At 39.6% G+C, this 144179-nt stretch overlaps 1 protein-coding gene across 4 annotated transcripts; it reads right to left on the bottom strand.

Annotated features, from left to right (window-relative positions):
* Nucleotides 1-82451: 82451 nt before the first annotated feature.
* Nucleotides 82452-123802, bottom strand: EMB (embigin). Of its 4 annotated transcripts, XM_057743766.1 has the most exons (10): nucleotides 123648-123766; nucleotides 123060-123110; nucleotides 112359-112448; nucleotides 98541-98730; nucleotides 97884-97972; nucleotides 89152-89279; nucleotides 86639-86918; nucleotides 85806-85839; nucleotides 83446-83500; nucleotides 82452-82857 (listed from the first exon to the last, which is right to left on the bottom strand). In XM_057743766.1, exons 3-10 carry the CDS (start codon nucleotides 112411-112413, stop codon nucleotides 82840-82842), a joined length of 849 nt encoding a protein of 282 aa, XP_057599749.1. In that variant the 5' UTR covers nucleotides 112414-112448; nucleotides 123060-123110; nucleotides 123648-123766; the 3' UTR covers nucleotides 82452-82839. The 4 variants fall into 4 exon arrangements, with proteins under 4 accessions (XP_057599749.1, XP_057599748.1, XP_057599750.1 ...); XM_057743765.1 differs by lacking the exon at nucleotides 123060-123110 and having other exon boundaries at nucleotides 123648-123802; XM_057743767.1 differs by lacking the exons at nucleotides 123060-123110; nucleotides 123648-123766 and adding an exon at nucleotides 113921-114256.
* Between the last annotated feature and the right edge of the window lie 20377 nt (nucleotides 123803-144179).

Here is a 144179-nt window from a genome sequence, read left to right as displayed (position 1 = left end):
TCAGCAGTTAGTTGTAATTCCAGCACTCTTGCAAGAGGGTGTGAGCGCACGTCCTCCTACTCCGCCATCTTGATCCTTCCCCCGAGAAGGTTTTCTTTTAACTACTGATTCAATTTCACTGTCAGTAATTAGTCTGTTCAGATTTTCTATTCCTGATTCAGTCTTGAAAGATTGTATGTTTCTAGGAATTTAGTTATTGTAGGTTGTCCACTTTGTTGGCATATAACTGTCCAAAGTATTCTCTTATAATCCTTCATATTTTGGTGGTGTCAGCTGTAATCTCTCCTCTTTCATTTCTAATTTTATCTATATGGGCTCTCTGTTTTTTTCTTGTTAAGTCTGGCAAAAATATTTGTTGATTTCATTTATCTCTCAAAGAACCAACTATTAGTTTTATTGATCTATAAAGTTGGTTTTTCAGTCTCTATTTCATTTATTTGCATTCTGATCTTTATTATTTCATTCCTTCTATCAATTTTGTGCTTTGTTCTCTTTTTCTAGCTCTTTTAGTGTAATGTTAGATTGTTTACTTGAGATTCTTCTTGTTCTTTGAAGTAGGCCTGTATTACCATAAGCTTCCCTCTAATACTGCTTTTTGCTACATCCCATAGATGTTGGTATGTTGTGCTTCTGTTTTCATTTGTCTCAAGGTAATTTTTATTTCTGCTTTGATTTCTTCATTGACTCTTTGATTTTTTAGTAGCATGTTGTTTAGCCTCCACATATTTGGGTTTTTTTTTTTTTTCTTCTTCTTGTGATTGGTATCTAGCTTCATACTATTATGGTCAGAAAAGATGCTTGGTATGATTTCATTTTCTTAAATTTACTGAAAATTGTTTTGTGGCATGTGATCTATGTTGGAGAATGTTCTATGTTCATTTGAAAAGACTGGGTATTCTATTATTTGAATGGACTGTTCTATATGTATCTATTAAGTTTTCTGATCTTATGCATCATTTAAGGCCAAGTTTTCCTTACTGATTTTCTGTCTGGATGATGCACTGATGTAAGCGGGGTACTAAAGCCCCTACTATTATTAAGGTACTGTCTACTTCTTCCTTTTTGTCTCAATATTTGCTTTATGTATTTAGGTGCTCCTAAGTTGGATACATAGATATTTATAAGTGTTATATCCTCTTGTTAGATTGATCACTTTATCATCATGTAATGCTCTCCTTTGTCTCTTGTTACATTCTGTTTTAAAGTCTATTTTGTCTGATGTATGTATTGCTAACCCAACTTTCTTTTCATTTCTGTTTACATGGAATATCTTTTTCCACCCCTTCACTTTCAGTCTGTGAATGTCTCAAGATCTGAAGCAAGTCTCTTGTAGGCAGAATATATATGTGTCATATTTATCCATTAAGCCATCCTATGCTTTGTGATTGGAGCAGTTAGTCCACTTACATGTAATTATTGATACATACATATTTATTGCCATTTTGTTAATTGCTTGCTGATTCTTTTTGTACTTCTCTCTTTCCTTCTTCTCTCGCTCTTTCCTTGTGATTTGATGACTATTTCTTATATTTGGATTCCTTTATTTATTTGTATATCTATTGTAGGTTTTTGTTTTGTGATTACCATAAAGTTTATAAATAATTATATATATTTTTTGTGTATTTTAAGATGATGATCTTTTAAGTTCAAATGCATCCTAAAAGCCCTACATTTTCATTCCCCGAAGTTTTATGTTTTTGATGTATTTTGTTATTTTGCATATCCCTTAAGTGTTTATTATAGAGATAGATGATATTTACCATTTTTGTCTTTTAACCTTCTTACTAGTTTTATGGTGGTTGATCTATTACTTTTACTATATATTTGCCTTTACCAGTGAGAATTTTTCTTACATAATTTTCATATTTCTAGGTGTAGCCTTCTATTCTCCACTTAGAATAATCCTCTCAACATTTCTTATAAGGCCAATTCAGTGGTGATAAACTCATTTAGCTGTTACTTATCTGTAAAACTCTGAATGGTAATCTTGCCAAGTAGAGTCTTCTTGGTTGTATATCTTCTCCCTAATATTAAATTGAATATATCATGCCACTCCCTTCTAGTCTGCAAAGTTTCTGCTGAAAAGTCAGCTTATGGTCTCCTGGGAGCTCCCTTGAACATAACTAGTTGTATTTCCCTTGCTGCTTTTAGGATTCTCTTTAATTTTTTCCATTTTAATTATGATCTATCTTGGTGTGGACCTCTAGGTTCATCTTGTTTGAGACTGTGTGTTTACTGGACCTAGATGTCTGTTTCCTTGCTAGGTTAAGTATGTTTTTAGCTATTATTTCTTCAAAAAATTCTTTGCCCCTTTCTCTATCTCTTCTCTTTCCAAGGCCCCTATAATGTGAACGTTAGTGCACTTGATGTTGTCCCCAAAGTCCTTTAAACTATCATTTTTTAAAATTCTTTTTGTTTGCAACTTGGGTTATTTTCACTAATCCATCTTCTAGATCACTGATCCATTCTTGTATAACATCTAACCTGTTACTGATTCTCTCTAGTGAGCTTTTTCATTTCAGTTGTATTCTTCAACTCTGATTATGTTTTTATCTCTTTGTTGGTTCTGTGTTCATCCATTCTTCTCCCAAGTTCTGTGAGTATATTTGTGATCAGTTACCTTGAACTTTTTACTGAGTGGATTACTTATCTCCATTTTGTTTGGTTCTTTTCCTGAGGTTTTTGTCTTGCTCTTTCATTTGGAACATATTTTGCCTAATTCTCTGGTTTACTTTTTTGTATTTGGCAAGTCTCTTACATCTCTCAACCTTAGAGAAGTGGCCTTATGTAGTAGATGTACTCTGGGACCCAGAAGCATGCCCCCTTCTAGCCAAAAGAGCCAGATGTGTAAAAGGTATTCACTATGTGAGCTGTATGCACCTTTCTGCTGTGGTGGTGCTGACTGCTGCAGGAACACTGGTATGCTGGGCTGATCCCTGGACCAGCTGGCTGCTAGGCCCAGCAGTGTGTGACTGCTGTAGGCATATTACAAGTGGAGTAGGTCCCCAACGTGACTGGTTGTAAGGAACAGTGGTGGTTACTGCTGCTAGTGGGCAGAGATTCCAAGTTTACAGCCACTGCAAGTGTGCTGGTGGGCAGGGCAAGCCTCCAGCATCACTGGCTGTGAGACCTGGTGGTATGTAACCACTGCAGGCACACTGGTGGGTGGGGCAGGTCCCTGAATGTAATAGTCTAGGGGGAGGACCCAAAATGGTGCACCTTCCCCGCCAGTATAGCTGTCTGCAAGGAAGAATGAGATCACGAAAATGGCTGCTGCCAGAATCTCAGTCTCCAGGGGGCATTCCAGCTGCCTCCTACCTTTCCTCAAGATCAGCAAGTGAAATGGGAGGGGGCGGGGGGTGAAGGGGAAACTGAGACGAAGCGAGAGAGTAGCACAGACATATATACACTACCAACTGTAAAATAGTCAGTGGGAAGTTGTTGTATAACAAAGGGAGTCCAACTCGAGGATGGAAGATGCCTTAGAGGACTGGGGCAGGGAGGGTGGGGGGGACTCGAGGGGGGGGAGTCAAGGAAGGGAGGGAATACGGGGATATGTGTATAAAAACAGATGATTGAACCTGGTGTACCCCCCCCCTAAAAAAAAAGAAAAAGAAAAAAAAAAAAAGATCAGCAAGTGGCACTCACCTTTCAAACTGTTGCCTCTGCATTGGGACACAGAGTGAGTGAGTTTTAGCATATGGCTGTGAAGAGTAGAGTCTCAGTTTCCCACAGCTGTTTGGCTCTCCTTAATGTGAGAGGCTTATAAATCCAAACATTTTGGCGCTCGTACACCTGGTACAGGATTCCCAGGCTGAGAAGCCTGATGTGGGGATCAGACTCCCTGCTCCTCGAGGAGGACCTCTTCAGTTGTGATTTTCCTTCCACTTTTGTGCTTCACAGCACTGGGGGGATGGGTCCTGACTAGCTCATATCTCCACCCCTCCTACCTATTTTATTGTGGCCCTTTCTCTTTCTCTTTAGTTGTGGAACATCCTTTCTTCTAGTCTTCAGGTCATTCACAGAGATAGTTGCTCTATAAGTAGTTGCAATTTTGGTGTGCTCATGAGAGGAGGTAAGCCCAGGGTCTTCCTACTCTGTAATCTTGATTCAGACCCAGAACCAAAACTTTCTAACTGGGGTGGGGTAGAATGATGTTCCTGATGGAGGACGGTACTATCTCTGAACGCATAAAATAAGGAGAGGTGCTGGGCAAGTACAGATGAGCCACTAAAGTCCTGTTTAACCTTCAGATCTCAGTCTAGCCATTGTTCCCTCAGAGGCCTCTCTTGATTCCCTGGTGTTAGTTTCATTACTCTGTTCACATATCCTATAGACCAGCGATCCCCAACCTTTTAGGCACTGGGGATATGTTTCATGGAAGACAATTTTTCAGTGGACCGGGATTGGGGGGAGGAGGGTAATGATTTCGGGATGATTCAAGCACATTACATTTACTGTGCACTTTATTTTTATTATTTACTACATTGTAATATATAATGAAATAATTATACGACTCACCATAATGCAGAATCAGTGGGAGCCCTGAGCTTGTTTGCCTGCAACTAGATGGTCCCATGTGGGAGTGATGGGAGACAGTGACACCCAAAGTGTGTTGCTTATGTCCAGTCTACTCCGTAATCTCATTTTGGTTGCTGTCACTGCAGAAAACCCTGCTTCACAAAGATAGGATGTTGGAAATGGAAGCAGGCTTTCAGGGCTTTTGTGGCAATCTCAGGATATTCCACCTTGACTTTAATCCAGAATGCATGCAGATTTGAAGTTGTCTCAAAAATACTTTGAAGGCCACCGTCATTTGCCACCTCAAGCAGCTGATCCTCTCCTAGCATGGACAAAGTCAATTCACCTGGCTTATTCGCAAATAGGTCATGAACCCATTCCTTCCCGATTTGGAGGTCTTTTGTGGTTGGAAGTAATGCTCAAACTCTTTTGAAAGCTGAGACAGGTGATCATGCACCAACTGGGAAAAAGAAGGCAGCGGCTCAGTCTCTTTCAAAATTTCTGCTAATGTTTGAAACATGTCAAAAATTCCAATGTTCACTCGTCACCCCCATGATTCCAGTTTGCCTTTCAGTGCAGCCACTTTATCTGCTGACTTGAACACAGTTGTTGTTCTCCCCTGAAGTGACAGATTGAGTTCACTGAGCAGGCTGAATATGTTACACAAGTAAGCAAGTTTTGTGACCCATTCTGTGTCACTGAAATGTGCTGCGTTTTTCTAAAAGAAGTCTCTGGAGCAGCTCTTGTAAATCAACAACTGTGGCCAGTTTATAATCTACCTTTAGAAAGCCATCTCACTTTTGTGTATAAGAGAAGATGTGTGTGCTCTGTGTCCATCTCCTCACGGAGCTGCGCAAACAGACGTGAGTTAGGGCCTATACTTTAATGTGGTTGATAATTTTAATCACATCCTGCAAAACGTTAAGTTCAGGTGACATTTTTCGGCTAGCCAGTATTTCTCTATGGATGATACAGTGCGTAGACTCACATTCAGAAGTGACCTCTTTGACCTGAGTAGTGAAACCAGAAAGCCGTCCAATCACGGCAGCTGCTTCGTCTGTGCACATACCAACACAAAACGACCAATTCAGTTTTCCCGATATGTAATCATTCAAAGGCTTGAATAGTTCTGCAGCTGTGATGTTGGCTGGCAACACAAGTGCACATGACATATATGCACATCCTCCTGAGAAATATATTGCACAAAAACAACCCTGGGGGGTTGAGGACCCCTGCTGTAGACTCTTCCTAAATTGATAAATATTTGTATTCTCAACTTCATTGTGTGAATCTTTAGTGCAGGGAGTGTCTCTCTCTTATTCCCACTGTCTTAAATATAGTGGGCCCTCACTAAATATCAATTCGTTAGTAAATTAAATAATGATCACTTTACCACCAGACATAAATGGCAAATCAATAATAATAATAGTAATATCTAGCTTTATGTCCCCCCTTTCCTTCTCTCTTTTCATTACTATATTTCTTCTATTTATGGGAATTTTATGTATGCTTGCATAAACCTTAAAATTTTTTCTGTAATGGCTTATTTTCTGGACAGAAAGAAATCAGATCTATCTTTCCCTTCCCAGGTTCATTTCTGTTGAGAAGTCAATCAATCATAAAGCCTAATTAGCAGGCGACCCTCAGCAGCCCCAAGTGCTGCTGAAGTGTCCTTCATTCACATCAACATCATCATTTTAGTAGAGGCTATTACACAAATAAGATAACACCTGGTGAAATGGCTTAAAATTAAGACACAATCCAGCCAACATAACTGCAATAACCTGGAAAGGTACATGGATAAAAGGAGTTTCTTATTTATTGGGGCTCTTCCTAAAAACAAAGACGCACATTTTTAAAAGAGAAGAAAACAATTTAAAGCACATACAAAACAGGTCCTATTCAATGAATTATGACTTTTTGGTTATTTCCCCTAAGTAACTGTAAACACAGATTACAAAATATTAATCAGCTTCAACTTCTATTTATCATGCAGGACAGATGGAAACCTCGGATATAAAAGTTATTAGTCATGATTCAGGTCATTTGGAAAAGTATCTTCTGGAGCTGGCATGCACTGGTCAGAGATCAGAACAAACGTGATTGGACAGTGGAAAGCAAAATGATGTCATTGGTTAAGTCATCTGAGACAGGTGGTCTGCAGGCTGCACCTTAATTCCCATACCATCTTCAATCTGTCAGATAAAATTAATGACTCACTCCAAACAACAAATGACTGTTGTTTGGGGCTATAGAACAAATTCTTTTGCAAGGTCACTACATATGAACACCACATATTTTATTATTCTCTGACTGAGATAATCAAGAGGGAAATAAATTTGAATCTGACATTACAGTCCTACCACTGTGGCATTAGGAAAGCAAGAGATTCAGGACCTTTATATACAAAGAATAAGGCATGGTTAAACTGCTATAAGGAATAAATGATTTAAGAAAAGAAATTTCATTCTCAGATATATGGTTTAGAGATCAGACACACGGAAGAAAGCCCCATCCCTAAAATGTTGACATAGCAATGGAACACGCTACAGCATTAAAAATTTATTTCCACAAGAGTCAAGGAATTTAAGGGCTATAACATATGGTGGCACATAGATTTTTTTTCAGGCACTGTACTCAAAATACAATGAGTGGGGCAGCCCAAGTTTGCCAGTTACAAATTGCTGATTTTTTTTTTCAGGAACCAATGGACTAGGTAAGTGATCATGGATTTTCCATCATGAGAGTTCAATCACAGACCAAAAGACCACTCAGCAGAGATTTTAGGTATAGATACAGTCTTTAACAACCCTTCCAACTCTCTCATCTGAGACTACCAAATCATCCTGTACTTCTTTCTTTATATATATACATAGGCTGCGTTTGGTCTTCATTGTTGCACACAGGCTTTCTCTAGTCGTGGTGAGTGAGGGCTACTCTTCCTTGCGGTGCGTGGACTTCTCATTGCGGTGGCTTCTCTTGTTCTGGAACACCGGCTCTAGAAGCTCAGCCGTCAGTAGTCGTGGCTTGTGAGCTCACAGGCTCTAGAGTGCAGGCTCAGTAGTTGTGGCGCATGGGCATAGCTGCTCCATGGCATGTGGGATCTTCCAGGACCAAGGATCGAACCATGTCTCCTGCACTGGCAGGCAGATTCTTAACCACTGCACCACCAGGGAAGTCCCTCACCCTGTACTTCTACATATCATACACTGCTCTTATAATTATTTCTTTAATAGCACTCTTCTTGTAAGTATCATGAGGTCAGGAGCTAATTCTACTTCCTTCATCGTTGTGTGCTCAGAGACTAGCAGTGTCTAACAGATAAGGTATTCAATAAAATATTATTCATTAACTGACAAATCTTATAAACCTAAAAAAGGGTGATTGTTTAATTAAATGTTTTAAAATAAAATTGGCATGATTTCCTCATAAATTTAAATGGAAGGTATTTTAAAGAAGGTTCAGATTATTGTGACTTCCAAAGTTTCGAGTTGAAATATATGGAATTTTAAGCTGATTTCATGTTTCATTATTACAGGGCAATACCTCTTTATGATAATAAATATCATATCTAGTTCTTTCCCACTCCTAGTAAATACTAGTATGTATGTGTGTGAAAAACATATATATATATATGAGAGAATATACATGAAAGAATATATACAGAGAGAAAAAGTATAAATAATATAGAGGCGGTTGTATCATTCCAAAACTGTTTATTTCCCTTGATTTGTCACTGATATATATCAATAAAATTTAATTAAATATTTTCTAAACAAATAAATGTGATCTACCAAATAAATAATGTTGTTACTTCTGTCAAAATTCTTTTGGGGGCTTTGGAAATTTTTGATAAATACAATCATAAAAAATACAGATGCCACCAAATTAGGTATGATTAATATTGGGAGGAAAATCATAAAATCTTGAAAGATTTTGCCTTCAGATTACTTCAAAACTGACTTCAATTTCCCATCTTATTTTCATGAAACTAAAAATCAGAATTGTAGAATACAGTGCGATTTATTTCAGAAGATGACAGTCATTATTTCTTGTACTCAAAGGAGAGACCACTGACTCACATCAAAAGACTGACAATGAAACCATGTTTATGAATTTTAACTTAAAAAGTGCAAATTTTGAATAAATAATTTTTATTATTCTCTTCTTTTGCTAACTTTTTTTTCTTCTCCAAATATCACATTGATAGCATTGATTGTATAAATAAGGGATTTCCTACTGGCCCAATAAGAAGGGCTGCAAACTCAAGGCTCATAGGTGGAATGCCTGCAGACAGATGTATCTGTAAAATTGAATGCTTTTACAAGAGTCATATATGGACCAGTCTGTTCTAGTTGGTATCACTTCCCACTTTTTATTCACATATACACATAATCTCCCTAGCACTTTCTGAGGGCATTTAATTTTTTGACCCCAGACTTAGACAAACCCCCCCAAAAGTAACAAAATATTTTTCCCTTTATTCAATCAACCACCACACTTCATAGATATATGTATAATTATTTTCCTTCACGGAAACAATGCAATGCTCCAATGATGATAAAAATACTCACTAATGCAAAATAAAAAATTACAGCAAAATGCATATATAATAGATAATGAAATTTAGAAAGATTACACAATTATCGACGGCATGTGGCCAAATGCTTTTTATGTAATACATTATTTAATGCTAAAAACTATGAGAAAGTTAACATGATCATCACCACTGTGCCGATGAGAGTACTAATGCGCATCAAGATAAACATCTTACTCTAGGCCACCTCGTAGATGGTTAGAATGGGATTCAACCAGAGCGCATTGACTACATATCTGTGCTGCTAATCACAGTAACACTGTGTGTGTGTATGTGTGTGCGTGCGTGCGTGTGTGTGTGTGTGTGTGTGTGTGTGAAGAGAGAGAGACACAGAAAGACAATGCATATATGGAAGGGCTGGCTTCCTTTTCTTCTAGCTAACGGTTTCTTGAAGAAGGAAGGTTTTGACAAAGCTAATCCCCTCCAGTTACACTATGCTGAGCAGATCAGTGGCTAATCAAACTTCAGTGACCATGCAGCCATTTGGCTGACCAAATCTTCAACATCATTTTTAGATGGCATGTCAAATTGTACACACTAGACTGTATAAGTTACCTTTATTGCTTTTTTTATTGATGTGATGGACACCATAGGACATAATGCCTGAAAGTATCACAAATATAACAACTTGAAAGAAATAAGTTGGAAAAGGTATGAAAAAGAAAGTAAGAACTTGTTTTGCAACAAGAATTGACTGACATTCTATATATAGAGTGTGATGACAATTTTTTTCACATTTTCTATAGGGAAGAACTCCAATACTTATAAGTTATTCTAGTAATACGAAAATTTCTTATTAACTGAGTAAATTTAATTAGCCAGAACTATAGCAGAAAATGTATTGCACTTAAATTTTAGTAACATATAGCTTGATTGTTCTCATGGAATAGCGTGAGTTATATATGAGGTAAACAGCACAGAATGATCAAGAGAATAAAAATGCTGGTGTCAGATAACTTGTGTTTGAACTCTGGTAGCACATTTTTTTCCAGTTGTCTGATATTGGAGGTATTATTTAAATTTCTGAAGCTCCAATTTTTCCATCTCAAATCAGAGCACTCAATTGTATGCTGTCGATAGTAAAGATCAAATTACATAAAGCAAGAAAAGTACTTACATGGTAAATACCAGTCATCACAGCTGTTATTAAAATATAATGATACACATGGTGATACCATTAAAGAGGCAGGAATAGGAAGAGAGTATAATGATTAATTTCTGTAAATCAAACTTACCACCAAATGTGTCTTCTCCCTGAACATGCATTTATGATTCCTGGTTGTCCTGATGTGATATGCATCTACAGGGTGATTGCCTATTAGATGACAGGGTTAATAGTTAGTTTTGAATGACTGAAATCAGAGAGTACTAACCACAGAACAACAGGTTTTTTATAAATAAGATAAATATAATAAAATATGAGATTATTTTCTAGTTTCAGGTAAGACGCTGCAAGCACCCTTCATCTTGCCTCTCCTACTGAATGCATCTATAAATCCTAGACATAATAGATGGAGCAGCTATCTGAGGACATCAGTAGTCTCTTACCTGGTTTCAACAAAGTCCCAAATCTGGAAGTGGGCATTAGCACAAACAAGAAGCTGAGAAGCCTTCAAGTCTAGTGGGAGGATTAGGAAAGGGGCCTCATAATGCTCAGAGAGAGAAGCCAATAACTCTTTTTCTTCTCATTGTTGTCTCTCGCCCCAGCCCATGATGACTCATGAGGGCTTAAAACTATGGGGGAGGGGAAATATTCCCACTGATAAATGGAACCATGGACCCAAAATGTGGGGAGTATACCAACTGCTTTTATGCTCTTTATTATTCCACTGTTTAACTCCAGACATGATTACATTCAAGGGAAACAAATGGAAGAACGGGTAAATAAATTCCCATATTTTAAGCCAGAGGATTCCCAGGGAATCAGAAAGTACCAATGAGATTACAAAGTGGGAGAATATTGGGAAATAACCCTTATAAATGAGCTTATGAACTACTGAACTCACCACTGAGCTGTGCATATATGATTTTGACCCTAAACAGTATACCACAGACTTTGAAAACAAGTAAGATATAGATCACTGTCTAGATCTCAGACTGGTCACTGGGTAACACACACATGGGGCAGATACAAATAGCACTTTCAAAAAGCTTTTGAAAACAGACTGATATTGTAACCACAATCAAAAGAAGGCCAAATTGGAACTTCTGGTCTGAGTGGCATTGGGTGTTTTTCCTGCTAAAACAAAAATGTAAATATTCCCTATTTTAAGAGACTCAGTGTCTCATAATACAATAAGCAAAATGTCCATGATACAATCTAAAATTACTTGGATATGAAGAACCAAGAAAATTTCAATTTGCATGGAAAAAGACAATCAACATATGCCAACATCAAGTTCATAGAGATGCAGGACTTGTTTGACAAAAACTTTAATGAAGTTATTTCTTAAAATCTTGCAAAAAATAAAGACAAACTCTTGAAATGAATGGAAAGCTAGAAAAATACTACAAAGAAATAGAAGTTACATAGAAAAATCAAATTGAAATTTTCTAACTGAAATAATAAGCAAATTTTAAAAATATAATTTGATGGGCTCAATAATAAGACAGAGCTGACAGGGGAAAGAGTAAATAAACTTTAAAAGAGATCAACAGAAATTATGCATTTTCCTTAACAGAGAGAAAACATTTTTTAAAAATTTGAACAGAGACTCATGGCCCTGTGGGGAAACACCAAAAGGTCTAACGTTTTTGTCATAAAAGTCTCAGAAAAGGGCGAGAAAAGTTGGTGCAGAAAATATGTTTAAAGAAATAATAGATGAAAATAGATGAAAAGAAATATGTTTAAAGAAATAGATGAAAATAGGTAAAACTTAAACTTACAGATTCAAGAAACTAAAAAAAGAAAAAGTATTAACACAAAGAAATCCGTGCTAAAGACACATCATAATCAAACTGTTGAAAACCAAAAATAAAACACAGCCACAGGGAAATGTTACATTAATTCTAACAGAAAAATGATCTGAAAAAGTTGAGAATTTCTCATCAGAAACATGAAAGCCAGAAGGAAGTGGAATGGCATTTAAGTACTGAAAGAAAAAAATTTACTTCTATAGTCAGCAAAACTATCTTATAGATTAAAAGGTGAAATAGAGACATTCACAAATAAAAAAAAAACTTAGAAAATTCAGAGCTAAAAGAACTGCTTTAAAATAATTAGTAAAGGAAGCACTTCAGGCAGAGGGAAATAATACCAAAAGGAAGTTTTGAATATTAGGAATGAAAGAAAAGCAATATAAGCAGTTAATATCTGGATTAATATATTATATTATTCTTTTCCCTATTGAGTTCTTTAATATATATTCGACAGTTGAAAGAAAAAACTACATTTCTGATAACTATTTAAGTATGTATTTTTAAGCCCTAGAGCAACCAATTAAAAAATCCATTAGAGCAATGTAGTTAAATACAATACATAAAAGAAAATAGTTTACAGAATGTTCAAATAAAAGCAAGGGGAGATAAAGAAACTAAACATGAAAGAAACTATCAGAAAACAAATAATTAGATGGAAGCCCTAATTCCAAGTGTATCAATAATAAAATTAAATTTAAATGATCTAAACACACTATATAAAGGACATTGTCAATAAAGATTTGAAATAAAGTGACTCAATTCTATGCTCTCTGCAAGTATCTCACTTCAAATATAATGTTATAGGTGAATTAAAAGTAACAGGATGGAAAAATATATACCATGCAAAAACTAACTGAAAGAAAGGTGAAGTGATTATATTAATATCAAACAAAGTAGACTTCAGAGCAAAGAAAAGCATTAGGGATAAAGAGGGACATTACATGATGACAAAAGAATCAATTCAGCAGAAGACTTAACAATCGTAAATATGGATTCATCTCACCACAGACTTTCAATTACATGAAAAACTGGCAAAAGTAAAATAAGAAATTAGACAAACTCACTGATAGAGTTGAACACTTCAACACTACTTTCTTATTGATCAATAGAACTGGCAAAGAGAACTTCAGCAAGATTATAGTACTGAATAACATCATCAACCCATAGAAAGTAACTGAAATCTAGGAGAACGTTTCTTCCAATAAAAGCATAATACCTTGGGAGATTGGGATTTCCATATATACATTACTAATAAGAAAAAAAATACCAAATTGTACACTCTAAATATATGCAGTTTATTGTCTGTTAACTGTATCTCAATAAAAGTTCTTTAAAAAAAAGCATAATACCCATTCTTTTTAAATGCATATGGAACAATTGCTAAAATAGAACATATCCTGAACCATAAAGCAAATCTTAACAGATTTAAAGAAAATGAAATCATACAAAGTATGTTCTCTGTCCACTATGGAATTAAACTAAAATCAATAATACAATGTTAAAATATCCAACATTTGGTAACTATAATCAACACATTTTTAAATAATCCATGGTTCCAAGAGTAAGGCTCAAGGGAAATTAGGAAATAATTTGAAATAAATGGAAAAGAATCCACATATTATCAAAATTTATCACATGCAGGTAAGGCAGTACTTAAAGGGAAATTTATACTATTAAATGTTCATAATAGAAAAGAAAAACCTTAATAACCTAAGCTTCCATTCTAAAAGACTAGAAAAAGAAGAGCTGAATAAAGTCAAAGAAAGTAGGAGAAATTAAAAAATAAAAGCTCTCCAGAGATGAAAGGCTATTGGGCAAGTATGGATGCACCTGCTCAAACCACCTATGAAGTCACCATTCCAAATAACTTAATTGGTTGCATAATCAGGTGCCAAGGCACCAACATTAATGAGATCCATCAGATGTCTGGGGCCCAGGTCAAAATTTCCAATCCAATGGAAAGCTTTTCTGGTAGGCAGGTTACTATCACTGGTTTGGCTGACAGTATTAGTCTAGCCTAGTATCTAGTCAATGCCAGGCTTTCCTCTGAGAAGGTCATGGGGTGCAGCTAGAACAGTGTAGGTTCACTCATAAGCCCTGTGTAACTTTTGATCAGTGATTACAGGTTTTAAATAATTTCTAAGTGTTCAGTTTCTACACAAGTTTATCACCTAAGAATTTAAAAATCACATTCTCTGCTCAGCTGTTAATGCTGGGATCCATATTTAGTTTATAAGCTTTTCCCTGTTTTTAGCTTTGTTTTGGGTTTTTGGCACATGCATTTTATTTGTTTGTTGATAAGAAATGTAAGAGAAGAATGTTAATAAATATCAGTATAATTCTGTAACAACAAGAATTTAAAAATTAAAAAATGAATTGGTTAAAAAATGCTTCATATTTGAAAAAGCTGGGAACTATTATTTCAGAAAAGAAGAACTAGAAACTAATGAAATAGAAAAAACAATAGAGGAAATCAATGAAACTAAAAACTAATCAATAAAATTGATAAAGTTCTAGCAAGATTCACAAAAAAAGACAGACACCAATTCCCAATATGGAGAAAGAGAGAAAGGATATCACTACAGAGCATGTAAACAATAAAATGGCAATTATGGAATACTACAAACAACTCTATATGCATATGTTCAACAACTTAAATGAAATGGACCAATTCCTTGAAAACCATAAACTACCAAAACTAATCGAAAAGTAAATAAATAATCTGAATAGTTTCATAACTACTAAAGAAATTGAATCAATAGTTTAAAATCTTCTTAAAAAGAAATCTACAGGTCTGAATTGTTTTATTGGTGATTCCTACCAAACATTTAAGGAAGAAATAACATCAATCCTATAAAACATCTTCCTGAAAATAGAAGAGTAGAGAACACTTCCCAACTCATTTTATGAAGCCCAGAATTAATCTGACACTACAACTGAGCAAAGATAGGATAAGCAGAGACAACTACGATCAGTATTCCTCATGAGTAAATAAGCAAAAAAATCCTCAGCAAAATATTCACAAATTAAATCTAGCAATATATTAAAAGAACAGTAAACCACAACTACATGGAGAATTATATTTAGAATGCAAAGCCTGGTATAATATTTGAAAATCAACTAGTATAATCCACCACATTAATAGGAAAGAAAAAATTATATCATTTGATGCAGAAAAAGCATTTGACAAAATTCAAAATTTATTTATGATAAAAACTTTCAGCTAACTAAGACTAGAAAGGAATTTCTTCAATCTTATTTTTAAAAGTATTTACAAAAAAACCTATAGTAAATATCTTACTTAAAGGTGAAAACTGAATGATTTTCCCCTATCATTGGGAGCAAAATAAGGATGTCAGTTCTCACCACTGCTATCCAACAGAAATCCCAACCAGTGCAATAAGATAAGAAATAGAAATTAAAAGTATACAGATTGGAGAGGAAGAAATAAGATTCTTCCTACTCATTGATAACATGATTGTCTATGTAAAAAATCATAAGAAATTTATTTTTAAAACTCCTAGAACTAATTAGTGAGTAAAGTGACATCACATGATACAAGGAAAACACACATCAATCATATTTCTATATATCAGCAATTGGAACAATTGTAAACCAAAATTAAAAAACAGTAGTATGTATATCTCCAAAAATATGAAATTATTAAGTATGAATCTAACAAAACATCTGAATGCTGAAAACTGAAAAACACTGATGAAAAATTAAAGATGGCCTAAATAAATGAAGAGATCTATGGTGATTATTACATACTAAAATGATTTTAAATTTCTGACAATATCAAGCACTAGTCTGGATGTGGAACAACTGAAATTCTCATTCACACACAAATCTTTTTTAAAATTTTCTTTCATATAGTGTTCCAACCGCCTTAAGAAAGAGTATTTTCTTCAAAAAAGGCCTGAGTGCCAATATCATTTGCCTAAGGACTGCATTATAATAGGGCATTGTCAAGTAAAGGGTATCTGAGGAAGGCAATAAAGAGGTGAGAATATATTTTCATAAAATTCATATTTCCTTTTTATTTTAAAAGTCTGCTTTTTTTTTTTTTTCAGTGCAGCCCTTGCTCTCATTTTCATCTTTCACGCTCTGTGCAAAATTTCCAACCAGAGAAGAAACATTTTGTACTTTGGGTCGTTTGTCCTTTTTTAGCCTTGCTGATCTTTGCGTCTGGCAGCTCCTTACATTTTGTGGTTTCCCATGGAGTATGCAAAACTCAAACAAAGGTGTATTTTAGTCTAAGATGGTGTCAAAGAACAATATCAAGTGTTCATGTGAGCACCTGCCAGTGCGCCAGCATTTAAGAAGCTCAGATGGAAATTCAAATGGAATTCAGACTCTTTCTTTAGATCTTTTATAAGTCATTTTACTAACCTAATGTTATATTTTTTAAAAACTACTGAGCAGTGTACAGATAAATGAAATATAAACTGCTAAACTACATGCTGTACTAGCTGTAAAAGACAGGTACAGTGTCTAGTTACTTTCCCCTTAGAGAAAAATAGGAAGCAGTTGTTCTGAGCAATTTCTGTTTTCTCCTAGTCCTCTTTAGAAGATGACAAGTTTCTTCAAGATGACAACCTATTAAAAGTAAGGTGGATGTGACCGTGAAATTTCACTCATCATCTAGAAGCCAAAAAGTTAAAATCTCATTCGTTCTGGTCCCAGCCCAATGTCCGGCATCTGGTTGAGGCAGTCAGTAAGGAGAGAATGAGGATGGTTCTCTGCATGTACACACCCAAAGAGAGATAACCATACTGACAAACATACTCGATGAGTAGATTTATCCAGGTGATGTCATGGCAAGAATTTAATCCAATACCACAGGTTAGGGTTTTTTCACAAAATACACTTTGTAAAGTTATAAAATTATTTGTCTGTTTCTGTGATTTATAAGTCCAATAGTCTAATGTGTAATTCACTAAATTCTAAGATAAATTGTAAAATTCCCAGCACTTCCTTTCAGTTTTAGAAGATTAAATTCAGCTTTATCAAGAAAATAGCATCTATCAGATATAATCTTCCATAAACTGATTACTTTTTATTCTTACCTACACCTGTTTTCACTAAACCTTACCTTTAAGGCTTCTGCTCAAGGGAGTTGGGGGTGGTATTAATTTGCAAGACAAAGAATCCCTCTTACAATGTTCAGCCTTCCTTGGGTTTTTATTTACTGTTTAATGTAACTGATTTCAATCTCTCTGGTAAACCTCTGCTCCTAACTCCCACCACTCAAATGTTGCCCTTTCAAAACATAATATTAATTTGATATTATTACTGCCTCCCCTTTACTTCTTTTACTCCCAAATTCCTGGAATGAATGGTGAACATTCTGTGATTCAGCCATAAGAGAAAATACTTTCTTTGCATTATTCTCTTTGTATTATTCATCGTAAACAATGTTATCTACTGTTAAGCGTGTGCATGTGAACGCACATGCAAATACACAAACACACACATCTCACTCATGTCACTATTCAATACAGGTCAGCTTTACATATAATAGTCATTTGGAGACCTAGGCTACTTCCATCTTGTGAAACAATCATGGAGAAGAAAGAGGGATTAATATTGAGTTTTTACGGGGTGGGGTGGGATGGGATGAGTTGGGAGGTTGGGGCTGCTATATATACATTACTAATAAAAAGTATATCAAATTGTTCACTTTCAATATATGCAGTTTATTGTATGTCAATTATATCTCAATAAAAGTCCTTAAAAAAAAGAATATACGGTTGTCAAAATACGTGAAAGTCAACCAATGCAATTCCTGATATTAACAAAATAAAGAAGAAAATTCACATAATCAACTACACTGCACCAGAGGTCATGGGCAGCACACTAACGCTTGAAAAAGAAATAAGTTCTAAAGATAGAAAAGGAAAAAAATAGAACCATCAACATTCACAGGTTCTAAAACTGAGTGTATATGAAATCCAAAAGAATTTACAGATTACCTGTTGGATTACCCAGATAATTTAGCAAGGTTGCGGGATTGTATTCCTCTATAACACCAACACTGAGAAAATAAAATTAAACCTAATGGTCTGATAAAAAAAATGAGTTTTTAACAAAGACTTTCCTCACTTAATAAGTCAATAGTGCAATGTTAAGTGCGGAGAGATAGGAAACAAGTTCAAGAGACTGCAGGATAAAAGGAACAGACACAAGAGACCTACTAGTTGTCATAACTAGGTATAAGGTTCACCTCCTTTGGAAAGCATATCCAAAGCCCCAAATCTTCCAGTCCTTGAGTTCAAATCCAGGTTCCACTACTTACCAGGTGTATGATCTTGAGCAAATTAATGATCATAACTGCAATTCAGTGTTTTTATCTGTACCATCAGTGTAATAATAGTACGCACCTCAAAGGATTATCCCACGAATTAAATGGATTACTATCCATGGGGTACTTAAAAAAGCACGGATCACACAGTGAGCCACCTTTAAACATTAGACTTTATTGTTTATTTTTCCATATTTCCCCCTAGATTATAAATTCCTTGAGCACTGACACTATGAAAACTTTAACAGTGCCTGACAAACAGTACTTGCTTAATAAATGCACATCAAATGTATAACATGTATACCCAAAGTCCCATGTGACATACATATACACAATATACATATGTGATATACATATATATAAGCTCTTACATATATATCTATGTGATATATACAAGCTCACTGTATAAGCTTATACATATATATAACCACATACACAAAGACACACATCTCACTTGTGTCATTATTCAATACAGGTCAGCTCTACATACAACAGTCATTGCTTGCATGAGCCCCATAAAGTAAATATTTTAATCTCCATTTTAATAGATGAGGGAAAGGAGGTTAAAAGAAACTGTATACTCTTGCCCAGTCACACAACTAATCAGAATTCAAATCCAGGCCTTTCTTTCTGTAGTGTCCCTTTCCCACTCTGCACACTATCTAGGAGTAGGTAAAGCCAATTTACCTACTATACCACTGTAAGAGCATTTTTCACGCAACTAAAATTAATTTTTTGTGTGTATCTTCTCCACTTCTGTGAATTATTCAATTAGCAGGCAACATGCTATATTTAATTAATGGCCAGTGTTAGCAACATGGATCAAAATGGGAGCAGAGAACAAAGCAAATTAGAAGGGAGAGCCAATTAATTTTTGAACAATTGAATATGTTTGGTGAGGGAAGACTCACAGACCATTCCTATGTTTGTAGCTTAGCCATTAACTAAGATTCAGAGAATTGGAAAAAGAGAAAATTGGAGAAGAAAGATGCCTAGACAGGGTTTTCAAGTAAGCAGCAGGACAGACTCAGTGCTCAAAAGAATAGTTCTGCCCTAGAAACAGATGTAGGATTTATCATCATATAGGTAGAGTAAAAAACATGAGAGAATGAGTTCACTCAGAGATTTAAATGAGACTTCTTTACAGTATATGAAAATTCAGGTAGCATGCAAGCTTACTGAACTCTTAGTAATCTAAAATCTCTTACTCTTTGCAATGTGTCACATAGTTCTAATGTATTCCTGGATATAATTATTTAAAGATCCTTCTACCTATTCTCCAACTCATCACTTCTTCAGTTGGTTAATGATATTAGGAAGTGTTAACCTAACTAAACAAGGAGTACATTAGACTGAAGTGGTTCGAATGTGTTAGTAGCCTGTGTAAGCAAACCAAAATCTAAGCCAGAGTCAATTCTGGTAAACATTTGTATCTGAGAAAACGAAATTTATGAACAACCAATCCCAAACAGGAAACTAGGCTTTCCCAAATAAGGCAACAACTTAAGCTACAACCAATCAAATAATTTTTCTTGCTTTGCTACCACATTTGCTTTATAAAAGTCTTTCCTCTGGGTCCTGTCAGCAAAAAGCACCTAACCACTTTTGATTTGGTGCTGCTCAATTCAAACTGACATGTGTTCAAATTCTTGAAAATTTAAATGTGCCTCGGTTTATCTTTTAATAGAAGAAAAAATATACAGCAGAAATGCAATACACTACTTCACATTTTAAAAACTGACTTTGATTATTGTCATCTAAAATGAAAGATTTGAACTTGGAGAAGTTCCTAGCAACTTCTAAATGAAGAATGAATGGGAGCCAATAAAGTATCAGTGAGTATAATAAACCAATTTTATAATGTTAAGACACTAAGGCTATTTAGACACTAATGGCCACCTACGCTAAGTGGAAATCATTTTGTTTGTCCAGGATCTATTCTTTCTTCTGGTAAAAATATCTCAGTTTTTCTTTAAGGAAATAACTTTTCCCTATTGAGTACAGCCTTGTTAAGGCTGTAAGTCAAGAGTGTGGTGTGCTCCGAGGACAAAGAACAAGATAGACTCAAAGACCAATACTGCCGGAACAAAGAGCTACAGGACTCCTAGCACTCTGTACAATGCAACAATTGCAGTGTCCCAAACTGTCCCAAGCAGCATGCCATGTCCCTTGCCCATCCCATACAAGGAAAGATATTTGCCCCATTTTTCTCCTGCTCAGCACACTAAAAGCATACACTCTCTGCCCAGTCAGCAGACAACTGCAGGTTCCCTAGCTATAGAAACAGGCAGGCAAGCTATGCTCAGGGTCGGCTTTCCCTGGCTACCAGGAAGTCGGCCCGCTGTTCTCTCAGCGTCCCTTCTCTCTAATAAACTCTATCTTCCTTGCATTCAGCCTTGTGTCTAGAAATTCTTTTCCAACCCGCGCTCAGACCCCGACAAAGGGGCTGAATTCCCCTTTGACCAATGGGTGGATGGATGACCCCAGTGTGGTCAATAAAATTTGGGTCTCTCTCTACCCAAAACTGAAACTTCTTCAGAAAATACAACTACTACAAAGTACACATACCAAATTCATTCTAGAAATGAAATACCCACTTGTGCTTCCCAGAACACTGTTCTATTTTGACTTTATACTTTACGTTCCTATGTGCTAGAATGTTCTATACCAATCAGAAGAAATACACATCACAAAGTACAGTATTTGCATCCATTGATATTAACAAAGGGGGCTTTTTTTACTTCATTTGTACAAATATCTAGACAAAAACACTGAAATAAAAAAAGTAAACAAATAATAGCCTACAAATAATGGCTGTTTTAAAATAATATTTAAAACATGAGGTGGTGCTGTGTAGGATTATACCTAGGGGGAGCTTTCCGAAATAAACAGCTAGTCCGTACCCCGTCTCTCTCTCCCTTGCTGTTTTGGAAGGAGTGACATAATTATCACTAGCAACAACGTAAGTATCCTTGCTTTTAATTCACCTGTCGATGGTCTCCTGGGACACACTGCAGGCGCTTCGCAGCCGCTCAGGGGATCAGCCGTCCTATAGATAAGCAGGGGCGCTCAGTGCTGCGGCAGTTCGGGACAGCGGACACGGCCTGGGGGCCCGGGCCGCACCCCAGAACCCCGCGCCACCGCGCCGGGCCCGCAGCCCCTGCAGAGCCGTGGCCCTGCGGCACCTGCCCACCCGTTCACTCCCTCCTCCGGCCTCGGGGGTCTCGGCCACGCCACCGCCTTTGGGCCTGAGCCCACCCTCTGCCCCTCCGCGCAGAGTCCCAGCGCCTTCGGGGAGGCGCCGTCAAGGAGAAGCGGGGTGTGCCAGCTAGGCGGCGCGCCGGGCTTCCTGAGGAAGCGTGTGCGACACGCGGCCTCCGGCGCCCGCCTGCCCAGAACGCCCGCAGGACCCTGCAGTCTCGCGAGATCCCAAGAGACCGCGCTTGCCCGGCGAGGAGCGCGGCAGCCGCGCCCAGGGCCGCCTCGGGGCTCACTCGCTCCCTGCCCCGCCAGGGACCTGCACGTGTCCCCTGACACACCCCTGCCACGCAGCACACCTCGCCGGCTCCTTCTGTGGGCGCCCCCCGCCCCCAGGCCTGGGCTGCACCCTCGGGCCTGAGGCGGAGGGCCGGCCAGGCGAGAGGAGCTCTCGAGGCTGCTCCTCGGGGGACAGGCACGACGCGCCGGCGGTCTCCCGGGACCCCTCGTACAGCCCTCCCAGGCGCCCGCACAGGCAGCGGCGCGTGAGATCGACTCGCCGCAGCCTCCGGCCTTGCCGGACGTGGCCCCGGGGCCGCCCGAGCCTGCGCCCGGGCCCGGACGCCTGGGAAACGCAGGCTCCAGCGGCCGCACGTGCGCGCCCTCCCTCAGCTGGCTCGCGCCTCGGGCGGCGCGGCACCCCGGCTCCCGCGTCCCGCCGGCACCTAGGACCCGCCACCGCCGCAGCGCGACTCGGACCACGCGTGCCTGCCTGCTGCGTGGCTCGGGCCAGACTTCCGAGGGACAGGTCTGGGTGGACTCGCGCCGGCGTCTGCTCCGTCAAGGTGCTGTGGGCGCGCGGTTCCTGCTGTGAGGTGCCAGGTGAAGGCTCGTCTCGTCCGTGCATGTGCGGCGCGGCCGCCTCCTCCTGGCCTCGCGAGACTGACCAGGCGCCTGTAAAGGCAGGAAGGCTGGTCTCGCGAGACTGACCAGGCGCCCGTAAAGGCGGGAAGGCTGGTCTCGCGAGACTGACCAGGAGCCCGTAAAGGCGGGAAGGCGCAGAGACCTGCATCCGGGGCACACAGGCCGCCCGAGCGAAGGCGTGAACGTCCGACTCGCGGAGGTTAGCGTTTGCGCGCAATGGAGGAGGGGGGAGGGAAGACTCCTGGCACTTATAGCCAAGATTATAATTATAATAATTATTATTAAAAATACCTGTTTGTACGTGTAAATTGGGTAATCGTAAAAAGAAAACATACTCATGAATCATGCCTCTGTATAAAAAGTAGACAAAACATAAACAGTTATAATTTCATCCCTATTATTCATCAGCATTGTAATTATTACCTTTTTTATTATCACTGTTATTCTTTGAGGTGTCACAGTTGCAGCAGCAACAAAACACCCTTCTGAAGTTTGTCTATCCAAAAAAAAAAATTTCCCTGGTTTATTTATTTAGATATAATTTCATAATCTAGTTAGCCAGATTCATTACAGCTTGGATAACATAACCAATCCTTCAGAATGAGCTATTTGAGCTTAGTTGAAGGTCTGGGAAAGGTAGTTAAGAAAAATAGCCTAACAGTAGAGAGAGGGGGGTATGGACTTACCAGGTCATCAGTCTTCACTGCCAGTCCCCAGGCACGAGTCTGTTGTCTCTCGCTGAGTAGAACAGTCACCAGGTGTTAAGGAAGGTGGAAAACTGAGATGAGACAATTGTGACTCTCCCTGCTTGTCTGTAATCAGCAAACAAATTCCAAGAGTAAAAGATGATCAAATGGAAATTTAACAAACCCTCACACAACGTACTAAATGAGGATTGTTCCATGAAATAATCTTATAATGCAAGCCTGGCTTTCTATAAAATGTCTAAAATTAGTTTTAGACAGAATAATTTTTCTTAAATCTCTCTTATTCCTTTGTCTTTTTTATTCCCTCTTCTTGCCATATTTTGTCCTTTGCGCCCAATATGTATATTATTGTCTCCTTACATGTAGGCAGATTCATTTCTCAGGGGGAAATAAAATAATTTCTAGTATTTTATAAGCCTTCTTCCTATTTTTTCTAGCTTTTTAGTTCTAAGTGATACTGGAGATTATATATATATATACTTAGAATTTCTCTAATTTTTAAAAATATATAGACTATTACCTAGAAAAAAATAACAGTTACCACCCAGATTTACCCATTCTTAATATCTTATCCTTTTGGATCGCAGGGGTTTTTTATGAAATTCACTTTATTTCTCAGTGTTATTATATATCTCAGGCTTTATTTTCCATTATAGATCTATTTTTAGCATATTTTTCAGTATAAGTTCTATGTTTAAATGAGTCCAATATTTTTAACTTGTCTTTGTTAGAATTCATGGCCTCTGTTTTGCTGTCTGTTTGTTTTTAATTCTGAGATTTGCTTATTTATCCTATGCTAGGAATTCTACCTCACTAGAGTTCCCAGGTCTAGCAAAGAAAAATGCAGGATGCACCGTCAGATTTAAGCTTAACATAAGCAATGTGTTTTTTTAGTATAAGTATGCCCCATGCAATACTTGGATATACTTGTTCTAAATAATATTCATTGTTTGTCTGAAAGTCAAGTTTACACATCCTGTAGCGCATAAGAATATGACAGGTACATTTTAAGATAAACAATGAGTAAATGTTTATTATAAGTATTTTATCTGGCAGCTCTATAGACGGAGTTTATAAAGGGGGTGGAGTGGAGGGGTCCGCCACCCCTGGACTTTGAATCTTCTTCCCAATTCAGACTGTAGCACTGGCACTTCACTTCCAAAGGCCCGTTGTTTCCTTCATTCCTACTGGTAAGGGTCTCCACTGTGCTTCTTCAGAAGGTGTGGGCTGGGGGCGGGCGAGGAGCCACACGCTGTCTTCCTCCAGCTGTGGGGTGAATGCACGTTCTCCCCTCTCTGAGAGGGCTTCTGAGCTTGGGTTACCCTGAGGAGCCACACCAGGCTGTGCGTTTCTGTTCTGCTCGGAAATGTGTTTCATTCTTTCCTGACAGTTTGGTTTTTGCTTGTTTTTCTGCTGTGGTTTTTAAATTAAGTTGTACTATTTACCCTATAGTATGCATGGTCTTGGTACATGTATTGTTAGCTTCTTTTTTCTCCTTTCCATTTTTTCTCACATTTTCAGGGTTTTACAGGGAGAGTGGAGTCTATGAAGAAGTTATAATCATCCCACTTAGCTTAGAAATACTGTCTTTAGAATTTCTACTCCATCTACACACTTCATAAATAAAGTTATTTCAGGTAAAATCTCGTAGTAACAAGCAAGAGCGTTCCATGTGTTGGTTGGTAGTATAGAGGGCCTGCCTCTTGGGCCTTTGAGTCAGATTGCCTGGGTTTAAATCTCAGTTCTACCTTTTACTCTCTGGGAACTCGGTCAAGGATGGACTTCATTAAGCCTCACTCACCACCCCCACCCCCACCCCCGCCCCGTCCCCATCCGTGGGGCATCATAGCACAGCAGTGCCTTCCTTACAGGCGTCTACTGAGGGTGAAATGAATAAGGCGTGCTATTTAACAGTGTCTGGCACAGAGAAAATGCTCAGTAAACGCTGATGACTCATTATTTCAACTATTAAAGAATATCTTTCTATTCTTAGAATCACAAAACATTAGAACTGGAAGAAGCCTTCACACTTAGAAAATGTTAAATACATGTGGTAATTTATTCTTTCTAGGTGCAATAAATAGTGAATGAGATATTTTTGCCCACATGTCACATTTCTCCGCATTATTGCTTTCCTGGCAGGGAGGGGTTGTTAAGAAATTTGAGATTTATCTATAGTAAGAAGAGCAATACTATATTTAGAATGATTTTTCTAAATAGCATGATAAATTCAGGTGCTGGGAACCTTCTGAACCTCAGACTGGGGATTTCTTTCTTTCTTTTTCTTTCTTTTTTTTTTTTTTTTTTTTTTGCTGTTGGTGCCGTTGTGAAAAGGGGGTCTTTGAGGTAAAGACAAGGCAGTACCGACAAGTAGGCTCTAATACCTTGTGGCTTAAAATTAGGAGTAAATAGTTTTTAGCAGTTGAGCTCACTCTAATGCCCCCCTCAGTGACAAGGGATGTCTCTATACAGTGTGACGCCGTCTGTGGCTGGTTTTCTCCCCCAGAAGGCTGCATGCGTAAGCTGAAATTCATGTCCTTCAACAATTTCAGGGCCCGGGAGAGCACTTGCTCTGTCAGACTTCATGCGCAGACTTGATTCAGCAGCCTGACAAGCATGGTCAGTTCTCTTGTCTGAGCTCAATTTTTATTTTAAAGTACTTCCACATTTTGATTTATTAAGTGGCAAAAAAAGAAAAAAGTTATATTTGGGAAATCTAAACTATTGCTGCTAAAAGCTTCTTTATTAAATACATAGGATCCAGACAGTCACATTCAATATAGAGACATAATGATGAAGCTGAGCTTACAAGTTCAGTTCCCTCGTGGACCAATTAGCTTCTTTTGTTCCTCATCCAGAAGTTGTACGTAGTCATTCATTCAACCGTTTATTAAGTGCTTAGTACCGGCCAGGCCTGAGCCACAATCTAAGGAGAAATCAGTGCTTAGTTGGGGCAAGTCTTTCCAATCAAAGAGCATGTTCTGTTGACTGAACCCCTGATTCCATCTGGCTAAACTTTAAGAAAAATCAAAGGAATGGAAGAAAGAGTGGCAAAAGGAATAAAAATGTATTACCATTTCTGGAAACTAACCTATGGAGGAATCATTTTTGTAAATGAAAGCTTACTCATCTCAACAGATACTGCTGTCATAAGTCAATATCCAGTCCTCAGCAATAGAGAATAATATTGATGTGAAGCACGGTGGTTCCATTGCAGAAAGTTTGGGAATACAAAAAAGGAGAAAAGGTAAAATTAGGCTCAAGATCACAGACCTTGGGGAAACAGACTTGAATAGTTATGACAATTTGTCCTTGTGACAAAGAAGTCTCCTTAACATTTCAGAAGTGGGCTTTTGTGTAGAGTCGAAGGTAGGGGCAAGGTTGGACTACTACAGATACATGCAAATGAAGAGCAGAGTCTTTTAATTCATACTTCAGTGTCAAACAGTGTATTTTAGAGTCTCAAAACTGAATTGTTATCTGTCTTAGGAGCTACCTCTGGATCTTATAAAAAAGAGATTTCCATCAATTGTTTGGTTGTTCATATGTGAATTCAATAGAGATTTTTTAAAATATGGGATTACTTTAAATGTTTTAAGGGACACTTAGAGTAACACAAATCACTTATTTTACGGAGCTCAAGACCATTCAGACATCCTCTAATGATGTGTTATGCAGAAATATTTGATGTTTACTCAGTAATTGAAGAAAACCTTGTGAAAGTGGGAATTAGGTGGAATCAATAAGATAGCCTTCCTGGAGAAAGAGCAGATATTCTTCATGTTTTGAGACTATTGGGTGCTTGGTAAGATCTTTCTCAAAAAAAATGAGTGTTATTTCTTCTTTGCCATCCCACAAACCCCACCCCTACAAAAAAAGGGGGGTAAAAAAGGAAAAGAAGGAAAAGGAAAGGAAACAGAGAAAGAAAGGAAAGAAGGAAGAAAATAAAAACCAGTTCTCGTGTAAAAAACAACTTTGCGTGTATAAAAACCACTAATAAATACAGTAAAGTAATCTGGCCTTCGTAGAAAGATTTAAGAATCCAAGCATGTGTTATCAGAAGAAGGGAAGAATGGGCTATATCAAAATCTTCATTGAATTTGTCCTCCCTGGCTAACAATAGATAGTCCTGGTCTGTTGTCTCACACACTTATCTTTTCTCACAGATGATTCTATGCTTAAGCTTTTTTCATGTGGGCTGTAGACCCTAAAGGTCCATTTGTTCCATCCGTTTTCATGAGAAGCTTGAAATATTGGCTCAACGAGTTTGGTCAGTCTTTGTGAAAGGAGTATTTCCTTTCCTTTCTCTTCTTTTTTTTTCTTCCTTTCTTCACTTCTGGCTTCCAACTCCCAGTACAGTATGTTTTTGGTTTTGTTTGTTTTGTTTTGCTTTTTGCTACTAACTTTCTTTTCGTGTAGAACTATTTGTCATCAGAAGCATTTGGACAAAATATATTGTAACCAAAAAACCCATAAAGTATATAATTGGTATTATAAATTTAGGCAAATTTTAAATACTTGAAATAATTATTGTTACTCAAATTCCTTTTGAGTTGACTTAAAATTAATTCAAATCCATGATTAAAATTTCAGAAAGGAAAATTTAATCTTTTCAAAAAGCAATAAAGCTTACCAAAAACATCCAGCAATTTTGAAAGAAAACAGAAAATGCATTCATGTACTTATAATATTTAAGGTAATTTTTACATAAAGGTTGCATTGATTACATGCATTCACAGGAGACTAAAAATAATATGTCTAGACAGCTGATGGCTACTTGAATAGCCCAGAAGTTTTTAGGGTTCAGAACCGAATGTATTTAATTAGAAGCCTTTCTATATGATTTCACAATTAAGATACTTTTAAAATTACATTTTTGATAAGTGGCCAACTCTTTTCAGAATTTTTATTTATCAGGTAAAAAATTCTCAGAGCCTTTGAGTGGCAGCAATTGCAATACTTCCTGTCAGAATTTTTATTTTAGGGAATATGTAAATTATCTTATAACGGACAAACATTTCTGGAAGTTATGAAGAATAGATAGTACTTTTACCCATGGTTTCTCCTGTAAAAAAATCATCTGTGTTGTTAATTCCAAAATCAGCTTTCTTCATACATAGGGAAATATGTTCCAGAATGCTATGCTATGCATAGTATATCCTCATCTCCGCACGAGAGTCTTGCACATCGATTTTAAAAACAAAATTATCTTTTATTCCAGGGTTCATTGACCATATCTGGTCTGCTCACATGAAAAAACAAGCAAGCAAATGAATATAAACAACACCAAAACCTTGAATGTATATACATGTGTTGATTTACAGGCAAAGTACCATAATGCAATTCAATAGATAATTGTAAACCAATGCCCAAGTTTGAGAATACTCAACATTTCACAGATGGCAACTTCTTAAATAGTTTAGCTAGTGTCCTGTACAACTTAGTATCAAACAGTGAGGCAAAGCCATCCACAGGAGCTGACAGAGTTTCTCTTCAATCAGGCAAGGTGCAATGCCATGGTAATTCCACTGAAAAGACACCTGCTAATGGGAGCTGGAAACTTCCTATCTGGGAAACTACTAAGAAGATGTAAATATTGTAAAAAAAAATATATATATATATATATATATAAAAATTAAAACAACAAAACTCAGTAGAGAGACCCACTGAAGTATAAAGCAATAGCTCCAAACAGTGGCAAGCTGGGAAAGAGCTGCAGCATGAAAAAGAATAATTTGTCCTGGAGTAATCATGAGTCTCAGTCTCCTTCAGTCTCCGTCACTGCCTCTGCCTCTCTCTCTCTCCTTTATAAAACAAAGACAGAGAAATTTGAAAATGATAATCTTTATATGGCTACTCTTAACCAATCCACAAATAAAATTATTCCCATACATCTTAAAAATTGTGGGAAGCTTCATCTGAGTTAATAACACAGTATGAGATCTATAAAAAGTTGCACTGATGTAATAGATACATGTGACTTTTAAAGTTTAATTTTCTCCTTTTACTATTTCTTGATGTATTGGAAAACATTTGTGAAATATTAATCAATATTTTTATCTGATATTTCCTCCCATACCCTCCTTTTTGCCGTTTGCTATGTTCAAACTACTCAGTTTTTTGTTGCTGTCGTTTTTGGGTTTTTTTTAATGCCCATTTCCTCAGAAGAGGGATACATTAGGTAAGAGAAATTAGAGGGTCTAGGAGACAAGGAGCAGGTGCTCGGTAGCCCAGAGCATCCTGAGAAAGTATCAACACCACAGATAAGTTGATGGGATCTGAAAACAGGAGGGTCAGTGTGCTGCTTGGAGAATAAAACACCCTGGAAGCAGCAAGACCTCAGGGGAAAAATAGGTATCTGTTGTGCATGGGCAGATAGGGCTGTGGACCAAATCCCCTGAGAGAGTCCCTGTGCTGGTGAGGGAGGGAGGCAGTCAGGCAATTCCCACCATCACAAGAATGGCATGCAAACAGCAGAAATACCCACTAGATCTAACATAGTGTTAAAGACAGAAACATTAAGTTACATTTCTTTACATCTAATTTCCACGGACTGAGATTTTCATCCAGCTAATTTTCAAAATAATTATCACTTTAAAATGTCATCCTCCATCCATATGGCATTTCTGGGTTTAGCAGAGGAGTTAGAACATGGAATCTGACTGCTTGATTTCAGATCCCAGCTCCTCTGCTTATGAGCTGAACAAATTGCTCTGCTCTGTACTTCAGTCTCCTAATTTAATAAAAATAGCACCTACTTTCTAAGGTCATTACGAGAATTAATGTCAATATATGTGCTACTTAAATGTTTAATAAGTGAAACAAATAATATATAAAAATAAGTGACATCATAAATGAAGAAACCGAACCATTTTGCTCAAGGGTAGAACAAATGCTGAGTAAAACATTATGGAGAGCAGGGAAAGGGAATGCACGAATCAACTTCCAACACCATGCCAGTCACAACTACATTCCTTTTTAGAAGGTCCCCATCTCGTATGGAGAAAAAAAGTGCAGAGAAGTAAGGCATTTAAATACATCATGACCATCCACAAATAATCACTGTTAGCAATGTGATGCCCTTTAATATATATACTTTTAAAAATTATTTACTTATTTATTTACTTATTTATGGCTGTGTTGGGTCTTCATTGCTGCATGTGGGCTTTCTAGTTGTGGTGAGCAGGGGTTGCTCTTCATTGCGGTGCACGGGCTTCTCACTGTGATGGCTTCTCCTGTTGTGGGGCACAGGCTCTAGGCACGTGGGCTTCAGTAGTTGTGGCACATGGGCTCAATAGTGATGGCTCACAGGCTCTAGAGCGCAGGCTTAGTTGGTGTGGCACACGGGCTTAGTTGCTCTGCGGCATGTGGGATCTTTCCGGACCAGGGCTCCAACCTGTGTCCCCTGCATTGGCAGGCAGATTCGTAACCACTGCGCCACCAGGGAAGTCCCAAAATTATCATTCTTTAACATATATAACAATACCCATTTATTATATATACATTATATATACTATACATGTAATGATAACTTTATACTGCTATTTTCCACCTAACATTATAAAATCATTTTAATATTTATGCATAAACGTTTGCCTCATTTTTTAATTCAAACACTATGAATTTTTTATCTCAACTATAAATAATGCCAAATTAGTTTCCAGATCTTGCCATTTCACAATCAGTAGACAGTTATTATTTAGAAGCATGTTTTAAATGTTATTTTCCCAACTTCTAGAAGAGTATTGTATGTTTTCCCCCTTAAATTCAAATTATTTTATTAAATATCTCAAAGTCTCAAAACTCCCAACTGCTTGCCTGATGGGGATTTGTAATATTACCTAAGACAGTATGAGTCTGACATCTGCTGGCTACCTATGTAGTTGCACAATTGTTACCAGTTTAAATTTTTATTTCAGTTTACAAAACAAGGAGAATCCAATCTCAGCATTCCTTTGTGAAGTAAAGATCATTTGTCATTTTTTTGTAGGTATTTTAGATTCTAATTTTCTTAATAAACTTATTTATCATTTGATATTTTTTGACTCTTGAAATGTTAGGTCAGTATTTTAAATAGAAGTTTTAAGAAAGACAAACCTCAACATTACTTACGTTTTATTTAAAAATCGTCATATGATAATATTTTAACCTAAGTTCAAATACAAATATGCTTAACAATTTTTTATAAAGTAATATTATTACCAAGTTGCTTATCTTAAAAATATTTTTTTTAATGAAGAAATATTGCCCCACTATGCAAATAGAAAATAAAACTCCTATTCAGGAATTTTTATTACTAGCTTCTGAAGCTGAAACCTACCAGCTTACCACCATTGTAATTATAATGACAGTACGTCATTATTTTGACCTTTGCACTTATTATCTACTTAGTGTTTTTCTTTTTTCCCTCCACATAATCATTAGCATCTTTATTTTTCATGGATGCTTTGGCTGTGTCCTGGTTTATTTAATCAGCCACTTTTTTTATTTAAGTGTTTGCTGTTTCCAGTTTTGCTGGACTCAAAGTTATACTGAAATTAATAATTTATCATAGAAACTTTATTTAAAGAAATGAGACATTCTTACACATCAGAGATTGAAAGTAGTGTCCAAGATGAAAGTTGTTTGGGCATTTAAAGCTAATATTAAATATATTCAAATTCAGAAGCAAACTACATATGATAGAGATTTATGTGGTGATCCCAAATATTTCTAATGGACAGCTATTCATTGGGTCCACATTTGTGTGAAGCACTGACTTAAGCATAAGAAGGAATGAGACACAGTTGTCTCACTCCTTGCACTGAAAAATACCATTTTTTGTGGAGAGGAGATGTAAATGGAACATTTCTAATGCAGAGCAGAAGTGAATTATTGAATGATAGAGGTCAAAGAGAAATATGGCTTCTAGAAGGAATATTCAAGGAAGGCTTCATTCATAGAAAGTAAATTAAAAATGGAGGTATGAATTTCATTTTTTTCTTTCACCCATTCCATTTCTGTGTGTTAGCAAACTTAATGATTTTTATGTTGGAGATGTTTCATGATCTGAATCATTTATATGAGAAACCTATGAGGTACTGTTACTACACATTTAAGTGCGATTATCTGGAATTTACTTCATAAATTCCTACTAATTAAAAAAAAAGGTAGCACGATGCAATCGAAGGAATACTAACAGGGCTGACTTTATCTGGTTATTTTTCCCAGATTCACCTATTCTTTGCAAGATCAGATCCGAGGGCAATTCAACCTACACGTTACGCATCCCTGCCTCTGCTCATGAAGTATTAAGAAAGACACACATATACAGTGTGGCTTTTGAGGCTTTTTAAGTAATAGAAGGAATTTTATGAAGACTCTTTAACATACAGAGTAGCTAAGATTGCAGCTCCTGTGTTGCTCAGTGGGGGAGGGAGCCCGTGAAGGGGCCTGTCTGAATTCCCCAGCCCTCATCTCAGCTCTGGCTTCCTCTCTCAGAAACCTGACCTTAGAGGAAAGAAAGAAGGCAGTCCCTGGCGTTAGAGAACCTACCTGACACCACAGCCATGGTGTTTTAGGAAGCTGTCCTGGTACTCACGTTCTTGTGTTGTTGGCCATAATGACTCTTACAGAACAAGACGGTCATGCTTCAGCCATGAAGCTGTAAGACAGAACAAGACCACTCGAGGGTTTCGTCTGAGCAAAGAACGAGGTCACTAGACAGACAACAAAATAAACAGCTTCCTCTCCAAGCTAACATGACTACCTTGAGTGTATTTCTTCTTTATAGTGATGTGCTATATAGTAATATACTTTATATCTGTGCTCATTTGGACCCTTCCCCAGATCACCTAACGAAAACTCAAGTTCTGTAAAAAGCTCTTTTCAGCACACTCGTGTTGAGGTGCCCGTGGTTTCCTGTGGTGCATGGGTGATACCTCCAGTGTGCGTTGCTGCTGGTCTTTGATGGTGAAGAGAAGTACAATTAATTTTTATGTGTTAATCTTGTATCCTGCAAACGGAACTCATGAATTAATTTTTTCCAGGCTTTTATATTTGGTTGGTCGTTTTGCCAATTCCACAGGATTGTCTATGTTGACTATCATATCACTCACAAATAAAAGAGTTTCACTTTTTCCGTTTCCGTTTGAACGCCTTCTGTTTCTTATATTGCCCTGGCTAGATGTTGACTAGAAGTGCTGAGAGTATCAATCTTTGTTTCTGGGCTTAGAGGGTAGGTACTTAGTTTCTCACCGTTAGTTATGATGTTAGTTGTAGTTTTAATCAATGCCATTTATCAAGTTAAGAAAGTTCCTTACTATTCTTAGTTTCAAGAGGGTTTTAATTAGGAACGTTTGCTGAATTTTTTTGAAATGCTTTTTCCTGTGTCTACTGAGGTGCTCATATACTTTTTTAGTTTGTTACTAAGGCCAATTAAATGGATTAATTTTTTAATGTTAAACAAACTTTGCTTTTGGGGCGTAAATCCCATTTGATCATGACGTGTTATTCTTTTAATATATTGTTGGATTTGATTTGTTAAAGTTCTGTTAAGAATTTTTGCTTGCATATTCATGAGAGATATTGGTCTGTAGTTTGTTGGGTTTTTTATTGTGATGTCCTTATCTAGTTTGGAATTAGGGTGATGTTGGCCTCATAAAATGGGTTGGAAACAACCCCTCCTCTTCTGTTTTCTGTAACAATTTTTTTCCTTCCCTAAGTATTTGATATTCTCATTTCTGTTGTTTCCCAAGAGAAATATGTTGTCATCTTTATTTTTATTTCTTCCTATGTGACTTGTGCCCCAATCTACCTGGGAGAAAAAGAGAGTTTTTAATATTTATCTCTTTATCAGTGACTTTTAACAATTTTATCATGTGGCCTTTTGGTTCACATCTCTGTCTGCTCTTCCCTGCTCTTTATCATGTAGCCACGCTGGCTTGTTTGGTATTTTCTGAGTATATTCCCACCTCAGAACATTGTACTGACTGTTTTCTATGCCTGAAAAGATCTTTATATAGCTCTTCACCTCCCTCAAATTTTTACTCAAATAGCATTCTCTCATTGATGCCTACGTGACCATCCTATTTAAAATTACAAATCTCCTAGAACTTCCATACCACCCTTCTTATCAGCAATATAATTTTCGATAACACATCACTTTGTAACTTTCCATGGAATTAATACATTTTTATATTTCTCTTCTGCCTCCCCAACTGGGATGTAAGCCATAAGAGAGCAGGAAACTTTGTCTATTTTGTTTACTGTTATATACTTAGAACCCAGAAGAGTGCCTAGAACAATACCTAGGATAGTCTATTGTGAGAAAAAATTTGTTGAAAGAATTAATTAATTATTGAACAAATGAAGACTAAGTTTATACTTTGAAAATAATATTTGAAATAATAATTCTTTTTGGTTGGGATCCATTTTTTACTATATGCCTGATTTTATCTTTGTCTTCCCAGCAATGAATAAGGCATTAATACATATTTATTGAATAAATGAATGATAAATTCTGTGTTATATACTTAAAGAGGCCCACATGTTAATGTGATGCTTAAGTTGACAAATCTAGTAAAATCTGAATTTGCTGGTAATTTAAATTCTAGAGCATTAACAATCTTATATTCATTGTTAATAATTTTGACTGAAATGTTCTTTTGGCATTGAATATTCATTTCGGAAAATATTAGAACAGTTGCAGTATAATAAAAAAAAAATTATACTGGAGTCAGAAGACCTAAATTCAAGTCCCAGTTTTGCCACTTTCTATACCTGTGACCAAGGAAAATTTCTTAAACTTTCTGACTGTCAATTTTCTTATCCTTAAAATGAGGACAGTGAATTATAAGCTCAAGTTCTTTCCAAGTCTAATGTTCTGGGAATCCACCTCAGTAAATCACCTATCCAAATTCAGAGTTGTATAGGATAGGATATGTGTTGCAGCTAAGCAAAGTTAGTACCATAATAAATGTCCATAATGATGACCTCAAGGCATTCTCAGGTTGCAGCTTGCCTCCTGAGTCATCCTAAATATTCTGAAGTTAACTTCCAGTCCTTACCGAGGCATTCAAACACACACACACACACACACACACACACACTTAGGGAGTTGTATCAGAGACTTTACAAGGCTTTTTCTTCCTTGTTGCAGAGCTATTACATTTGCCGATCCCACTATTAGACCTTGTTGGTTTCTTTGAAGAATAGATCCATACTAGGGCATACTGTCCTAACAGCAGCATGTCTATAACTTAGCTATCCACATGTCTTATAATTACTTCTTAGATCTACAAAATATATAATTGGGGAGATTTTCTTGTCATCTGAGATACCTACTACCCATCACCTCATGAATGCCTTCCTTCTCTGCTGGGCTCTGCCCTGTCCTTGCCTCCAAATGTTTGCTGTTGGATTTACATCCTTGAGGTGGGAAGGTTATTAGGCTATACAGGACTTGACAGGAAGAAAACAGTTCTCTAAACAGGGACCCTCCACATCCTGAAGACCCCATATCCCAATTTACATGTAGATATTTAGACCCAGAGTTGACAACTTTGTATTTAGCCAAGGACAATTTGTTTAAAGCTACCTAAAACTACCTTTTCTAGCCATCATTTCATAAAATAAAAAATACTGTAACGGCAAAATATAGGAAAGGCATAATATCAGAATGAAGGATAATACTCTATGTTTAGTAAATGTAGTTTGCTGAACAGCTCACTATATTGATTTTATTTTTCTCTTTTTTTTCAAGAAATGACTAAGTGGTCACTTAGTCACAGTATGCTCACAGTTGTCTGGGAGTCTGTGCTTTATAATACTCTCTGGGTCTCCTAACCAAATTACCCCAGGGATGTGTGAATCATTTCAAGCCCATCATGTGAGGGTAACACTTGAATTTCCCACAGATTGAGGGAGAAAATCACCAAAATGGCAGAATTCAAAGTGGCCATTTAAGAACCCGGGGCGTGTGGGGAGAGGATGACTGTGGAAGAAAATGTAGGTATTCTGTCATTCTCTAGGCCTCTCTCTTGTCTCTTATCCCCAGGGATCTGATCTGGTTGAATGTAACAGCACCAATTCTGGAAACATAGAGGTATGTGGACAATGACTATGCTTCCTCTGTTTCCTTTTCTCTACTTACATGTCATTGCCCCCCTTCCTCACCATATTCTTCAAATAGAAACACGGAGGAGGAGAGATGGAGGAAGGGAAAGGGGATGGTAACATCAGAATGTAGTTGTCAAGGCAGGACACAGGGCACGTGTGGTTGCTCTGGACATTCCCACCACTGTTGATGGGCTGTATCCTATCGTGGTTCTTCATCAAATCCAGAGGTCCTGAAGCAGGAACGAATGAATGAATGAAAATGAATGTATTTATTTGTTTGTTTATTTATTTTACCATTCCACATAAATGCAACATGGTACATAGGAGGAGATGATTGCTGTAGAGGAAAGAGTAGGATTTTTACTTAGGCTAAAGAGGTGGAGGGAGGTTTGCTTTTCAAAATGGGGAAATTAATGTGAGGAGCAGGGGAGAGGGAGAAGGCCTCTTCCCCAACACACGTTGATACACACCTCAGTTGGTCTCTAATCTTGTTGGTAGGGATTCTGTTGGTTGAATGATTAAAAAGGGAAGTGGGATGGCCTTTGGTTGGTACCAACTTAGCTAGTAATGCTAAGCAACTACTGCGGGGCTCTGAAAACAAAAACAATCTCTAACCAAAAAAAAAAAAAGAAGAAGAAGAGAAAAGAGATTATAGGGACAGTGTGGTAGTAAAGGATAGTCATTTAGGGGGATACTGTTGCTCTTGGATATAGGGTAAGAAGCAGAACAGATTTAGGCTCCACATTCATTCACCTGGGCAGCTCATTAACATGCAAACTCCAAATCAGCAGGTCTTGAATAGGAACCAAGGATCTGCATATCTGAGGTATCTGTGCTGGTCCACAAACCACAGTGTGCAGAGGAAGGTCTTATAAGACAATGGCCCGGGGATTTATTTCATTTGACTGGAGTGGCAGTAGATCTCAAATCTATAGGCTCCAGAAGCACCTCATCCTGGATGACGCAGTACTTAAAAACCAGAAGCCCGGCATAGACATCTAACTATTGTAGAGATTTTTGTCACCTCAGCTTTTATTCTATTGAAATATATTCTTCTACCACCCTAACTCCTTTAATTGCTCCTCTTACACCTCTTGCCTCCTAAGAGTAGATATTCTACAAAGCTCAGTTTTGGTATTCATGAACAGATTTATTTATGGTTTTAATTAAACCTACCACACATTTGGTTTTCAAACTTATATATCCAATTCATTCTCCCTGTCTCCCCACCCCCTTCCCTCCATGCCTCCTTCTCTCCCTCACAATTTAAACTAAAGGTGAGATCTATTGTTTTGTAGAAGAGAGCAAGGACATCTTCAGGCAAGGCTTGATCCTGCCCCAATTTTATCACCAGTAACATTTTTTTTCCTTTTTCTTCCACTTGTCTTCTGAGGTGCTGTGTTGATCCTCAGGCTTGACTTAGTTCTCTCTGGGATATCTGGGCCCCTCTCTTATGATGAGAAAATGGTTATCAAAGTTGCAGACCTCACTTCGTATAAAAGAAAGAGATATCTCCCATTTCCCATAGTCCCATAAACATCTCTTCACATCTCACTGACTTTATTTTTTGAATGTAACTGAGTATTTTTACTATACTTTTTAAAATCGAGGTACAGTTGATGTACAATATTATATGTTACAAGTGTACAATAAAATTATTCACAATTTTTAAAGGTTATACTCCACTTATACTTACTATAAAATATTGGCTGTATTTCCTGGGTTGTACAGTATGTCCTTGTAGCTTATTTTATTTTTTACTCATTATGTAATAGTCTGTACCTCTTAATCTCCTACCCTTATATTGCCCCTCCTCTGCTCTGGTAACCACCAGTTTGTTCTCCATATCTGTGAACCTGTTTCCTTTTTGTTATATGCATTCGTTTGTTGTACTTTTTTAGATCCCATATATAAGTGATATCACAAACTTTAATTTGCCCAACCCTGTACTAATCACTGAGGATAGGATGTGGTACAAATTTATTAGCTTAAGCAATTTGTTTTTTTGTTTTTAAAAAATTATTTATTTATTTAGGCCGCACCAGGTCATCGTTGCAACATGCGGGATCTGAGTTGTGGCATGCTGGCTTCTTGTGACATATGGACTTCTTAGTTGAGGCATGTGGACTTCTTAGTTGAGGCATGTGGACTTCTTAGTTGAGGCATGTGGACTCTTAGTTGTGGCATGCGAACTCTTAGTTGCAGCACGCATGCGGGATCTAGTTCCCCAACCAGAGATCAAACCCAGGCCGCCTGCATTTGAAGCGTGGAGTCTTACCCATTGTACCACCAGGGAAGTCCCCAGCATAAGCAATTTGGGTGAAGTTAATCCCACCTCATAGCTGAAAACAGGAAAGCCTACTCTGGGCAGCAGGAAGGATGAGTAAATGTCAGGGAAGAAATGAACAAATGTCTACTACATTCAGTTCCAGTTTCCTAATTTTTATTGCCCAGAGCTCCAAGTAAGATATTCCTCTGAGAGCACCTTTCATCTCAAGTACCTTCTCTTTGCCTCTCACTCTAATGGTTCATTCCCTACCCACCTTTTGGGTCTGACTCACAATTGACCTTTGACCTTTCTGAATCACATTGTCTCCCCCTCTCAATATGCCTTTAGTTTACATTATTCCTCAATTATCTATATGTTACTTTCAATCCAACTAGATTGTATGTACATGAGCAGCTCAGGATATGTTTTATGTCTTTTATATCTGTCTGCAATACAAATAGATTATTAAGCACAGAGTCTGCACTCAGTAAACAATTGCAGGATAAATCCTATTGTCATTAAATAGGCCGCATGTTGAGGCAAAAGAGCACTGAAGTGAGAAACAGACTGTGCTTTAGTGTCAGCTCTGTCTCTTACCAGCTGGCCAGTTTTGCACAAGTTATTTAACCCACAAGCCTCATTATTAGTCCTGTTACCGAGTCCAAGTTCATGCTGCTTACCACGTGACAGGCCAGTCAATCAAGAGGCAAGGTGCTGGGGCCGGAAGGCCAGCCGACTGAGAAGATGGTGGACCATCTTACCTGAGTTAGCATTCAGGCTGCTTTTGTACTAAAAGAGGAGGGGTTGTGGCTGGTTATTAAAAACTCTTCGGTTCTGGAATTGTTTGTTCTTGCAGCTGTCCATAGGTCTGGTCACAATGTTCCTATAAAACTCCATCAAGACAATTGTTACTTTCTTTTCAGCAACTGTTCATTGTACCTTTAAAAGTCAAGCCTTGAGAATGGGATATCCTGTACATTTCAGGCTGCAGGTAACATTCTTTTACAAAGGTGCAGAGCCAGCATGACTAAGCACAGGCTACAGAGCACAAAGGTTAGAGCTGAAGGAATAGATTCAGTCTGGAGTCAGGTTTGTTCTTCTCTGTTACACTGTCTATAAAATAAGCAAATTTCTATATGCTGTGCCTATCTCATATCCAATTGTGGAATCAATTGAAGTGTTTTCACAAGTAAAGAACATTCATAGAGAAATTCAGAGAAGAATCTGGCAACGAATTCTGAAGTTTTTAGGGCACACTTGCAGGAGGAGAGTGTAGTTGAGTTTTTACGTGTGAATACTCTTAGAATAAGGAGCTGGAAAAAAGTGTTCCAGCTGGGGGAGGGGATGAGGGCCAGAAGTTCAGGAATGAACGTAACATTTTCCTTGAACCACAAGAAAACCGTCCTAACCAACACTCATTCCTTTCAAATGTGATTGGAAAAAAGAAGCCTTTTGTTGTGACTCTTGAAAGTTGGAAATATGGAATTTTCCAACATTTTAAGTAAATTCTTAACTCTGGCTCCATGAGACGTCAGGAGTTAATTTAGAAAATAAGAGCAACCATTGCCAAACTAACTTGTATCTTAAAAATCATAGAAAGGGAAGGAACAGTAAGACACTCTCTGGTTCTTACCACCTTTAGTTAAGAGAACATCTCAACTTTCTAAACCAGACAAGAGGCCAGCTTACGTGTGACAAGCTTTATGATCTCCTTTAAAGGTAAATTCTTATTGTATCATTACATGCGTCATAATACACATATACATACATTTACTGCCAAATGCCAAAATGGCACCAATGGGAAAAAGCCTTAATTCTTGAAGAAACAGACTGTGTCTCAGACAGAAGGCTACAGAAGGGCTGCCAGAGAGAAGTTCTTTGTGAAAACAGCTGTAGGCATGTGAGATAACAGGAAGTGTTACCTAAGCAAGCTTGGATCTGCTAGCCTGCAAGCAGTAAAGTCAGTCTACTGACACTGGGTTGTGGCGAAGGAGAGGCAGCGTTTATTGTAGGGTGCCAGACAAGGAGCCCAGGGCAGCTACTGCTGAAAACGCCAGAGCTCTGCACTCTCGATGCGTTTGAGAGAGGCATTTCAAAGGCCAGGTGGGGGAGGGGCGTCCCCGGGTGTGTGACGGATCAGCTTGTGCACAGTTCTCTGGCGGGCTGATGGGGAGGTGATAGGGCCATGTCACAGGGTTCACGTTATCAGTCCTCAGGCCCAGGAGGTCTGGGGGCTTTGTGCTCATGGTCATCAAGTAGTTCACTTTTCCTGTTGGGTGGGCATTTTAGCAACTGTCAAACAGCTCAGGAAATGTGCATCAGATATTGTTATCTAGGTAGTCAGAGGGACTAAAGCAGGGGACATGGGGGCAGAGTCTGTTCCAGGAAGGCGTCAGAGGGCCCTGCTCAGCTGCAGAAGTACACACACTGGTCTCTGCCTCGGTTCCTCGCACAGTGCTCCTAAAGCCTTTGTAACTCCCTAAGGGATAAGAACACCAGGCGCGTCTTTTGTTCTAATGAGGCGACCTTGGGGGAGCTCCTGGATGGAGGCTGGCCACCACAAAGAGCAAGCCGTGATTAGAAGCTGGAATTTTCAGCCTCCCCCACCCGCGACCTCTCCAGAGATGGGGGAAGAGATGAACATGTAGTTCGTCATCGATCACGCCTACATGCGGAAGCCTCCATACAAGCCCGGTAGCATGGGAGCTTCCAAGTGGGTGAACGCTTCCCCCCGCCAGGAGGGTAACACGCCCCTCTCCACGGAGACAGAAGCTCCTACACACAGACCGCATCCTATGTATCTCTTCATCTGCCTCCTTTATAATTTTCTTTAATAAACTGGTAAATGTAAGTAAGTATTTTCCTGAGTACTGTAAGCTTCTCTAGCAAATTAATCAAACCTAGCGAGGGGAGGCGGTCACGGGAACCTTTGATTTGTAGCCAAATTGGACAGACGTTATGGGTAACCTAGGGACCTACTCCTTGCAATTAGTATCTGAAGTAGGGTGGGAGCGATCTTGCAGCATTGAGCCCTTACCCAGTGGCATCTGACACTATCTCCAGGTTGACAGTATTAGAATTTAGTTACGTTGTAGGACACCCAGCTGGTGTCGCAGAAAATTGCATAGTGTGGGGGAAAAAAAAAAAAAAAACCCACACATTTTGTGACCAGACGTGTCAGAAGTGAGGTTCTAGGTGAGTAAAGGAGACACACAGGAGGGAAATACAGGTGGAAAACTGAGTCTTTCTAACACAAGTCTTATCCCTACACTTGATTCTTTGCATGGCTATAACCTCTCATTGTGAGCCTGTGGTTAATGTAAATGTGATATTCCTGAGAGAAATCTAAAGTACCCAACAGGATTATTACATAACAATAAAGGCAAACAGGAAAACAGATGGAGGTCATGAGTTATGTTTCAAATCCCTGGCCATTTGACTCTAGCAAACAAATGTAAGCAGTTGTAAAAATAACATCTACAGGACACCAATATACCTTCTCTGGTATCTGAGCCATCTAATTTTAGGAAAGAATTCTTAGGAGTTACTACTGGTAAGTTTAATAATCACATAATCATAATTTTGCTCAATAATCAGCTGAAATCTTTTCTTTCTTTAATGCTACTCAATTAAGTTTCTTGAACTCAATGATATATCTTTATAAATTTCAACTTTCTAAATATCATATAAGGAATAAATATCCTAAAAATAATAAATATATAATATAATAAATATAATGTGCTTACTTCTTAATTCATATTTATTATTCATATCACTATTCATGTGCTTTATTTCACATAAAGATGAGCAATTATAACACAGCACTGTATTTCCTCAATATTTACCTTTAAATATTAGACTTCTAAAGGTATTTCTCAAATAAAAAGATTTTTATTGCTGGTAGGAGTATGGAGAAAAAATACCCCATTCATTGTCGAGTATATAACAGTGCAATGTTTACCCTTGTATATTTATTAATGATGATTTAATTATATTTAAAATTTTCAAGTAGAAATCCCAGTATCAGGATTTAGTTTTATAGATGGATCCACAAAGTGTTCAAGGATGTCATTTCAGCATTTTTGTATTTGCAAAAATAAACAGTAACAACAAAACACCAAATACAAAAAAAAAAAACAAAGCCTGTTTTGTCTACAAGGGATAAATGAGTTTGGGGATACTTACCAAAATAGAAAATAAAAATGAATGCAAATAGTTAAAATTCTTCAAAGTACATATTCAAATATAAAATTCAAGATGTGAAACATGGTGTTACTATATGATCTCCCTTTTTGTATAAAACAACAACAAAAAGAATATATAAGGAGACATACCTCAATTTTCTTTTTCCTTCTTTTTGAAAAAACCGGAAGATCTCAGAAAAAAAAAGTTTAATGATAATTATTTTTGAGAGGTGGAATGAGGGAAAATGGAGGAAGGAAATTTTTATTTTTTAATCCTGTAACTTTCCATACTGCTTAGTCATCTATCCTTGTATGTCTATAGTTTTACTATTGGTTTTAATTGCTTTTAATTCCACTTGTATTATGGGTAAAGTGAGATTAGAGGCTATAATTGTTTTCTTTTTTGGACTATTATGTGTTTCTTGTGTTTTTTTTTTTAATCACAAGTCATAGATACATGTTTTAACAAAGAAAATGGGAAGTCTGGCTGCTTAGGGCCTTAATCACGGCAATGAGTGAGGGGACTTTCCAGGAGAGGAAGATGTATGCAGTGTTTCAAAATTATTTAATTGCTGAAGCTTTTTAAAAAAGATTATCCACAGAGACCAATATTTCCTACAAGATATGTTATAAAATTTTGACTTCACCAATCAATAAAATATGCATTGAATGTGTTCCTTCTTGTTAATTATAGAGATGATAAAATGTAGTTAAGGCCTATGAGTCCTTTTACCTTGATTCATATTTTATAGCAACTAAATCTGTAATATTGTAGTTTAGAGCAGGGGTCAGCTTTTTTGGAAAGGGCCAGACAGCAGATATTTTCAGGCTTTGTGAGGCTTATGGTTTCTGTTGCAGCTACTCAGCTCTGCAGATACAGAAGGAAGCAGCCATGGCCATTATATGAACAATCGGACGTGCCTGTAGCCCAATAACATTTTAACTGCAGAACAGACAGTAGTCTGGATTTGGGCCATGGTCACAGATGGCCAATCCCTGATTAATATTATTTTTCATGCACATTATTTAAATGAAGAATCAAGGAGTTCTATAAAGTGGTAAGCTGTATTTTTGGATCCTACACTCCGTAATTGGCTAGGCAGTTCTATTTAGCCAAGGGTAAGTCTCCTGCAGCATTCCCAGCAACCAGGAGAAAAATTCCTTTAGTCCTGAAAGGGGATTTGGGGACATAACCACAGTTTTCACTATGATCCTCTTTTTAATACAGATATCTGAATCTGATTACTATCAATATATAGTATTTACTTATTTGCTCAATGCTAGAATACACTAAAAGTAGTTTCAAAACTGCCAACCCATCCCATTGAGGGTTTGAAGGAGAAAAACTAGTAACTAGGTTCAACATTGGTTTAGCTGTTTTTTCATCTTAAGGTATGTAGCTCAAATACTGTGTTCAGAGGTTACTAGTGTTGGGTTTTTTTCTCCCCTTCAGTGTTCTCATGCTGTTTATTTGAAATACACTTAGATTGATTTTTTTCTGTTTGAATAAAAAACCCTACAGTGAAATACAGTCTCTGTTAATATTATTCATTACTGTATTCAGTCATTCACTCTGGAATGGGAAACATAACATGGTTCCCAAAGTCAAACCTATGCAAAACATACACTCAGAGAACCGTCACCCCCAGTTCTCCCATTGTGATCCCAACCATTCACTGTAAGTAACCAGTCTCACTAGTTTCTGGCATTTCTTCCTGTGTTTCTTTTTTGTTATATTAAATACACATATGTTCTTATTTCTCCTTTTTTCTTATACAGATGTAGCATACTACCATTAATCTTTCTCTGCTTACTTTTTTAACTTAAGCATATAAGTTCCTCCACATCAGTTCCTAGAAAGCTTGCTCATTCTTTTGTACAGCTACATGGTTACCCAACATGTAGTTATCCCACAGTTTATTCAAATAATCGCCTATGTTGGAGTATTTTAGATCGTTCCTAATATTTTGCACTTACAAATAATGTTGCAATTCAATTTAAGCAGGTGAGTTTTTGTCTTTTTGGAACTGTGTCTTCAGAGTTAATTCCTAGAGGTAGGATTGCTAGGTGTTTTATATTATTACATTTTAAAATATTGAACTCACTTTGAATTCCTAAAATAAATATCATTTATACATAATGTATTACTTTATTACTGTGGTATTAGGTTCTGTTCACTAATGTTTTATTTCATATTTTTGAAATAATATTTATGTGACATTGGACTGTAATTTTATTTTGTTATACTGACCTCATCAGATTTAGGCATCACTGTTATACTTTCATCTAAAAAAGAATTAAGAAATTTCATGGGAAATTGGGAAAATCTTGCTTTTAAAGGTTTTGTAGAATTTTCTTGTGAAAATATTTGACATTAGTGTTTTTTTGTAATTTCCTAGAAACTTTTCTCTATTTCTTCTGCAGAACTAGTTATGTCTTCTAGAAACAATATCTATTTAATCTAGGTTTTTATATTTATTTATAGGAAATGTCAGCAGTTTTGTATGTTTATAATTCATTCTCTTTCAGCGTCTTATTGCACTCATTGTCACATATTACATTTTTTGTTTTCTTCCATTTTTCTTCGATTTTTGGTGTTTTCTTCCATTTTTCTAATTAAGTCTGATAGTCGTTTATTGTTTTGTTTTTTCTTCAAAAAAACAAGGATTTTGAGTTATAAATTAGATATAATGTTTTCACATTCCTACCTCAATTAATTTCTGCTTTTATATTTATTAGTTCCTTGTCTGCATGTTTGGTATGTGTGCGTTGCTTCATTTGGTGTTCTTTTTCTAGGTTTTTGAGTTAGAGATTATATTAATTTTCATTCTTTCATTTTTGTTAATACAAGTGTTTAAGGTTACATTTGGAACTGATGTTTTGTAAATTCTGAGATGTAGTAATTTTTTAACATTTTATTTTAAGATAACTGTAGATTTACATGCACATAAAAAAAAATTATCCTGAGATCCAGTGTATCCTTCATTCACCTTCCCCCAATGGTAACAATTTGCATATCTATCGACCTTATTCAGATTTCACCAGTTTTTCATTTATTTATTTGTATGTACTTAATTCTATACAATTTTATTACTTGTGTAGATTTGTGTAACTACCCATCACAGTCAAGATACAGAACAGTTCTATTACAAAGACCCGTTATGTAAGCCTAACCCCTGGAAATAAATCTGTTCCTCATCTCTATAATTTTGTCATTTCAAGAATGCTGTATAAATGGAATCAAACAGTATGTAGTCTTTTGAGATTGGCTTTTTTCACTTAGGCTGCTACTTTAAGATCCATTAAAGTTGTTGTATATACTAATAGCTTATTCCTTCTTATTATTGCAGAGTAGTATTCCGTGACATGGATGTGGCACACTTTAACCATTTACCTCTTGCAGGACATCTGAATTGTTTCCAAGATTTAGTTAGCTGTTTATGAATAAAACTTCTTATAAACATTCATGTACAGGATTTTGTATGGACATAAGTTTTTGCCTCCCTCGGATACTTGTCCATGAGTTTAATTACTAGGTTGTAAAGTAATTACAAGTTTAGTTTTATGAAAACCTGCCATATTCTTGTCCAGAGTGACTGTACCACTTTATATTCCCATCAGCAATATATGAGTGGTCTGGATTCTCTACGTCCCCATCAGCATTTGGTGCTAAACTACTGTTTTATTTTATCCATTCTGATACATGTATAGGACTATCTCAGTGTGATTTGAATTTGCATTTTCCTACTGGCAAATGATGTTAAACATCTTTTCAGTGGTTATTTGCCATCTGTGTATCCTCTTCAGTGAAATATCTGTTCATGTCTTTTGCCAATATTCTAATTGGATTTTTTTTATTATTTTAGAGTTGGGTTTGAGAGTTTTATTTTACATATTCTAGCTACAAGTTCTTTTTCACATATGTGGTTTGTAAATATTTTCTCCCAATCTCTAGCTTGTCATTTTATCCTCTTCACAGGATAGAGCAAAGGTTTTGTAGAGCAAAATTTTTTTTGTAGAGCAAAGATTTATAACATTGATGAGGTCCATTTTATCAATTTTTACTTCTATGGATCATGCTTCTGGTGTCAAATCTAAGAATTTTTTCTAGCCCTTCATCTTGAAGATTTTCTTCTTCTATGTTTTTTCTGAAATTTGATAGAATTGCATTTTACATTTAAGTTCATGATCCATTTTGGTTAATTTCTGTGTAAGATATGAGATTTAGATTGAGGTTTATTTTTTTCCACTATGGATGCTCAGTTGCTCCAGTACTGTTTGTTGAAAAGTCTATCCTTCTGCCATTGTATTGCTGTTACATCTTTACCCAAACTAAGTTTGCAAAAATGTGTTTGTTCTTTCACAAATGCCACCACAGTCTTGATTACTTTAGCTATATAGAAAGCTTTAATATCAGACTCATTCCTCCCACTTTATTCTTTTTTTTCTCAAAAATGTTTTCACTATTTGAGGTCCTGTGACTTTCCATACAAATTTTAGAACATGCTTATCTATGTCTACAAAAGACACTTGCTGGAATTTTTTAAAAATAGACATAGCATTATACCTATAGACCAATTTGGGGAGAATTGACTTTTTTGTTATATTGAGGTTCCAGTAAATGAACATAGTTTGCCTCTTCATTTATTTAGATATTTTTATGTTTTTCATCAATATTTTGTAGTTTTCACTAGACGCATATTGTACCATTTTTTCAGATTTATACTTAAGAATTTCATTTTCTTCAGAGCAATTGTGATATTGTGTTTTTTATTCCAGTTTCATTCTTAGTATATAAATTAATTTTTGTCTGCTAACCTTGTATCCTATAACCTTAGTTCACTTTTTAGTTTTAGGAATTTCTTTTTCTAGATTCTTGCAATATTTTACATAAACAATAATGTTGTCAACAGTAAATAAGAACAATTTTATTTCTTCCTTTCCACCTGTAAGCATTTATATTACTTTTCTTACCTTATTGCCCTGGCTGTAGTTTTTATCTTTTTTTTTTTTTTCTTTTGCAGAGTAAGTCAGCCCTTTCTAACCCATACCCACACTTCTGTGCCTCTTTACAAAGTCAGTGAGATGGGCCCAAAGCTTCTGTGTGTTCAAGTTCTTAGGCAGAGTCCCTCCTCCTAAGCCTGGCCAGGCTGGAGCCAGGCAGGGAGTTGCTCTCTCTCTCTTTTTTTTTTTTTTTAATTTATTTATTTTTTAATTTTATTGGTTGCGTTGGGTCTTTTTTGCTGTGCGCGGGCTTTCTTTAGCTGCGGTGAGTGGGGGCCACTCTTCGTTGTGGTGCGCGGGCTCCTCACTGCTGTGGCCTCTCCTGTTGCAGAGCATGGGCTCTAGGCGCGTGGGCTTCAGTAGTTGCAGCACATGGGCTCAGTAGTTGTGGCTCATGGGCTCTAAAGCGCAGGCTCAATAGTTGTGACGCACGGGCTTAGTTGCTGCGCGGCATGTGGGATCTTCCTGGAGCAGGGCTCGAACCCATGTCCCCTGCATTGGCAGGCAGATTCCTAACCACTGCACCACCTAGGAAGCCCTTTCATTATTTTTTAAAGTTCTTTAAGTTTAGTTTGTGTTCCCCCTTTCACCAATATATAAATTGTGTCTTTTTATTATGTATTTTTGATCCTTTGACATCTTGGAGCCTGTTGACTCTGGAGAGACTGCCCTCTCAAGGCTACCTAATTCCTGAAGACAGTAAGCAACTTACCTGGTGCATGCCTTTCATATGCAAATCCACCTATTTAAAGACCAGACTCCCAACCACCTCCTTTATCAGGTTTTCACAATCTAGGGCACTGTCTACCTGCCCTAAACCCCTGAGTGCCTGGTACCAGACAACTAGAACAGCCCCTTTGCTCCAGGGTCTGCTAAAATTATTTGCCCTAGCCAAAGCAAAACCTATTTACCTTGGAACAGCCTTGCCTGTTCCTTCCAGCAGAAACCACAATAAAAGTTCTTGCCTATATATATGACATATATATATGTATATATATATTGTGTGTATGTATATATATTTGTATGTGTGTGTGTATATATTTTTTTACTCTGTCTGCTTTCTGACCAACCCTGGTGCCTCCCTTTGTGACCCCCCAAAACAAGGCATGCCCCTTTCTCTTGGGATCTGTGAGTGTAACAAAGTATCTTTTCAATGGCAGTTGTCTCCTGATCTGTTGACCTTGTTATACCTAAATAATAATAAAATCTATATTTAAAAATAATCAGAGAGTTGCTTAATAGAAGGCTTTTATTCCTAATGGAAAGACTCTTTTTTATACCTTGTAACTGATTTCTCATTTTTTATTGCATTGTTATAAAATGTTACCAGTCTGTTCTCTTTTATCAGGGTATAGAAATCAATATCTAACTGTAAGGTCTACCTAGTCAGTTTTATTGTACAGATCTTTTATATATTTACTTACAGTTTGTCCTTTTACTCTTAGAGATGTGTATAAAAATCTTATTTTTAAAAGTATGTTTCTATCAGTGTCTTCTTACATTGCCTGTTAGTGTCTGCTTTATAAAGTTAGTTATTTGATGCATAGATACTCATAATTATTATATTTTCATTTTAAATTGTGGCTTTGAGATAAAATGTACCTTTCTTTACCATGTATAATACATGTTGACTAACGTTCTACTTGTCTGATACCCATGCTTTCTTATTGTTTCTATTTGCCTGGTATATTTTGTCATCTTTTTGTTTTTAACCTTTCTAAATCCTTTGTTTGGGTGTGCTCTTGGATGCATCATACAATTGAGTCAAACTGAAAATCAGCTGAAACTGCTTTCTTAGTTAAACTGAAAATCTCTTTCTTTCAGTTGGTAAGTTAATAAGCCCATGCATTTTTATTGAAAAGTCTGATTTGTTTGATCTTGACTCTGTTCAAGTATTTATGTTACAATTACTATGTCTGCTATATTTGCTTTCTCTAAGTGATGTGCTTTCTTTATGTTTTTTTTCCTTAAATTTATTTATTTTATTTTTATTTTTGGCTGCATTGAGTCTTCATTGCTGTGCACCGGCTTTCTCTAGTTGTGGCGAGCAGGGGCTACTCTGTCACGATGCGCAGGCTTCTCATTGAGGTGGCTTCTCTTCTAGAGCATGGGCTCTAGGGGTGCAGGCTTCAATAGTTGTGGCACATGGGCTCAGTAGTTGTGTCTAGCAGGCTCTAGAGCACAGGCTCAGTAGTTGTGGCGCACAGGCTTAGTTGCTCCGCGCATGTGGGATCTTCCTGGACCAGGGATCAAACCCATGTCCCCTGCATTGGCAAGCGGATTCTTAACCACTGCAGCACCAGGGAAGCCCTACTTGTTTATTTTTAAAAATAAAGAACTTTGTGTTTTTTATCCTAATGGTTATCTTTATACTTTTTCAAGCGTCCCTTTGTTCTAGTTTTCTTATTTGATCTTTTACTATCTAGTTAGTCAGTTTGTAATGGTATCCTTTAAATATACCTATTGTCTATACAACAATTAATGGATTTATTCTACTTCCCTCTTTCCCACTCCCTTCTCCCAATTTTAACTGTATTATTTCTACCATCAAAAGATATGGTATTATATTATTAACACTTCATTCCACATTTTTTGAGTCTTAGATCATCAATTAAAATATTAAATGCTCACCATCCGTTCTTTTGCAAAAGTTTCCTTAGTCACTTCTTGGATAAAGTTTATGCTCTCTTAGATTACGTAAGAAGTAATCCCTATGCAGTTTATTGTATGTCAATTATATCTCAATAAAAGTTCTTAAAGAAGTAACCCCTAATATCTTGAATGCTTCACATTTTTCATCTGTAGCCTTAACTCTTAATGGACAGGTTGCTTAGGTAAAAAAGTCTTTATTCATATGTTGTCTTAAGTAGTCTGAAAATGTTGCCAGTTGTTTTCCTGCTTTATAATTGCTTTTGAGGCGACTGATGGCAGTCTAATTTTGGTGAAATTTTGTTTTTTGTTTGATTAGGCCTGGGAGGCCCTGATAATTTCTTTATTTTTAAAGTTTAATAGTTTACCCAAATATGTCTATGGCTTGATTATTCTGGATCAGTTTTCACAGATAACTGGGGATGCCCTGCAGATCTATGTCTGTTTTATTTCTGGAAAGTATTCTTATCTAATTAATATAAGATATTAGCATTATCCCAGTGTTTTTCTTTCTTCAGTAATTTCAGTTATATTTATGTGGATCTTCTTCACTTGTGTATTTCAACCCCTGCCTCTCTGGTGAATTTTATTCCTTTATTTCAATTTTCATTCTCTTTGATGTTTTCCTACTTTTGTTTCTCATGCATCTTGTAATTTAGTCATTTGTTATTTTCTCTTTTTCTTCTGTTTCTTTTTTGAGATCAATCAACTACCATTTTATTTCTTTATGGTTTTGGTGCATTTCTGTTCTTTTTAAAATTTCAAATTCACTATTATTGGGATTTTGTTATATCAGCAAATTTTTAAGAATATTTGATTTCATAATAGTGCCTAGTTTCCCGCAGGGCTCTGTGTGTGTGTGTGTGTGTGTGTGTGTGTGTGTGTGTGTGTGTGTGTGTGTGTGTGTGTACTGGAAGCTTTCATTAGCTAAAATAGATTCATTCTCATTTGTGGTCTCATAATAGCTTTGTGGAGATCAAAACTTCTTTTGTCTTGCATTTTATGAACAAAGCTACTGGTTTAGGCTGGTTTAGAATATTCTTAGTTGAAAAGTGACTCTTCTTTACCCCTTTGTCAGTATAGGACAATGCAGTTTTTTAAATCAATCGCATGTGGAAGATAGTGTTTGCGTTTTGAGTTCATTATTTTTTTTCCTTTTGTCTTTCAGAATTTCTCCATACTTGCTCCTTTTTCTCTTTCCTGCACAATTGTCAGAGTCCATTTCTCTCTTCCTTTTTTATCCTGTTCTCCCCAGTAGCAATGACTTTCCAAACTGTACCTTTGAGTCCCATACCTATAGCCAGTGCTCTGATATGCGTGGGTTGTGTTGCAGTATTTTAGCATTTAGTACAGGCTTTCTTTCTTACGGTAGGTGATTTTAGTTCAACCTTACGACCTTTATTTCCTTCTCCTATCTTCTGCACAGGTTTTCAAAATGTCTGCTCTTCATGCAGACGTTTGCTAGGTGCTCAAGAGGGACCTCCACTGCAGAGTAGTGCGTATGTTTCTGCCTACAGTGTGGTCTCCGCCTCCCACTTGCGCTGAAGGCTTGGGATGTGTGTGGCCTTCTTCATCATTCCTGTGGATCTGTACAGTTTTGAAAGATATGTTGGGAGAGTTTAAGTGGCTACCGTTACTTTGACTATCCGAAATCAAGGAACGTAATTTAAAGAATGATAGTTGTGTTTCATCAGTAAACTCTCAGTTAACGCGTTAAGATTTTATTCAAGACTGTTCACATTATGAATTAATTTAATTTTGTAGATTCATCAACCAGCACTTACCTTCCAGCCCCCCTACTTCTAGCTTCCTTTTTAATAATTGGGGTCACAGTTTTTAGCATTCCTTGATTTTGCCTTGTGTTTCTCATCTGTATACCGTTGTTTATGCTTTCTTCTCCCTGAAAAATTTCTTTCTTAATTATTCAATAGTTAAAAATATTATTTGTCCATTGGGTTTCTGCCTTTCCTTTTAGTTGTAATTAAATACTTATTCTGTGATTATGTAGAAAGAAGTCAGATTAGGAATCCTTTCTCACTCTTGAGACTGGTACCACAGGGTGGGATGACTAAAAGGAGCATACCAGAGAATATTTTTCTGTCTTTCTCTATAAAAGGAATAAATTCAGCTAAACCAATCATCTATGATTCACTAAGGTTGAACTCCCACTTAGTATTTTGATAACACATGGTGAACTTTTCCTTCATAAATGTTATGACTGTCAAGTTTCAGTTCCTGCAATATTTCATATTCTTCCAAAGAGACATTTTAAAGATGTAGAGAGTTTTAAATTATTAAATGCCTGGAGTTTTCTTCAAAGCATGAATACTTTCCATTCTTGACTAACTACTATATGAAGCATAATCAAAAGCTTGGATGTCCATTTCAAATTTTTTTACGAAGCCATCCATGCTTCTGTAAAAAGGACACTTTGATATTGTCCAGTTTACAACTGTGGGGGGATTGACCTCCACCATTTCTGGATGTATAAACTTGGGTGTTCTTTGGGTTATGTACAAACATTGACAGTAGAATAAGAAGGAAGTAAAACTTTGGGGAAATCTAATTTGCCGAGACCAGCTCGGCAACTCGAGGTGAGTGACGGGTGCCGCAAGCTTATGAAGAAGACACAGACACAGACTGAAGAGAAAAGTGGGACCGGGGGGCTCAAGACCTCTCGGATCAAGAGCCCCGCTGACTCATCCCAGGCTGCTTTTATTGAGTTCGTGGGCTAACATTCTCAGGTTACACCCATAAACAATCAAAGGCCTCACATGACTGAGGCAATGATCTTTGTTTGCTTCCTGGGTCCGAGTGGAGCAGGTGTGGATTTGAGCTGGGCCTGGAGAGCAAAACAGCCCTGGGGGCAGGAGACCTCTCTCAGATATTGGGGGTCTGTGCCCCACCCGTGTTGGCCCCTCTGCGACGGTGCCTGTCTTAGGTTGTTCCTCCCTTGAGGAATCTTACCTGTCTCTGGCTAACCAGTCATCCTCTAGGGCCAAACAGGGTGATATAAGGAAGGTTCTATGCACCACCCCTGTTGGCCCCTCTGCGGCTGTGCCTGTCTTAGGTTGTTCCTCCTCTGAGGAATCTTACCCGTCTTTGGCTAACCAGCCATCCTTCAGGACCAAACAGGGTGATATTAGTCTCCACGCCCCGCACCCTCAGCTCCTCCACTGCTCAAGCAGGACATTCTGAATCCCATCGCTCGGCCCACATACTTCAACATTTTCAAGGTTTCAGAAAGGTTCCCGAATGTCTTCCCACACTAATTCAGTGACAATCCATGACAACTCAAGAATTTCTAAAGCAACTTTTGCATTTCAGTTCCTAACCATTCTTAGACTGTGGGGATTGTTCTAGTCTAGTTAAACTAAATTTACATGGTTCTTATAGTTCCTTATAGTTCCAGCTTGACAGTGTAAGTTTGATTTTTCACACTTTGTTTATTAAAGTGCTTCTTGAAATAATTCTGTTAAACCTCAAAGTAAACTAAAATGAAGTATAAAAATATTGAGACATTGTTCTTCCTAGCCTATATATAGGCAGACACTGCATCATCTATCATACTTAGAAAATTGATTTTTGGTGTCCTCTTTATATGCCCCTGACTTTCTAAGTGGTGCTTTGCCAAATCAATGATTTCACTGAAGCGGTGGAGGAAATATTTATAGTTGGTGGAATTTTCCTAATACTCTTCAAATCAGACCACGGCACAGACAGCTGGCCTTGATATCAAGATACCAAACACATCAAGTGTTTGGAAATCAAGTTAAATGCTCTTTAGCTGATGAAAAACTAATGACTTGTTTCCTGGCTTCTTTTCTTACTTTCTGTTTTTCTCTCCTTCTACCTTGCCTTCAAGCATGCACAACACAAACTGCATTTTCCTAGCCAAGTTGGAAGATGGGTTTGCCAGACACAGAGCATGATTTTTCTCTCCTCAGTGAAAAAAAATTCATACATTATTAAAAATATTTGGTAGGGATGGTTAATATGAAAAATAACAGGAAAACACTCAAAATTTTAAGTAACCTTACCAGATTATCTTCCTGCCTTCCTTCTCTCTCTCTCTCTCTCTTTCAGCTATTGTCTGGGTTCTCATTGGGAAGAGATTTGTAATAAGTAGAAATAATATTTCAAATTCTAATCCATGTAGACTGGAAGGAAAATGGTGACAAAATGTTTTTACTGAGATTATGCTCTGTGGTGATTAACATTGATTTCAGTAATTTCTCCAAAGACTGCTAATATCACCAAACATATACTAATGTTTTATCATTTTTTGCACGTTTATATGTTTAATATAGATTGAATTTCTAGCCAGTGAGATTTGATGTGCACCTCATTGGAATAGGGATTCAGAAAAAGACTTCTATATGTCAACTGACTTTTTTTTGAGGCACATATTAAGTGAATAATGAAGGAAAAATAAACTTGGGGAAGTAACACCAACAACTGGTATTTGGTGGCTTGTTCCAAAGTAAACCTTACAACTACACCATAATACTCCTAGAAGAGAACATAGGCAAAACATTCTCTGACATAAATCATACCAATGTTTTCTTAAGAAGTCAGTCTCCTGAGGCAATAGAAACAAAAGCAAAAATAAACAAATGGGACCTAATCAAACTTATAAGCTTTTGCACAGCACAGGAGACCATAAGCAAAACAAAAAGACAACCTACGGACTGGGAGGAAATATTTGCAAACCATGCGACCAACAAAGGCTTAATTTCCAGAATATACAAACAGCTCATACAACTCAATAACAGAAAAAACACAAACAACCCAATCAAAAAATGGACAGAAGACCAAACTAGACATTTCTTAAAGAAGACATACAGATGGCCATGGCTAATTATTAGAGACATGCACGTGAAAACTACAATGAGGAACCACCTCACACTGGTCAGAGTGGCCATGACTAAAAAGTCTACAAATAACAAATGCTGGAGAAGGTGTGGAGAAAGCACCCTCCTGCACTGTTGGTGGGAATGGGAATTTGTGCAGCCGCTGCGGAGAACAGTATGGAGGCTCCTTTAAAAACTAAAAATAGAGTTGCCACTTGATCCAGCAATCCCACTTCTGGGTATATATATCTGGACAAAAGATACATGCATCCCAATATTCACAGAAGCACTATTTACAACAGCCAGGACATGGAAGCAACCTAAATGTCCATCTACAGATAAATGGATAAAGAGGATATGGTATAATATACAATGGAATACTACTTGGCCTTAAAGAATGAAAAAATGCCATTTGCAGCAACGTGGATGGACCTAGAGATTAGCATACTAAATGAAGTAAGTCAGAAAGAGAGAGAAATACCATATGATATCACTTATGTGTGGAATCTAAAATATGACACAAATGAACCTATTTACGAAACAGAAACAGAGTCATAGAGATAGAAAACAAACATGGTTACCAAAGGGGAAAGCAGGTGGGGAAGGGATAAATTAGGAGTTTGGAATTAGCATTAGCAGACACTAACTACAATATATAAAATAGATGAACCACAGGACCTACTGTATAGCCAAGGGAGCTATATTCAATAGCCTGTAATAAACCAGCATGGAAAAGAGTATGTGTGTGTGTGTGTATATATATATATGTATAACTGAATCACTTTGCTGTACACCAGCAACTAAAACAACATTGTAAATCAACTGTATTTCAATTTTTTAAAATGTCTTGAACACTTTGTGGGATATAACTTTATAAATAGAAGCATTTCCTTTGCTCCCTTGTACTATTTTTTTTTGGCCAATAAATAAGTTATTTTAAAAAATAAATAAAATTAAATTTTAAAGACACAAAAAAACCCAAAAACAAACAAAAAGAAAATTACATTTCATATAGAAATTGAAGAGCAAAATCATAAACACTAATACTTTGTTTATATGTACATATTCCAAGGTAACTAAAGAGACCAGGCTTTCTTTTCTGTTCTTCTCACAACTACTGTGGTTTCAGCACCACAGAACAGTAACCCAGGAAGGTCAAGTGCCTGGGTTCCTCTCCCTCCCTTGCCCATTGCTGTCTCATCCATGTTCAGAATTCCAGGTCTGACTTCTCTGTTGGTGGGATACTAGCTGTCACTTGCTTTCACTGCACAGGAAGTTCTTCCACCTGCACAGGAAGTTTTCTGAATTTCCTTGAAATCCTGGAGACTGTCCTTCCAAAGTTCTTCACTTCTCTCCAGACTTGAGACCCCATTTGCCGGGGGAATTGGAGGCCCTGCCCAAGGAAAAGCAAGAAAGGACGTGGGTTTCTTTCTTTTAAAAAAAAAATAATTTTTTGGCTGCGTTGGGCCTTCCTTGCTGTGCGCAGGCTTTCTCTAGTTGCAGGGAGCGGGGGCTGCTCTTCATTGTGGTGCACGTGGTTCTCATTGCAGTGATTTCTCTTGTTGCAGCACACGGGCTCTAAGCACACAGACTTCAGTAGTTGCAGCACATGGGCTCAATAGTTGTGGCTTTCGGGCTCTAGAGTGCAGACTCAGTCGTTGTGGCGCAAGGCCTTCGTTGCTCCGCACATGAGGGATCTTCCCGGACCAGGGCTCGAACCCGTGTCCCCTGCATTGGCAGGCAGATTCTTAACCACTGCGCCATCAGGGAAGCCCCCATTCTTCAGTTTTGATAACAAATGTGAATCATCTGAATTGGTCTGGGGCCATATACCTGTTTTGAGAATTACTGCACTCTAGTTTAGCCTTACCTTTTGCCTTTCCTACCAACCATGCCTAAAATCAGTACCCACAACCTACCTACTAGGACCAGTAATGTCTTACTCACATAAGGAGAGGTACCACAGGCTCCGATGTGTAGTTTTACAAAATACGCCAACCAAGGTCTTTCTTCTCTTTGGAGGTGCCTGTTAAGGATCCCACAGATTCCTGTGGTGAGCCTCAGTTTATAAGCCACATCCTCCCAGGGAAAAGAGCTGTACCTTCTACCCCACTTCTGCACTCGGAGGGGTTTCACACCCTCCCCACAGAAGAGTCCCTTCTCCCTCCCCACACTGCTCTTGTGGAAAGATCCAAGTTCTGCTTCGGGACTGTGGTTCATTTGGTCTTCTGGTTCTGGCCGTGAGATCTTCACCACTGTCTGTAGCCCCGGTCTTCCAGGGTCTTTTTGTAAATCTTCCACCAGGGCCACTGCCTCCTCTGCACTCTCTGGATGCTTTTGTCTAACTCAGATCTGGACCTCCTGGGGAAGGACAGCCAGGAACTGTTCCAGGACTAGCAACTCTAGGATCTGCTCTTTCGTATACGTCTGTGGTCTCAGCCACGGACAACAGAGCTTCTGGAGTTGGATGAGGGCCTCCCGGGGTCCTGATGCTTCTTGATAGCAGAAACGCCAAAAGCACTGGCAGGAGGTCCCTGGGATGCTCTCTTGATGGAAAATTCCCTGCTCCCAGTGGGAATCTTCTTCCAGCTTCACTCTTCGGAGCTCTTCTTGTACTTGAGTCTGGATTTGTTCATCCACAGCTACAGCCACTGTTCAGATTAGAGAGGAACCCTGCTGCTGTGCTCTGAAGTGCAAACCTCTTCCTTCCTTCATGGGGAAGCCACCTTCAGATAGGAGTCTAAGTAGAACTTGAAATTCTAGAGCCAGAGATACACGTTACAGAGTGAACGCTAGTGAAAATCACAAGAGCTGGCCCCGTGGGATTGAGGTGAAGAAGAGGCTTTCTGTGCCTCCCTCCCGGGTCCCGATGCCGGTGGGGTCTGGCCCTCCGTCACTGGCGAGGCGGCTCCAGAAGTCACGGGAGGGATCCAGGGCTGGTAGTCTGGTTGGAAGGCAGAGGAATGTGAAGCTGTGTTTGCACAGCAATTCACTGAACGCCCAGAAACGCCGGTGATGCATGGGGACAATAAACTACCCACTCTCCGAAGCCGCGGGTCTTCGGGGTTGCCAAGCACAGGCAGTGCGAGCGCCACACGGCACACAGGGCAGCGGCGCCGTGCAGAGCAGAGCCTGGGGGGGCGCGCTCGGAGCTCCGGCGAGTCCGCGGCCCCCGCCCCCGGCTGTCCTCGCCTCCGGCCGGGCCCTCCGATTCCGGCGGGCCCCTCGGGGTTCCCCCGGCCTGGCGGCAGGACTCTCCCAAACGGGGAGGTCTCCCCTGGTGAGGTAAGGGCACGGAGAGGGAGATCACAGGCTCGCGGGATGTGACAGCTGGAAGGACGGGGGGAGATGTGACAGCTGGAAGGACGGGGGAGAGACACGCAGGCTTCAGCTCCCTCAAAGCTGAGCCGTCACGGCTCCGAGACCCCCGGGGCCTCGCCCAGGCTCAGCGCGGGCAGGGAGTGGGCAGGGGCTCAGCCTGCGGCCGGGGGGCCGGGGGGCCGCCCTGCTCGGCGGGGACCCCCCCCTCCGGAAGCCTCGTGGGGCAGACGCGGGCCCGGGGACGCAGTCGCCTCGCCGCCGGACGGGGGGGCAGGGGGGAGGAGGGGCGGGGCAGGGGGAGGGGGGGCCGGGGAGGAGGGGCGGCCCCGGGGGCCCCGCCCGCTCCCGCGCAGGCCCGAGGGGGGCCGCTCCCGGCCGCCCAGGCCCGCCCGGCCCGGAGGAGCGCCGCCCGCCGCCGCCCGTGGGGCCCGCCCTGCGCGGACACTCGCCGCCGAGCCCCGGCCCCCAGCCCCCGGCCCCCGGCATTCGGGCCGCCTCCAGGCCCAGGCGCCGTCGCGCTTCCCGACGGTGGAAGGGCAGCGCTGGCCGCTGCGGCTCCTGCAGCCACCTCCGTTCCCCAGGCCGAAAGCATCCTGAGAGTGGCTGCAGAGCGAGACAGAAGCAGCCACGCCCCTGCCGAGGCTGTGAAACTGTCGATGCCTTTATATGAAAGAGACGTCATCTTCTGTCTTTCTTAAGCCGGTCTAAATATACATTTTTCATCCTGTGCAGCTGTACCCAATTCTACCTTTCCACGTGGTTGAGAATACAATTAAAATCCTCGCCCCGGCCTACACGTCCCTTGGGCGATCGTGTCCCTTAGTTCCCGCCCTGCAGCCACATGCGGTCGGCTCCGCGGTACCCAGCCGCTTGCTGCTGCTTGGACACGTCGAGCACGTCATCAGCTTCGGGTCTGTGCTCTCCGTCCCTCCGTCTGTCGCGCGCTCCCGCGGCATCAGTCCGGTGCCTGTCTCGTCTCTGCTTGGACTTCCTCCAGAAGAGACGTCTAACCAGTATATCCAAACAAAAGCACAAGCTAGTCTTTCTTCGCCTGCTTTATTTTTTCGGTATAGCATGTATGAATCCCAGTGAATATACATATATTTCTATTTGCCTTTTGGTTTCTCTGTCTTCCCCACTAGAAGCTACGTTCCGTGAGGTAGGCACTTGATTGTGTCTGCCACTCTGTCTCCCAGACCAAGAACCATTCGAGGCGCTGTTGCACAGTATGTACTTCTTGAATGTGTGACCATATGAATAATTGATTACACGTGTGCATACCCATTTACTCTTCTTCTATTATCATCCTCTCTCCTATGCCCAGGAGTTAGGCTGGTAAACGGATATGACACTGGTCATTTGTTTTTGATGGTGAGTTTGTTAAAGGTCTTTTAGAGCCTTCAGAGTGCTGTTTGGTGAATTATTGTGTTGTAGATTTCATTTTTACACTCAGTAAACAGGAAGAATCTTGGTGAGATTAGACCCTAGAGGTAGTCTCTTTTTTCATTTGATGGGAAGAGACCAAAATGGAAACGCCGTGAATTCTGTGTATCCCCTCCTGAACTTGACTTTTTGACAAGGTGTAATCTCACATTATACAATTTAGAATTCAGGAAATATACCGATCTCACACTACTGTGGGATCGTTTGTGATTGTTTTATGGGCAAGAGTGAAATTCTCCCTCAATGAGTTATCCTACAGTCAGTCATGCGGGAAAAACGTCAGTTCTGGGGAAGAAAAGGAGCCTCCAGAGGTGCACTGCAGGCAGAGGTGCACTGCAGGCAGAGGAGCCTGAACAGCTTTCGTCTTGGCTGAGTGTTTCGGACATGTGGCCTGCGCTCTGAGAGAGACACCGGGAGTTCTCCTATTGGTGGAGGCAGGCTGGATTTAAACAGAAATGAAGCTGGGTGAGAACTCGGTAGTAGAGGTCCGCGACCATGGAGGAATTACAGATTATTTTCTGTGCTGTATTTCCCGTCCAATGTGGTCAAGTCTTCAGCAACATTCGGATAAATATTCTCTATGTCATGACAAGTAAAGAGAAAGGAATTATTCCACATCTCAGAATGAAGCAGGAAGAAAGCAGAGACCTCTTCCAAGATTCAGGGTGCCAGGGCTGTTTCCAGAATAGGGGAAATTAACCCAGGCAGTGCAGCCGAGCCAGCAGCAGCATAGCTAAGAAGGAAGTTGGAGTGACAAACCAGAGGGACCTGACATATAAGAGCCCAAACTCTGAAAAACTGGCAGCAAAAACTGAGAATTTTGGAGAAGGTGTTTGTGCACGAAAGCCCGTGGGAAGGTCATTCCATTTTAACCAAGGCTACCTAGGTAAAATGTTTTTTGTATTTTCTCTTCTGTTTCTAGTCCAGAAAGTATTCTGCAAAGAAGAAAGCATTTTTCACATTGTACTGAAAATTGCTGTTTATTTTTTCCCGCCCGCACTAGCCTGTAAATTCTTCAGGACCTGCTTCTTTCATCTGTATTTTCCCAGTGGCTAGCACACTGCTGAGCAAAGTAAATCCTCAATAATTGCTTGTGGAAGGCATAAGCAAGCCTTTCTAAGAGCCTTTGCAGTCACTCCCATGATTTGAATGAAATAACATATATAAAATATTTGTCATAACAACGTTAATTGAATCTTAAGTGGTACTAAGGGCCTTTTACAAACACACACTAAAAAAACGAGCAAGGAAAATTTCAGTAACACATTGCAAAAATGCTCTTGGCATTGTCACAGAAGGGGATGTGAAATGAAGGGAAAAGAATGCTCTGTACAATTTAAATTCAAGAATTTAATTCCCACATTCTTGCAATTCCTATTTTGTCTTTGAAGACACACAGCACTAGGATTTAAGTGGGAAAGAGCCTGGGAAGAAACAGGTGAATAAATGGGTGCTTTTCTCTCAGCCCAGCTGTGGCCCAGTTCAGAGAAAACAAGCTAGCTGGAAATTCTGATCTCTCTTAAGTGTCTTAGCTTGCTTCCCCAAAGGTAAGTTCCTGGGGTTTCCAAGGCTGAAGAAGTGTTGCCTGACGCGCAGCTTTCACCTTCACTAGATCCAGGTTAGCGACAGTTTTGCCAGATGTAACTTGGATATAACTGCCACATTCTGTTACGTGTGGTGTAAAAGAAAATTGACAGAAAATGAACATGTGAAGTTTTTATTTATGATCTCAGTGGTTCCAAGCTCATAAAAATCAACCATTTTGCCACAGCTCCCAGGATTTTGCAAAAATTCAACTGTGTCATAGTCCATTCATTGGCAACATTCTTTCTCAAGTCAGCCCCATATAAGGGCTTTCAGCTCCTGTCTTTTAAAAACTCTCATTTGGGCTGTTTCCACCCTAAACTCAATCCTGTGGATACTGATTGCTTTTCTGAAACATTATTTCACGAACTGGGGCCCATTTAGTCTGTGTGCACAATCGTAGGTTCACAGATACAAAAGAATTAGTACTTTGGCAAATTTCTATGACTGAAACAGGAAAGTGAGAATGACAGATAAATTTCACGTGGTTTCAAGTCAGATTAAGAGCTCACAGTTTCGACCCCACTGTCGCTAACCGGGATCCAGTGAAGGTGGAAGCCGTGCGTCAGGCAACACTCTTCTTCAGCCTTGGAAACCCCAGGAACTTACCTTTGGGGAAGCAAGCTAAGACACTTAAGAGAGATCAGAATTTCCAGCTAGCTTGTTTTCTCTGAACCCCATGTCAAAAGGGAACATCATCATTTCTTTCCACAGCTGCCTTCAGTGGACACATTTTTGTGTCATGAACCCAAGCTGTATTCTCATCATGAATGTTAAGCTCAAACATACCATAGAAGATAGCAAGGAACCACTTAACAGGGGTGAAAACAAAAATCTAATATTCATGACAGGATTAATTTTCTTAATGGTGGTTTTCCCCCTATAAATTTGTATTGTTTCTGTCATTTCTTTGTATACTTTTGTAACATTTTAAAAAATGAAAACCTTTGATTTTTCTTTAGATGAAATATACCTATTTTTTATAGTGCTTTAAACTAACTTTTTTTTTTTTCATTTAACTAAGGATTTTTGTACCAACTAAGGAACCTTCAGGACATCACTGAGGGCAAAATTAGACTATAATCTGATTGCTGTTTTCAGAATTTCAGAAGTTTTTAAAACATAGACTATTTCTTAACGTACAGAATTTTAATGCTTTCTGAGCTACCTGGCCTAGAAGACTGTCATCAACAGATGTCTGTCTCCCTTGCAAGCTTGTGCTGCTGAATTCTGTCTCAGCCACTGCAGTCAGTGTGAGCACTGATGGATCACTATCTCCTGCTCCACATGGTAGCAGCTATAATGTCTCCAGAACCCCTACTCAGAGAAACAAATATGTGAGTAAATATAGTTAGGATAGGGAAGTGACAGGAATGGGAATATATATATATATATACACTCTGGTATTTTGTGTGTGCAGATATATTTTTATAAATGGGCAACCATAATCAACTTTGATTATGGATTTATTTCCAAAATAAAACAACCCCCCCCCCTTTCTTTTTGTCAGCAGAAGGCTAAAGTGGCTCTTATGGCTGTGGTTAGGAACAATGAGAGATTTCATATGAATAATTTCCATCTCTTTTATAACTACTGTCAGCTGAAGAAAAATGTACAACCTAAAAGTTGTGAGTTATGTTTATTTGAGGACCTTACTGAGAATTATAGCCTGGGAGAGAGTCTCTCAGGTAGCTGTGAGGAGCTACACCAAAAAGGTAAGGGAGGAGCCAGGATATACAGGAGTCTTTTCTGAAAAAAAACAAAAACAAAAAAGCAAAAAAAGTAGTCAAACATCAAAAGATTACTACTAATCAAAAAAAAACAAAACAAAAAAACAAAACCAGACATCTCAAGTAAATGCTTTTAAATGTGCTTTTCTATGTATGGGAAGAAGTAAGAGTCTGGGCGCACTGAAATTATTCCTTAGGTATGCATCTTAATTATCTAGGTTCCATATCCTGTGTGTCTCCATCCTGAATTCCCCCCGGGGGAGCACCCTCGGGAGCAGCCGCAGTGGCTGATGGCTTGATAGCTTGACGGCCCTCAGCATTCATTGTCTACTAGAACGGCAGGCAGCATTTTCTTATCTGCACTACAATAGCACAGAATAAAGATTCTTATGCTCAGATGATCTTTCTCAAGTTTATACATACATATTGTCAAAAATTCAGTCGGGGAGGAACTTATAAACATTTATTGTCATTTAAATAAGAATAAAAAATAGATTTTCTTTTCTTTTTGGCAAGTACTATCTGACAAAGGTGAGCATAGGGGCTTGTAACTAATCCTGTACTTTGCTTTTTTGTCAGTGGTTTTAGCTGACCTTTTAGGTTGATTTTCTACGTGAACTTAAAAAAGGAAAAAATCTGTATCATATTCTTTTCTAATTCTAATCACTTAATGCTTAGACTACTCAGTTGATTCAAACATTTTTTAAACATTTTATTTTGAAAAAATTATAGATTCATAGGAAATTGCAAAGATTGTACAGAGAGGTCCCATTTATCCTTAATCCCATTTCTCCCAATGCTTACAAATTAAATAACTATAGCACAATATCAAGAGCAGGAAATTGACATTGGTATAATGTATAAGTATAGTTCTGTGTTTTTCATCACATATATAAGTTCACATAAGCACTAAGCTACAAAACTAACACATCATCACAAAGATCTTAATGCTACCTCTTTATATGTGGGAAGACATTCGGCTTTTTGATGTGGGCCGAGCGATGGGATTCTTGAGCAGTGGAGGAGCTGAGGGTGCGGGGCGTGGAGACTAATATCACCCTGTTTGGTCCTGAGGGATGGCTGGTTAGCCAAAGACAGGTAAGATTCCTCAGAGGAGGAACAACCTAAGACAGGCACAGCCGCAGAGGGGCCAACAGGGGTGGTGCATAGAACCTTCCTTATATCACCGTGTTTGGCCCTGGAGGATGACTGGTTAGCCAGAGACGGGTAAGATTCCTCAAGGGAGGAACAACCTAAGACAGGCACAGTCGCAGAGGGGCCAACACGGGTGGGGCACAGACCCCCAATATCTGAGAGAGGTCTCCTGCCCCCAGGGCTGTTTTGCTCTCCACCCCCAGCTCAAATCCACACCTGCTCAACTCAGACCCAGGAAGTAAACAAAGATAATTGCCTCAATCATGTGAGGCCTTTGACTGTTTATGAGTGTAACCTGAGAATGTTAGCCCACGAACTCAATAAAAGCAGCCTGGGATGAGTCAGCAGGGCTCTTGATCCAAGAGGTCTTGAGCCCCCCGGTCCCACTTTTCTCTTCAGTCTGTGTCTGTGTCTTCTTCAAGCTTGCGGCACCCGTCACTCACCTCGAGTCGCCGAGCTGGTCTCGGCAAGTGGCGCCCAACGTGGGGCTCGAAAGGCTTGAGTGACGAAGGTTCACGGAAAGTGAAATTGATAAAAGTAAAGAATTGGGAAGTGCCGTGAAGCCCCCAAGAGGAGAGTAAGAGGCCTCTGAAAAAATCCTGCCAGTAAGTAAATCTCTTGGGTAGTCTGTGTTCGGGGTAAAATATGGGAAATAAAGTTTAGATTAATATCGACCAGATGTATGCCTGTTACGGCAGCTCCTAAGGGCAGGTGGAGTAAAAAGCAAGTGAAGGTCTTGTAAAAAGCAAGTGAAGGTCGATTGTTAGAAATTCTGTAAATAGTTGAGAATACTGTATGTGGTTTCCTTCTTTAGGCTAACACTGGGTTTATGTACTTAGGGATAAGGTTGGGAACGAACTTAAAAAATTGCATTCTAAAGGGACTCCGGTACCAGGTTCTGTTTGGTCAAATGTGGTCTCTGATTAAGTCAGTATTAGAGCCTCTATTAGAGCCTCTATGGGCTCCTGAGGGCTCAAATGATAGCTTTGATGAAGAAGCCGGTCCATCAGAGGACCAATGGGCATGTGTGGTGCCAAACGAAACTGAAAAACAAAAAGGAATTAGAATTCATACTGAAGTGATTGATAATGACTATACTGGAGAAATTAAAGTGATGATATCAACTTCGGTTCCATGGAAAGCCCATCCAGGTGATAGAATAGCACAGTTGCTTATTCTGCCATATTATAAGATTGGCAATAGTACAAAAGTAAGGAGAACGAGAGGCTTTGGAAGCACAGGAGAGGCTGGAGTTTTCCTCTCTGAAAAAATTTTAGAAACACGCCCAACGTGCTCAGTAACTATAAATGGAAAAGCTTTTAGAGGATTAATAGACACAGGTGCTGATGTTTCAATTATAAGCAGTAATCATTGGCCTTCTCGCTGGCCTACTTGTCCTGCAGACATTACAGTGGTAGGTTTAGGTAGAGCTCATGGCTTGCAGCAAAGTGCTAAAATATTGCCTTGTATTGGCCCAGATGGGCAGCCAGCCCACTTACAACCCTATATAGCAGACCTTCCAATTAATTTATGGGGAAGGGATTTATTGCAACAATGGAAGGCTGAAATCCACATTCCAACGATAGATACTTATAGTATGCAAAGTCAAGAAATGCAAATAAATCAAGGATATCAGCCAGGGTTAGGTCTTGGTAAATATCATCAAGGGAAACTATTTCCCATTCCAGCTGAAGGTAATGCAAATAGAGAAGGTCTTGGATATCAGTCTTTTCACTAGTGGCCACTGTTCGTAAAAGCTTACTGCTTCCCCCAGCACCAATCCCATTGACCTGGAAAACTGATACACCTGTATGGGTTGAGCAGTGGCCTTTAACCATAGAAAAGTTAGAAGCTTTAACAGAGTTAGTGACTGAACAGTTAGAAAAAGGACATATTGAAGAATCTTTTAGCCCATGGAACTCTCCAGTATTTCCAATAAAGAAAAAAACTGGTAAATGGCGTTTATTAACAGATCTCAGAGCAGTCAATGCCGTTATACAACCAATGGGGGCCTTACAACCAGGCCTCCCATCACCTAATATGATCCCTGCTAATTGGCCTTTAATAGTTATTGATCTGAAAGACTGCTTTTTCACCATTCCATTACATCCCAAAGATAAAGAAAAATTTGCTTTTTCTGTGCCTGCACTAAATAATAAAGAACCTCGAAAAAGGTTTCAATGGAAGGTGTTACCTCAAGGCATGTTGAATAGCCCTACTATTTGCCAGAATTTTGTTGCTAAAGCCCTTGAACCAGTACGACTAGAATTTCCTAATTGTTATCTTATCCATTACATGGATGATATCTTGTGTGCTGCTCCTAATCAAGATTTACTTACTTCTGCGTATATTAGCATGCAGCTTTGCCTTGATAGAGCAGGACTTAAAATAGCTCCAGAAAAGGTACAGATGCATAGCCCGTATCAATATTTGGGCACAATAGTTGCTAGAACAACTATTAGACCACAAAAGGTGGAACTGAGGACAGATCAAATCCAAACTCTTAATGATTTGCAAAAACTCCTAGGAGATATTAATTGGCTTCGCCCATGCATAGGGATCCCCACCTATGCATTGTCTAACCTATTTGCTTTGTTAAAAGGGGATTCAAAATTAAATAGTCCAAGACTTTAACATCAGCTGCTTTAGAGGAACTAAAACTTGTAGAAAATAAAGTTCATTCTTCTCAATTACAGAGAGTAACTGTTAATCAGCCATTGCAATTAATTATATTACCTTCTCATTCACCTACGGGGATATTAATGCAAAATGAAGGAATTGTGGAATGGTTGTTTTTAGCAAATACTATGGTAAAATCCTTGTCACCTTATTTAGAATTATTAACTCAGTTGGTTCTGAAGGGAAGAACTTGAAGTAAGCATTTAATTGGAACTGACCCTTCACATATAATTATTAATTTAACTACTAAAGAAATTCAGGCTTGTTTCCAAAATTGTGTAAGTTGGCAAATTGCCTTTGCTGATTATATTGGAAAAATTGATAATCACTATCCGAAAAATCCCATTTTGCAGTTTCTTAGGAGAACTCAATGGATTCTACCTCGAATAACAAAATCTGATATGTGCATGTAACCATTGATACATTTTCTCAATTTATATGGGCTACTGCCCAGTCTGGTGAAACTGCAAAGCATGTGCAAAAGCATTTATATGCATGCTTCGCAGTCATGGGGTTGCCACAAGCCATTAAAACAGATAATGGCCCTGCTTATATTAGTAAAGCATTTCAACAATTTCTTGATATGTGGTCTATATCACATTCTACAGGACTTCCTTACAACCCCCAGGGACAAGCAATAGTTGAAAGAGCAAACCAACTACTTAAAAACATGCTCCAAAAACAAAAAGGGGGAATCACCCAAGGGCAACAAACAATTTTAAATAAAGCCTTATTTACTATTAATTTTTTGAATGTATCTGCACAGGCTACGGATACAGCAGCTGAGAGGCATTTTCGAGCCTCATCTAAGAATGTGACTCATTTTAATGATGCACAGCCACTGACATGGTGGCAGGACCCATTGACTAATATCTGGTCATCAGGAAGGTTAATCACATGGGGAAGAGGGTTTGCTTGTGTGTCACCAGGACAAGGCCTGGAACCTGTGTGGATTCCATCTCGGAGAATTAAGCCATATCATGAGCGTTCCAAAGAAACGCCATCTTGAATGGGATATAGAATCTCTGGAGATGAACTTTGTACATTTGTTTTCAGGTTTGAGCTTTGGATACTAAGTTTACTAATTATGCCATCCCTGATAGACCTTTGTGTAAAATAAAATGGATATGGGCTGACAGACAAGATCAGATTCTTTGGGATTTTTGCTGTGGGACGGAGGGTGTAATACTACTTAATGGTTCCTATGGAACAGTATGAAACTGGTCCCCTAAGGGGTATGCAGTCTCTAATGGTTTACACCAAAACAACTCCTCCTGCAATCCCTATAAAAGGTTGTGATGGCATATACCAATATTGCCATGCACTCGCCCTATCCCATCTTATGGCTTAGGATTGGATTAATACTTCCTTGGCCTCAATTAGAGAATGGCAGAGCTCAAACAGAAATATGGAAACTTCCCTTGAGTATAAGAACATTACAAATCTGGAATGGCCATGATGCCAGTGACACATCTGCTGGGATATGGAGCGGATGGTCTCACACTGGACATACAACAATTACAAACTAAAATAACTGGCATGCAATATGATTTTTGCAATCTCTACACCAAAGTGCTACTTTACAGAGTATAGCTGATGGATTAAAAGCATTGCATCCATTGGATTGGATAAAAGGCATGAATAGCAGTCTCCTAAGCATTTTGATACTTTTTGTTGTCTTTTAATTATCCTATGTTTAAGTTCTCAGGTGCACAGGAGGAACGCTCCAAGGATTGACGGAAAAAGAAATAACTCGAAAAGGCTTATCTTCTCCTACGAAAACAAAAAGGGGGAGATGTGGGAAGACATTCGGGAACCTTTTTGATGTGGGCCGAGCGATGGGATTCTTGAGCAGTGGAGGAGCTGAGGGTGCGGGGCGTGGAGACTAATATCACCCTGTTTGGTCCTGAGGGATGGCTGGTTAGCCAAAGACGGGTAAGATTCCTCAGAGGAGGAACAACCTAAGACAGGCACAGCCGCAGAGGGGCCAACAGGGGTGGTGCATAGAACCTTCCTTATATCACCGTGTTTGGCCCTGGAGGATGGCTGGTTAGCCAGAGACGGGTAAGATTCCTCAGAGGAGGAACAACCTAAGACAGGCACAGTCGCAGAGGGGCCAACACGGGTGGGGCACAGACCCCCAATATCTGAGAGAGGTCTCCTGCCCCCAGGGCTGTTTTGCTCTCCACCCCCAGCTCAAATCCACACCTGCTCAACTCAGACCCAGGAAGTAAACAAAGATAATTGCCTCAATCATGTGAGGCCTTTGACTGTTTATGAGTGTAACCTGAGAATGTTAGCCCACGAACTCAATAAAAGCAGCCTGGGATGAGTCAGCGGGGCTCTTGATCCAAGAGGTCTTGAGCCCCCCGGTCCCACTTTTCTCTTCAGTCTGTGTCTGTGTCTTCTTCAAGCTTGCGGCACCCGTCACTCACCTCGAGTCGCCGAGCTGGTCTCGGCATTTATAGTCATGGCAAACACTAATTTCTTCTTCATCTTTGTAATCTCATTTCGAGAATGTCATAGAAATGGATTCATACCTTTTGAGGTGGGCTTTTTCACTCAGCATGGCGTCCTTGAAATCCATGTAAGTTGTTGCATGTTAGTTCCTTTTTATTGCTGAGCAGTATTCCATGGTATGGATACAGCACAGTTTGCTTCAATGGTTACCCATGGTAAAACAATTTGGTTGCTTCCAGTTTGGGGCTACTGTAATTAAAGCTGCTGTGTACAGTCATGTACGGGTTTTTTGTGTGAAACCAAGTCTTCATTTCTCTGAGATAAATGCCTAGGAATGTGATTAATGGGTGATATTTATTATTCTTAAGAAACCACTACACCATCTTTCAGTATCTGTACATTTCCACAAACAACATATGAGAGCTCTCATTCTATGCACCCTTGTCAGCATTTGGTATTGTCAATATTCTTTATTTTAGCTATTCTCATATGTATGTAGGGATAGCTCATTGTATTTCCACAATAACTAGTGATATTGAACACCTTTATATACACTTATTTGCCATCTATATATCCTCTTCAGTGAAACGTTTCTTCATGCCGTCTGCTTGTTTTCTAGTTGGATTGTTTGTTTTCTTGTTGGTGTTGAGTTGTGAGAGTTCTTTATATATTCTAAATATGAGTCCTTCGTCAGATATGGCTTGCAAAGATTTTCACCCAGTGTGTAGTTTGTCTTTTCATCCTCTTAAGAGTGTCTTTTGAAGAGTAAAGGTTTATAATTTTGATGGATTATAATTTATCAGTTTTTTATTTCATGGATTGTTCTTTTGATGTCATTCCTGTGTACTCTTTACCAAGCCTTAGGTTCCAAAGATTTTCTCCTATTTTTCTCCTAAAAGATTTATGGGTTATTTTTTACCCTATCATTTTTTTTTAATTGTAGTTTTAAAAAAAGGTACATAAGGGACTTTCCTGGTGGCACAGTAGTTAAGATTCCTCACTCCCAGTGCAGGGGGCCCAGGGTTTGATCCCCGATCAAAGAAGTAGATCCCATATGCGTGCCACAACTACAGAGCCCACACGCTGCAACTATGGAGCCCACACACTGCAATTAAGGAGCCCAACTAAGACCCAGAGGAAACAAATTTTTTTTTAAGTACATAAAATTTACCATCTTAACCATTTTTAAGTGTACAGTTTAGTAGTATTAGGTATATTCACATTGTTGTTAAACAGATCTATACTTTTTCATCTTACAGGACTAAAACTCTCTACCCTCTAAGTAACAACTCCTTTTCCCCCTGTCCTCCCCAGCCCCTGGTAACCACCATTCTTCTCTGTTTCTGTGGATTTGACAATATTAGATGCCTCACAGAAGTGAAATTATGCGGTGTTTGTCTTTTTGTGACTAGCTTATTTCACTTAGCATAATGTCCTCAAGGTTCATCCACGTTATCGTAGGTAACAGCATTTCCTTCTCTTTTAAAGCAGAATAAATTGCGTTGTATGACTGTACTACATTTTGTTTATCTATTCATCTGTTAACAGGTGTTTGCTCTGCCTTCACCCCTTGGCTATTGTTAATAGTGCTGTATGAACATGGATGTGGAAGATTTAGCTTTAAGCCTTATAATGAAACTTGTGATATAAAACTTTGAGATAAGTTTTGCAAAACTTGTGAGATTTAAGATGAGGTTCATCTTTTTGGATAACCAGTTCCTCCAGCAGCATTTGTTGAAGACTCCTTGGCAGTACTTGTGTGGGGCTGTTCCTGAATTCTTTATTCTGTTCCACCGTTCTGTATGTCTATCCTTCTGTCAGTACCACACAGTCTTGTGTAACAGTTGTATAGTAAATCTTGAAATTGAATGAAGTGATCCCTCCAACTTTATTCTGATTTCTCAAATTGTTGCAGCTATTGTATTTCTTTTTTCATTTCCAAATAAATTTTAGAATAATTTTGATTGATTGATTGATTGCTTATTTAATAACTATCTTCTGGAAAAAATCTTACTGGATTATTAATAATTAAATATGTTTATCACTCTGGGGAGAATTGACATCTCTACTTTGTTGAGGCTTCCAATTTATAAACACCAAATGTCTATCCATTTAGATCTTGGTTTCTTTCTTAGTGTTTTGTGGATTTCAGCATAGTGGTCCTGTGATATCTTGTTAGATTTATACCTAATTTTTTTTATTTCTAGAGATTATACATGGTATCATATTCTTAACTTCATTTTCTGAGAGATCATTGCTTTTATATAGAAATTAATCTCTGTATGTTTTACTTGGCTCTAAAGACATTACTGGACTATAAACTGATAAGTATCAGTTCTAGGAGTTTTGGGTATATTTCTTATGATTTTTTATGTAGACCATCATGTCATCTGCAAATAGGTACAGATTTGTATCTTCCTTTCCAATCTGTATGTCTTTTATTTATTTTTCTTAACTTACTGAGCCTCCTGGAACTTCCCGTAGTATGTAGACCAGCAGTCTGGATAGGAGACACCACCGCATCATTCCCAATCTTGAAAAGAAAGCATTCCACTTTCACCATTAAGTATGATGTTAGTTATTGGATTGTGTAGATGTTTTCATCAAGTTGTCCCCTATGTTCCTAGTTTTCTGAGTTTTTGTCATGCATGACTGGGGATTGAATTTTGTTAAGTCTTATTCTTCACCAGTTGTTGATAATTGTGATCCGTCTCCTTTACACTGACAATCTGGTGGGTTACAATGACTGATGTTAAAATATCAAGCCAGTTTTACATTCCTGGAATAAATTCCACTTGGTCATGCTATATAACTCTTTTTATATATTGCTAAGTTCCATTTGCTAATATTTTGTTAAGGATTTTTGCTCTGTATTCATAAGGGGTATTGGTCTATAGTTTTCTTTTGCACTATTTTTATTTTTTAGTTATGAAATCAGGATAACACTGATTTCATAAAAATTATTGGGAAATGTTCATTCCTCTTTTTATTTTCTGAAACAAATTATGGAGAATTGGTGTTATTTTCTCTTTAAGTGTTTGGTAGTATTCTCCAGTGAAATCATCTGGGCCTGGAGATTTCCTTTTTGATAGTTTTTAAATTATCAATTTAATTTCCCTAATAATTGTAAAGCTATTCAATTAACTTTTGTACAGTGTGTGATTCGTAGTAGTTTGTGTGGTAATTGTGTAGTTCCGTCTAAATTGTCAAAATTTATGTGTGCAGAGTTGTTCATACTGTATCTTTATTACCTTTTTAATGTCGGCAGGGTCTGTAATAATATTGCATTGTTTCATTCCTGATATTGGTAATTTGTGTCTTATCTTTTTGCTTTGTCAGTCTTGCTGGAGGCTTATCAATTTTATTGACATTTTCAAAGAACCAGATTTTTGTTTCATTGATTTTGTCTATTTTATTTTCAATTTCGTTGATTTATGTCCTTACATATATTATTCTTTTCCTTCTGTTTGCTTTAGATTTTTCTTCTTTTTCTAGTTTCTTGGGGTGAGAACTTAGATTGAGACTTTTCCTCTTTTCTAACATAAGAATTTAATGCTGTAAATGTCCCTCTCAGCATTGCAATAGCTGTATCCCATAAAATTTTACATTGTATTTTCATTTTCTTTCTGTTCAGTGTATTTTTAAAATCTCCCTTGAGACCTCCTCTTTGACTCATAGGTTATTTACAAGTGTATCATTTAAGTTCCAAGTATAGAGATTTCCTGTTTGCTTTGTTACTGATTTCTAGATTGATTCCATTTTGATGGAAAAATACTCTGATTTTAGTTTTTTGTTTTGTTATGTGTTCTTTAATTTGTTGATGTTTGGGTTATGATCCAAGATATGATCTATCTTGGTATGTGTTCCATGGGCACATGTTCTGCTGTTTTGGGTTAGTGGTCCATATATGTAAATTGGATATTTGTTGATGGTGTTGTAATAGGGAAGAACAAATCTGAGTCCATGTTGGATCTGTTCCTTTTACTTTAACCTTGTGCTTTGTTGCCTGTGCTTAGTCATGCTGCCTCTGCAGCTTTTGTAAAAGAATGTTGCCTAGAGCCGGAAATATACAGGCTCTGTATTCTCAGGGTTCTGACCTTTAAGATTCCATTCATATATAGAGATAAAAAGTTGCAGAACAGAGAATAGCATTTGTCTTATTGGAGGTTTACAGGAACACCTTGACCTGACCGACCTGGGCAGCTGCAAAAACAAAGGATTCCTACACCAAAGAAGTTTGCAACAACTAACCACCCCCCACCCTCCACCCCTCCACCTTGCCTTTAGAAGTGCTTTGCTGAAACCCTTCAAGGAGTTAGGGTGCTTTTTGGACACAAGCCACCTGTCTCCTTGCATAGCTGTGCAGTAAACCTTTCTCTGCTCCAAACTCTTGAAGTTTCATGTTTTGGTTTATTTGGCCTCACTGTGCCTGGGGCCCAGGAGCTTGTGTTTGGTAACAGTGTTGCTATTTTATATACTTGCCATTTTTCTGTCTAGTTGTTCCATCCAACCATGTTGAAGGCTCCAACTATAACTGTGGGTTTGTCTGTCTCTTCTTTCAGCTCTATTTTACTTCACATATTTTGCAACTCTGTTGTTTGGTCTATATTTGCTTAGTGGGTTGATTCTTTCTTCACTATGCATTGTCCGTCTCTGTTAGTGGTAATCACCTGCGCTCTGACAACCACTTCGTTGGATAGTAATAGTCTCCACTCCTACTTTCTTTTGATTAAAGTTTACATGGCATAAATTTCCATCCTTTTACTTTACTGTTTTATCACTGTTTTCTTTTTCTTGCATTCCTGTGGCTTACTAGAACATTTTTTTACATTCCATTTTGATTTATCTACAATGACTTTGTGTATATCTTTGTTAGTGGTTGCTCTAGGTATCATATTATAATGCATAATTTATTAAAATTTATTGATGGAGACATTTTACCAGTTTGAGTGAAGTGTAGAAACTTTTTCTTTTATGTCCCTTTACACTCCTGTTTATAATGTAAATATATTAAATATTTCCTTTAAATTTACATTACATTGACAACCAGATCAGACGATGTTGTAATTTTTGCTTTAACAGTCAAAAATAATAAAGTCTGTGGTGTTCATTGATATTTTTACTCTTTCCATTGTTATTTCTCTCTTCATGATATTCCAAAATTTCTTCCTTTATACTTGCTTTCTTTTCAGAGAACTTTCTTCAGCCATTCTTCTGGGGTAGGTCTGCTGGTGACAAGGGCTCTCGGTTGTCCCTGAGAATGCCTTGATTTCCACTTCATTATCAGAGGATCATTTCACCAGATATAGAACTCTGGATGCTGTGACGTTTCTTTCTTTCCTTCATGGTTTTTGGTAAGAAATCCACTGTCATTTGATTTGTTTTTTTTCCCCAACTGATAAGGTGCTTCTGTATTGCTACTTTCAAGATTATTTATTTTTAGTTTTCACAAGATTGATTACAGTGTCTTAGCAGAGATTTCTTCAGGTTTATGGTTTGTTATGTGCACAGCTTCTTGAATTTGTAGGTTTATGTCATTTGCCAAATTTGTGGGAAGTTTTAGCCATTATTTCTTGGAGTACTTCTTCAAAGTGCTACCAATTCCCTTCTCCTTCTGGGACTCCAGTGACACAAATGTTTATCTTTTGTTGTTAACCCTAAAGCTCTGTCCATGTTTTTTTGTCTAGATTATCTAAGTTGTAGATTGGGCAATTTCTATTGTTCTGTCTTCAGTATCACTGATTTGTTCTTCTATCATCTCCATCCTACTGTTGAATTTATCCACTGAGCTTTTTTTTTAAATTTCAGTTATTATATTTTTCAGTTCAAAAATTTCTATTTGGGTCTTGCTTATATCTTCTATTTATTTTCTGATACTATTTATTTGCTTTTTTTTCATTTGTTCATAAATGCTCACTGAAGCATTTTGATTGTGGCTGCTTTAAAATTATCATCAGGGACTTCCCTGGTGGTGCAGTGTTTAAGAATCTGCCTGCCAATACAGGGGACACATTTCCATCCATGGTATGGGAAGATCCCACATGCCGCGGAGCAACGAAGCCCATGCACCACAATTACTGAGCCTGCTCTCTACAGCCCGTGAGCCACAACTGCTGAGCCCATGCATTGCAACTACTGAAACCCCTGTGTAGAGAGGAAGACCCAAAGCAGCCAAATAAATAAATAAAATCCTCAGATAATTTTATTTTCATCTTGGTTACTGGCACCTGTTTTTTTTTTTTTTCTTATTCAAGGAGAGATGTTCATGATATATAGTATAACAAGTGAGATCTTTATTGAAACCTGGATACTTTAGGTATTGTGAGACATTTTGGTGGGAAAAGAGATACTTCACCTGGTTACTGTCAGGTAGAGTTGGAACTTCAAGTTCTTTTGCCTCCATTAACATCCAGGGAAGGAGAGGTACCTTGCTCCTCTAGGATGGAAGTGGGAATTCAGGCTTCCACTAGGAGTGGGAGGGGCACCTCATTTCCACCAGATGAGGTAAAATTCTCAGCTCCCCATTCAACTTCTGCTGCTGGGTGTATGGGTAGGGTCACAGTGGTGGTGTCTGGCTGGAGCAGAATAGTTATTATAGAAATGTCTTTCTGTCTTACTAGATTTTTTCCTTTCCTGGTTCCTTGACTAAAGAGAGGAGAGCTTTCTGTATCTGAACCCATTGGTATTTCCAGGCTGTGGGCTTCTTTAGCACCTAGAATCAGGAATCTCACTGGTGTGTCATACCTTGTGTCCCAAAGCTCCTAGTTGGCCTGCATTCTTCTCTTCAGCTTTCAGAATATTTTACTGTTGGTTTGCTTTGATAAGGCACAAAGTAGCTAGCTATACTTAGTGGGAGAAACAGGGGAAAATATGTCAACTACATCTTTCCAGAAGTGGATCTCCCCATTTTTTTTTAATCTAGTCACTGCCCAAATACAATTACTCATTCTCTTTAAATTGGCCTCATATGCCTTAAAACACAAACACTTCTTTATTAGCCATTCATAATTTTAATATATTTAATTATTTTAATTAAAATGAGTCAAGTATAATATATAGTGAAATATGCTATTATCCTCCCTAATGGGTTTTTCTTTTTACCTTGACACTTAGGATCTTTAAAATGCTCTATTTGGAATGTTGATTCCCTTTTGTAGCAGTAGACCGTTTTATAGAATAGAAATTTTGAAATATTTTGTAACCGTTTTTGCTAAATCAATTAAAAATGCCACTGGATGTTGAAAAAGATTTACACAGGACAACAAGCAAATATGTTCTATACATTAATTTCACTTTAAATGTCCATTTATGTCAAGGCCACATTTGTCTTTTAAATTTTCTAAATATATCTTGGTATGTTTTGAAAATTCCTTTTCTAAGTTCCTATTTGATGTGTCAAAGTACAGAATTCCAGCAGTAGGCACACTTTTTTGTTGGACTTGAAAAGCATGAATTGTTTTACAAAACTTTAATTCCCTGTGTGTATAATCAAAAAAAAAAAAGTCAGTGTTTTCTATTATCTAGTGCCTTTAAATTCACATTTAAATGATTATTAAAAATTAAAAATTCATTTTATAATACTTAAATTTTTAATTCAGAGTACATTTTATTGAATTTAATTACATATTAGGCATATCCTTTGAGGGAATGCAACAAAAACATTTTTAAACATTCTAATACAAACATTTTCTGTGCCATTTACATAATAAAGGCATTAATGAGAATTTAGATACACATGCTAAAAAAAAGAAAACATTACAATTATTAGGAAATATGCCATAATAAATCCATGATTCTTGATTTAAAAAAAAAAGTAGTTTATGGTCAAATTTTTATCTTGAGACACAAAAGCAGTTCATGTCATATTTTGTCATATTTTATAGCATTACATACCATTATAGTTAATTATATACGTAATAAGTCTAATATTTTCATTTATCAAGTAAACTTTAGAAAAATAAGAATTTGCGCTATTTTCTGAAGTAAATTACAAATTAAATAGCGAAATCAATTTTTATAAACAAAAGTTCTTAAACAAAATACATAACACACCAAAATAATATATAGACTTTAACTAATACCCTAAAAAGCTCCCCTAGCATTATTCCATTTGTGACATGAGAAATGAAGAAATATAGATGTTACAGGTTAATCATGTGATTAAAATTAATTTTGACAATATTAGTCACAAGCGAGCGTCACTGATTTCATAAGTAAATTTCATTATAAGGGAATAATCAGACGTTCCTGATTTATTGAGACAGACATTATCATTATGACATATTAATCATGAAGATAAGCAAGTCCAAAGAAGTGTCCAGTTCATTTCACAGGCCATCAAAAACAGGACTTTCTCTCCCAGCTTCTCTTACAATTTATGAATCACATTTTCCAATGCTGATACACTTTAATCACACTACTTTTGAAAAGTAATAAATGTTTAAGCTTACTAAATTGTCTCATTATAGGCCCATCTCTATAGTGAGACTCACCTGGCATTTGCTAAAGATAGTTCTTTCCCTGAAGGTAAATTTCAAAGTGTTTATTATTCAGACTTGCAGATATCACTGCCATGCCTAGTCTAAATCAACCATCAAGTACTCCGCTCCTACCTACAGGCTAAAAATGTGACTTACAGTTTGTTTTCTCTTTGTCCCGGTAAAATCATAAATAGCACCTTCTTTCATTCTCAGTGTTTGGATGATAAATTTTATGGTCACACTAGTTACTGAGATGTAAAATTAGGGGAAAAAATGAAGACTCAAAACAAACAAAAATATATCGATTCCTCAGCACCACCGCAGGGACACAAGTATGCCACAGCACAGGTTCTATAAGCCTTAAGAATACAATTATGGAACTTATTTAACTGACCCTCAAAAAGAGTGAATTTTTTTTAAAAGACAGTTAATAGATAATAGCCTCGTTTTTCTAAGAAGCACCTAGGTAGCAGGCCAAAGCTGTTCAATGCAGTTAAACCTAGACTCTTGAGGCGGACTCCCTGGATTTCAGTCCCAGCTCCAAATACTTAATCTCTCAAGCTTTAGTTTCCTCATCTATAAAAATGTAGATAACAGTTTCTATAGCATAAGATGATGTGGAAATTAAATGAGATGACACATTTCAAAGTATTTAGCACAGTACCTATCACATACTAAGCCTCAACAAATATGAGTTATAACTATTTAATAATGACATACCCTCAATAAAGAACTCAACTGATAAACTGAGCATATAACTGACCTTTGAGATATACTGCAAATTCATTCCTAGATATCATGTGAAAGAAATGCACAGATAGTTCCAGTTTTCTTTTTATCTATGCTAGAGAAGATAAATTCACAATTAATCAAAATCAAAGTAGATATTACATAAATATGTATAATTTAAGATTCCAAAATAACGAGTCATTCATGTATTTTTTAGTCATTCAATAAATATTAATTCAGAGAAAGCTATAATAGATCACTGTGCCTTTTTAATTAATACTGGAACACACACTTGAACTTGCTGCCACCGAAAAATGCTAACAGGAAGCAAGTCCCTAATTCACTGCAAAACTCGTTCAGTGAGATGTTTCATTTTCTATAAAGAAGTAGACACTCAGTAAATAATTTTGCATAAATCTATTTGAATGCCTCAAAGATGAAAACCCAGGGAATAAGTGAGCAGAACTAACATTTTTTTTTCTCTTCATGAATTTGATTAAAGACAAATTTTCAGTGACCCAAACTAACCAACGAAAGCTTTCTAAAAAATATATTTCAGATAAAGTTTTAAGTTGGATTCTGAGGTATTCTGAGGTACTATGAGGTATTGGCAGGGAGGAGGAAAGAGAAAGTGGAGTGGACACTAGTATCTACAGTACCATGCAGAGAACTACAATTGCAAAAATTCTTTATATATAAAGCCAATACTTTATCTTATTAAAATGATGAAAATAAAGGATGAAGATAAAGGTTACCATTTGCACTGCCCAGGAAAAATAGAGGACAATAGGAATTTAGATAAGTTGAAAGCAACATACCCTGTGTAACAGTTTAGGAATCAGAACTCCCTTTGCTTATTAGATTATTACACATTATTAAAATCTGACAGGACTTTTTATTCTATCACTACTGTTTTTCAAAGAAGTAGAAGCAAACACTGAAGTTATAAAGGCTTGTTTATCTCTATTCAAATATTTTGTTTCAATTCTGATGTCACAATTTAGATTGTTCTTCTAAAAAAGTATAAATTTATGAAATTTGATTGTTACCTATACATTTATTCACTCACCACACACTTCGTGACATCTCTAGTGTACCCTCTCTGTGGCAGGTACGGGACACGGAAATAAAGGCAGAATCCAGGAAGGAGCCATGTAAACGCATATTTAGAATACAGGGTAATAAACACAAACTCCACGTTCTTTGAGCCCATTAGATGGTACACACTCAGCTGGGTATGAGGGATCCGCCAGGAAGTAACATCAGATGAAAGTCTTGGAAGCGAAACTCGAGTTCATCAAAGGGGAGGAGCGCAGGGGGCTGCATTCTGGACAGACTGTATGTCAAGGCGAAATCAGCACAGTGGAGAAGGATTCGCAGTTTGGAAAACTGCAGTATTAAGATATGGCAAAGGTGAGCCTGCAGAGCTTTGGAAGCTGCCACATTAAGCTACATAGTGAGATTTGTGTTTTAGAAATACGGCCCAGCAGCAATGCAAAAAATGGATTAACAGAAGATGAGACTGAGGTAGGAAAATCAAGACCTTAGCTGTTGCAGCTGGCGAGCCTGGGGTCGGGGAGGCGGTGGGTGGATTAATGAGCTATTACAAAGGCCAAAGGAACAGAGATTCCTGACTAATACATATAGTTAATGGAGGAGAAAACAGCACAATGAGCTCTAGGTTTTGGCCTGGGTAACTAGATGCTGAGACAAAAAAAGAAAGCCTACAAAGAGATTTACATTAGAGCATAAACAGAATATGAAAATATCTGGGAATTTTAAGACATCATTAAATCCGCTTATTATGCTGCAAAACTCTGCTAGCTGGAAAGATTACTAAAAGTTCCCAAGGTGTCTAATATATAAACATGGGGTAGTTTTCCTACTTCAGCTTTTCTGCTTGCTTAGTATTTTCAGTCAATTGGTCGTTTTTAGTTAATCCATTCATCTCCATGAGGTTAGTTAATGGAAGCATTTCATTTTTAACCTAACAGTGGTGAAATAATTTCCTGGAAGTTCTCCAAAGAGACTCTGAAAAGCCAAAATTCAACTTTAATTTTCTGAGTACCTTTTCTGCTTAAAGTTACTGAAGTGCATTGTCTTTGCTAGGAAAAACAGCAAGAACTGACACTTAAAAACTCAACTTACTACATAAATATCTCGGATTATTTTGCGTTGGGGCAGCAATTTTTCTGGCTTGAGAGCCATTTTAGCCTAAATAGTGGTGGCAAAATAGAAGACCACATACTGCATATGAGCTAAAAATTGTTTGGGGGTTTGTATATATCCAGTCACAAATACACTGTTTTCAATTGGACTTGGTCAAATAGCAGGTCTGATTAATTCTTCACTGAATTCAAAGTGTTTAGATTAATTATATGAACTGCTTGGTTGTCTGCCATCATATAGATACCACCCAAGATCATTTTATCAAATAAATAATGAATTAAACCAAAACAAATGCCTGGCTTACCGCTCTAAGACAAGAATAAGATGAAACCTGCCATTACTTAAATGATGTAGTCTGTTCAACAAAACTTGTGTGTATAGTTATCATGCTTTACACAAAACACTGCTACAACAAAATGAGTAGCTTCCAAGTCACATTGTATGTGTATTACTCATACCAGTGATATTTTTACCATGAGTTAAAATGCCACATAAAGTATAATGTTTCACTACCTGAATTTTAGCCTAAGTTTCTCAGCCAGAACATGACATAAATTTCTGTATTTTTTTCAAATAATTGAACTCCTCTCTTTCAAGCTTTAATCCCTTCGTCACCAAGATCGTGGGCTCTTTGCCACTATTCCAAACCCTTCCCTCTTCGCCTGTGACTGTTCTGAACCCGGCTGCGCTGTGAACAGGGAGACAGCGGACCCATCGGCACCAGGGACGCCCGGCAGGTTTCACATCATTGTCTACAGCCTAAGCTAGTATCCTGCCATGTGATATTAATATTCCATTCAGAGCCAGGGACAACTTGTCATGTCTATTCAGATTTCACTGGATTTGGTTATAGTGATTTTTATAATCATAGTTCAGTTATATATGCAATAGAAACAAAGTATTCTATTTTTGAACAAAAGTCTAAGGCACTGGCAACAACACAGAATGACCTCAGTACTTCTTGATTTCAGACAAAGGCATTAGTATTATAAACTGCTAATAATGCATTTTTAGATACTTAGCCAGTCACGGATACCAGGAAACCATGAAGCACAGAAGCCTGCCAGCAGCAGTGCTACATCATATCTGTGTGAACCTGCACCCTACAACATCAACACCAGCTGTAACTTAAGGAGTCCAAAACACACAGCTTTAAAAAAACGCTCCCCAGGATCACTTTAGCCTGCTGTGGGAAAACAGTGAACGTCAGTGGAGTGAGATGGGGAAGTCTGCTCTGTGGTGATGGAGACTGGGGGGCAAGTGTATGGTTTTATTTCCTTGCGTTAAACCAATATTTTTGAGGCAAAAGTATGTTTTTCTTGTGGAGACTGTAGAGCAACCATCATTAACAAAGGTAGAAAATGCTAATTTCCCCTTGAGGACACTTTTTTCCAATATGAGTGAAGGATAAACTTTACATGAAAATTATTACAAATACTTCTACACCTAGTAAACATGATTGGGGAAGAAAACCTTTTTAAGACAAATGGCAAAGGCTTTGTCTTTAATGAATTCTTTGGTTATAAACAGTGACATTCACTTTATGCACTATTTGGTGTTGCTGGTGTCTGTTCTGTGTGTCCCTTGAGGACTAGAATGAAATTAATTATCCTGGGTTACAGCTCATAGAACACCCCTAATACAATTTACCTTGCTTTAATGTAAAATAATTATAGAATGAAAATATATCTTTAAACCTGAAATAGCATATATTATTTACAAAGCTACTGCTGAGCATCTTGCATAAACTTTTCATCCTTTTTCAAATAAAAATCCACGTGTCCTTAACAGGAAGCAGAAACAAAGCTGAAATCCAAACTCTCTGTACATCGTCCTGTGACTCTTCACCTGATGTGTCTCGTTCATTGGCCCACAGATTCCTGAGTTCCATAAAGCATAATGAAACATAATTAGCATGTCCTGGTTATTCTATAATAACTTACCATCACTTTAGCAAAGCCAAAATTTCTGGGAAGAGGTGAGCCAAACTACTGCCAAAACCAACAGTTCCTATTCTAAATACGTAAGAAAAAAAAACGTGATGAACTATGAAAATTTTTATTCTAATCAGTAAAGAAAATAAGCTAATATTGATTCACTCATAGCACCAAGTATATGGGAATATATGAGGATAAAACAGGAAAATCCAGAAAAACTGAGAGAGAAGAAATAAGACTACATAAAAAGTTGTAAAAGAAACTAGGCTGTGGTGACAAAAGAAAAGGTGTACACCTGCAATGCAACAGATGCACTTTCAGACTGGCTGTTCCATGCGCTCTGGGGGAAAAAAGATGCCACTTATGCTTGTGTAACTGTGTATATTCTCCTATAATATTGTGTAAAGAAAGCATATCCAAGCACATAGTGAATGACCAGGTCTTTTATAAAACTGAGAAAGCAGATGGATTAATAGCCTATGCATATTGAATTTTAGGTTTTATCTGGAATATCATTTGGAAGCAACTTACATTTTTTCTGTGCCTGGGGGCATTATTTTCGATACCATTGCTGTCATCGGATTTCCTGTGTAGAAAACAAAAAAGAAAATTACTATATGTTTACATTGCATAAAACTAAGTCCGTACACCACATGAGGCCATGATATAAAAGGTCAATGAAGACAGAATTTATTCTTCCTAAAAGTGCTTTACTCATAATGTTGATTCTATCTGTATGCCATTGCTTAGAGAGGAACTGTTACCACAGATGACAGTGACAAAGGCCTGTTCATTTCATGCAGAGGAAGAACTGCTTCTCCCGAAGCAAGAGTGGAGGAGTGGGTTTATGGCCTAACTTATGTGTTGCTTTGACACATGCAAGATAATAGCCAGTCAGGAGCTCAGGCAGTATGTGAGGTACAAGTGCTGCAATTCAGTATGTTTATTACACTGCATTAGAGGTTAAACATGGTTCTTTATCTACTCAGTGTGCATCAGAGTAAGACCACAAGGTGGGCTCCAGATTCTTAAGACAAGAAAGACTAAACTCGGTTACAAGGGTACATGATGAATACCCTTCTAGACCTAATGGGCAGGCTTGAGCTCATTAAACTAGTACCACCAGAAAATCAATTCAACCGCTTAGTCAGTTATCTCAAAATGTGGGGGAGGGAGTGGGTAGATAAAATTGTGTGCATTAGATATCTGGGTGGATCAGGTACATGAGTGAGCTCCTCACTGAACTGTTTGAAATGACTAGCTTGTTTTGATGTTATATGCTTAATACTGTACTATTTTTAAAAGTCATTTTCACCAAGAAATTCTATGAATCGCTGGTATCTAAACACATATATAAGCATCAACTATACAATGTATTGATAAACAATATTCTCTGTAAAGAAAAATGTGTCTCCTAAACTAAAAATTCTTAAAAAAGCATTGGTAAAAGGTTGCTCTAAATGAGTACAAGTGCCCTCGATACCTGTATTAAATCTGAAGATAATGAAATAACCTGAAGATGAGAAATGTCACTGCAAGGGAATGGATGGAAGCACTGGGGAGGCTGAGCTGGGGGAACAAAAGAACCCAGACCAGGGTGCAACTGTTTCAAATACCTGAGTGACTGTCATGGTTTTTACAAGAATCCGAGTATAAGAAAGGCAATCAATACATGGGAACCCGACAGACAAAATGTTCAAATCAATACAAACGAGCTGTCCAGGTTCTCCAGAAAGAGGTTCAAGTCCCTTCCAACCATGAAAGTCTCTGATTCTAAGACAACGCTTCTTTTCCTTTCTGGGGTTATGGAACTCCTGATATAATTATTGTGTGCCCTTCATTTAGACGTTCATATCCTGTTGATTTATTTTACCTGCCATGTGTGAACTGAGTGAAAAATAACTATGTGACTAACGTCTACGGATATCCGCATGACAACTGTCTGCCCCACTCCTGCTCTCTAGGCCGACTGTAGCGCTCACACCTCAGAGCCCCTGCGGACGCATGAAGACAGACTTCAAGGGTCATTCTGGGTTGGTACTAGTTGCTCAGGCCTTCTCTTTCCCAGGTCTCTTTCAGCTGCTTTAATCTGGTCTCATTTTCCTGGTCCCCAGCCCGTGGCTGTGTTACTCGGACTGTAAGCCCAGTTTTGGGGCACCCCGCTCACTGGGCTCTACTCTCAGTTCTCTGGCGTGGCGGATCCGGTAACCCCCACCTTCACCAAACCAAATGGCATCCCTGCTGATTTTCTTCCTAGTTCTCCTCACGCTCAGCTCAACTCTGCTCTAAACAAAGGGGGCTGTAGAGAAGGAGGGCCCAATTTGTGTTCTTTCAAAAATAATGACAAATAGAATTCTAGCCCAGTGATTTTCAACATGACAGAGAATCAGAATCAGTGATAGGCACTTTAGAGAAATACAAAACCAATTCCAGACGTTCTGATCTGAGAGATCCAGTTAGGTCTGAGTAACCGTATTTTTAAGGAGCACCCTAAGTGATCAAAAACATGGCCAGGGTTGAGAATCACCGCTTTGCACAAACAGTACTTCCTTATAGTTACTGAATGCCTCCTGCGCATCAAAGCTTATGCTATTTTACACATAGAAAGTCATTTAATCCAGAAACCTTTCGTGGTAAGTAATATTAAACCCATTTTGTTGAAGAGAAAATTGAAGCACAGAGCAGTGAAAGTAAGTGGTGGAAGGGGATTCTATTGCACAGAGGTAAATGCCAAATGCCTCTCTTCGCCGCAGCATGCACGTGTACAGAAAATAACCCACGCATTATATACTCTTGTACTTTTCTTCTCTAACTGCAAACATTTTATTTAATTTTATATTTACCTGTAGTCTACTCAAGTGAAAATTAATCTGTAAAAAAATAATACTTACAGCTGTTCCATTTGTTCAAATTCTTTCCCATCATCTGTGTAACAAAAGAAGAATTTAACTGTTAAGACTGGTTTATTATTCTAACGGAGCCTATATGCTAGATTCTGCTTCCCCCTGAATCCAACGCCCCCTGCCTGCCTGTGCTGTGTTCCTGCTCTGGAATGAAGGAGACGGGCTCCATCAGACAGCTGCACCTCCATCATGTCCACTCTTTCCCCACGCTCCTGACTTGCAAAACTACCTGCAGCTGTGGTCAAGCATAGTCTGGTGCCTGGGATCGTCAAAAACAGGATTGACTGATTTGTAGTTATTAAGTTATTAAAAACTTAGTACAAAATCATGAAAAGATGTAATCAGAACGGAAGACAAATTTTCTTAGGGGACCGTTTGTTTCTTAGTCTGTAACCCGTCGGGCACGGGCTGTGAATACGGAAAGCTGGCAGGCAATGGCTCGTTTATGAGAATTTCACCATGTTTGATAAAATACTTTTGAAAACGAGTTATCTAAATGACAGAATAATTATTTGTCGTTGAGATCTTTTATATCAAGCTACTGCAGAATATTCTAATATTCTAGTACCAATGCACATATCCCTTAATTGGTGTGCTGGTCCCAGTAACACCAAAGAAAAGGGAAAATAGGTATATTTTAACACCAACGTAGTAGTTGAAACAGGGAGACCATCAATATAAGCTCATAGCTCACCATCACCACTGTTATTAACATAAATACCACCACAAATAACAAAAGTTAGATTCTTCCCAAAACCTCTAAAGCCACCATCATGTAGTAAGTCATAACATGAGAATTATCTAAAAAACAGAAATCCTACCTGAGGGCTTCTTTTTCTTTTGGGTGTACATTTCAAAAAGCAGAATAACAGCCACTAAAAGAACCACCTCAGCAGCTATTCCAAGAAATGCTTTGAGGGGCACCCAGTAACTCAGCACGACAAGTTCAATGCGTTCTTCACTCTCGCCCAACTGGAATATTGCATGGCACCAGTAAGATCCTTGATCTTCCTCTGAAAGCTGCATTATCTTGAGCCTTGTTTCATTTGCATTTTTTCCATCGATGACATACTTATCGCTCACTGCAACACCAACAGGAACCTAACATAAGGAGACATGAAAATCCATTCCTGTCACAGTGCATAAAAGATACACGTCCTGAATGATCTAATTTTGAGTGAAAGCTACAAGATAGTACCAAGAAAACTGCTTCCCAGAAAAAGGGCATATTAAAATCTGTGAGAAGTTACACATAACAGAGCTCAAGTTTTATCAGAGTTTGATCTTTCAGAGGTGGCAAACAAAGGAAAGGTATACTTTGCTTTAAGGACTTAGCACTGCATCTTTGAAACTACAGTGTGGAAGTCATCGTGGGTAAATATTCTGTGGGAGCTAAAATACAGAAAAACTCCAGCCATCTGGGTTTCATGTTACAATCCCTGGCTAGTTGTTGAAAGCACTTCCTCCTTCACAAGTGCAGGCATACATTCATTAAATCAGCTATTAAATTAATGAAGATATTAAATCTGATCATTCCTGTAAAGAAAGCTCACTGGCTCCTGACGTGGGGAGTTCCTCAGGCTGGTACTAAAGAAGAAATCTTCGGGCCTTCGAAGCTGATGTAAAAGGAATGGAAGAAATCCCTGTGAGCCTGGTCTATGTGATGGTCTGCACACCTGCTGTCTTTTCATAGCTGAATTTCTCTCTCCTTCAGACAAGTTGGCTTCTGAGATTCAATGGATTTTCCTCAGCCTTTTAAGAGCCATACTAAACTATTTGGGGGCTGATTTATTTAATCCATTTAAATCATTTAAATTAAACTTTATTCTCAGGCCGTTTGATGCCTTCGTTGCTCAATGACTCAACTGCACTGCTCAACAAATGCTCATCTGCATACAAATATTCTTGGAAGTTATCTGATGAAGATCTGTCTGTGGGTTTATTATTTGCCAAAAAAATTATAGCAACCTGACCCCCTGTGCACAGCACTGCCTGCCATGCTTGTTACAAGCTCTAACTCAGAGCTAACAAAGCAAAGTACTGCATGTTTAACAGGCACCCCAGCTGAGTCCGATGCAGGTGGTTTGCCTACATTTTGAAAAAATATTTGACCTAAAGTTTTGACTTGCACCCTCTTCCCTGCACTTTTCTCATATCCTAATATAACCCATGCTTAGGGCCAAATTGAGAAAAATTTAGTATAGTAAACAGATGCACAGACTAGCTTCTAAAAGTTGAATATAATTAGATTTAGGCTATTTTTGTCTAGTATCACATATGCAATTAGGTTATAAATTTCAAACACTACAGCTGTTACTTGTTTTTACAAATGTACTTGCTTTCAAAAAATATTTCCATACACAAAATGATTGCTTTTCCTAATCATCAATAAGAAGATAGGTACAATTATTAATGGTTTAAGTCTACTCCTAAGTGATTTGGAGCTATTTCTTTGAAAAGTGAAACCAATCACAGAATCGGTCACTCTCCCTTTTAAGTCCTCTGTCTGTCGTCCTCAACAGCATCAATATTGTCTGAGAAGGAATTCAATATTTCACTAAGGTCTACACTGTCTCATACTGTTCCTTCTAGAATTGCCTTTACCAGACTTTAAGGCTCACTAGCACCAGGGCGATAGAAGGACATCCCCTAAAGGATAATGTCCTAAATTTCTCTGCTATTAGAGGCTATTTGGGAGGAAGAAAGAGAGCCAGAAATGGTTTCTTAAATACTCGTGTTTTTCTCAATATCAGCTCTTTGAAAAGCAATTAATTCTTTAATAGGAATTTAAAGTATTTGGCTTCCCTTAGGTCTCTGGAAGTCCAAAAGAGGTCAATGACACTAAAAGAACCCAAAACCTGAGTTTACGTTACCAAATTTTCAGTCTTGTCTCAAATGGTGCCACTGTGTTGCATCTATCACAAATGTTTCCAGAGACAGAAGCAGGAAGAGAAAACTCCCTTTTTCCTTCTAGTTATTTTCATGAAATGGTAAGAAAAAAAAAAGATTTTTTTTTTGTTGCTGTTATATTTAAACTTGTCAACTAAAAATGAATTGTAATTACCTTTCACAGAATGTAAATAAATCGCTAAATCTAAAAAACAAAGTACCACCTAATGAAACATTAAGAGTATCTTCAGATGTATAAAGTAATAAGCTAAAAACATCAAATGACAACTCCATTCATCACTGTTCTTTCTCATGAACACATATTAAAGAACAAGATAACAGAAGGATAAATAGTCCTAAGAACTCTGAGTGTATTATAATCTTATTATTTATCAACTGCAAGTTTTTATTTTGTTTTCTTCAAGTCAAAGAAATACGATCTTACCTGTAAACTCCCATTACTACGGTACCAGGTCCAATTTAAAGGCAAACAATCTTGACATTTACACATCAAGACAACTGAATCCCCCACATAAGTGATCAATGGTTTGTTCTTTTCATGAAGTTCAGGGACTAAGAAAAACAGAGAGAAATGTATGTTACTGAAAGGGTTTGAATGTGGGAATGTATTCAAGTTGGCTATAATTTCTCCTCTCATTTTTTCACTAATATATGATTTTGTGACTGTGGTTTTAGTTCTATGGAAAATGAACTAACTTACACTAGTTAGGATGTAGAGTTGTAGCAGGCAGATAGTGCGCTAAAACTGTCAGGAACACAGAAACAGAAGAAAGGTCTTCTGTTCTTGAGCCTAATAACAATGACAAGTGTTGTAATAAACTGTTCCATGCTTTGGATAAGAAAGAAACTTCCTGTTTCAAGCCTGTTCTTTCTTCCCACCTACTAAGTTACTTTAGAACAAATATTTTTTCAAAGTTTACCCTTAGATGGCACTTTAGTGAGGAGACAAAATTTTCAGGATTTAAAATTTTTATTTGACACAGATTTATGAAAAAAGTTGGAGACAGGAAGATGAGAAAGAAATGAAGGAAATAAGAGAAAGAAAAGGATAGGAAAGAAAATGAGATAAAAAACCACTTTCATGTGTTTTTTAGGGAAAAAAACCCCAAAACTAATATTCATCATGATAAATTTCCTGAAGTTTGAAGCAGATGCCATTAGTTAACAGAATAAAAATAAGCACTTTTAGAAAAATTAAGTTTTAAGGCTATGAATAATTTGGTAAAGAAAATTAAAACATTAGAACAGAAGCAAAGCAATCAAAAAACAACTTGTAGCCTCCGTGGTGAAATCAGTTCCTTCTGATTGACCTCAAAGGCTATATTATAAAATGTGCACTTATGTGGGAGACAGAGTTATCAACAAAAATGACTGTTGATTTTTTTTCTTTTACTAATTTTAGCAGGTTTGGGTTTTGTTTTTCCTTTTTGTTTTTTTTTGGTTTGCCAGCAGAGAGACAATGTGTGAAATTATGTCTAAATTTTTAATACTGTGCTGACAAATGTTATAGATACTGTTTGCTATTCACTTGTTATCCTATTTTTAGACTTTATTTTGGGGTGGGCCAGGGTGGAAAATGGAAAGATCAGTTTTAATTGCTAAAAACTGGTTTCCAGATTAAATACATTTTCTAAATGCTCCTGGCTTTCTACTACCCAAAGAAAACTGGGCATTTGCTGGATGCATGAATTGTAAAGACGAGGAAGGGAGGAATAACTGGTAATAACCAGGAAAGAAATTCTGACTTCTGTAACCACTTGCATAGAGGTAAAAACAGGACTGGATTTCTTCACAGGTTCTGTCTTTAGGTGATTAATGTTACTATGGTGAGTGTGGGAAGTCTCCAGTTTTCCTCTTGGTTCAACGTGGGCCTCATATGACCCTCTCCTGCATCAGTAATGCTGACCAGCAGGGTTGGATGAGGCACAGCTAATAGCAAAGAGATGCAAACAAGGCAGGTGTTTCACTAGGGAAAGTGTAAACCGTAAGACGACCCAGCCATATATGTCATTGGTTCTCATACTTTTTATAACCAAGGAAACATGTTTAGATAAAACTGAATGATCTAGTTTTATATTAACAAAGATGTGAACTGCTCATCAGAATTTATAATCACCCCACTAAGAGTTTATGAGCACCTAGTAAGGTACCCCTAGGGTCCTCGTGAGGGAGGAGAGACATAAACACATGTGACTGGCATGACGGAAGTCATCCCAGCCAGAAGAAACCGCTGGGCTGACCTTGACAGAGGATATCCTGAACACTCCTTGTGAATGGCTACTAGTGTCCCACACTCCTTCCTGGTCACCATTAGGCTGAGGGACGCTAAGGGAAACATGTTAACATGTGTCCATTTCAAAGGTCAGACCATGAGATCTGAAGCGGTCAGCACAAGGTGACAGTGATGTGACAAACATAAGAACTGGGTCCAGGAAATATTTCAATTAGAATTACAGCTTCAATGTTACTAGTGTTCAGGACACAGGTGGGTCATACCCTTCTACAGTGTTACTGTAAAGAATTAAGTACAGGAACACAATATGTAAAGTGCTTGGTGTAGAGCAACCACCACAAAGTTCAAACTTTTGCTGTGGTCCTGTACTGGTGCTGCTTTTCTTAACTGAGCTTTCTTACAATTTGTAATGCTCATGGCCTTCGGACATTAGCCAGCTTAATGGCACGGATTATTGCCACGTGCAAGAATGACTCTGAGGCCAGCTGGCCATGTGGAACAGAGAAGAAATAAGAACAAAAGGAGAACTGCAAATTCGTCTGAATTCATCTCAGAACCACAGGAATGTATAAAAACACCCCCAAACGTGGAAAAAGGTCCAAACTGAGTCTTCTACAGAACACCCAGCCCATCTGAGAAAGGTGATTAAAAGAGACTAAAATGAAAAATAAAAGATGAGTTCACAGGAGACAAGGCCCAGAAGAATGAAGAAACAGTAGCTTTGAGGTCTCGGTGGGGACACCAGTCTATCCTTCAATAGCATATATTAAAAACACTCTTCAGTGAACTTATAAAACAAATGCTATGGCTTGAGACACTCATTCACGTCCTTGGCTAAAGCAGATGAATAAGAGTTTGTTTGTATAAGGATTACAATTTAAGTATAAATTAGAACAATTTAAATCAGGGAACCCAAATACTGCTCCTTACCATAGAAAGAAATGAAATTGGCTAAAAGTTAAAAAGAAATTATCATTTCCAGACCTATGGAGTATATGGAGCAGAAAGAATAAATGCAATAATAACTTTACATATTATTATAAAACCTAAGAATAAAAAGGAAATAGCCCGTTCACCACATACTGGATTTAATAAGAAAAGGCAGGACAAAGCAAGTAATACTTTGGCACACAATGAGCTAAATTTCTAAACAATATACATATGTGCCTTTTATAATAAAATCAAAGAGGGTGTCTCCCACGTAAGTGTTCTGCCCTATTAGGTCAAGCTACTTTTGTTAGTCTGGTTCAGTTTCCTCAGTCTGCGGCTACCCCTTCAAGGCCATTTGTAGACCCAGACAGCACTCTGACGGAGGAACCAATACAAGAAAACTGGAAGCAACTCTAGGATCCAAGAGAAATGGCTGACCATGCAGACTGATATTAACATAACTATATTGTAAGTTCCTGAAAAACAAGACAATAAGTTTAAATGTCAAAATGTTAAAGTGCTAAATCAGGCTGAGCCACAGAACATCATATTTTGTTCTGTTTCTCTTATGGTAGAGGCAGCTTCCTCACTAGACACTGGAGGTGACGGCAACAGAAATGTAGGCAGTGGTCCGGACTGAAGTCCCTGGTGACCTCGGTATTAAATTCCCTCCTCTCGCACTGTTTACAACAGCCAGGACACGGGAGCAACCTACATGCCCATCAGCAGATGAGTGGATAAAGAAGATGTGGCACATGTATACAATGGAATATTACGCAGCCATAAAAAGGAATGAAATTGGGTTATCTGTAGTGAGGTGGATGGACCTAGAGTCTGTCATACAGAGTGATGGAAGCCAGAAAGAGAAAAACAAATACCGTATGCTAACTCATATATACGGAATCTAAAACAATGGTACTGATGAACCCAGTGATGGGACAAGAACAAGGATGAAGATGCAGAGAATGGACTGGAGGACGCAGGGTTGGCGGGGCGGGGGGCAAAGGGGAAGCTGGGACAAAGAGAGAGAGTAGCATAGACATATATGAACTACCAACTGTAAAATAGATGGTCAGTGGGAAGTTGCTGTATAACACAGGGAGATCAACTTGATGATGGGTGATGGCTTAGAGGGTGGGAGGGAGTTGTGGGAGGGAGCTGCGGGAGGGAGGGGATATGGGGATATATGTATACATACAGCTGGTTCACTTTGTTGTACAGCGAAAACTGGCACGACAGTGTAAAGCAATTATATTCCAATAAAGAGCTTAAAAAAAAATAAATTTCCTCCTCTCTTTCAACCCTCCAGTCTTCCAGTCCTAGAGACTGGGTTGGTCGTAGTCCAGGGCACACACTGGGCCTTGTCTTCCAGGGCTGGGAATTTAGAGGTGTAATAACTCAGCCTCACGCTCAGCATGTGCTTTCTGGTTGGGGTGGGTATATCCTCCTATCTAGAGTAGTAGGTACCAAACTGAGCTTGGCCTGTGAAAGAACAGGTGACTGTGCTTTGGTAGAAGGTTAGTAAGACCTAACTGAGAAAAAATAAGCCACCCAAGGATTTCAGCAAGGTTGGTGGCCAAGGCTGGCCAATAATAACATGTTACTTTTCTTTGGCGTCTCTTTTTTGTGTATATTTCCATATCTGAGATTTTGTTATGAAGAGGGATGACTGGACCACGTGAGAATGGAGCTGTTCTTGGGTCTCCTGACAAAACACTATTAGCTCAATGGCACTTTCTAATCATGCTTCATTCCAGTATTCCCCACATCTGGTGTGGTTTTAATACGAAATGAAGTATGAGAACACAGAAGCACTTGAGGGATAAAGTCCCACTGGGAAAGATCAACCCTACTTTAGGAGAGGCCTCAACTAAAGACCTGCAGATTAGGTAGAGATTTGAGCTTGGTTCCTCCCCAACCTCGGACGGAGCGCAGCCAGCCTTCTTGAGTTCCGTGTGGAAATGTACGACGTGCACACATTTGACACTGCTTTTTAATAGAGTGGCTCTGAGGCAGGTACTTCTAGGGCCAGGCTAGGCTCACCTTAAAACACACACTGCTGTGAAGGCAGACTGTGATGCTAATTTTGTTGAGCACCAGCAAGTTTCCGCTTTCCCAGCTGTGGATCTCCCAGGTATCTATCCTGTTTCTCAGTCTCAGCATCCTTCCTTCTGGAAATTAATCAGCCCATGCTTCAGCAGGGAAATGTGTGTTGAAATATGATAAAAATATTGAAATTCACCCACAAGGTAAAACTCAAAAGTGGAAGAAAGGTTACATTTGAGGGGGGAAACATGGCAGAAGATACATTGGTCTACAGTAAGCCTCTAAGAGACACAGGCTTGGGAAGCGTAACCAGTGGCTAAAGGGTGCTTTTCAAGAAAATCTTGGGTATTCTGAGGTTTGGGTGAGGAACACATGGTGTGCTATTAAACCATTCCAGTTCAATGTTAAGACTGGGGTACAGATTGCAGATAACCGACAGTGACTGAGGGATGCCACAGGGAAACAAAACCCACATCCTATTTTCTTTTCACCTCCTCTGCTTCCTTGACTATGCCCTAAATGAATGGCCAAGATGACATTAATCACTGCTGTTATGCTTTATATGGCTGATAACGGTGGTGTGCATCTAAATTACAAAATGCACTGTACTCAGGCAACATTAACCTTTCAGACTTCTCCAGAGGTAACGGTTGGTTCTGGGCTTCTGCTCCTGTTTAGAAATACGTATGACTAGGAGGACAGTGGTAGAGCATTCTGATGTGTCCTGTTGAGCTTTTTAGGACTCGAGATAAAATAGCACATGCAGAATCTCGGGGGTTAAAGAATGCAAGTTTAGAGATGGTGAAAGTGCTGATTCACAGCAGTGTCTAGAAAGATGAGGTCTAGGAGCGGCTCAGTGATCGTGAAAGCCTTATGGAGTTGTAAGCTTAGATATTTACCTTTGCTTCTTTATGGATTAAAAAACAACAGCATGTGTCACTTTTGGCTCAAGGATGTTTAGGTGTTATCAAATTAGGGGAAAAAATTTCTTCTATGTAGTCAAAGAGAGCTAACTAGGCTTCCACACTGGGGTTTGAAGCCCAAGTTCCAACTGATTCTATCACGCTGCTCTTCCATACCCTGACTCCTCGGATGCTTTCCAGCGAGAACAGATGGCTGGGCCAAGGCAGGTTTCACAGCACTTGGTACTATCAAAATCTCACCATGGCTTCCAAGAAGTCCTATATCGTCATACGTAGTTTTTACCAACTAAATTTGTGCATCTTTTTACTACGAGATTTTAACATTGATGGCTATTATGGAAATTTTCAGCATCCACTTCAGAATATTTGAGCTACTACTGAAAAATACTGCAGTCCATCACTCATCTTTCCTGGTGAAAGATAATCACGGACATGAGCAGCTGCAGGCTCACAGGGTGGCTTCTGCTTCCTCCCCTGTGCTGTCACTAACAGCCAAACACACAGAGGCAGCAGGTTGTTCCGCACTGTGCTCATCAGTGACGTTGAGGCCCTTCCACAATCTTGTAGAAATAAATCAGCCAGTTGCCGTAAAGGCAGGAGGAGGGACTCTGCTGATAAATTGCTCTGAGGACTTGGGCTCGTGCGCTTCCGTGGACTCCTGCAGTCCACAGCAGATTTCTTTTTTTTTTTGGCTCAATTTTTAAGTAGAGGATAAAACAGGCTTTTCATCCACTCTCAACTGAAAAGATAATCCTTATTCTCAGGAAAAGCCATAAGCAATCCATTTGGAGAAACAATAAAATGGGCTATTTGGAAAAATATACACCATTCTAGAAGCCTTATAAGATCTAACTAAATAATAACCGTAATAGGAACTGTTCTGCAGATGACTTTAAATTGTACTCAAATGAAATGATTCCTCCAAGCAATATTCAACTTAGATAAACTGAAGAGAATTATTATTTTACCAAAGAAAATCTGGAAGGGCCCAGCTTATGAATTGTATAAAATTTTTTAAGATACAGTACATACTTAAAAGTTACATTGTTAAGTGGACACAAAACTCATATACTGAACTAAACGGCTTCAAGAAAACTGTAAAAGGCAAAAAAGGAAACGTTCAGTGGTTCTCTGCCTTCCTCGAGCTTTTGATTTCAAGCCTAGACCTTGTGCAGTGCTTCTGACACAAGCCAGCATCAAGCTAGTTACTCAAAACACATACAGATCAGGGGGCCCTCTTTAGGACTACTGGCATTTAATGTATCAGTACACTGAAAACTGAAAGATTTGTTATCTTCACATTAGAGGCCAGAATGATCACGTTCAAGTAATAATTTAAGGAATTTATTATAAGAGCACTAAGAAGAAAAAAATGTAATGTATTCAATATTTAAACGTTGAACAGGCATGACTAGTACATATTTCTAGAAAACAGTGCTATTTAAAAGAGGGGGAAAAGCAACTTTTAAAGCTGAATCTCCTGAAGGGCACTTTGAGCCTCAAGATTTGACGAGTATTTCTTCAAGACCTAGAGGCCTTCTTTACGCATTTAAAGGACACAATAAAAAGTTTACTAGGATTGTGTGTGTGTGTGTGTGTGTGTGTGTGTCCATGTGCTTAGTATCTGTTAGCTCATTAGGATGGCACGGGGGGTCGGGCAGAGAAAAAGACTGAGGAAAGAAAGGAAAAGGAAAAGAAAAAGGGAAAGGGAGGGGAAGAAAAGGAATAAGGGAAGGAAATGTTTATGACGTATCTATCCTTCACTAAGTTAAGTCTGGCAGATGGAAGAAAGAAGGTTACACGAGAATGTACGTGATTAAAATCATCAACAGATGATAGCAGTTCCTGCCTCTGCAGAGACCGAAGTGCATAAACACACGGATTTATTATATTTACCCCATAGGAATATTTACAAAACCACATGAAGGAAATGAGTCTGAGTGCAGAGCGACTGTAAGCGAGGGATTAAGTAGGGAACCACCTTAAATCATGGCAATGATGACGCAGGCCATCCTGCTCTTCATGGGACTTTGGGGACAGTATCCACATTTTGTCAGAGCAGCTAGCTAGACTTCACAATTTTTAGGAAAAGTAAAGAAAAATCTCTCATGTGCCCTGGGAAATTCATGTGAAGCAAAGCCCCAAATAGTTAAACACCACAACAGACCGCATGTCCCAAATACCAGCAGGGACAGTGACGTTCACTAATCTATCAGGGGGTATGTGGTTTTCGTGAAGATAATTACCCAACTTGAACAACTAGTCTTTATTATGAGATTGAGACCTTTAAAGTTTTGGTTTAATGATGGTAAGAGTAAAATATACTTTGAGTTGTTTTTTGCTCTTAGGGGAGAGCTGTAGATTACATTCTAACGTTTGTCCTTACTTGAGGAAATCAAAAGCAGGCAACCTTTGTGCATCTCCATGTTGTTTTTAAATTTTACGGGGCCCTAAAATCCCAAGTCCTGGAGCCACTGATAGAGACCACCAAAGCGTATTCTCACAGTCTAGGAGTGCGATAACTCAGACACCTAGAGGAATATTATACGAGCTCTGAGTGTAGAGGGTTAAATAAATAAATAAATTCAAGAGACCGCTGCAAGAGCAACACAAATAACCTGGCCGCCTGATCTGTCAAACTGAAACCTGTGTTTAACCCGAGGGAGGGAGCACTGGGAAGACACTGGGAAGCTCCATTTTCAAGGGCACCACTTATGATTCAATGGAAAGTAAACGATGAGTTTCCTTCAGCTGTATTTTTAGTATTGTAATAAGTTTAAAATTTGAGGATTTATTTTTTTATTTTTATTTTTTTACCACAACGATTATTTTGTGAACTCAGCAGGATTTTAGGTGATGGCATAAGATACAAGACCTTTACATAATGGTAAAGATTTATTTCAGCACACAAACTAGATGTTCTCTTCCCAACAAATCTGAGGACTTAGGATTCTAAGAATATAATGCTGAAGTTATTACTCCATAAATTATTAAGACTTTAAATCAACATCCTGCAGTACTGACCTTTGAAATTAAATGTGCCTCTTTGTTCCTTTTTCTCTTCAAAGAAACAAGAATAACTTCCCATTTGTTTGCTATTAACGATGGTGAACCTAAAGATAATTTCATTTGTTAATACAGGCTTAGTTCTCAAAAAACCCTTCTTAATAAAATGAAAGACTCAGCCATTAGTCAAAACTTAAAAACAGAAACAATTCTGTAAATGCGCAAATTAGAATATTAGCATAACATTCAAGTGACAGAGACTTCCTATGTGGCTCAGTGGTTAAGAATCCGCCTGCCAATGCAGGGGACATGGGTTCGATCCCTGGGCCGGGAAGATCCCACATGCTGTGGAGCAATTAAGCCCATGTGCCGCAACTATTGAGCCTATGCGCCACAACTACTGAAGCCCACACGCCTAGAGCCCGTGCAGTGCAACAAGAGAAGCCACCGTGATGAGGAGCCCACGCACCACAATGAAGAGTAGCCCCTGCTCACGGCAACCAGACAAAGCCCATGTGCAGCAACGAAGACCCAACACAGCCAATAAATAAATAAATAAATTTATAAAAAAACAAACATTCAAGTGATAGCAAAGGAAAGAATGCTCAGTCAGCAAAAATATTTAGAGTTTACCTAATTTCATCTAGCCATACAGGTTAAAATGTTTATACTCACTTGTATTGGGTATACAGGGTGTTCCCTGTTACGTTGATGAGATAAAAATTCTTCTCAAGTAGTTCATCACCTTTTTTCCAAGTCACGTTTACTGAATTCAAATCTCCAGATGTTGTGAACTGGCATGTGAGTTCTACATTAGAAGATCTTTCTAAAGTTATATTTTTTTCTACCGGCATGTTGGAATGTTCTATTAGCCACAAAAGAAAACAAACAAAAAGATGTTGTAAAAGTTACATTTAGGGGAAATCCAATATATAAAAAAGTTTGAATAATCAACACTAGTGCTATATCAACAGGTTCCTAATGTAATACTCCTTTGAAGAATTATTCCTGTCAACATATATTTGGTTCCCTTTATTATTTTCTTGTATAGGCACAGCTGAAGAAAAGTTTTGTTACAACAGTAATGGAATCACAAAAGCCTAACACTGTGATCGTAACCTGCTTAAACCCTCTAGCTGACGAGGGTATCGGGGAAGAGTCCTGTTAAAAGAAGTGCCAGGTGCTCTGACGGTGTACAAACAGTACAGTTTTAAAAATAAGCAAAAACTAGTGGGGAGAGAAAGAAGTGGCTGTTTTAACTCGTTTTAGTAATCATATTATTCGTAGTTACTAAGACCGTTTTGTGTATAATGTGGGTTTGTATGATATACTAATTCTATCATTCCCAGTCTTCTTACTGCTTAAGAATTTGTAGGGATGTCATAAAGATACAGTTGTGAGACAGAACAATTTAAACAAACATCCTGCAGTTTCGAATTTTCACTGAATTTGAAATATCATTACAAAGCCATTAGGTGATATATCTACATATAAATATGTAGATACAGACATTGAGATATATATATCCAACTTAGGGAGGATACGTAGAGCCAACTTTTAAAAATTCTGAACAGTGGTAAATAAAGAAAAAAATATCAAGTAAGCGCACTGCTCTTCCTACACTAAATGTACCAAATAATAAAGGAGGGTAACTTTCTCTTTATAGAATTCCAGCAAATAAAGGAAGAAATCGCAGAAATAGAATACCGTGATGCAGCCACCCAGGAGGCAGCAAGTGAATCACGAATCCAGTCATTCTGCATCAACTGCTGCAGTCATCTCAGAAACAGAATTATGTGTCTCCTGAGGAGGAAAACCCCACTACCTAAGAAGTAATCTTGTCCCAAAAAAAAGGAAAGTGGAAGGGGCCCCTGAAACTAAGTCTCTCAATCCAATTACTAGTTTTCAGGAAATACAGAGAATAGGAAAACATTTTAAAAACATGCATTTTTTTTAAAGTAAAATAAACTATAATATTTAGGGATGTATACCTATGTAAAACAATTTAAAAAAGCAAGGACGTGACTATACAAGTCAGGACAGTGACGGTTACTTTTAATAGGAAGGGAAGGGCTGTGTTCGGGAGAGCGCCCTGTGTTACATGAACAGTTCCCCACCTCACGCTCCACAGTATAGTATAATTAAAAGGATGCAGAGCCAAAACGTAGAAAGGAAAAAAACAGAACTGAAAACAGCATAACATCACTTTTAATTACATTTAAAACTTTACAAAAATGCTTCCTTAAGCAATGACTAGGTGCAAAGTTTTGCAAACAGTGAGGTACAGCTAGTGCGAAGTGCTTTGTGAGCACATGCTTGAAATAGCTGCTCATGTAATTCCAAAATTGCTGAACTGAATTTTATGCCCCAATAGGAAAACAAGACAAAACAAAAACCGTAGGTATGGAATGACCTTAACAAAATTCAATTATACAGGGAAGAAAACTGAGTCAGCAAAACTAAAGAGATTTATACATTTCAGCATAGGTACATGCAGAAATTATACTAAGTACTAGTAACAGGAGAAAATGTTTCAAGATCTGCTGTATTCAGTCCTGAGCTTCTGTTCTCTGTAAATTTTCCTCACTTCACCTTCAGTTCTATGATAGCCTTAAAACAGTCCTGTCTGTCAAAGAAATTTTACTTCATTAGCCAATTTCTTTTCTTTTTTTTTTTTTAAGATTTTTGTGTTTGACATGGACCATTTTTAAAGTCTTTATTGAATCGGTTACAATATTGCTTCCGTTTTATGTTTTGGTTTTTTGGCCAGGGGCACGTGGGATCTTAGCTCCCTGATCAGGGACTGAACCCACACCCCCTGCACTGGAAGGCAGAGTCTCAACCACTGGACCATCAGGGACGTCCCAGCCAATTTCTTAAGAGTCATCTACACACCGTCTCTGTCCTCACCCGCACCCTCATTTCAATACAGCATATTCTAGTATCTTACCACATTACAGTAAGTGCTTTCTCTTGAGTTAAAAATGGCATATTCAACCTGATGACCTCTTTTCAGAGCTCATGTTTTGTTTGATGCCTCTGAAATATCAGACGTTGCTAGACCCTACCTACTCCTAGAAATTCCCTTTACTTGGCTCCTATTTCATGATCCTAACATTTTGCTAGCCACACCGGTTCTTCCAACTACCCCTACATGTTGGTCTCCCTTGGGACTCTGTTCTCTGGTCTCTGTACTTTTCCGTTTGACACTCTCATGTTGGATTCGACGATTATCTCTAATATCCTTTATCTGTGAAACTCTTGGCTCCATTCAAGACTTCCTTCTTGATCCCCAGGCCCACAGGTCCAGTTGTGTACTGAGCCTCTAAACCTAGATATCCCAAAGGTTCTTCAAACCGAAACTATCCAAGGGAGATGCGTCAGCCTTCTCTTCTCCTGACCCCTGAGACTAAATCACATCCAGAAGGATCCAGTTGATTCTTATCTCTGAAATGTCCATCAGATTTGTCCAGCTGTCTTCAGCCCTCCTTACTGTAGGGCTCTGATGGGGTTGAGAACACGCTGCCCCCCACATGTGGCACCTTGGTGCACTAAACACCGCAAGCTGAGGGAGTCTGTGAAAACGGCAGAAGCAGGAAGGTCCCTCTGATGCTTCCCCTGCCCGTCTCCCCTGAAACAGATCACAAAACTCTCATGGGAGACGTCTATACCTGGGGGAGAGAAGCACCCTTATCTCCAAAGGCAAAGGGACACACAGAAGAATGCTAACAAACAGGATCTGCTAAATTTCCCCCACTTTATGACACTTATCCTCTCTGATCCATCATCTTCTCTCACGACTGTCCGCGCTTCATGCAGCCTGGCATAAAAATACTCAGATTTAACTGTTCCTTTGAGTCTTCATCTCCTCATGAACGATGCTGTGTCACATAAAACTTAGATTAATTTGTATGCTTTTCTCCTGTTAATCTCTCTTTGTCAGGTTAATTTTCAGACCAGTCGGGGACCCTAAGAGGGTCAAGGAAAACTTTTTCCTCCCTCACACCTTCATTACCTTGCACCAGGACCAGAAAAATGACTTCCTACTTCTCCTGGCTATAGTTTCTCTTCCTCTACATGTTTTCTATAACAACAACAAAGCTGTCCTTCTAAAGCAAAACTCAGGTTTTTTTATCTGCTCTGATTAGATACCTTCCATTTGCCAAAAAAATTAACTTTTTTTTTAAATTTGTGGTAGTAACAGTTAACATGACACCTACCCTCTGATCTGTAGACAGTGTTGTACAGTAGATCTCTAGAACTTATTCATCTTGCATAACTGAAACTTAGTACATTTGACTAACAACCCCCCTCATTTCCCACCCCTCCCCAACCCCTGGCAACCACCACTCTATACTTTGCTTCTATGAATGTGACTATTTTTAGATATCTCATATCACAATAGCCAAGATGTGCAAACAACCCAAACATCAATAGATGAACAGGCAGAAACAATGTGGTATATACCAACAACTTCCTCCTTTATAAAGGAGGAAATTCATTCCGCAATATGCAACAACATGGATGAACCGCAAGGACACCGTGCCCAGTGAAATAAGGCGCCACCGAAGGACAAACACGGCACGATTCACTGCAGTCTCTGCTCACAGCAGTTCCAGCCTTGGCTGGTACTGCACGGCTCCTGAGAAGACTGGCCTGGTTTGCTTTACCCCTTGAGTCCTGCATGAAAGGAAAGCTTAGCTTATAAAGAAAGGAGAGGGCTCAAGAGGTCAAAATGTCTAGGACATGTGGTAGATGGACCATCACTCAAGTCTCCAAACACTCTTTCACACCTGGCAAAACTCTGCCTTAGGGATAAAGTCTTGGTAGATGTCTGGGAGTCTCTTCCCCAGGTGTGAGCTGAGCTGGTACCTGCTGGGCACAGCTCAGCCCAGGTCCAACTCCTGCAGGTTCCCCTGCTCAGAACAAGAGGCCCAGGCACGGAGCTGCAGGAGGCTGTGGAGGGCAGAGTGGCCAGAAAAGGCTGTGTGACTCCCGCATTACTGCTTTGGCACCTCGTGAGGCTGATGAGGACTGGCAGGGAGACAGCTTTACCGCTCCTAGCAGGAAGTGGGACAGAGATACTCCCCCTCCAGACGGTGGTTCCGTGGCGCCACGCTCTTCGTGGCGATGAGACGCCCTGGAGCCTAACATAGCAGGAAGTTAGCGTGTGAGTTACTCCCCCCTGTCACAGGACAGCAGCCTGCTGTCAGGGGCTCCGTGCAAAACAAAGTACATTTATATTGGAAACCTCAGTTTTCCTATTTATAAAATGGGACAATACATATTTCATGAGACAGTAGAAAGGACTGAGGTATCATAAGAAAAGTATTAGCAGTATAATATAGGAATTGCTGAATAATTACCCACTTCCTTCCTCTCACCATTTATCTCAGGGGGGAGTATCACAGAAGTTACCATGTATGTTGCTAACACATACATTGATTATATGATTTAATCTTCACAGCAGTTCTACAGGGTAAGTACCATTATTCTCATCACTGTCTCACAGATGAGGAAGCTGAGGCAAAGAGAAGTAGACTATCTTGCCCAAAATCATGCGTCAAGATGAGAGAATCTCGAATTAAGCGAGACGGAGTCCAGATTCTCATAACCAACGTTCAAAGATATGAAACCCTCATGACAATGGAACTAACATCTTCATCCCTTTCAAACTACTGAACCAAGATTTTAAATGAAAGGACATATTAATAGATGAAACAAATTTATAATGTAGCAGTATAGCAATGTGATGATAGCTGAATGTGATCAACATATTTTAGTTATAAAATGTTTTTCTCTTCCAGTTTTATTGAGATATAACTGACATACAGCACTATATAAGTTTAAGGTGTGCAGCATAATGTTGTGACTTACATCATGAAATGATTACCACAGGAAGTTTAGGGACCATCCATCACCTCATACAGTCACAAAATAAATGAAAAAGAAAAAATATTTTTCCTTGATTAACATATTTTAAACATTCATACTTTCAACTAAATGCTTCTATTAAAACTGCAACGTAGCCTTTCTTCTTGCCAAGCCATCCTCCAAGCCCTAATTGTTATCTCACTGTTTTTTATACTTTGCTGGTGCTTCTGCAGCCTGATTTCCTTCCTGTCAGGAAATCACAAGCATCAAAAATATGTAAAAAGCTTCTCTCTAACACTAAAATACTTTTTGATTAGCCAAAAAACTAATGTGTCCATTTAACTCAATGGAAAATGTTTCATCTTCCCCAAAACTCCACAACTGCAATGCATTTCTGCTGTTTTAGAGTGTTATAAAAACATCCATCACATCTACATTTCCAAGACCATACCCATTTGCTCAGTTTCTGAACCATATTTTTAAAAAGCATGTTCTTTGAATCATACAGTAATTTACCTCTGTCTAAATACTCTTAAAATTTTAAAAGTATATGAACCTTTCTCAACATCAAAAGAACAAACAACCTGATTGAAAAATGGGCAGAGGACCTGAATAGACATGTTTCCAAAGAAGACACACAGATGGCCAACAGGCACGTGAAAAAATGCTCAACATCACTCACTCATCATCAGGGAAATGCAAATCAAAAGCACAATGAGATAGCACCTCACCCCTGTCAGAATGGCTATTACCAAAAGGACAACAAATGGCACGTTCTGCCAAGGATGTGGAAAAGAGGGAACCCTTGTGCACAGGTGGTGGGAATGTGAACTGGTGCGCCCATCATGGAAAACACCATGGAGGTTTCTCAAAAAATTAAATGTGGAATTACCGTACAATCCAGCAATCCTACTCCTGGGTATTTATCTGAAGAAAACAAGAACACTAATTCAAAAAGATACATGCACCCCTATGTTCACTGCAGCACTGTTTACAATAGCCAGGACATGGAGGTAGCCTAAGTGCCCACTGAGAGATGAAAGAATGAGGAAGATGCGGGGGTGGGGGGAGTGGGGGGGGAGGGGTGGGGGGGGGAGAGAGAGGAGGGAGAGCGGAGTATTACTCAGCCATAAAAAAAGAATGAAATCTTGCCGTCTGCAACACCATGAAAGACCTAGAGGGTATTATGCAAACTGGAATAAGCCTCACAAGGACAATTACTGTATGATTTCACTTACATGTGGAATCTAAAAAAACAAATGAACAAACACAGCAAACAGAAACAGAGTCATAGATCTAGAGAGCAAACAGGTGGCTGCCAGAGGGGAGGTGGGTAGAGGGCTGAGAGAAACAGGTGAGGGAGGTCAGGAGATACAAACGTCTAGTTACAAAATAAATGTCACAAATATGAAATGTACAGTGCGGGGAATACAGCCAATAAAAATGTAAGGTAACAGATGTTACAGACTTAGCCGTACTTACAGTGGTGATCACCCTGAAATATATAGAAATATCTAATCATTACACTGTGCACTAGGAACTAACACAGTGTTGTAGAGTCAATTATGCTTCAAACACAACACAAGCTCACAGAAAAAGAGATCAGATCTGTGGTTACCAGAGGCAGGGATGGGGGGATGGGAACCTGGATGGTGGCCAAAAGGTACAAATTTCCAGTTTTAAGGTAAATAAGTACTAGGGATGTAATTACAACATGATAAGTACGGTTAGCACATGCTGCATGTTATGTTAATACTGTACCAGACACTGGAAACATGCTAAGACGATAGATTTCCAATGCATTCTTCACACACACAAAATGACAGCTATGTGAGAAGATGATATATTAATTAGCTTGACTGTAGTTATATATATATATCTATATATACAGTCATGCTGTACATCTTAATTATATACAATTTTTATTTTAAAATATATGTATGGAAACATTTAACTCCAATAGATACCCGAAGTCAAGTGAGATCTAAATCATCACCGCTGACAGCAGAGTATCATAAAAATACTAAGTCTCCCCCAAACTAATCTACAGATTCAATGAAAAATCAGTCAAAATCCAAAAAGTATGTTTTATGGAACTTGATTCCAAACAAAACATCCACATGAAAGCATAAAAGTCCAGGAAATAGGAGAAGCTATTTTTTTTTAAAAAGAACAAAAGCATAAAGTATAATATTTGAAAACGTAATATAGATTTGCTAGTGATGCTGGAGAATGCTGGAAACTATTAGTGGGCCAGGAAATCGACTTAGTAGTTACCACCAGGTTTGTTTTTTCATAGCTTGTAAGAAAAGAGAAATTATCAAAGTGTAACACATCTATTAGGTGTGGGTGTTGTTTGACTTGCGTGCATGCAGTGGTAGTGCTTGGGTTTACAAGGCAAGTGATCCCTTACTTTGGTAGCACTATAAAAAGTTTGGAAAACATTGAAACAGCAGAGAAACAAAATAGCATGTGGGAATTTGGAATATGATTGGGGTAGTATTTCACAGCAGTAGGAAAAAGAACTATTCAGTAAAGGATGTTGGGACATTAGCTATCTATATAAAATAATAGTGCTCTATCACACAAAATACATAAAACCATATTTTAAATGGTTTAAAAACTCAAGCTTAAAAAACTCCTATGAAAAATATTAGGAGAAATGTGTAAATGAAATTTCTACACAATAAAAACATGTAAAATTTTAAAGACAAGAAAGAATATTTGCAACTTCTATAAAAGGAACAAATTTGTACTCAAAATTTATAGCTGTCTCATTTACATAAATTGAAGAATATATAAGAATATACAAAATAAATAAAGGGTATTAACAGGTAAACACACACATATATAAGTATGCCTAACTCCAGAATGCAAATCAAAACAACCAGAGTACAGCTTTTCATGCTCATGATGGCGAAGCAAAGCATTTTATACTATCAAGGTTGGTCAGGATCTAGAGAAAATTATACTAAAATATGCAGATAGAGGGAAGGGGTAGATTGTCAAGATATTTTGGAGGGCAGTTTGCAAGTATTATTAAAATTAAAATGTGTCTGGTTTCTAACTCAGCAATTCTACTGTGGTATTTATCCTAGAGGAAAACACACAACCATGCCCAGGAAGAGATATGTAGAAGTTTTCATTGCTGCATGGTTTACAATAGAAAAAGATTTAAGCAAACTAAGGTCCATTAAGAGAAAAATATCCAAGTAAGCTGGTATATCGATACTGTGCACACAAGGAAAAGAAATGTTAGATCCATAGATCATATGGCTAGAACCTCAAGAACTAATGTTGAATGACGACAGAAAGCAATGTTCAGATTCATACATGTGGGTTTATATCATTAATATTAAAGAATACAAAACAATACTACATAGTTTCTATGGTTACATACACCCACCCATACATGGAACAGAGGCTACCACGGGAAAAGAGAGAGCTGAGGTAGCAGCAGTGAGTAGTCAATGCTGAGACGTTTTGTTTTTATCCCCAGAAGTTCTACTTGGCTATTTTTCAAACATGATTTGTGTGGTGGGGGGGGAGGGGGGGTCCTTTCTTTCAGTTTTATTGAGATATACTTGACATACAGCACTGTGTAAGTTCAGGGTATACAGCATAACGACTCGACTTCCATGCACGGGGAAGTGGTTATCCAGCACGTGGTACAGTTACCCCCCCCAGAAGGTGTTTAATAGCATCACGTTCTTCTCTCGTTTCTCATAGTTCAAATATTTCTTCTTTCATGTCCCTGCCTACTGCTCTAGAGTCTGACGTTCTGGACAGTCTAATCCTGCTGACTCCCAGTGACGGGGCTGCTTCACGGCGTCTCACGTTTCTGTCTTACAAGCAGGGCCACAGAGGGCTGCACAGCCAGGGAGGACAATGCCTCCTTCCACAGATGTTTTTCATTCGCTTTCCTATAGAAGCATCGCCTGCCAGGGTCATTTTTATGTTATTTCTCAGGCTGGAAGCTCCTGTTTAATGCAGGTAATGTAAATTTGCTATTCCAACCTGAGAGCAGGCCCTTGTCTTTGAATACTCAGGGGAGTCTTTTGTTTTTGGTGCAGAATGAGGCTAAAACCAAGAAGCCAACTGACCACTGCCTTGTGCTGATCAGCTGATTTTTTTTTCCCCCAACTCAATCCTTTCTCTGTGTTTATAGACTTCTGAGGGTTTTCAGTTCCAGCTTTCTGGAGGGATCAGCTTTCTGGGGGTTTTCAGTTCCAACTCCCCTCCTTGCCTAAATTCAAGGCCTCATTGTTAGGTCTATGGCTCTCAGGACTCAAGTGCCTTGGCAGCAAACACAAAGAAACCTAACATGACATCAATTCACAGGTTTGATGCCTGGGCCATTTATAATTCTTGACAAACAACTTATGTTAATTTTGTGGTTTTTGCCTTTATAAACCTTCCCCATTTTGTAGTCCATCAGAACACAATCCAAGTGCTTCTTGAATCTGTGTCTCCTGGGCTATAGTCTTCCATGTGGCTCAAATAAAATTCTTTTCCATTCCTATTAAAGATTGGTTTATTGATTATTTCTGTTGACAGCACTTAGCTATATATTTAAAAGAATGTTTGCTATATTTTAGATTTTCTAGATGTGGCAGAAGAATTTTCAGATTCTCTAATTTACTGTATGCTAGAAATAACATTTTAATCTTTCTTAAAATAAACTCATTTTTACTTATATAATTTAAAAGTAATTAAACATGCTGGATAAATATCAGAGAAACAGAAACAGCACTTCTCTACTTGTGCTTTATTGAAGAGGTAGCTTTTGGATGTAATTCTCAAAGACTGGGAGGATTTGAACCTCAGCAAAAGGGCAGGGAAAACATGAGATAATAACTGATCAGGTTCCCTGTCCCACGCACACGAGGAAGCCCCGTGCCTGCTACTCAGCACCATCGTCTAACTTTCTGGTGAGGTTTTTTTATTACATGTTGACAACCATGTGCTTATTAAATCATCTGGCTCCCCAAGTCGAGGGCACAGGGAACAGCTCCACAGATATTCTTTGCACGTGTGGAACAGCGGTTTTCAGCAGAGGATATTTTACCCCCCAGAGGACACGTGTCAACATCTGGAGACATTTTTGGTTGTCACAACTCGATGGGTGCTACTCGCACCTGGTGCTAGAGGCCAGCGATGTTGCCAAATGTTCTACGACGCCCTGAGTGTGCTCCCACCCAACCCCAGAAAAAAAGAACTTTCCAACCCAAAATGTCAACGTGTATGCTAATGAGAACGCCTAGTGTAAAAAAAAACGTTGCTTACCGCGCCTACCAACTGTGTTACTGTGAGGGACCCCTCTTCCACCTTCTCTTTCACTCTCTGTGTATATTAGGATTCACGTTTTTTTCCTCTGTACATCCACAGTCTGTATAAGATGTGATAACTGGTAGTCTGCTCCCGAGAAACATCCTAAACACGTGCACCTCACTGGAGTCATTCTAGGATCGTCTCTGCAACACAGTGTCTGAGCCGCCACACGTAAGGGACTCGCGCTTCTTTACTTCTTCTCAGTCCAACTGCCCAGGCACTTGAACCAGGAATCTGAATGGTCGTAACCCAGACTTCCTGCCTAGCTGGTCTAAGCAGTATGGCTGCCTGTCCTGACCTTGACTGATCTTCCCAAATTTTACTCCATGCCTTAATATATATGTATCTGGAGCTCCAATACCTGCTCCAATGGCTGCTTTGTCTACCTCTCTATCTCATCAGGTCCTTGCCAGGCCAGCTGTTCACATCTCAAAATGATAAATAAAAGGTGCCAGTGGGGAGAGCCTATGCCAACATTACCAGGCTAGTCAAGAAAACTGCCAGCTGATGTATTGATTTTAACTTCTTTGGTTAAACTGTAACACACTAATGGAGGTACCAGACACTATAATATGAGCAGAGAAAGAAAAAAATAGAACAATAAAGAAATACTCTAACTGCTGTAATACAAACAATGACTTCCGAATATTGACATTGGGAGACCTAGCACAGTCATCTTAAAATAGTCCATTATTAAAAGATCAATTTTTGAAACAGTGACATCAGACAACTGGAAAAAAACACGTTATGCTTAGTGAAGTCAATTATACTCTTACAAATATATCCATTACCTCAGCAAATGCAATTTCCAAGACAAACCTACTTAGCAGAAGGCAATTAAAATACTTCTGTTTTCACTGTTTTTGAAACTTTTTCCACAGTCTCAAAGCGAATCTAAGTCTCCTTAAAATAGGTATAATTGTATTAACAACACTGCTGAATGAAATGAGTAACTGGGCATCAAGAAAGGTTGCACACCACGATGGTTAATAGCGTAGCCCCTGGTGCCAGACAGTCTGGGTTCAAAATCAAACTCCCAACTTACAAATTCCCCAGTGACCATGGTCAGGTCACTTGATCTCTTTGTGCCTCTTTTTCCTCATCTGCAAACTGCAGATAGTATCAGTACCCATTGCTTAGGGTTTTTATGAGGTTTACACTATGGTATATGTAGAAATACACACGTGGTAAAGAGTCAATACCACGTGTCTATTAAGTAAATGATTAGCAATATTTTAAAAACATAAAGCAAGTAAATAATTAGGCTCTCCTGAATCAAAGGTCATGTTTTTCACTTTCCAAGGCACAGGACCTGTTTCCCAGTCTCAAGCATCTTTGAGTACGTGTGCTGTGAACTGGGCCAAATGTTGTCATGCTGGTCCAGAATCTGCAACTGATGTACTACATTCGCATCTCTCTACAAAAAACATTTTCCTCCCAATAGAGAGATCAACTTCTAAGACGGCCAGAGGGAAAGAGAAAATAATAAGAACACACAAATGCTGTTAAGTGCAATTCAAATAAGCAATGATATGACAGACTATGAAAACATCCCGTTTATAAAGTCAATGAAAAATCCCAGCGGTAACAGTAAGAAGAAAGCCTGTGGTTCCTAGTAAGCGTAAGTGCAGCTTCAGATTTAAGTCCCGCGTTTCAATAAAGCTGTTCCTGAGACCAAATGTTTTGACGGGAAGGCAGCCGGAACAACCGCCCACGTGTAAAGGGTCACAGCTCAGGGACCCTGGGTTCCAAAAGCAGTGTCAAATCTTTCCTCTCGTCAAATAAAAACAAGTCCAGACTTAAATAAGGAGAGACTTTACTCCAAACGTCTGCTGCATTAGGGAAAATGCTCTAGGCTTTGGATCTACAAGCATCTCAACGTCAAACAGAAAACAGACTTTTCTTTTACAAGGAGGGATAAGCAGGCCGGCAGGAACTTTTAGAAAGAAACGAGGCTACCCAGTGGGCAGACGCGAACAGCACGACTGGCTGCGGTCATGCGTGTACTGCCCGCTCAGACTTGGGGCCAGCCGAGGTTCGGGAGTCTGGAAGGAAGAGCAGAGCCTGGCTACCGTCTGACTCGGCCCAGGCAGAAGGTGAGGGATGGAAATTGTGAGCAGCTGCTCTCGTGAAACCTGTGGGAACACTGGTCCTGACAGCAGCCTCCGAATAAAAGAGTGGTGAGGAGTGAAACCCTCCAAACAGGTTACGTAAGTAAAGAACCAGCCCGACATCAACTAAAAATTCCAGTTTCTGCTCTCTCTGTGGGTACCTGAGCCTTGTCTCCTGCCAGCTCCAGCGACACAGGGTGAGTGAGAGCTGTGCTGCTGCCGGCATTACCAGGGTAATCAGAGGATTTGCAAACTTACGTTTTCACATAAATCTCTTTTGAAGAAACATTCCATCCTAACAAAGGAAACCAACCGCTAGAACATGCAAAAAGGAAACGGACAAGGAGCAACACAGGAGTGTCGTAATTACTTTTTACAAGTAGGAGGAACCTCCAAATACTAGGATGGGGACAACTGGGAACAAACAGGGGTTGCACAAAGTCATAAAAATGTTCAGAAAACTCACTGCAAACCTGCCACTGGTAACAGATTGTGGGGAGGGGCACGCCTTTTATTCGTATTAAACAGAAATAGAGAAACCCTTCTTAAGACTAGAGGACAGTTAAAGACTGGACATATAATTGGATAAAACATTAGTGACTTAACAAATAGGATTAAAATTCGAATTATACTTTTAATATTGTTACAAAAACAGATACGTACTCTTGCTCATTTAAAGAACTCTGAGATTACTTTTAAAACACTGGAATCCAAAACGGTGAACAGAGAAAGCATACCTGAGTTTTATTTCCCGAGTCTTTACTTGTTTTTTCCATAGCACTGTCACTAACTCATAGATAACATCTTTAATTTCTCTGCCTAAAGGTCTCCCAGTAGATACATGAATTCTCCTCTCAATGTAGAGTGATCTGAATGGGTGTACCAGCAAGATGCGATGCAAACATAAGAGTATCTGCAAATCAAAATGAACCCTCCCCTCTTCCCAGGTGTCCTTCTTCTAGAGAGGCTTTCTTAACCCTCCCATGTCTGACGAGCGGCCTCCTCCCTCATCACATGGGACTCCCCTCATGCTGTATTGTAACTGTATAAGGTACTGGTTTGTTTCTCCCACGAGACTGTGAGCAGGGATTAGTACTTCATGATGCAAAATACAGTAGCTTAATTAAAAATTAAAAACTATCTGGGTATTATATTATTTGAAACACGATACATTTACCATTCAGTGATATGTTATGACTCTCCAAGGAAAGGTTAGAGTATTTTGCCATCATTTCCTCCCGGACAGGTAGACTTGTAAAAGGTGAGGCTGTAAGAAAAAGAACATGGGATTACATATTATCATCAAGGTTAAATGACTGTCTAACAGCTAGTTCACAACAGCTAAAATGGTATATTGTATACTATTAATGAAAAATAATGTTTCCAGGAAGGTCTGATTCACTAGGTCTTATATGCTTCACAGACATTCAGAAACACACTGAGCTATTAAAGGTAACAAAGCTTCCAATTTTTCTATGTTCTTTTTTTAGTGAAAAATCCCTACTGATTTACATTAAGTGGCTAAAAAAACAAAACGCAAACAAAAAAACGTTCCTTATCCTAAAATGTATAGTTTTTTTATAAAACATAAAGGAAGACACTGAGAAATCAGACAAGAGTGCCAGGAAAAAAAGACATAGAAAGGCAGAGAGAAGATGAGAGCGCAAAAAGGAACAGAGAGACCATAAAAAAGGGCATAAAAAGGGAAGAAGAGAGAGCGCCGAGCGCTAGAGGACAGAGAACATGCAGGGGATGCAGGGGAGAGTCTGTTCAGCTTCCTGCTTCCCAGCGACGGTGACAGTCCACTGTGCCCGCCACCAAACTGACTTTCCCTGTCACTCATCTCTTCTTTCAAAAACTTTCATCAAGAAACAAGGTTTCCATTTCCACCTGTCCAACTCTCCTCAAAGATTCTTTAAAAAAAAAAGAAAAACAAAAACTAGCGAATGAATTGGGAGATGGGGATACCAAATTGTACACTCTAAATATATGCAGTTTATTGTATGTTAACTGTATCTCAATAAAAGTTCTTAAAACAAACAAACAAAACCCCACTAGCTACTGTTTCTTTGCCTTTAGGACACAGACCTTACCTCCCATGAAAACTACCCCAACTCTACCAAGCAAGTCAGAGGAGAAAGAGTCGTTATTGTAAACTTGGCTACATTATTCTTAAAACTTTTCATTCACTTTAAATTAAACCTGCGCCTTTTTTATTCCACATTTTAATACTCGGCTCAGAAAGTTATTCCTAGTGCAAGATCTGATTTCTAGTTGTTTCCTTTTCTTATATGTATGAAAGATGTTATCAAAGCAGGTTATCACTTTTGTTGCTTCAGCTTACACACAGCTTTTACAGCACTGCCTAATAAAAAAATCTACCTTGCAGAACGCAGCTCTCCAATAAGGTTTAGAACCATGTTCCAAGGGTTTGATCACTTCTAACACAGTCTTGGAAGGTGGGATGTACTTTCCCATAAAATAATCCTTTAACAAATAACATACCTAAATCATACTACCCTCTGACAGTGATAATTTACGAAAATATGCCCTGAGTTTCTCACTAGACTGTCAGGAATACAAAACTCCTCCTTCCCCCACACCTAAGATTCACTCATTCATATTCTCTGTCACTCTCTCTCAAACACACACACACACACACACACACACATTGCCAGTCTCCTATCAACATGAAAATTCTTTTTTTTTTTTTTTTTTGTATTAGTGGACGCAGCTCACTTAGAGGTTGTATTAAAGAGAAAATATCTCAGGAAGATCAAGGCAGATGCCGTTCACTTCTGGATGGGAAGCCAAGAAGGGTGCCGACGGGCAGGAAATAACTGTTCTACTCCATCTTCTGTTCTGTGAAGCTTGCAAACATAAGCTCTGATAGCTTTGCTTCCTTTGCTTGGGAGGCTCTGTTTCCCGGACTGGCCTACGGCACAGCAAGATGCTATGATGAAGGTCCTCACCACACTCTTCATCCCTGAAACAAGCTCAAAACCCTTTTGAGATGGTCCAACCTTTATTATCATCATTATTATTATTCACAGCATCAGCAACAGGAAGAGTGACACAGCTGGAAAAATGCTGCCATTCTTATTCTCATGTCATTTAAATAAGTGAACATATAGAGCGTACATACTTGATGCCAATAAGGGACATGAAGCTGAGCAGAGCTGGCTCCTGGAGGGCTACTGGGATCCTAACAGTTCCGGCCCACAGTCTGTGCTAGAGAGGCATGAAAACTGCAGACGGGCACCCACGTACAGTGTTGACTGTAACGAGCCTGTGTGCTGTGCGCAGGGTGGCATGTGAGCTACAGAATGTGAAGCATGGTCTACATCCCTGAAGGATGCTTGAGGCGGAACAGAGCTGCAGGTAATGCCAAGGAGATGAGCTCGGAGGCCGCGGTTATCGTCCCATTTTGCATCATCAGGACCTGGACGGATGGGTCCATCTAGGAGCTACATTAGAACAAGGAGAGAAAGGGGGTCCAGGCTTGGCTTGGGCAAAGTATACGCTTATGAAAGTTGAAGGAATAGGAGGAAAAGCAAAAAACCGAGCTTCAAGAGTAGGAAAATTTGGATAGTTCCAGAATATACTAGCTGTTGTGACTACTTCCAATTGCCCGCTCATATATTAAAAATACAATCAGACATCCATAAACCAGCCACCACCTGTATCCTAACTTCTCATTGCCTTTAAAGCATTCATGATCAGATTCCACGGAAGAAGCCCCACATGCAAAAAGACACGTATAACTGTTGTGATTTTTGTCTTGGGAAAAGTTCCTTTAAGAGTGGTGAGTACAAGAGCAGGGCAGTCTGCAGAAGGTGTTAGAGTAGTAAAGTGGGAAGTTCTTTGTGTAGCCAAGATTTTTTTTTTTATCAAAAGAGTGAGAATGTAAACCTTATTGCTTTCAGTAGGAGGACAGCTGGCAGGAGGCTGATTCAGCTGATGTTAGTATTTAAAGGAAACGGGCAGGAGATTCAGGCAGATGTGGTCTCTGAAAGGCTTATGCTGAGTCACCAAAAGAAGTATAAAATGGGAGAGGCAGGAATGTGTATCCTGATCCAAGCTGTGCCACTGATATGTTACTCGGAGCTGCATTTCATAAAGAAGCGAGGGTCAGAAGAGCTGCATAACGCTGAGCGATGGTGCCAAGCTTGTACGACACATTTCTCAAGTTGTCACACTGCCTCCCGCCTCAATCACTGCTGGTAAGCTTCCACTCGGCATCCTTCTACAGGTAGCAGCCAAATGCCAACATGAAGGAGCAGCCTCTAGCAGTTGTGCGGGAGAGTAAGAGAGTTTTCTCCCTCTGCGTGGGAGATGGGGCATAAGGGTGTTGCATCACAGAACTGAGTAACACTCTAATTTTCACCTGTGATTGTTTCCTGGGGGAAATCGCAAAACTGTCTCCACTTAGATATCTTTAACATACTATGGATACATTTTAAAATAGGCATTGCTAGGAGGGTTTATAATTTATGCTATTAACGTTTTTAAATGAAATAAACATGGTATAATTTCTACTTAATATTAAGGTAGCATTTTCACATGTTTAAATGGGGCCCTATTTAATTGAAGTAAATTGGGAAGTAAAAAAAAAAAGGATAAGTAACACTAGAAAACTGCATTGGGGTTTTTTTAAAATATAAATTTTATTTATTTATTTATTTATTTATTTATTTTATTGGCTGCACTGGGTCTTTTTTGCTGTGCGCGGGCTTTCTTTAGTTGCAGTGAGTGGGGGCTACTCTTCATTGTGGTGCGCGGGCTCCTCATTGCTGTGGCTTCTCTTGTTGCAGAGCACGGGCTCTAGGCGCGTGGGCTTCCGTAGTCTCAGCACATGGGCTCAATAGTTGTGGCTCACGGGCTCTAAAGCAGGCTCAACAGTTGTGGCGCACAGGCTTAGTTGCTCCGCGGCATGTGGGATCTTCCTGGAGCAGGGATCAAACCCGTGTCCCCTGCATTGGCAGGTGGATTCTTAACCACTGCACCACCTAGGAAGCCCTGCATTGGGTTTTAAGATTTGCTTTTACTTAAGTCAGAAAGTAAGTAAGACTCTACCTCTGTTTAAGAATAAGTACTTTCTCTAAACACCTGCCCCCCCAAAATCTCATATTTTGAAACCTTGGAAGGGTCTGGACTCCATTTAGAGAAAGGCGTAAGAAAAAGCTATTAGTCACATAAATGCCATTCCCTGTCTTTCTGTCTCTCATCCACATGATGTACTGATTGCTATCAACATGTATAATTAAAATTATTTTAACGTGTTAGTTTTAGTGTTCTGATGATAGCGTTATAAGTGTGCAACCCAATTACAGAAACACGAATAACCTAGGAATGGATAATATATACTATTTATAAAATAGTAAAATAGTAAAGTGAGGTTTGGAACTCAGAATATATTTCCCCAAGCAGAAGCAATACTATATATAACCATGAGATCCCATGCCAAATCGTAAAAGCCATTTAAGCCATGATACAGCTGAACTATAGCATTAAAATATCTAATTACCAATACTGCTTGTAAACAATACATTTAGAGTTCTACCTCTGGGTTTTCGGAATATAGGACCCCTGTCTCCTGGTCCCCAGTGGCAGTAGCAGAAAGGAGAGAAGGGGAGCACAGCTGCCTTGATTCCTCGACACTATACCCCAGAGGGAGTTTGTCAAGAAAAGGAGAAAAGAGCAAAGAAGTTTTGGCAAGAAAATAAATTCCTGATAGGAACATTGATCAGTCAGACTTTCTAAGTCAGGGACAGATAACTTTCTAGATAGGGAACTCATATTTTTTTTATATACATGAGAACTATTGGACAAGAAGGCCATTTTTTGATTAGTAACAAAAAAAAATTAAAGAACAATTAACAAGCCTAACGACAAAAGCAGTGTGTACTGTTACACAGCCTTGTAAAACTAATTTTAAAACTTGGTCACACAGAAATGCAAATACATTGAACTTTTTAAAATATGATTTTCAAGATGATTGAACCTGGTGTACCCCCAAAAAAATAAAAAAATAAAAAAAAGATTTAATTCTGAAAAAAAAAATATGATTTTTACATTACACTATATTCTGAACGGCAGTGTGGAAACAAACGTCTCAAACTACCTCTACCTGGGTCATTAAGATATTTTAACAGTGAAACTTATGCCAAATCAAACCAGGATTTCTGCTCTTTGTAGAGACTGTGGGTTTTTTAAATATCTCACCCACTAGGCTATTCTTCCGAAAGACGTAGATTTTGATCAGTGGTTCTCAGCTGGGGGTGATTCTGCCCCGCCCAGGGATATTCAGCAAGGCCTGGAGACATTCAGGTTGTCACAACTTGGAGGTCACTACTTGTACCTAGTAGGTTATGTTAGTTGTGTGGAGGTGCCGTACCAAATTACCACAAACATGGTGCCTGAAAACAACAGAAGTTTACTTCTTCATAGTGCTAGAGGCCAGAAGCCTGGAGTCAAGGTGCAGGGCCTTGCTGCCTCTACGGGTGCTAGGTGAGGATTCTCCCTTGCCTCTTCCTAGCTTCCGGTGGCTGCCAGCCATCCTTGGCATGCCCTGCTGTAGCTGCGTCACTCCAGCCTCTGGCTCCGTTTTTACCTGGCCCTCTTCCCTCTGTGTGTGTGTTATCTCTGTATCCAAATCTCCCTCTCACTTCTTCCATAGAGACCACAGTCATTGGGTGAAGGGTCTCTCCTAATCTAATAGGACCTCATTTTACCTTGAGGACATCTGCAAAGACCCTACTCTCTAATCAGGTCACCTTCACAGGCAGCAAGGGTCAGGACTTGAACATCTTTTGGGGGTGACACACCTCACGCTACAAAGGTAGAGGCTGGCGAAGCCGCTAAGCCTTCCACAGGACAGCCCCCCACAGCAGAGAATTAGCCAGCCCCAAATGCCCACAGTGCCAAAGTTGAGAAATCCTGATTTCAAAACAGGCACATCTTCAGTCTGTTTCCTGCTTCCTCAGTGGGATGATTTTTAAAAATCTTCAAATGGCCCTATAGCCCTGCGGTCCTGTTTTACATAGTTTAGGTCCTGTTTTACATAGTTTAGGTCCTGTTTTACATAGTTTAGGTGCAGACATTTTAAAGCATGAATGTTTCTTGCAACCCTTCTTTGCCAGCCACACCCTCCTGCCTGGGCCTATTTTGAGGACCTTTTACAAAGAGGCACCAAGTGCTGGATGCAGTTTTAAAAGGCAAACCAAGAAACCAGTTACAGCTGTTAGCTAGCTCCAGGCTCTTAGCTATATCACAAAAGCACTCTGGGCTTCAAGATCAATCAGATGACACATCTCAATTCCCTTTCAGGATCTCAGAACTATGTAATTACAAGGCAATAGTGAAAAAGATTCTATCTTGAGAGCAGGGATACATTAGTAATGATATGACCACAATAACTTTAAAAATACCAGAAAAAATATGATTTTCAATTAAAAGAGAAACACCATTTTTAAAGATATGTTATTTCTACACTAACAACATATCATTTGAGGTATTCTGTTGTGCGTGAATAGTGACTATGTTTTATTAGGAGTAGAGTTTATTTTTAGTAAACCATTGTGACTTTTTTTTTCCTTTTACATCAATGTGTGTGTCCTAAACTTTATTTCTAAAGTTCACCTGATATTGTGAAATATATGAGGCCAGCTATACAAAAGTAACTTGAAAAGATTACTTTTCTATAGCACAATCTAGGACAAAAAGCCTCAACACTTGTAATCTGTTTCTGTTTGAAGACAAACAGATTCTCCTTTGGAAAATCGTACCTAATTACATAAACTGATGACTGTTTCTCAACCATCCTTGTGTTTGTCTGTTAGGTCAAGTTTTCTCAGAGTTGAAATTTGTTTTGCTTTTCAAGCAATCTCAAACTAACAGAAAAGTTTTAAGTACAGAACAAAGAATGTTTCCCCTGAACCACTGGAGAATAAGCTGGTGACCTGACGACCCATTTGATCTTGGAAACATTACAATATTATTTCACATCACGCCACATCACCCCAGAACAACTGTTAAAATCAGGAAGTTCGCATTTACGCACTCTCATCTCATCCCACACCTCAGCTAAGTTTCTACAGAAGTCTCCGTAGCATACTTTTTTAACCAAAGGTTTCAGCTCAGGATGACATGAGCTGCCATGAGCCACGCCCCTCCATCCTCTTCACTCTAAACGGTTTTAGTCTCTCCTGACTTTTATGACCTTGATGCATATGAAAGTTCCAGGACAGTTGTGTTTAATATGATTAGATTCAGAATAGACATCTTTGGCAGGAATATCACACAGGAGGTGTGTTCTTCTCACCACATCCTATCAGATGACACACAATTTTTATTTCTTTCTAACGAATGTACATTTGATCATTTGATTCAAGTGGTGTCTGCCAGGATTCTCCACTTAAAGCCATTCTTTTTCCTTTTCCACGAATGCCAGTTTTGTGGGAAGCTGCTGTGAAACTATGCAATACTTTGTGCCTCATCAAAATTTCAACTGACTCATTTAAAGAATGAAGTTCACTCTGTACTCATGAACACCTACATAATTCAGTGGCCCTTACTCAGTGGATAGGGATACCAGTCCCGCAGCAGGATTGTTTATTTTCATGCTCTATTTGTTCAGTGGTAGCCCCTTCACTGTGGCTTCTGTATCCTTCTGACATCAGCAATGTTCTCTGAACACTTCATTGCTTTCTGGCATAAGATGTTCCAGGCCTATCTTACCCTCTCCCAATTCTAGTCCTGATATCGTCATTTCTACAAAAAGTCCCAGTTATTACCAGCAAAACAATGTATGTAGAATCAAGATTTGAGTGCTAAGGGCGCTCATCGCTTACTGGACAGTCGCTGCTCCATCTCAGACCTAAGAATTCGTGTGTGCACATGCACACACACACACGGATAGATGGAAAGGTATGATATACGTCCATATATACAGCGGCCCTTGAACCATGAGGGTTCGCGCTTCAAGGGTCCACTTACACGCACAGTTTTTCAACAGTATGTACTACGTTACTGCGTGGTCCATGATGGGTTCAATCCTCAGACGTACTGATACAGAAGGCTGACTACGAATTATACATAGGTTAACCTTTTTGTTGTTCAGGGGTCACCTGTAAATATATATGACATGTATATGCACTATACATATATTTACACATATACGTTATATTTATGCATCTATTTATATAATATATATAGACATAAGACACAGATAGAAATAGGTATTTAAAGTCACAAATTCACACTAATGTTGCCAACTGCAGTCCCACACCACAAGGTTCATTTTAGTTTTCCCCATTTCCTTCTTCTCTAGAGAAAAGCCTGGATTCTGTTATCCTTACCAGCCTTACTTATTTGATCAATCCCCACATACATAACTCATCTCCCATTGGCCCCAAAGAGATGTCGTCCTCACCCACGTGGGCTCCCGGCTCCTGCACTGCCAGCTCCTGCACGCTTCACCTCCATCCCGTGATCAGGACCAGACCTGCACGTCACTGTCACCACTGCGCAGAAGCCCTTGTCACTCTGCTCAGCTCTGAGGCCTCTCTCCAGGCCACTCTTCTGCAGGAATGCCCACCTCATGTGCTTAGGCTCTAACGCTCTACAAGGGCCGCTCTCCCACCTGGATGCCATCCTGACTGGGCTCAGCTTCTAATTCCCTGATCTGAAACCCTCTGGGTCCCGTCAACAGGGGAGATGCTTTTGCATTTCCCCACCTAATGGCTCCAGGACTCATTTCCAGAAGGAAGGGAAGGAGATGGGAATGAGAGGTGGGGATAAAAGATCAGGAAGAGGAAGAGCCAGCTGAACTAGTTCTTAAAAAATATGTATATGATATAATTTTAAATATGATGATCATTTAGGGTCAAATTTTTGGTGTATCAGGTACAACCATATTAAAGATAGGCTTATATCCAATCTGTTTCTTTAAAGTTTAAATGTCATGAAAGGTAAAAACTGCTAAAGTTTTCTACTTAGACTAACAATGTAAGGCATATGTAGATGCTTGAATATTTGTTCAACAAATATTTACTGCTGGGCGGTTGCTCTGTGTGTCTCTAGAAAGGAAGGGAGGGTTGATCAAGGAAGCATATAAGCAACATCCTCTGGAAGTTAAAAATGATCATTTCAAATGACTCCCCTGCAAACATTTTTCAAAAGATAAGCATGACCCATTCCTTCAATTTGTTCCCCCATAAGAGTAATAATAATGTTTAAATATTCCCATTTATGTAACATTTCTCCTTCATAAAGATATTTTACATTTCTTATTTAATTAAAACAGCCGAAGAGTTAACGTGAGTGCTTGTGCCTAACTTTATTCCAGGATCCAAACCGAGTCAGTGAGCCCTACAGTCCAAATCGAGCATTTGTATCCACACACTCTGTCAGTGATTCCAAACTTTCACAGACATACCCACTCATCGGAGAGAGACAACTGAGTACTGTGTTTGAGAGCACAGTTATCTGGGGTTGGGTTGAGCAACGCTAAATTTCCTGCTCCGCTGCTTAACTAACTGTGTGTACTTGGGCAACTACTTAGCCTCTCTGAATTCCCATTTCCTCATCTGAAAGTCAGGGATAATAAAAACGAACCGACAGAACTATACATTACATAGTGCAATGTTTGGCACACAGTTGTTACATAGTAAATATGATACATTTATAATAAAAATATAATAACCATTTTTATTTTTAAAATTTAGCCCCAAATCTCAGGTTTATCGAACATCTATTTCCAAGTCATTCAAAAGAACCTAGGTAAAAAATAGCCAGTAAACGTCAGAACGGTCTTCAGCAAAGAGGAAACTCAATCTCACTGATATCAATATGTATCTATAAAGTGAGATAAGGCTGCCTCACAATTTTTAATTCTGCCTTAAAATGAGATGCTAACTTCATGCCTTTTATATGTCACATTCTTCCATAATTTTAGCTTAAGTGGAGCCAAAAGGACAGGACTTGCACCACACACACTCACAGACATCTGCCACACCTACAGACATCATTCCATTTATTTAAAATTTTATTTAATTTATTCCCACTTCATTTGTTTCCTACCTTTTTTCTCTTTAGAAGTCTACTCTGTCCATTTAAACCTGATTCCCTGATACCAATACCCATCCAGCAATGCACTCTCCAGGCCGTATCATTTTAAAGCAGTGGTTTTCAACCTGCTTAGGATCAGATGATTAAAATCACATGGGAGCTGTTAAAACTCCTCCCGTCCAGGCTGACTCCCAGGCCAACTGCATCAGAATTTTTGAGGGCAGCATGCATGTATCAGTATTTTTAATGCTCGCTGGTAATTCCAACATACAGCCAAGCTGAGAACCAAAGTTCTAGGACACACATAGAATGCACTGGTCCTCAGAAGCGCAGTACTGTCAGGTGAGTGACAGGTGAATCAGGGATAGCCCCAGGGTGAAGAAAACGTCCTTGACCATCCTTTATAAGTGGTCTGGGTGAAAAAGAGAAAGGGAGCTGCAACGTGTGATGGGGAAATTTAGAAGCTGAGGCAACCCAAAATGCTTTTGTCTAAGTTGTTAACAGCTAGGCCTGTGAAAGGACATTTATTAAAAAATGAATACTCTTATTATTTGATTATCTTTCCATCTTTAAAATATGTTACAAAAAGTCTGCATGCTATAAGCAGGTTCAAAACCCTGTGTAGAAGAATATCCTGCTTTTCCTTCCTGATGGGCAACGTCTGCCACCTCGGAGGTGGTCTGTTATCCTCAACAGCCACGGATGCTTTCGAAACGCGTAACACAGGGACTTGCTTTAGAAAGGACGTGGGATGGTGTACCTCCATCATAAAGAGTAGTTATACACAGGTGACGCGAACACGGCACACCTGCTGCTGGTTTTGGTCAGGCTTTGCACCAAAGGGCCTCTTTCAAAGCGTCTTCATTATACAACCACAGCAACACAGACAAACACACCAAAACCCATGGTCTTTGTTTTCAAAGAGCCAGGTGGAAGAGCGGATGCACACACGCATCATCCTTGAGTCGCGGGGCTTGGGCTGGTTGCTTGCTGGTGGCGGTGTGGTTTCCACTCGACTCTAGAAAACATCCTCAAAGGCAAGCCGCCCGCCAGGGAGGGAGGAGGGGATATCCAAGCCTCCCTACCGACGCAGGGGAGGGCAGCCGGCCGGGAAAGGCGGCTGCCGCAGGTCCTGCCCCCTCGGCCGAGGCCGGGTCGCGCCCGCCGCCCCCTTCGCGCTCCGGTCCCGGGGACACCCGGGCACCCGCGACGGCCCCGGCCCCGGCCCGCGGGACCAGACGCCCGGGCGCGCCCGGCTCTCGGCCCGTGCAGATGCGCAGGGGCCGCCGCGGCCCTCGCCCCGGCCCCCCGGCCCCGCCGCCTTCCCACCTGGCGTGGGGCGGTCGCCCCGGCCCCCCGACCCCCCGGTCCCCGCCCGGCCCCGCCGCCTTCCCACCTGGCGTGGAGCGGTCCCCCGCGCTCGGGCGCGCCGCGGCCAGGACGCACAGCAGCAGCAGCAGCAGCGGCCGGGGCCCCCGCGGGCCGGGGAGGGCGCGCATGGCGCGGGCAGGGCCGCCGGGTCCGCAGCCGCCGCGCACACCCGCCCGCCGCCGGAGCGCCGCAGGAAGGCGCGGTGGGCGGGGCCGGCCTGCGCTGCCCCCCCTCCCCCCGGGGCCGCCCTCCCCGCGCGGGCGGGCCACCCATCACGATGCGGCGCGCGGCGCGGCGGCCGCCCCCGCGCCTCCCCGCAGGTCCCCAGGGCGCCGCCCAGCCCCTTGTGGGGGGCGGGGCCCGCCTCCTGTGCGTGGAGCCGCGGGCGCATCCGCGGGCGCGTGTGCCGCCCGCCCGAAGCCGGGCTCGCGTGTGCGCGCCGGTGGGACGGAGGACGGGGGACAGCGTCCGCCGCCGGCCGTCCCGGTGGCCGGGAGGGCTCGCGCGCGCGCGGGCGGGAGGCGCAGGCGGCGGCCCTGCGGGCTGCACGGACCCGTCCTTGCTCTGCCGGCCCCTCGCACGCCGCCCGCCCTCCAGTCTCTGAAGGCCCAGCCGGTTTGCTCTGGATGAAGCGTTCAGAGCCTCAGGGTCCCCCGGTGTCTCTGTGCTCCTTTGCCTTTTGTCCGCTTGGCCTAGCAGTTTCTGAGAAGCCACCTAGCGCTCGGGCAGCAGCACTGTGGAAAGTAGGCACGTGTGTAAAATGCACAGGTCTGCTGAGCTCCGTCAGACTCCAGCGCTGTTTAAGATGCTGTTATCCCGTCCTTATGGCAGCTGGGAATGGTTCAGTGCTCCCCACCACAGAAAACAGCTGAGAGCCACTGCTTCATGGGAGACGAGAGGAGGCATCTACATGACAACATAAAGCAGTAGTAAGATGCGATGAGTCTCCAGGATGTCAGAGCACGTTAAAAGATATATTTTTGAAGTATTTCTCGTGAGTGTGTTACCTCTCCCCCTGTTTTTCCAAGGTTAGGTCTGACAGGTATAAATGCAAAATATATCAGTGTCAAAAAAAAAGGACTGAAAGAAAATGGTTGATAGAAATTTTGAAAATTGAAGCGCTAAACGAGCTATGCTCCCCTCATACAGGAATGATTATTATTATTTGCTGCATTTGGTCTGCATTGCTGCACGCAGGCTTTCTGTAGTTGCGCAGGGTGGGGGCTACTTGGCATTGCAGTGAGTAGGCCTCTTGTTGCAGTGGCTTCTCTTGTTGCAGAGCACAGGCGCTAGGTGCTCAGGCTTCAGTAGTTGCGGCATGTGGGCTCACTAGTTGTGGTACACGGGCTTAGTCGCTCCATGGCATGTGAGATCTTCCCAGACCAGGGCTCGAACCCGTGTCCCCTGCATTGGCAGGCAGATTCTTAACCACTGCGCCCCCAGAGAAGCCCAGGAATGATTAATTTTTAATTGGTGTATATTGTAAAAATATTTTTGTTTCCAGTTTAATATTACATAGGCAAAACTTTGAGGGAAAATGTAGGTTATTTAGATTTGTATAGAGAAAAGATGAGTAATACAATTCATTAAGGAATATTAAAGTCCTACCAAGTGTCAGGCACTGTGTTCAATGCTTATACTGCAAGAAGTGCGCGTGCGTGCGCACACACACTCACACACTCTAATCTAGAGAGCTATTTAATGTATGAACTACCAATCTAAGGAAGTCTTTTCTCATTCAGAAAATGATGGCTCTAATGATTAAACCTTTCTGAACAAAGCCTATGAGAGACCCCGAAGGACTAAACATTTTACATCATGACCGTCTTAGGACCTTGAGCAGACTTGCTAAACCGGAACTGCCTGATCACACCCCTGTCTCGCTGCCCTGCATCCTGTCCAAAGACCAGCTACAAACATTGCCCTGTGCCTTTGGAGAGGTTTAACAGTAGCACTTCCCAAAACAACCTGAACCCTGACTGACCTTCCCCAGTTAGTCCTATAAAATCCTTAAGCTCAAATTCACCTTTCTTCAGATAAGCTAACCTCATTGAAAGAAAAATTATCTTCCCAGTCACATCCACATGTTTATGAACAGGAAAAAGTGACTTGTCACGTTGAGGCTAGTTTCCACTTCGCTTTTGTTGTTAGAGCGAGATAAATTGAGGAAGAAATGCAATTCCTGTTTTGCTAAGCATTTTGAACGTTTTCCCCATCACTACTGTTTTATACTTATATAGTTAATATTTTTTTAAACCAGTTTATATACTACTCTCCACGTACAGCCTTTTCTGATCTTTCTAGTCCAGATCACCTTTTTCCTCTGGGGCGAACTAAACATGGCTGCATCTGCTTTGACACTGTCCTCATCATGAGGTATTTTGAAGGCACAGAGGTATTTGTCTTCTGTGACTCCTGTTGACATATTGAATATTGCTAAAATAACACTGTGAGTTTCCGCATCCCGACCACAAGAGCGACCGTTTCCTTCCTCCTTGTTTTTGTAAGACAGCTGCCGAGAAAGAAGTATGACTACCTTGAGATCACCCTTCTGTGAGAAGCGCATATTGCATGGGAGGCCTAGGAGGATGAGATGCCGTGTAGAAGGAGGGGCTGAGGGGCAGTAAGGTGCTAGGTTTGTGAGGGACCCTTCTTGGAGCCTCAGACAAGGCCTGCTGAGTACCACGTGATGCCCCTTGAAGCAGAAGAATTGCCCAGCTGAGCCCTGCCTGAACGCCTGGTCCACACAGCTGTGAGATGTAAGAACACTATTGTTTTAAGCCACTAAAGTTAAGGTTAGCTTGTGTCACCACAATAAATTATCCAAACACTCTCCTCCGAATTCATACTGTCCCTAGGATTCATTTGACAATTAATAATTTACAGCCTTGTGATTTGACTTGCATTGTTGGTTTCAATCCCCATTTAAATATTTTATTGGTATTTAACTTATGTGATTATATCTCCTTTCCCAACTGCATTACAGCTCTTTTCAGTACCTGGAGATAGTTCTGTAATCTTTATATATCCTGCAATGTCTTACAAAAAATAGTACTTTTATTGTGCTCTGTTTTTTACTTATTAAAGACTCAGTATGGGCAGAACATTTCTTTTCTTCTTTTTCCTAAAACTCTGTTTTCCCTTTTTCTATAGTGAAATATTGCTATAAATCTTTTTTTTCCCTTAAGCCTTTGTTGAAGAAAAGTGTGCGACAAGATCCTGGGAAGCTGTGAAAATGAGGATGGGAATGTGAAGGGGTTAGTTCCTATTGGAAATAATATTTAATTTTAAAAATTTTATTGGAGAAAAGCATTATATCAGACAGTAATATATGTAAAGTACTAAGAAAAAAGGTGGAAATTTGCTACTGCCCATTAGTAGAATACAAATACAAGTCATGAGCTATGGTAGGCAACATTCTGCAGTGGTCCCCAAGATGCTTGACCGCTGGTCACGTGGGATGACCCTGGAGTGCGGGCAGGTTTGTGAATATGATGGCGTAGTCACTATCGGATTAGGTTGCATTTGATGAGGCTCTGTTGTAGCAGGCTGGAGGGAGACATGCCTAGTGAGGCAGATGCCCTCGCGCTTATCTGGGAAAAGCAGACAGCCACACGGTGAACTAACTGCCCATGGAGAGGGGCATCCTCCAGGAGCTGAGCACGTCGGTCCTGCAGCCCCAAGGAATCGAATTCTACCGTCAACCACTGAGCTTGGAATAAGCCTCAAGCCTCAGATGAGATCACAGCCCCAGCCAACACGTTGCAGCCTGGTAAGACCCTGAGCAGAGGATACAATTAACTGTGCGTGTGTGTCTTCTGACCCTCGGAAATTGTGATCATCGTAAACGTGTGTTAAATCACTAAGCTGGTGGTAATAAACTAATACAGGGCAGCCCATTGGATGCGATTCTAGTTACGTTGTAAAAAAATGATCCTATACACGAACAAGATCAGGAGTGGATATGGAAGGAAAAAGAAACCACTTTAGTTGTCTCTGGATGTTAAGAATTGGATGAGAAAGTTCCATAATTACTCAGAAGGTTATATCATTTCTAAATTGGGACCTATGACCATCTGACAGTCATTGGCTATCCTTCTCTGGAAGGAAGAAAAAGAATACACACACACACGCATATATGTGCACACACATGTGTATGTATCTACATGTGTATTACATGTATAGATCATGCATGTATACATACACCGTACATGCACACATATATGTGTATGTATATATTTAATATGTAACTGCTATATTATGTAAGCAATGTATGGAGATCCTTTGATCTCCGGGATGGAAGTCCTCTACTCCATCCCAGGAGATAAATCGTAATTTGTCTAAAACAGTGAGTCGAATCTCACTCCCTTAGCAATGGTGTATCTAAGGGTGAGGCAGGAGACAGATGGGCCCCCAGGGCAAATGGTCAGAGTTTGTTCCCTGTGGACCCGATAACCCGAGATGGGAGTAACAGGACAATTCAGAGAGGAGGCGGGGCCCTGCCCAGATAGAAGATGAGACCACACCCTATCATACATGCACAGAAAGGCTCCTTGGGGGTCAAAAGGGGAGGGATGCCACGTGGCCAAACCTACCCATAGGCCTCTTCGGTGGACTCCATCTTGGCTAAGAGATGCGTGTGTACACGTGGGAAAATGCTGAGATACACCAAATGTGGACTTTGAACCAGGCAAATCAAAATGATTGGTCAAGGGAAACACAGAAGAAATGCCTCGTATAAGTGATTCAAACAGCCACAGGGGCGCAGCTCTCTCTCTCAGCCCACCGGTGTGTCTATCCACACATACTCTTTTTTTCCTAATAAATACTTTACTTGTTTCACTCCTTTCTGTCTCTGTGGGAATTCTTTTCTGCAAACCCATAGGTCCAGGGCCTTGCCACTGACCACTGGTCTAGTGGCTAGGATTTGGTGCTCTCACCACCATAACCTGACCTCAATCACTGGCCAGGAAGCAAAACCCTGCTTCAAGCTGCTGCGGGCCAAGATCAAGCGGAGCACAGTTCATTTGAAATACAAGAGCAAATCTGCTGTGAACAGCTTCCCTCATCAAAGAGAGAAAAGCTTTAAACAGAGAACGCTTTTTGTCACATCCCTTTGCCTCCTTCTTCCTGCCTTGAACATAACCATGATGCCAGTATCAGGAGTGGCAACTTTGCAATGATGTGGTGACAGCCAACTTTCCCAAGAAGAGCAGAGAAGAAAGAAAAAAGAAACCTGGGTCCTTGGTACATCTCTGAGCTACTGCACCAGCCCTGAGATGCCTCCCTCCAGACCTGTAGGAAATAATAAGTATTGGTTACAGCACTGTTATTTGGATTTTTGGTTCATAGTAGCTGAATGCATTCCTATCTGTTCCAAGACTTGCTTCGTTTCAATTAAAAGCCTTGCACTTTGCCTTGGAAATCCCATTCTGTCTCCATACAGGATTCTGCTTCCACCTCCCAGCTGCAATTATTTACCTTTTCTGTGGGGATAATACCCAGTATCTAAGGACCTTAAATAACTTTAATTTACCTTTCAGCATCTTCCCCCACCCAGACTACACTCATCCTGAAATACTTAGAATTCTCCCAAAGTTGACTATTCTATGTGCCTCACTGACTTGACCTCTGATTCTTTTCTTTTCTTCTTTTTTTTTTAATGCTTGGAGTAGCTTTGCCTGTAGCTCCATTGCCTAATTCTCGCTTCAGTTTCTGTGTGCCCTTTCCTCCAGAAAATTCTCTGTATGCCATTTCAAGGGCTTCTTTGGCCCCCACAGCATCTCGTGTGCACCCTTACCCCAGCTCTTAAAGCATTATGCTGTAATCATCTGCTTATTTATGTCATTTAGCTCGCTAAATGCTGACTGTGGCTGGTTTACCTTTGTGTCCTGTGTGCCAGTGCGCAGTACACAGTTGTCACAGCAATGAATTAATGAAACAGAATCTACAGATATTCTCTGAAAAGGAACCATCTCTTCGCAGGTCCCTCATCCAGACTCCCTCCCCAGAGATGACAGTTATCTGTGCTGCCTTCTTCAGGGATATGCCAAATCTGTGCAAAATGTTTCTGTGTGCTTACGCCTTTTCACATAGATGGTGGCATTCCATGCCCACTGTCCCACACCTGGCTTTGCTGCTTTGATAATGTATCTGTTCCTTCTGTATAGAGATTTCCCCCCTAAACAGCTAAATATTATTCCATTCTGTGAATGTTCAACCATGTATTTACCAGCTCTCACTTGACTGCGTCTATATTGTTTTAATACCTCCATTTACAAGCAGCTTAAAAATTAATATCATTGTACATTTCTTTAGTGGTTCATACAAGGGAATACACGTAGAATATGATCATAGAAATAATATTTCTTCATCAAAAGATATTTGTGTTTTAAACTTTGATAGTTACTGTACCATTGTTTTTCTTCAAAATTATTATTCTACACTCTCACCAACAATGAAAGGGCCTGTTTCCCTATATTCATGCCAACCAGTCAAATCCTTGATCTTTGCCAATGCATTTACGATTTAATTTGTACTTCTTTATAAGACGTTACAAGTCAGGGTAAACGTTTTTTATGTGTTAAAATGTGACGTACAAAGATTGTAAACAACAAAACCTAGCCTGGCTAGTTTAACCAGAAAAATAAGCTCTTTAAGTTTAATAGGTACTAGTTGTGATTGTTGAAGAAATAGACTCAAGGGTAAACTTTCAGGAGCACCAAAACCCATGCAGTGTGCTGTCCGATGTGGGTACACTGATGCCTCCTCTATCCAACGTGAACGGCTTGGGAGTCATTGCCCCACGTCCTCTATGGCCTCTGTCACGGATGCTGCCTGTGTGTCAGACACTTGCGCTCGCAGTTCCTGCTGCCACCCACACCAGCCAAATGCGACTGCTGCCTTGCACCCACAGGAGGGCCACCCTGCTCAGCTGAATCGGCCTCACTCACCTGGACGTGTCAGAGGCTAGGGCACACGCCCGAGCGCGCGCTGCAACAGAGGCTAGTATTTGAGGTCTGACCTCAGTGTGGGGAGGTAGAATTCAGAATGGGAAAATTTCCCCCAAATATAGAAGGGTTTTCAAAATAAGATAAGAAGTCCCCAAAATGTCAAATATTCACTCCAGCCCGATCTACTGTTGACAGGCAACCCATCTTCATACTGAATCTTTGATACAAAAGCAGATACTCCTTCAACTTAATATACCTTCTACTCCTATCAAATGCAGACACTCCATCCAACCCTAGAAATAGGCATTTGGTTAGAGGGGGACGTCAGATCCCTGACTCATACAGATGCGTTCTAAGGCTGTGGAGCAGGTGGTAGTGATATGTTCATTTTCCATACGATTTTTTTGTAAAATTTGCTAAAGTAAGCTATTTTAACTGGAACTACTTAACACATCATTTATTTCTACTCCAGCTTCTCTTGCATCACACTTTCCCTCGTGTTACTTGGCATGCTGTGACTCTTTTAGGGGTCCTGAGTTAAGGATACACTTGGTAGAGATTTACTGTAATATAATTTTGTGTTTTGCAGTCCCTTTGGTATAGAGACAAGTTATTGCTCGCCACCTAGGCTGGAAATGACTTAAAGGAATACGGACCTTTTGCTGTGGGACTCACCCAGCACCATGACTGAGGAGACTTTGGGCATCCCCACATAAAGGTGAAGAGTGGGAGACCAAAGCCTGATACCCTGTGATCACTTGGCACCAGAAGTAAGTGGATAGGCAGCAAAAAGGATGCCTTTTCCAGATCAAAGTGTTATGGACTGAATTGTGTTCCCCCAAAATTCATATGTTGAAGCTCTTACTCCCCAGCAGCCTAGAATGTGAGTGTACTTGGAGATCGGCCTTGAATGGGTGATTAAGGTTAAACGAGGTCATGATGGGCCGGGTCAGAATCTAATATGACTAATCGTGGACATAATCCAAGATTATGGACCAGACACCAAGGATATGCAAACAGAGAAGAGGTCGTGTGAGGACGCAGAGAGGAGGTGGCCATCTACAGGTCAAGGAGAGAGGCTTCAGGAGAAGGCAGACCTCCTTGGGTCACTTGTCACTGTCTGTTTCGTTTTTGGTGATAACTTTTTCCAGTATGCCTTTTGTCTTGTGACATTATCACCAAACGTTATGTATTGTGCAGTCAGATTGACCAGGCTTTCAAAAAAATGGCTTTTGCTTTTATCATACCTAGAAAAGCCTTCATTATTTTAAGAAAAATATAAAAGTGTCTATGATTTCTTCTAGTATTTTTTGCTTTCTTTTTTAATGGTTGAATTTCTGATGCATTTATAAACTTAAATGAACAATTATGACATCTTCCTGTCATATCCAATTGTCTTTTATGTTAGAATTTCATTTTGCTTCTGTGTTTGGGGCAATAAAGAATTCACTCATTTAAATAAATTATTCATTTATTATTTAATATTCCTAACTATTTCTCATATTTCAAGCTAGCTCAAGGACGTGACGATGTCTAATTAAAACTGTGGGGAAGAGGGCTAACCAAACACATGAATGAGAGAGGAAAATTAAATAACCTGAGTATACCCAGTGATCTGAGTACTGAGGCTGTTGGATGTAAAGATTTCATAGCTGGACTGATTCTCAAGGGATGCCGTTCATGTTCACATTTTAGAGATAAAGCATTTTACAGAAGGCAAAATCAAAGATGTCAAAGCTTGATCCTTAAAGTTTTTTTTTTTAATTTATTTACTTATTTGGCTGCTCTGGGTCTTAGTTGCAGCACGTGGTCTCCTTAGTTGGAGCATGTGGGAATCTTGTTCCCTGAGCAGGGATCGAATCCAGGCCCCCTGCATCAGGGGTGCGGAGTCTTAACCACTGCACCATCAGGGATGCCCCTGATCTGTAAACGTTTATTTCAGCCTTTACACTAGGAGTGAGGGCTGGAGGACGGCACAGCGAGGGAGGACATTTTCCACCATAAATGCTTGAAAAGTCTCACTCTTTATCCAAATGTTTGACTTTATGCAGAGAGTTTTAGAGCCAATACAGTATTTCCCATTACATTTTAACTGTTTTGTTAACATTTTTAAAAAATAAGATTGACAAGTTAAATAAAACTGATTGATCGCATCAACTAGATATTTGGCCATTTGTAGTGATGTCCTCATTTTTTTCATTCAACTGTTGCTGAGAAAGCGTACTGTTAGTTCTTATAACCTGTTAGGTGTTCCATAAATGCTTTTTTGAAGATGTGGTGTAAGAAAGAAAAAGAGAGAGAGAGGGAGGGAAGGAAGGAAGGAGAGAGGGAAGGAAGGAAAGAGAGAGAAAGAAAGGAAGAAAGGGAAAGAGGAAAAAGAAAGAAAGAAAGGAAGAAAGGAAAGAAAGAGAGAGAGAAAGAAAGAAGGAAGGAAGGAAGGAAGGAAGGAAGGAAGGAAGGAAGGAAGAAAGAAAGAAAGAAAGAAAGAAAGAAAGAAAGAAAGAAAGAAAGAAAGAAAGAGAGAAGGAAAGAAAGAAGGAAGAAAGGAAGAAATCGTAACCCCGATTTGCCTTCTGATACAAAGCAGCTTTGTGGTCATTCTGGAAGATTAATGGTTGCTAAGGAAAGTGTTTAGTTAATAAACTCAGATATTATTTAAGGAGCTCTTGACTAAGGGAAAGACAGGAGGATTAGCTTTCCTCGATGAAAAAATTAGCGAAAATTGAAATACAATATAAAAAAAGAGGAAACTCAGCCTGTGGGTGAGACAGCCTTGCATGTTCACACTGGTTCAGAAGGTCTTTGGAGGCAGCGGTTTTGAGACTGAGCACCAGCACTTAATCTTTTTGTAAATTTGGGAACATCACCTAACGGTCCAAGCTTCAGTTTCCTTTCCTATAAAATAGGGAGATGATACATGTGTGGCAGTGCTGCAAAGGTGAAAATAGCAGTTTGGGCAGTATTGCAGATTATAAAACAAAATATGTCAATGTGTTGTTACTATTATTATAGATTTCAACAAAAGTTGTATTTTTTCCTAGTTTTGTGCTGTCAGGGAGGAAAAAAATTTTTTTTCTCTACCTTCCTAGGTTTTTCCGGCTGGTCTAAGAATTAAATTGACATGAGATAGATGAACAGGAGAAAATCAAACAAAATTTTAGTAACATCTATACTTGGGAGAGACCCAGGGAAACTAAGTAACGACCCAAAATGGCCAAGACCCTCCCCTTTAACCATCCTTAGCTACAGACAGAAGCAGTTTGTTGGGTGTAGTGGTTGGGACTTCAAAAGGGAGGAAGGCAACTGACATGGAGACGGGAAAGCAAATATTTGGTAAACAAACGTGTTCTCGGCCACACAGACACGATGGGAAACGAGGTGGACTCCGCCCTCTGGGCCTTGCTGCGTCTGCCCACCGCTCCGAGCCCGTGTTCTCTGCAGATACCTCCAGCGAAAGCTCCGTTCCGGGAACAGGCCCTTTCTATGAACTCTGTCAAGCAGTTAAGGGGAGGTAGAAAGAAAGACGTCTGAGTCTTTTGTTTCTTCAAAATAACCGACCTAAATGAATCCTTATTCCAAAGAGACACATTTTGGGGTGGCAAACCTTGCTCCCCCACGGCACTGAGTGCACCCATGTGGAGCTGTGCCTTGTTGGAGCTGTCATCAAGTCCTTCTAGTGGGTTAAGGCTCAGATTTCACTGGCAAACCACGAAGTATGTGATCACCAGACGGAAAGGCACGGGTCCTGCAGGCCTCCCGTCGTCACGCAGAGAGGCACTCTAGGGCCAGCTCTGCGGACGCGCAGCGTAGGGTCAGCATTTATGGGAAGGACCCGCCCCCACTGTTGATAACGAGAAACCTTTGTGCTGGAGGAATGAAAGACTGCTTACCAACAGGCACTCTGGATTCGGGTGGCTAGCCACATACAGGGGTGGAAGCGAAAAACCAGTTACCCGCAGGCTGTGACCTTGGTGCCCACGGAAAGCTAGATTTAGGCACAGCAACTTTTCTAGGGAGTGGGAAGGATGAAAGGCAGTGCTAGAGAATTCTGTGAAGTCCAATCTAGAAGCATTTAGATCCCCAGATGCCCACGTGAATTATACGTGGTTGGACACATGCCCTTCTTCCACCCTTAAAGAGAACTGGAGAGGATAAAACTGAGGGTCTTTGGCCTTAGATCTGCAGACTTGAGGGTGTGGATACCCAGGACTGGATGCATTATTTCTTGTTGGGTTCATTATTCAAAAATAACTAATTTCAAGATGATTACAGTAGACAATTAAATCGAGTGTGGGGGTCTTCTCAGGGCTCAGTGTGACTGCACAATTTGCTTCTGCCCGCATGTAGCTGGCCACGTAGTACTCTACCGAAAAGAGGAGCATCAGTGTCCACACACGTATGCTGTATGCTGAACACTGAGGACCCCTGACTTGTGGGCCGTTACCCTCACTCTCCAGACAGGAGATTAAAAGAATATTGTCAAGCGTATGTGACCAGCCCAAGGACCCCCCAAAACATATTATTTAAGATAATCTTCCAGTGAAGTGTACAGTCAAAAAGGCCCATACACTCAGGATGAATAAAATAAAACTTTAACCCCACAATCTTAAACAAAATAAACAACTAAAGATTGCCAAACACCCAAGGAAAAGATTTAATATGGAAAGAGAAACCAAAATAGAAATGTGATTTATAAGTAGGAAATATACAGATAGAAAAAATTTCAATAGAAAACTATCAGAAAAACCCTCATATTAAGAGACAATTGTACATCTATGAAAGAAAGAACAAGTTATTATGTAAATGAACGTTTAGGAAAGAAAAAGGAGATCAGATTTTAAAACATGATAGACTAAATGAAAGACGTTTTCGAAAATAATGTTAAGAAAAATCTCACAGGAAGTGGAGCAGGACAAAGATGGCAGTAAGAAGAGAAAAAAGATAATATTAAATGATTATTGCAGGAGGCCCAACGTCCAAATAACAGAAAGGTAGTACAGAGGAAACGGAGGGGAGGAAACCAACAATGAAATAATTCAAAATTAAAACTGAAGGAAATGCAGGCTGAAGGGTTCCACCACGTTCCTAGTCATATGAATGAAAACAGACCCGCACCAAGGCACACCATTACAAAATTTCAGAGCACAGTGGACAAGGAGAAAAATCCTATAGGTTCCGTAGAAGGGGGAAGTGACAGGGAACTGGTCAGAAAATAGAACGGTTCTTTTTGTTTGTTTGTTTTTTATAAATTTATTTATTTATTTTATTGGCTGTGTTGGGTCTTTTTTTTTTTTTTTTTTTTGCTGCATGCAGGCTTTCTTTCAGTTGCAGTGAGTGGGGGCTGCTCTTTGTTGTGGTGCGCGGGCTCCTCATTGCTGTGGCTTCTCTTGTTGCAGAGCACAGGCTCTGGGCATGTGAGCTTCAGTAGTTGCAGCACATGAGCTCAATAGTTGTGGGTCACGGGCTTGGTTGCTCCGCGGCATGTGGGATCTTCCTGGAGCAGGGATTGAACCCGTGTGCCCTGCATTGGCAGGCGGATTCTCAACCACTGCGCCACCTAGGAAGCCCGATAGAATGGTTTTGATGTTCTTAACAAAAAAGAAATACCTCCAAAATTCTGAAGGAAAATATTTCCAATCTAGAATTCTAAACCCTGTTGAAATGTCAATAAATATGAGAATGAAATAAATGCTTGTTAAAGTATGAACTCTCTCAAAAAATTTATCTCCCATGCATATTTTTTCTCAGCAACCGACTGAAGAAGGAGACCTCCTCAAAAGCAAGAGCGTAAATCAAATTAAAGGGGGAAATACAGGAACAGAAATCATCAGGAGGACATTGAAGGGAGATCCTAGGATGACAGATGAGCAGCGGCACAGAGCTCCGTGAGCTCAGCTTAGAGTGGTGTCGCGCTTGGAGGGCTGTCATCCCCTCGCCTCTGCAACAAATCCAGGGGAAGATGGGAGTCACAAGTGATAGACTCAAGCCAGAAAAAGGCAAAGAATTCAAAGTGTGGAGGAGAAGGGGAGTCCTAGAATGACCGTTGTGCTTCACACCCAGAGTGCAACCAGCTCAGACAGGAAAAAGAGGGTCTCCAGGAGGCTTGTTTCCAGGAATATAACTGAAATGTCTACGTTTACCTGATGTGGTTGACCTTGTTGGAAATTGTACTCAGAGGCTTCTACTGTTAAGTGGTGGAGGGCACACACCACACATACACACACACCACACACACACACCACACACACACACACACACGAGCGCACACACACACACCACACATACACACACACCACACACACACACACGAGCACACACACACACCCCACACACACCCCACACACACACCACACACACACATGAGCGCACACACACACACCACACATACACACACACCACACACACACACACGAGCGCACACACACACCACACATACACACACACCACACACACACACACGAGCGCACACACACCACACATACACACACACCACACACACACACACGAGCACACAAACACACACCACACACACACCACACACACACACACAAGCACACACACACCACACATACACACACACACCACACACACCACACACACACACGAGCACACACACACACCCCACACACACCCCACACACACACACACACACCACACACACACACGAGCACACACACCACACATGAGCACACACACACCACACACACACATGAGCACACACACATCACACATGAGCACACACACACACACCACACACACACCACACACGAGCACACACACACATGAGCACACACACACCACACGTGAGCACACACACACACCACACACACACACGAGCACAGACACACACACCACACATGAGCACACACACACCACACACACACACACGAGCACACAAACACAGACACACACACACACGAGCACACACACACATGAGCACACACACACGAGCACACAAACACAGACACACCACACATACACACACACAGACACACACACGTGCGCGAGCACACAAACACGGACACACCACACATACACACACATACACACACACACACATGAGCGCACACACACACGAGCACACACACACAGACACGAGCACACAAACACAGACACACACAAGAGAAAAACAAAAGGAGGAGGGAAAACAAAAATATTCATAATATGATAAAATTATCAGCTGTGAAATATACTTATATAGGCCTAGTAATCTAAACACTGACTTTAGCAATACCACCAATAACACCATAATAGCAATTTAGCAATAACACCACAAAATCAAATGGAGTATATTTTGAAAGAACAATTCAACTTTAGGAAACTACTCGTGTAATTTACTATTATATGTTAATGGAGAAAATTATACAATTATCTCTATACATGCTCAAAAGGTATTTGATAAGAAGCCAACATCCATTTTTCTATGAAAACAATAACAACCGAAAAACTTTCAGTAAGCAAGGAATAGAAGGAAACTTTCTTTGTATAATTACAGGTATCTAGCAATAACAAAAATATATATTTAACAGAAGAATACGACAGGAATTCCAAAGTATTCAATAAGGACAAAATAAATCACAAATTTTTAACTACATAAAATTTAAAAGAAAATATATTCATGATGAAAAAGGAAATACAGATTGGGAGAAAGTATGTACAGTGTATCATCTACAAAGCATTAATATGCTTCATATTAAAAGAACACTAATAAAGCAGTGCAAACGATAAAGACTCTACTTGGAAAAAAGCGGGGTGGGATGCACTGGAGACCACACATAGATGGGTTAGGCTTAGTCTATTGAAGTTTCTCAGCCTTCTCTGCTCAGCTCCAGACACCGTCGATCTCAGTTCGTGGCTTCTATAATAGGCGTCTGTGTGGATTAGAAATAAAAAGGACAGATAGAGTCATCAGCGAAGTGATTGGCACAGAGACAGCCTGAAAAGCAACCAGCAAGTTCATTCCACGGGGTCCATGGAGGTGCTAGGTGCTGAGCAAGGACTGCGGGTTCTTCGTATCTTTTGGACCTTTGAGGGGATGAACTCCGTTCTCCATCTGCCTGTGGCTCAGCCAGGGTCCTTAGGCAAAGGAAAAGAGCTCTGTTGTCTTGGCGGTGCTGTGAGAAAACATTTTAGAAACGCTGGCCCCGTGGTTGGCAAAGCCCGTCCACAGGGCAGGCAGGGGCAATGGTGTGAGTCTGAGTGAGTTGGCCCGAGCACACTGGCAAAGAGAATCTGGAGAGGTTTGCCACAACAGTGGAGCCAGGAAGGATGGTCACAGGATCTGCTGCCGCACCTGGTCCGTGGAATCACTGACCTCTGTGCCCCTGCCGTATCCTCTCCAGGGCCTCAGTACACTGGGCAGAGAGAGCGCCATAATTCACAGAACCCAATGTGAAATGCCAAAGTGGGCCTCTTGTTCAAAAAGCAGGAGGAAGTTCCATGACCAGTACTGAACTATAAGGTTTATAACCTTCTTCTGTGGTCTCTCCCTGGACTCATCATGTCTTTTTTATTTCCTAGGTAATGGTGTTCTAAGTAAAGAAAAATTTGTTTTTAATGATTAGAAAGAATTGTACCATTCATCTTTAGATTATGCAATACCAGATTAGATGTAAATATAGGAGCATTTAACTCATTTGCAGAGTCCCTGAAATTACACAATTCATATTTCATAGCTTATATATAAGTATGTATTTGGTTCTCACCAAGTGAATGAAAATGCTGCACGAAAGTAACTCAAATGTTCTTATTTTGCTTTTTGACACATACAGATTATACCTACTCTCTACCTTCAACTTACTGACGCCTGAAGGAACTAAGGGCTCCCTATGTTTCCTTCTACGTCATTTTCACTGTAAGATGAGGACTCATCGTTTACTTGTACTGATTTCAAAGGTGATCGGTTCTTTCACACCTCATCATTATTAGTGAAGATTACTTGGTAGATTAGTCTTTAAAGGATTATAATGTACAAACAATAAATGTATCTAACATTTCAATATTTAATTATTTTTCTGAATAGATGAGTCCATGATACATCACCTATACCTCAATAAAAAAGATTGTATCAATATAATATAAAACTTTAGAAACTATAGTTTTATATTTAAAGTTAAGTAATCATTTTTACTTTAAAATATGATCAGAAATAACTATAAATACATAGCAAAGTTTTGTTTTTTTGTTTAATTAGCCCCATCTCCTCTTAAAAGCTACAGTATTTTGCAGTCTCTGGTGCATTTTCAAACGACTGGCTGTACCCGCCAGTGGCCCTATGCTACCCATGTTTCCTATTCGTCTTCCAAGTGGAACAGTTTGAGATCAGATATCACTGCTCCTCAAGGAACTGAAATTCTAGACATCTACCTTTCAGTTTCACTTCTCTCATCAGCTCAAGCTTATAGACGGGGAGACAGGTAACAATCAAGAGAGAGGCAGAAGAGAAGATGGACGCTTGCCATCTGTTCCTAAAGAAAGTCCTTGGGTGAATTTGCTTTCTTCCACAATTTCAGCATTTCCATTAGAGTTAGTACTTGGCTGGGTTAGCATCTCGGCATCGGGAGTTACTGTTCACTTGGCAGAAACAACCAAATATTTCTCTAAAATGTGTATTTCCCAAAGTTCCAAGTAGAGACTGGTCCTGAACGTGTACGGTTGTGTCTGTGCGTGTGCGCGTGTGTGCAATGCGTGGAGGTGCTGCTTACTGTCTGGTAAGTAGCGTCTGTACCTTATGTATCTACTACCAATTTCAAGGAGAGTAAATGCAAAAATATTTTCTGAAAATTATCTTATTTCTCTCTAAATATTACATACATTCATCAGATAGCTCTTCTGCTACATTCTGCATTGCATATACATGGACTTGGACTATTAAATGGTATTTTTCTCTATAGTCTCATCTAATGAGGCATTTCATCAACAGTATATGTACATCACAAAAATTTCAGACCATTAGACATACCATTATACTTCTAGGATAACTGGATATAGTAATCTATTTCATAGCCTTTATTGGCCTGAATTATTATAATTAATCATCTAAAACACTGAAATATTTTGTCAAGAGTATTTTCCTTAGTTCTGTTTTGCCTGCAGAAAAGAATACTCAGAAACTCTCAGATAACAAAAGTAACGCTCTCAGGGAATGGTAGCCAACAAGATCGGCTTAAAACACATGAATTCAGTTCAAATCACACATGCACGCACCTATACAGGTTTATATATCTATAAACATTCATATACATAGCAAAATTTTCAGTTTAATAAATCCGTATCCCCAAAATATGTGATTAAAGTCAGAATATCTGACAAAAGTACAAATATTCCAAGAAAAAGCAAAATTCAATGTTTATCACCCTCTACAGTATGAAACTATATATACAACTTATAATTAATCAGAACATTTTTGTATATGAACTGATTAGTGGTATTAAAATAACATAATCCTGTCAAATAGCAGTAGCTGTTCCATCTAAACTCCAACTTTCTCAGTCTAGAATCAAACCTAAGCTTATTTCAATCCCTATCTTTCTCAAATTAAACTATGTAGTTAAAAAAACACACATCAGAAAGGCACGGTAGTTTGAAAACTACACATCACTGAAGCTCTGATACTGGTTGATTTTTAAAGATATTTTACTGGAAAATAATATTAAACCTCTGAAAATCAAGGCATCTCAAAATATAATTACCGCAGCAAAGTCCAATTTTAACATTGTAATCAATTGTAGTTAATTTGGTTTAAAAATCTGAGCTTGGAATAGATAATGTTCTCCTTTAATACTTCTATATTATATTCATGACAGCTTGACTTTGAAATTTATTATGGCTTCAGATTTTGTGTTGTTTTTCTTAGGCTTTTCCTATGTCCAATATTTTGTTATGGAATAATCTGGAATAATATTCCAGGACATTCTTGATGTGAGAATGAGATTGATGGAGATGAGCTTCCAGTTTTGAGTCATCTTTTTTCCACTGAAGAGATAACACCCTATACCCATCCGGTCTCTGTAATTTGCATTTTCTCACAGGCAATCCTTGTTGCTATATTTCTCTCATATATAATTTTGAATTTATAAGCCTATAATCTAATCAATACAGAAGAGAAGTAGATCAATAGAAGTATAATTGAAAAACTCTCGATGCCTCAAAATTATTCTAATTGCAGATGAAATACTGAGAAATTCTGAAAATACGATTTCAACATCTTTTTAAGGAAATGTCCAGTTTTTGGCATGTGGATCAAGTCAGAAAATGTACTGATGTTTGGTTTCCAGGTGATCCGGGGGTGAGCAGTCGCATGTGGGCCTAGAACCAGGAGAGATGTTTTTTGATGCCATCCTGATTCCAGGTGTGAGTAACACTCTAGTGGTGAGTGAGTAGCTTACACGAGGCTCTTACTACAGACGCTTTGCTGTGCTTTTGCTCATTTGCCTGTCCGTTCATTACCACATCCCTCAGACGGTGGCTCTCAGCCTGCGTTGCCATCACCGTCACTTCTGGAAATGTCTAACAACCCAGTTTCACAGTCCCATCCTATGCATATCTATGGAGTCAGACTTTTTGGCAAGAAAAATCTATAATCCTTGTCCTACCCTCCTTTCCTCTCACCCTCCCTCCCTCCATCTTTCTCCTTCCTCCGCTGCCTCTTTCTGCCTTCAACCATATTACGAGGACAAAAATCACTGGTGTACGATGGAAGAGAGAAACAAAGAAATCATGAAGTCAGTCTCAAAAAATCCTTGCTTATGAACACAAAAGCAAATAGTCAAATATCTTAGCTCCAGGTTTCTTTCTTAAGTGAGAAATATGGTGCTTTACCCAGCTCATTTAAAAGTCACACCAAACTGTTCCAAAACAGATGTAAGACCCGACAAGACAGCCCCCACTTTATGCCTTTTAAAATATGAACATTTCCTTCAAAAGTTAGTAGTCCCCACTTTCACTTTCTTGTAGTATTTCACTGAAACTTCTGGAGATGCTTCAGCTGTAGGCCTAATCTGATGGCTGGCGCGTTTGCCTACCTTTTTCTATAATGTGAATTCCGTAAAGGAAATGTAATAGCACTGAGCTTGTCCGCAATTTTGCCCCACGTGCCCTGCCTTGTTCATTGCTTCCGCTGCCTGAAACACCCTTTCCCACCTTACTCACCTCTTGCATTCCTATTTATCCTGCTAAATGAAGCTTGTACGTCCAGTAAATAATTATTGAGTGCCTCTTTATGCCAAGAATTGTGATTGCAGGGAAAAATACAAACCTGAATTCGCGTCGTCCCTTCACGGAGGGTGTTACTGTCTGGCTGTCGAGAGGGCTAGGTAAATACGCGATTACAGCAGCGCAAGGCACGGCCGATGCGGAGAACACTTGCGTGACACAGCAAAGCAGCATATCCACGGAACCGGGGGCCAGACGACGGCGAGGCTGGCGGCAGCAGGAGTCCGCGCCACGTCCTTGAGCCTCTCCCCTTAACACTTTTACCATTTGAATGAAAACATGGAAAACACTCTTCGCAAGACTTGAGGGAAAGCAAAGATGCAGGTGGGAAATCTAGTGTGCTCGAGAGCTGAACCAGGCTCCAAGGTAACCCCCACCCCTAGGCCGACGGTCCAAAATCAGTGTAATCACATCTAATAAGGAAAAAATAGAGTACGGGGTGGAAGATACCCATACACAAAATAGTTTTGGCAAAAGATCTACCGATGTAAGTAAATAATTTTCAAGAGTCCTCACTGTCATCTGGGTGCCTAAAATGATGCCATTTATTCCAAGTTCAAAAACTATTCAAAATTAAACAACATGTGCATTAGAACTTTAAGAAAAACAAAGGAATTATAAACATAAACTTCAGATCCGTGGTTCCTAAAAGAGAAGAGGCACGTGGAGCCATGCGAGAGCAATAGTGATGGGAGAAGAGGACAGAGATATCAGATGGGTCGGGGCTGCTCTGCTTCATGAACGGGACAGCTCTGTGTGCGAGTTATTTCAAAGTTAAATTAGAAAATAATGAAACCGGAGCGAGTTATTGTATTTGTTCAGCTAGAGAAGCAGAACTACGAGGAAACACATACATATCCCTTGTTCCAGGGAACTGGACAAATGCGGGAGCTGGTTGAGCAGTCTCGGTAGGTGGCTGTCCCTGCGTCTCCCGCTGGAGCCTGACGTCCAGGAGGCAGGCAGGCCGGGAGGGAGGGTGGGCGCAAAGGGGAGGCGATCCAGGGAAAGCAGGCGCCCGTGAGCCCGAGCTGGAACCGCGAGAGGCCAGACTGAAACCCGTGTCAGCCTTTGCGGCCTGCGACCTTGGCGATGGGGGATCCCGCAGCGTTTCCAGGGGGCCTTGCCACAGAGCTAACACACACACCTGACCGGGTGTAAGTGGAGCTCGCCTCCGATTCTGGGCAAGCTAGAGCAGCTGCAGGTCCTCCAGCTGCTCCTTCACCCCGGGAAGGTGAGGCAGCAGATCAGAAACACGTGTGCGCGGCAGAAGAGCTGCGGCTTCCCCGCTGCCCTCCGCTCTCCCAGTTCTCTCCCTTGAGGTCCACTCTGGCACACAAGAAGGGGAACCGTGGAAAATGCAGTTCACACATGGTGAAGCCGAAATGATAATG

The sequence above is a fragment of the Hippopotamus amphibius genome, chromosome 1, assembly GCF_030028045.1.
Source record: "Hippopotamus amphibius kiboko isolate mHipAmp2 chromosome 1, mHipAmp2.hap2, whole genome shotgun sequence".
NCBI classification, from domain to species: Eukaryota; Metazoa; Chordata; class Mammalia; order Artiodactyla; family Hippopotamidae; genus Hippopotamus; species Hippopotamus amphibius.
This window is presented reverse-complemented; position numbering and strand designations above follow the sequence as displayed.

Bases quoted from the DNA above. Each gene is read 5' to 3' on its own strand.
- EMB (XM_057743765.1), bottom strand. From the start codon at position 123,750: ATGCGCGCCCTCCCCGGCCCGCGGGGGCCCCGGCCGCTGCTGCTGCTG. The intron at 98,731-112,358 runs GTAAATGTATCG...TGTGGCTAATAG, and splicing joins TCATAACATATCACTGAATG to AACATTCCAACATGCCGGTA. The intron at 83,501-85,805 runs GTAAGTATTATT...TTTTCTACACAG, and splicing joins TTTGAACAAATGGAACAGCT to GAAATCCGATGACAGCAATG.